Source organism: Thalassophryne amazonica, chromosome 11 (genome assembly GCF_902500255.1).
Source record: "Thalassophryne amazonica chromosome 11, fThaAma1.1, whole genome shotgun sequence".
NCBI lineage: Eukaryota > Metazoa > Chordata > Actinopteri > Batrachoidiformes > Batrachoididae > Thalassophryne > Thalassophryne amazonica.
This window is the reverse complement of record NC_047113.1, coordinates 36,419,055-36,563,233: the sequence shown is the minus strand read 5'-3', so window position 1 is coordinate 36,563,233 and position 144,179 is coordinate 36,419,055. Positions and strand designations below refer to the sequence as shown.

Here is a 144,179-nt window from a genome sequence, read left to right as displayed (position 1 = left end):
TTTTTTTTTTTTTTTAATGTGTGTTATATTGCCTGTCCCAGAACACCTGGAGATACGTCACCATTATTTTTCTTGACGTTTATATGTCGGGGCAATACAGTAATCTCTGCTCGTCCGAGCTGCATGGGCTCGTCAACAGGAGGAGCCAGAGGTCCCGTCGGAGGAGCTTCAGTGGGGCGAAGAAGAGGCGGCCCAGATCTGTGTCGGGGAAAGCCCCGAGACGAAAAAACCCGCTCTAATGGGCGTCCTCTCTCGCGTCCATGCGCCTTCATCCGATCATCTAGACGAATCACCAACGATATTAGTTCATCTAAATCGTTTGGCCCGTCACGGACTGCCGGCTCGTCTTTTAATGACTCATTTAACCCATCTACAAACATTCCTCGTAAAGCTGCGGCGCTCCAACCTGACTGAGCAGAAACCAGAGAACATTGCATCACCACACAAGGCTCTGGACGACAAACAATCGGTTCGGACGCCGAATCTCTGGGTGACGGAGTTATCTGCACTAGTATCGATGATGCCGCAGCAGGAAGCGGAACGGCTTGCGCTGCGAGCTCCGTAACACGGACGTCTGTTTGTTTAATTTGATTTGCGAGATGCTGTAATTGCTCCCATATTTTCTCCAGGTGTTCTTGAACTTTTTCGGCAAAAGGAACCGCTTCTGCCGCTGGGTCCATTATGGAATGGCCGGGAACTACTGTTATGCGTTGACGCGGGTTGAGGAGCGGACCTGCGTCAGACGGAACCCAGCGCTACAAATAACCAGAAAAGCGGTTCCAAAAACAATATATTTATTACACCCGCTGTGCATAAAAAGTGTAAAAACAAAAATAGCGTCCTTCTGGTGGAGTGACTGTTGGCACGCTCTCCAGCGCCCGCAAGGATCAAAGCCCGGCACTCCTGGACCCACTACCACCGCCAAACACCCCCCAGGTGGACACAACAAACTGACTCTCTGTGAAGCAAAGAAGAGGTGAGGTAAGTCAGCAGTTACAACAATATCTTTCAAAAGACACACGCTATCAGCAACACATTCAGGTCTGTATCTTTTTTAACTTTATGCAAATGAGCAGCTTCTCATAACAGGTGGAGGATCACTTATCCGCACGCCACAGCAGTGAGAAGCAAGCTGCACAATTCTCATCACAATTCAAGTATACTGTGTAACAAAACACCAAGTTACTATCAACAATTAGTCAAACACTTAATCACCTTTGCTGTGTGCTGACAGCATGTGTCCTCACCCTTCCTTGCTTCACGGGCTCGATGTGTCAAACCCAGGCGCGGTCCTCAGCGTCTCACAAACGAACATCACAAGGTCGAGTTCCTGGCAGTTCTGCTTGAATCACACATGCCTTAAATGCAGAACGCCATCCAATTATCTGCTTCAGCTGAAAGTCTTTAAGGTTGCATGTGAGCACCCGTCACAGGTGCTACACATGATGTTAATGAGGGTGAGGACTCTTCAGCCAGAACCTTCTCCACAGACAAATCAGTTTCCATGCCACCTGAAGAGCAAAGAAAAGAAAAGAACACCAAAATATCCAGCCACACCCCCCAACACACAACAAATCACAAGTGTTTCATTGATCAAATATGCATTTTAGATCATCCATCTAGGCTTCTTGGTTGTTCAAATATACAAAAAGGTGCTTTCCAGACCATGTTTTCCTTTACCTTGATCAAACTACTCCAAAATCTAATCATCTTTAGATATCTAAGTCATATGCCTGCCATGTTTGATCCATTTAGGCTTCTTGGTTGTTGTTATTAGACTATGGTGCATCTGAAAAGTATTCACACCACTTCACTTTATTCCACAATGGAGTAAATTAATTTTTTCCTAATCAAAATTCTACTCACAACACCCCATAATGACAACATGAAAAAAATAATTTTTTTGCGCATTTATTTTTAAAAAAACTACAAAATCACCAGTACATAAGTATTCACACCCTTTGCTCAATACTTTGTTGATGCACCTTTGGCAGCCTCAAGTCTTCCTGAATATGATGCCACAGGCTTGATACACCTATCTTTGGGCAGTTTTGCCCATTCCTCTTTGCAGCACCTCTCAAGCTCCATCAGCTTGGATGGGGAGTGTCGGTGCACAGCTATTTTCAGATCTCTCCAGAGATGTTCGATCTGATTCAGGTCTGGGCTCTGGCTGGGCCACTCAAGGACATTCACAGAGTTGTCTTGAAGCCACTCCTTTGGTATCTTGGCTGTGTGGTTACGGTCATTGTCCTGCTGAATGAGGCTGTAACAATGTGGAATAAGTGGAGCACTGTGAATACCTTCGGGATGCACTGTATGCTTTCACTGATGTTTGACCCTTAACCACGCTACTCCAAATTTGAACAATAATTAGAACATCTACTGTCTGGATCTGGAGATGAATCTGATGCCAGTTTACAGTAACACCCACCTAGTTAAATTAAAGGCCAGGTCAGGTAGGGATGACACACTGCTGTGTATCACTCCCATCCACCACATTACAAAACACCCTGGGTTTCTCTATGGCACAGACTATCCATCCCCACCTCCCACCAGTAGCCATCCACCTGCTGCAGCCTGGTGAGACATGAGTAACCCCTAGTAGTCTTTCTCCAGCTGCTGAGGCACCTGGACGTTGGATCATACAACATGGCTAAAATGTAGTAGCTGATGTTCCTATACATTGCAAGCAATACTCTTCATCTTAGTTTCAACCAACTAACTGCTCATTCAGCAGAAAGTCTCTCCAGTGGTACCTAATGGAACCTCTGAAGAAACCTAGTCCCAAAGACACCCAGTCATCACAACTATGTCACGAGTTAGAGTAACTGTGCAACATGGATTTGTTCAACTTTGGTAACGTTAACTTTAATGTACAGAATTGTGGGCAAGACAAGTCAGTGAAAAATGACTCCAAACAAAACATAACAAGGAAGTTCAAACAAGGAGTCAACACACAAAACTATTATAGCAACTACAGAAAGTAACAATCAGAGTTTATGGTACTTACAAAACAGGAGGGAGCAAAGCAAACAACGTGAGCAAGGTGACGAACATTAAAGGGGATAGAGAATCAAAATCATCTTTTTCATGTTTTTGGTGTTAGTTCAGAGTCTCCCCGCTGTGGGGAAAACACACGAAGTGCCAGCAAGTTTCAGAACCTCTATTTCAAGTAATTCTCCTTTTTGGAATTGCCGCCAGAAAACAGGCCAATCCGTTTTTGAGAGAAAAGTTAAGTCACTTTTTCACCAATAGCCCCCCCCCCCCACACACACCCACACCCACCCCCTTTCACACACGCCCCTTCGAAATTAATTATTCATAAGGTTGTGCCCACCCATTCCTACCACTGGAAGAGGAGCAATGGCGAGCTACAGGTGTGCCTTCCCAGGCTGTCATAGTGGACTACGACCTTTCCATATTCTTCCCACGGAAAGCAATGTATGCGATCAATGGCTTTTGTTCATTTTTAACCGTATCCCCAGGACATACAACCGCCGACTATTTCTTTGCTCTGCACATTTCACGGAGGCCTGTTTCACAAACCTTGCACAATTTCGAGCTGGATTCAGTCGGCATTTAATACTCAGTAGAGGGTCAGTTACGACTTTGCGACAAAATCAACCCCAGCAATCAGTACAGCCTGTAAGTATCACATTTTCTTTTGTTTTAAATTTGTTTTTAAATTTATTTCGGATCGTTTTTTTATTATCATTATTATTTTGTGACTGGACTTTATGTCACAGTCAGCCTCTGGCTGACTTCATGTTGGTGGGCGAGAAACAAGATTTATCACTCAACAGCAATGTTGAAACGTGATCTGTTAAATAAGTTAGTGAAGATTACTGTTGTCTCGTTTTCGCTACAACGCGCTCAACTTTTGTTCAGAATCAGCTTCTTATCACCGGTAACGACGCGGATTTCCTCTCACTCAAACCCGCAGCTTCACAGTGCTTTAAACCGTCGTCCACAGACTTCAATAGCGACACAAGTGCAGCAAAACAAGACGAGTCATTGGATAAATGCTGGGCTTTGTCCCGCCCATCGGAGTCTCGGCGTGTCTGGGGGTCTATGGGGCAGTGGGCTGGCCTCGGCTGGCCCGGACGCCCAGCTTCTGCATGATGATTGGATGATCTGTCTGAGGCTGAATCCGTTTTTGATTGACAGCGAAATGAGCGAATCAGCGATCATTTTCATTCTGTTCTGAGTTGAACCGGAGTCTTTCCTAATCCTCTTAGCGGCATTTTCAGTGAGAGCAAGGGCAGCCAATCAAACAACGGCAACCGATCAGCACCAACACCTACGTGCATTTCATAATGAGGTTGCCAAATAAGCTCCGAAACGACGCCATTAAAAGCAAACGAGGCATTCTAAACCCAGCACAGTAACATAGCTGTTTCAGAGAGCCTTTTAGGAAGGTTCTGAGCCATTACAGACCCAACCAATTTTTTTGGGCTACATATCACATCACAGAACAAGGATTAATGCCCCATTCAACCTCTCTCTATCACCTTTAAGGAACCAGCAAATGATTAAAGAAACAGGTGCTACTTAAACACCAACTCAAACTGATGAACAGATGGAGGACAGGTGTGTGACAGGGTCAAAGGTCAGGTGACAACTATCAACAAAATCATATTTCATTCACAAAAATCTTTTTTCTGGGACAGCCTGAAATTGCAGTGTATAGCAGACAGGAAGCAACAAGACACTACAGACTTGGACCAAAGAGAACCTTTAGCATACATTTTTGAGTTCCAGTCAAAATGTGAATCATCTGAAGACTTCTAAAGCTTTTCAGAGCTTTTATATGAATCAGTTTTAGACAACACAAAAGCGGAAATCAGAACCTCGGCATCGGCATCACATTGTGCCGCACAGCTAGACAGCATCTAAACCACTGCCAGCATGTTGTGATGGAACAGCTACGAGCTGTAAGTGTAATCACGAGCGGACCAGTGCTGCTGTGCATCTCACACAACAGTGATTTTATTTCAAAAATAGATTAAAGCCACTATTGTGTTTGTGTTTGGTGTAAATGGGAGAAACGTCCAAAATACTCAAAAATAATCCCACATTACGGACAATCAAATCACTCCACTTATTTCATTCTGATGGAAATAGGAAGAATATTTTTCCATATTTATATTGTTCCAGTTTGTATTTCCTGATGGGAGCCAATTTTGTCTGCACAAAAAGGCTGAACAATCCAGGGGGAAGCAGAGCCGAGGAGGACCGAAGGACGCGAGCCAAGAATTTGTGTGTGGGCAGCAGAGAGAGAGAGAGAAAGAGAGACAGAGACAAAGGCATGGAAGAAAGCTTTGCGTTCAATAATTTGATATTATATTGATATTCTAAATTTGAATGCGACCATTTCCTGTCAGACAGTATCTGATGAATGTAGACTTCTGCAGCCGCAGGTGCAATAAAAGGCCGCTTTCTAGTAAATCCTCGCTTTATGATCTCACTCCTAACCACATCAGCTAAAGGATAAGACTCTATTTCTGCCTGCATACTTGCTCAAAGAGGGATTGATATTGGACTTGGATTTATGTGTGACAGATGGTTACACAGCACAATAACATCCACATTTATCTCTCACCGGAGTGTTACCGACTACTCAAAGCCAGAAGTAAATTCATTCACAATCTTTTCTTAGTGTCAATCGGAGCTGAAGCCTGAATTAAAAACTCAGCAATTGGTTTTTTGTGTGTGTACCCGGAGGGCTGGAGGAGGAAGGTGTGCACAGTCACACATCGGCATTTTTGCATAGATCATCAGGCTTCTCGCTGAGGGAGATGCTTCATACCACATCATCTTCACTTCACCATTTCAGTATACACTATTATTCCCGAATGCTCACATTTATCACATCAGCAGACCAGAAACAGACATACCAAGAAAACAGTAACCGCCAGTCAGCTCTGGAGCTGAAATAATGTTGCTTAAAGGTATAAACAGGATTTTCTTTAGCATAACTATAATTTTGTTTCTTTGTATTCAAATAAAATAACAATGAAGTGGAAATAGTGGTACTTTAAAATGAATAGATTTCATTTCATTTTTAGTGTTTATTAATGTTTGATTAGGAGCCAGTGCCCACCAGAGGTCAGTAAGACACCCAGTGGAATGGTGCAGCACAGCACACGATGCCACCTGCTGAATGCTCCCGTCAAGGTTTCACTACAGCAGATCATTCTTCTTCATCTCACACTATCCTCTGCGTCTTCTACTGTCATGTCAGCCACCTGCACTTCCACCCTCATCACATCCATAAACCTCCTTCCTGGTGGCCCCATCATCAGCATCCTTCTCCAGATATACTCTCCTCTACATATGTCCACACCATCTTAATCTGACCTGTCTTTGTCTCCAACCCACGTGCTGTCCTCCAATTGGCTTGTTCCTAATGCTGTCCATCCTTGTCATATCCAAGAAAAATTGTTGCATTTTCAGCTTTGTTACATCTACCCCATCTGCTTTTTGTGAGTGCCACCACCTCTAAGCTGTACAGCACAGCTGGTCTTGCTATCATCTTTTAAATGTTCCTTTTCAATTTTGCAGATATCACAAATCACTTCTATCACCTTTTCTACCCACTCCACCCTGCCTGCACTCTCTTCTTCATCTCTCTACTACACACATTTTTGATAGTCAATCACAAATATTTAAACTATCAACTCTACTCCATGCAACCTCATATTCAGGGGCGTAGCACCAAATTCTGGGCCCTAGGTACTAGCCATATTGAAGACCCCCCCCCCCCCCCCCCCACACACACACACTGTTATGTTCTTTTTGATTAACGCAAACACCAAATTTCTAATGCGTAGTCAAACCAGGTCTACATCATGTATACCTTAGATCACACCTGGGAGTCAGAACCATTTTTAAAGTTGGAGGAGGAATATTGAGTTGGGGGGTCTGGGGCACCAAATTGCACCATTTTTCTAGAAAATGGTGCAATTTGGTGCATTCCCATCTGTTAAAATGCACAGGAATGCACCAAATTGCACCATTTTTCTAGAAAGTGTGGCAATTTGGTCCCCCAGACCCCCCAACTCAATATAGCTAGCTTTCAAGCTCACATCTCTTTTCAAAGAATTTGGTTAGCACCTGCTTTCCCTCATTTAGTTTTCTTTCCCTGTCCTTTTTTCTCTTCTTTTTTGAAATCCGGACTTTGATTTTTTAGGAAAGACATATTTTATTTCAGCCTAAACACTAGGGCTGCAACTAACGATTGTTTTACTAATCAGTTCATCCATCGGTCAATTATTTTTTTCGATTAATCGTTTTTTTTTTTACTTACATGCGAGTTTTGCCATTATTTCTTTAAGTGAGTTATTATTAAAATGCCTTTGTCACACAACATCAACATTTGACCTTGTAACAAAGTTATGTTATATTCTCGTCAAAAACATACCTGGAGTATTGTTTTGTTTTATTTTGCACATACATACATACATCACCAACACACCACAGAGTTTTCCATCAGGTTTAGATACCTACAGCAACTATTTCAACCACTGACAACATATTACAGCAAGAGTCCACAAAAGTATTTTGAAGGCCTGACGAAAGTGTAATATGTTATATTTAATAAGATATTTTCATGAAAAAAGACACAAATGTGCAGTTTACTACATTTTATTTTTTTTCTTGTGTAAAAACACAGCTTACATGTGGTTTGACCGAAACAAATTGTCATTAAACTTAATAAAACAGGGATGACGTGGAGATTTAAGAGTCACTAGGTGTTCACAGGAAACAGTTATTTCTATATTTATTTATGTTCATTGTTAGTTGGTTTAATCTTTTCTGTTTTGTTTTATCAGATTCTTTTTGTCCGTTTCTCTAAAACTGTATTGTGGCATTATTAGTTATTATTACTGTTATTGTTGTTGTTTCTGTTATTATTATTGATATATAAATAAAAATAAATGAATAAAATGTTACAATTTGTAATACATTTGACTCTTTTACGACAACAAACGCTGAGCCATGAATTATTATACAGAAAACAAATGTGCTGACAGCTGCAACAGCTTAATACTAACTTCAACATTGAAAACGCCACAGACATGCTAACGCGTTAGCATCAATCCCGTTTTTAAGTTATAAAATACATCTAGCAACTGTTTCAGAAGACCATAACAGGTTACTCACAGACATATGCTCTTTGGGGTTTTAGTGGGGAAAAATTAAGTGAAATAAAATACTGAATCAACAAAGCACCAGATCGAAGCAGTGGGGGGTGGGGAGAGGGTGTCCCCTGTAAGCCTGGACTAAACCATTGTACAACTGTGCAGGGTGGAAGGGCCCTCAGAGATCTTTCAATATTATTGTTAGAGCAGAATTATGTTTTGCAACATTTATACATTCATTCTAATTATATTCTTTTACAACATGAATTGTATGGACATTAATAACATGCAACACAAAAATGTATTTAATGCCAGTTTTTTGTGCCCCCCCATGCTCTGGGCCCTGGGTACATAGTACCCTTTACCCCCCCAGTCCGACGCCCCTGCTCATAGTCCACCAGGCTCCCTCTCATTCACCCACATGTACTTCATCTTGCTCCGACTAACTTTAATTCCCCTTCTTTCGAGGGCGTATCTCCGCCTCTCCATCCTGCTCTCTACTCTCATTACAGATTACAATATCATCTGCAACCATCCTTGTCCATGGAGACTCCTATCTGATCTTGTCTTTCAACCTGTCCATCACCACTGCGAACAAGAAAGGACTCAGAGCCAACCCTTGATATAATCCCACCTCCACCTTGAATGCGTCTGCCATTCTGAATGCACATTTCACTGCTGTCATACTGTCCTTGAGCATATTATAGCAGATCCTTGTGCAGGATCCTGCATAAGTATCTGCTATAACATTGGTGAATGATCCTGTAAGTATCATTTGTTCTGTATGTCAACAAATCTGAGGGATTTGTCGCTCAGAAAGGGTCAAAATGGCGAAATTCTGTGAGGTTTGTATTGACATTTTGCAATCTATGTGGACTGTCAATGGGAGTGATTAAGCAGCCTGCATGCAAATTTTGAGCTGCCTGGAGTGTGTTACAGCGAAGATAACTGTGGCTGCACAAACTTTAACAGGCTTATATACACAGATGAGCAATTTCATTGCACGCATATGCAGTAACGTGTAAATGTGTAATTTTTGGTCCTGTGTATCAGTGTAAGAAAAATAACATAATAGTTGGGGGTTAGGATTTTGACAAAGTGATTTGAGTTTGAGAAAAATCATTAAAAGTGAAGGTAACTGACCAAAGTCATACTTTGGGCTGCATGCTTATATATGGGATATTTCAAATGATTACACCCTAGGCTACAATTGACCACTAATATGAAGTCATATATCACCTTTCTTTTGGTCGTATGACCTATGATCTTGGGTGGCCATGAAATGTCTAACTCAAAGTCACAACAGTTTGGAGCCAATATTGGTTAAATACTGTGGAAGAGTTGTGTGCTATTCAACAATAAAGTGGTTTGATATTGGACAGAACTGATCAAAGTCAAGGTCACACAGAGCCCTGTATTATGGCATCACTGATTCAAAAATTTGCAAGAGGAGGTGCTCTCTGAGAGTATCAATCAGCCCAACAGAAAAATTTTCATCACCCACTTATGGTAGCCTGTGTATTTGTGAGACAAACAAACAAAAAACGGTGTCTTACATGTGGTGCTTCGAAATCTGCTGAGCTGGACAATGTGCACATCCACACATTCAAGAATCAGCCAGGAATAATCCCCTGCTTGGTATGCGCATTTATTTACATTACAGGATATTTCCTTGATGCATAAATGTATGAGGTAATGTTTGAATTCACTCAGAAATGTGACAGCTCATATGTGTAATCCACTGTGGTGACCTCTGAGCCCCACACTGGGAGTTCCCATCGTCTTGCTGTATACTCTTGCTGAGCCAATCAGCCAACCCAGGATGGCTTCCCGTGGCAACCACAGTGCTGAGCTCCCACAGTGGTCTGTGCAAACTGGATGTTGTGCAAACATGTGCAAATGAGTCCACATTGAACTGTGAGACTGAGAAAATGTCAGTCTGTTAGGCAGTCAGATGCGTCCTCACTCCTACAAAGGTGTTCCAGTGCTGACTGATCATGAATGTACATCCATCCATTTCCTGCAGCTTGTCTCATTAAGGGTCATATCTGGAGCTTGCAGCATATCCCAGGATACACTGGGTGACAGGACGGATACATCGTGGACAGATCACCATGATGCTCAGTGCTCACAGCTGCATAAAACTATGGTATTTTTCCTGAGCATAAGTCAGTCACATCTTTTAATTTAAGCAGGTTAATCCCATTGAGATCGAGACCTCTTTTGCAAGGGAGACCTGGACAATGATAAAGTTTCCTATTCACCTAACCTCACACACACACACACTCATCTTCAACTGCTTAGTCCAATTAAGGGTTACAGGGGGCTGGAGCCTATCCCAGCAGTCATAGAGCGTGAGGCGGGGTACACCCAGGACAGGACGCCAGTCTGTCACAGGGCCACAAACAGACAAACGAACACATTCACACCCACTCGCACACCTATGGACAATTCAAAGATTCCAATCCACCTAACCCGCATTTCTTTGAATGTGGGAGGAAAGCGGAGCACCCCTACGCAAACATGGGAAGAACATGCAAACTTCACACAGAAAGACCACAGGTGGGAATCAAACCCATGACCTTCTTGCTGTGAGGCAACAGTGCTAACCACTAAGCCCGTGCTACCACATCTATCCAAAAAAATGCCTCTTGAACAGGGAAAACCCTATCAAAGTCGCACTGGTGTATGTCACACTCAAAAAACACCTCTTGAAGAGGGGAAAAAACATAAGTCACACCAAAGTCATCTTACATTTTTTTGTATGTGGAACTCACTTTTCAACACAATTTATCTCTGGGGACGAGTTTCAAAATGTAAAGGAACTTAGCAGCACAGGTGCACACTACAGCATGTGCTGTTACTTAACATACAGACTTTTAAAGTAAAAAAAAAAATAAGCAAGATGGAGAGCTCAATGTTTGATGAAAAACATACTGAATGTTAGTTGATGCAGTTTAGATAACAGAAAAGAGCAGATGGACACGGATGCAGAAGTGAACAGTGAATTTTTGCAAGAAGCCCTCACCTTGTGGTGTGTGCCAAAGGGACATTTATATTCCAAAAATAAGAAAGATGGACAAATAAATGTGCAATGGACAACATATTGGATGTCACTGCATGCAGGTGAACATGGATTGCTGACCCTAAGTGTTTGAGCCTTGAGTCAATGCGATTTTTTGAATCATCTCTTTAATTTGGGATTTTTGTCCATTGTTACAGTACTTTTATTGTTGGAGTTTATTTTGTTAAGTGTGTTTATTCCAGGGAAACCATCTAAATAGTCAATAATAATAATAACAAAAGGGTGGGTTTCCGGTATACAAGACGTACCTGAGTGTAAGTCACAGGGCCTCAAATACTGTGACTTTTCCTCCAGAAAATATGGTATTCACTTTCCCATTCACACCAAAATTCAGTTTAGAATCATCAGTTGGCCAAAGTATCAGAGAAAATCAGTGTATTTATACGGACAATGTCCCCACACTCTGAGCAGAAAGGCCACTGCTGGAATCAAACCCAAGGTTGATCATCCCTACAGTTCTCCAAGAAATCTTTCAAGGGATCAGTACTTTTCAGATTTTCTTTATCAGTTATTTATGCATTATTCCTTCACATTTCTCTTCCACATCCATGTCCATTACTTTTTATTTTGTGTTTTTTTTTCTTCATTTGCCCTCCAGCTGCTCCCACTTTGCATTCTTTTGTGTTTGTCAAGTGTGTGACGTCAGTTTTATTCCTTTTGACAACTGGCGTTTGTTTATTTCCCAGTCTGAAAGCAGAGGGCTGATGTGCCCTCGTCTCCAGCGCAAATACCCTCTTTTCCTGGTATTTTCCTGTTTATCCATCCTTTCTTCCTCTATTATCTCATCTCTGCACTCTCTGTGTCTGTGCCTCTGTCTGGTCTACCTGCCATCACATATGCAGACACTTCAAACATGCTGCTTTTCAATATCCTTGGAAGAGAGCTGCAGATGAAATTTGAAAAAGTCACCAGATCAGCAGCTTCTCTGTCACCCGGCTGAGCTTCAGTCTTCGTTACCTTTTCTGTATCTGTTGCGCCTTTGTGACCACAGTTCTCCCACAGATGACTGTGAGTCTCTGTTCACTAAGGGTCTGTTTTATTTTTCATTTCTTGTACTTTATGTTGCATTGGCTCTTCTTTGTTGCTAATATTTACCTAATCTCAGTGCAAACCCAGGATTTGTGAATGAAGGGACTAGATTCAGTGTCCACATTATTCATAGGCGTGTTGTGGGTTTATCATAAAATGAACTAATCTGAGTAGCACCTCCCACTGCTTTTAGGGCACAAGTGTGCCATGTGCTTGCACAAGAGAGCACATAATCTGAGTGTAAGGTAATGCACAGGACACAAAAGGGTTGTATTTAATACTTAAGTAATCAGGGGTGTGTTTTGGGCATACCATGGAATACACCCATCAGATCACATCTGGTATCCACTTTAAACAGCCAGGGTGTGCTGGAGCCTGGTAAACTCCTACTTAGATAACGGACTCAAGTGAGAGGTTTCCCAGCAAGTTATTGGATTTGCATGAAAGTGTCAAAGTGTGTGAGTGAAGTGAAGCAGTGAAACTTTAAGATGAAGTTTTGTATTTTTTCTATTTATGTTTTATTTTCTGGTTTGCCTCATAAGAGCTCAAGAAAGCCAAGTTCTCAAGTACAAGGAATCTGATCTGGTGTTATTGGTGGATAAACAATAATTTATTAAAAGAAAGGGAAAATTACTTCTGTAAGAAGTAAAAGAGTCAAATAGTCAAGACTATATTCACTGTTAAATAAATATAACGTAATGGGATGGGACTGTGTAAAAGCATATGACTGGAGTACAGGTGTACAGTACCTTGTGCAAGGATGGGGTCTCTGGCATTATTTATAAGTCTAGCTGCAGATGGAAAGAAGCTGTTTTTGTGTCTTGAGGTTTTAGTCCTGATGGATCTATGTTGTCTGCCACAGGGGAGGGTGACAAAAAGTTTGTGTCCTGGGGAAGAGGGATCAGCCACTTTCTTCCTTGCTCACCTCAGGGTGCTGGAGGTGTATAGGTCCTGAGGGATGGCAGATTGCAGTTGATCACCTTCTCTGCTGCATGGATTATACGCTGCTCCTGTCCTTAGCAGTTTCAGCAGCATCGCAGACGGTGGCGGAGGAGGAGATGATGGACTCAGTGATGGCATTGTAGAAGTTCACCATCATTCTTTTTGGCAAGTTGAACTTCCTCAGCTGCCGCAGAAAGTACTTCCTCTGTTGTGCTCTCTTGATGAGAGAGCCGATGTTCAGTTCCCACTTGAGGACCTGGGTGATGGTGTTCCCCAGGTAATGGAAGGACTCTACAATGGTGACTGGGGAGTCACACAGGGTGGTGGGGTTGGCCGTGACTGGGTTCTTCCTGAAGTCAACAATCATCTCCACGGTCTTGAGGGCACCGAACTCCAGGTTGTTCTGTCTGCACCAGGGCACCAGGTGATCGATCTCCCATCTGTAGGCAGACTTGTCCCCATCAAAGATGAGTCCGATGATGGTTGTATTGTCCGCAAACTTGAGGAGATTTATATACTGGTGACTGGAGGTGCAGCTGATGGTGTACAGGGAGAAGAGTAGAGGGGAAAGAACGCAGCCTTGGGGGATCTGGTACTGATGGACCGTGTGTTGGAGACGTGCTCCCCCAGCTTCACGTGTTGCCTTCTTTTGGACAGGAAGTCAGTGATCCACCTGCAGGTGGAGTCGGGCACGCCAAGCTGAAAGATCTTGTCTTGCAGCAGGGATGGAATGATCGCGTTGAAAGCAGAGCTGAAGTCACTCACTCATCACTCATCTTCAACTGCTTTTCTGGGTTTGGGTCGCAGGGGCAACAGTTCCAGCAGGGGACCCCAAACTTCCCTTTCCCGGGCCACATTGACCACCTCTGACTGGTGGATCCCGAGGCATTCCCAGGCCAGTGTTTAGATATAATCTCTCCACCTAGTCCTGGGTCTTCTCCAGGTCTCCTCCCAAATGGACGTGCCTGGAACACCTCCCTTGGAAGGCACCCAGGAGGCATCCTTACCAGATGCCTGAACCACCTCAGCTGGCTCCTTTCAACGCGAAGGAGCAGCGACTCTACTCTGAGCTCCCACAGATGACCGAACTTCTCACCCTATCTCTAAGGGAGACATCAGCCACCCTCCTGATCAAGCCCATTTTGGCTGCTTGTACCTGTGATTTAGTTCTTTCAGTCATGACCCAACACTCATGACCATAGGTGAGAATAGGAACAAAGATTGACCAGCAGATCGAGAGCTTCGCCTTTTGGGTCAGCTCCCTTTTACAAATGCAATACCGCCCCTGCTGCACCAATTCTCCAGCCAATCTCACGCTCCATCGTCCCCTCATTCGTGAGCAAGACACCGAGGTACTTGAACTCCTTCACTTGGGGCAAAGCCGTATTCCCTACCCAGAGTAGGTAATCCATCAGTTTCCTGCTGAGAACCATGGCCTCAGATTTAGAGGTGCTGATCCTCATCCCAGCCACTTCACACTCAGCTGCGAACCGATGCAGTGACTGTTGGAGCTCACTGGCCAATGAAGCCAACAGGACCACATCATCTGCAAGAAGCAGTGATGAGACCCTGAGCCCACCAAACTGGAAACCCTCCTCCCCCCGACTACATGTCGATATCCTGTACATGAATGTCACAAGACAGACAGACAGACAGACAAATACTTTATTAATCCCAAGGGAAATTGTGCATTATCTGTGCTCCAAGGATAAATAGAATTAAAAGATACAATAAAATGGAAGGAAACTTTATTAATCCCAAGGGAAATTGTGCATTATCTGTGCTCCAAGGATAAATAGAATTAAAAGATACAATAAAATGGAAGGAACAAAGCCCACCACAGAAATAAATAAATAATAACTAAAAACTAGCTGCTAAAACACATTCTCCCTCCTGCCCCTCCCAGCAGAGGCCTCATTAAGCAGCCTAATGGCACGCGGAACAAATGAGTTCCTCAGTCTCTCTGTAGAACATCTCAATGACCGAAATCTCGAACTTACTGAACTTCTCTGGATGGAGAAGACAGAGTTCAGTGGGTGACTCTCATTAGACAGGATGGCATGGGTCTTTGTGAGTGTTCTCTGCTCCACCACTGTCTCCACAGAGTCCAAGCCCAGACCCACTACAGAACCGGCCCTCTTAACGAGCCGGTTCAGTCGATGAATGTCCTTCTTAAAAGCACTGCCCCCCCAACACACGGCGGCATAAAAAACAACACTGGACACAATAGCCAGATAAAACAGGTGCACTAACTTAGGGCAGACTCTGAACGAGGCCAGCCTTCTGAGAAAATACATTCTGCTCTGGCCCTTCTTATAAACAACGTCCATGTTGGCTGCCCAATTCAGCTTATTGTCCAGATGTAGTCCCAGGTACTTATACGTGGAGACCACCTCCACCTCTGCTCCACCTATATTAATGGGCTGCAGAGAGGGTGGCGCCCGGCGAAAGTCCAACACCATCTCCTTTGTTTTAGTGGTGTTCAGCTGGAGCTTATTCAGCCGGCACCACTGCACAAAGTCCTTCACCAGGCCTCTGTACTCCCTCTCATCCCCCTCCCGAATACATGCCACAATTGCAGTGTCATCTGAGAACTTCTGCATGTGACATGTATTGGAGTTGTAACGAAAGTCCATGGTGTAGAGGGTGAAGAGGAGAGGAGAGAGCACTGTGCCCTGAGGTGCTCCAGTACTGCAAGTCAGAGTTGAAGACTTGCAGTCCCCCACCCGGACAAACTGCGGTCTATTGGTAAGATAGTCTGAGATCCAGCTCACTAAATGGGGGTCCACAGCCATGATGTTGAGTTTATCCTGGAGAAGGCTGGGGTAGATGGTATTAAAAGCACTGGAGAAGTAAAAAAAAAAGCATTCTCACAGTGCACCCCCCCCATCCAGGTACTTAAGAACATGGTGTAGGAGATAGAGGACCGCATCCTCAACACCCACCCTCCCCGGTAGGCAAACTGGAGCGGATCCCTCACTGCTTGCACCTGGGGCTGCATGAACTGCAGAATCAGTCGCTCCAATGTTTTCATCACGTGTGACGTGAGGGCGACTGGCCTGTAGTCATTGAGCTCGCGAGGGCGACTGATCTTAGGAACAGGCACAATACAGGATGTTTTCCATAGTAAGGGAACCTTGCCCAGCCGCAGACTCAAGTTGAAGACCCGTTGCAGCGGTTCTCCTAGCTCCACAGCACAGGCCTTCAAGAGCCTTGGATAAACCGAGTCAGGTCCCGCAGCCTTCCTAGAGTGGAGACGTCGAAGTGCTGTAGTCACCTGGTTTGTGGTAATGGAGGGGTGAGTTGAGTTGAGTGAGTTGGGGGATAGTGAGGGAGAGAAGGAGGCACATAGGGGAGAGGCAGGGCGGGGGTGGTCTGGGGAGCTGACAATAGGCTGTGGGGGATTGGTCGAGGGTGAGCTGAACCGATTAAAAAAGGTGTTCAGAAACAGGATTGGTGACAAGGCGCACTGGAAATGAGTCCGACTTACTGCCGAGCACCCGAACACAGCTCTTGCTTTGTGAGTACAGAGACTGGATGGCCCTGAGAAGGGACCCCCTCACTCCATACTCCCGCAGCACCTCCCACAAACCCTCCTTTCCAGCAGTTGACACACACTCTCTGGTCCCCCTTTTTAAATATGGGGACCACCACCCCAGTTTGCCACTCCTTAGGCACTGTCGCAGACCTCAACACAATGTTGAAGCGACGTCTCATCCAACCGACCACCGGTGTCCACCATGGTGTTCGAGGGTTGCCACCTCTTGAGGCACCCAAGACCTTCAGGCCACTGCTCCTTGCTGCAGCTTCAGCAATGAAAGCTTTGAACATTGCCCATTCTGGTTCAATGCCCCCAACTTCCACAGGGATGCTAGAGAAGCTCTGCCGGAGGTGTGAGTTGAAGATCTGTCAGACAGTGGGCTCCTCCAGATGTTCCCAGTTCACCCGCACTATCCGTTTGGGCTTACCAGGTCTGTCCAAATTCCTCCCCCACCCTCTGATCCAACTCACCACCAGATGGTGATCAGTTGACAACTCTGCCCTTCTCTTCACCCGAGTGTGCAGAGCATGCGGTCTCAAATCAGATGATACCATCACAAAATCAATCACCAATTTTCGGCCTAGGGTGCTCTAGTATCATGTACACTTATGAACATCCTTATGTTTCACAAATCGGGAGTGGACAGGTTTGTGAACTGGTGTGATGTTCATCAATTGCAGATTAATACTAATAAAACAGTGGAGATGTTGGTGGACCCTCAGGCTGTTGGAGACCTTAGTGTGGTCACCATACATGGAAGTAACATTGAACAGGTGGATTCGTATAAATATCTGGGGGTGTACTTCGATAACTTAAGCTGGCACATGCAAGTGTCAAGCGTCTGTGCCCGAATCCACCAGCGCATGCACTTTCTTCGTCGACTCTGACTGTTTGGTGTATGTAGGAATATTATGTTGATTTTCTACAGAGTAATGATTGAGTCCGTGTTACGGTATGGTATTACTAGCTGGTTTTGTAATTTAACGGTTAAATCAAAAACTCAAATTAAAATTAAATCTGATTAAGTTAGCTGGAAAAATCATGGGTATGGTGGTACCTGTAACTCCCCAAGAGTTGTTTGAACAGGCAGTTCTCAGATGTGCTGACAATATTTTAACAGATGTGTCTCATGTACTGCACTCTGAATATACTTTACTTAACTCAGGAAGGAGGTACAGGGTTCCTCTTTGTAAATATAATCAATATAAACATTCATTTACTCCATTATCAGTGAAGCTCATAAATCAGCAGATAGTTCAGGGAAGATAGCATAAGGGTATGTAATGTGGAATTTGCACAAAGATGTTAATAATGTTGTGTATTTATATTTTATCCTTTGACTTACTGTGTTGTTGTTTTTGATGTATGGGTGCTATGTACTGGATGTGCTGTTGTGTAGCAGACCCTGTCCAAGGCAAATTTCTCCTTAGGGAGACAAATAAAGACACTTTTGACTTTGATGTTTGAGCATGGTGTTCGTTATGGACAGTCCATGACTTGCACAGAAGTCCAATAACAAATGACAATTCGGGTTTAGATCAGGGAGGCCGTTCCTCCCAATCACACCTCTCCAGGTGTCTCCGTGATTGCCCCCAGCAGCAGATAGAGTCCCCCACTGGAGCCCCATACAGGACTCCATTCAGGGACTCCACGAAGGCCGAGTACTCCAAAATGCTGTTCGGTGCATATGCACAAACACCAGTCAGAGTTTTCCCCCCCACCACCCAAAGATGCAGGGAGGCGACCCTCTCGTCTACTGGAGTAAACTCCAACATAGCGGCGCTCAGCCGGGGAGTCGTGAGTATCCTCACACCCACCCGGTGCCTCACCCCCTGGGCAACTCCAGAGAAGAATAAGGTCCAACCCCTATCAAGGAGAGTGGTTCCGGAGCCGAGGCTGTGCGTGGAGGCAAGACCCACCAGATCTAACTGGTATTGCGCCACCTCCCGCACAAGCTCCGGCTCCTTCCTCCACAGCGAGGTGACATTCCACACCCCCAGAGCTAGCCCCTGCTGCCCGGGTCTGGTCCGCTGAGGCCCTTGACTTTCACTGCCATCCAAGGGACAGCGCACGCGACACCAGCGGTTCCCCCTGCGGGTAGTGAGCCCACAGGGTGGAGATGGAAAGTCCAGGAAGCTTTTTCAGGCTGTGCCCGACTGGGCTCCGGGGCAAGCCCAGCCACCAGGCGCTCGCTGAGGCCTGACTCCAGATTAGGGCCCCGGGCTTCCTCCGGGCCGGGTCACGTTTCCTCTACCTTGTTCTATCATGGTGTCAGAATGATAGTGTTAAAAGCAGAGCTGAAGTCCACAAACAGAATCCTGGCATAGGTTTTCTTTCACCAAAACATCAGATCTAGGCTTGCATCTCAGATGTACTCAGATGTCTTCTTTTTAAGAAAATCCTCCACTATACCACTTAGTCATGATGCTGTATAACTGCGGATACAAAATGCAAAACATGCACTATGCACAATTTCTCCAATCACAGCCACAGAAGCCTAGAACTTCTTCAGGGTTGTCTGGGTGTCTTTCCTCACTCTTCTCCTTCTTGCAGACTTGCTCAGTTTTTGAGAAATGCCTGCTCCACATAGATATACCACAGAGTGCCACACTGTGTGCATTTCTCCGTAACTGATGTAAATAAAGTCCAAGCCATATTCAGTGACTTGGAAATGTTCATGTATCCATCCCCTGACTTGTCTCAAGAAAAGTGGCAATAAAACATTATTTCCAGGTATTTTACCAAAGAGGCCCATGACTTATGCAACACATCAACTTGGCTTTTATATTTTTAATTCATTTATATCAAATTGCAGAGATTTGCTTTGAATTTGAGGAAGATAATTTTAGAAATTTTTATACTGAGAAGCCTGATTTACGATATATATTCGAAATGGCATAAACAAATTAAAATGCATGAAATATCAAGGGGCTGAATACTTTTGCAAGCCACTGTAAATTTGATGTTTGAATTTTAACTCAGGGGTTTTTTTTGTGCCATATAAATGCTATAAATACAATACACTCAATTTTTAGATCAGGTTTTAATTGGGTGATGGCAAAAATGTTTTGTGCAACTTTGTGTTAGCAGGATTTTAACATGATGCCTGAGCATACCTCATGGTAAGACCAACACACCCATGTGCATTAAAGAAAGTGAATGTTGCATGTTGTGAAACTAAAATGTGGTACAGCGGTGCAGCACTGTGCTCTGCTATGTACAGGGTGGAAGATAGGGCCCCAGATCTTTTGTCTAAAGCAACAGGTCACCTTCCAATTGTCCAATTATTTTTGATCTGTGAAAAAGTGCTGTAATTCCTACATATAGTCTACGGATAAAACATGCAAGTTTAACAGTTTTGAACAGTTTAGTACCATAATCAGTAATGAAGTGTAGAAAGGTAATTTTGTTGAAGATGTTGCTTCAAAGAGCTCTCTCATTGCTCAAAGCAGTTGTTCCCATGGTAACTCCTCTGGGTCTACTAAGTGACTGTCAAAAAGGGTGATACTCCAATATGAGATGAAAATCCCACAAACAAATGTACCCCATCAGCCCTTTGACTTTGTAGATTATCACATCATGCAGCTGCTTCAAGTGGCACCAGTGATCGCTACTCAAACAAAAAACATCTCCCTCATAATGAAAATGTCAGACTGGGGTGGCTTCATGCAGCCGTGAACATGTCAGCAGTTAAAATACGCTGATGGTTTGAAGTAAGGTTGCATACACTGCAGAGATAATTAAAAGGCCCTAATCTAATTTAGCGTGGAGCCAACATAGAATAATAATGACGCACGACTCTGCATAAAGCTGTGAGAGAAAAAGAGAGAGAATCACAAACTGAGCAAAGGATTTCATTTTCAGGTTGCCAAGGCAAGTGTTTGTCATCTCAAAACTGACCATATTTTTAGTCTTGTCTCTGTCTTGGACATGGAAGACTCTGGATTTTATTTTAAAACTGGTCAAGACCACAACTGTGGGGATATCACCTCATTACCTGCACTCAGGACACTGAATAGTTGACCTCCCTGTATGAGGTATCTTACAGACTCGTAAAATCAGCGGTTAAAAAAAAGACTGGAACTAACTTCTAAGACCTGTTGTGTGGGCCGCTGAAGAGGAGGTACTGCTGGCCCACCACCACCAGAGGGCACCCTGCCTGGAGTGCGGGCTCCAGGCACCAGAGGGCGCTGCCATCTAACAGGAGCAGCCGGGGTGACAGCTGTCACCCACGACAGCTGTTACCAATCATCTGATCCGCAGCGGTATATCTGCAAGACGTCATCTCCACTTCTCTGCCGAGATATCGCTCTACCAAGGAGCAGTACCAGATCCGACAAGCGGAGGCAGTGGCCACCTGGGTGTTCGGGACTTGGCGGCTCCAGTATTCCCGGGGTTCGGTGGCGGAGGAAATCGTGTGGTTCCGGTTCTGCTTTGGACGGACGTCTCTTATCTTCGAGCCTGCCCACACGTCACCCTTGTAATTGACTGACTGTTAAATTTCACATTCGCCGTGTTTGGTTGTGCTTTTTCACAACAGTAAAGTGTTGTTATTTGACTTCCTTCATTGTCCGTTCATTTGCGCCCCTGTTGTGGGTCCGTGTTCCTACACTTTCACAACAAGACCAGTATATAAGAAAATGTACATACATCTGGGTATGTTTCTCCAGACATTAATATACCACTAATGTGCTACGATTAATTCATAATTCATTTTATTGTGTGAATAAATAGATGCATACAAAGTATAATAAAAGCACACATCAATACATTAAAGTGATACAAAATTTAACACTTGTAAGAACATTAGATTTAAAATCACATCAATGACATTATTATGATTAAGAGATTAAACAGAAGCACACATGGAGCCTCAAATAATCTTAGAATTAAAATAACATTCAAATAACATTTAAATTGAGGTGGTATAATATCTGTCATAATTGGTTTTGAAGGAATTTACATCAGGTGAGAGTACTATGTGCTCAGGGAGGCTGTTCCACAAACATACAACTCTATTACTAAAACTAAACTTCCTAATATTAAGATGTGATCTTTTCACCTCAGCAGTGAGTTCATGACCTCTAAGGCCATTGTACCCTCGTCTAGTAAATAAAGTATTGGGGTCGACTGCCTCAAAACCATGTAAAATTTTGTACATTTCTATTAGGTCACCCCGAACTGTTCTGTTTTCAAGAGTTGTTAAACCCAATTCACTTAATCTCTCCTCATAACTCAAATTTTGCAAACCAGGTACTAATTTGGTTGCACGTCTTTGCACCTTTTCTAGCAATAATTTATCTTTTCCAAAATATGGTGACCATACTTGTATGCAATACTCAAGATGTGGGTGTACATAGCTTTTATACAAAACCAGAAATGACTCTGTCAATAAATGTAAATACTCTCTTGATTATGCCTAGCACACTATTAGCCTTAGCAGCAGCCTTGGCTATGTATTTAGAAAAAGACAATTTGTTGGTAACTAATACACCTAGATCTTTCTCTTCACTTACAGGATTTAACATGTTGCCATTCATGAAATATTCATGACATGGATTTTGATGGCCTACATGTAATACTTTACATTTATCTTCATTGAACACTAACAGCCATTGTTTTGACCATAACATTAAATTATCAATATCTTTTTGTAAATTTGCTGAGTCTACTAGGGACAAGATTGGATGATACACCTTGGTGTCACCTGCAAAGAGCTTACATTTGGTTGATATTGCACCAGGCAAGTCATTAATAAATAGTAAAAATAGGACCGGCCCTAGGACCGATCCTTGTGGAATACCACTAGTTACACTCAACCGTTTAGACTTTGCACTGTTAACACATACTCATTGTTTCCTGTCTCTAAGGAAATCTTCAATCCAGTAACAAAATTTACCAACAATACCATAACTCTGTAGTTTATAAATTAATCTAGCATGAGGTACAGAATCAAAGGCTTTTTTGAAATTTAAATATAACACATCAAATGGTAAGCCCTCATCATAAAATGTGGTCCACTCTTCCAGTGTGGTAAGCAAATTAGTGAGACAGGATCTACCTTTCCTAAAACCATGCTGTTCATCACACAGCTTATTAATAGTGTGAGTAACAATGCCAGCTCTTACAGGTTTTTCACAAATCTTACATATTTGAGAAGTGAGACTTACTGGTTTACAGTTTCCAGTTATACACTTGTCCCCCTTCTTGAAAATGGGGAATTACAAAGAAGGTTGGTAATATTATTTTTGTGCTATAAGATGGATGTATTGCTATAAGTCAACTGATAAAAAAAGGATTTCTCTCAGATGAAGCAATTGCTAAAGTCTTGATAGATAATCATTTATATATTAGGGTGTCTCTCCCCCCCCACAAAAAAAGTGCCACAAAACAAAGCCATAGAAAATCTATTCACTTTTGGATACTAATATCTATCATGTCATCTTGAAGCATATCTCAGGGAATTTTATCTCTGGTGTTCATTTCTAACTTCACCTCAATTTGTAAGAGTTTTTGCATTCACAAGTTGTGCTCAACATGTGCACCACTCCTCTGGTTCGGCCAGATCTCCCTTTGTTAACATAGTGAACAGCTCTATCAGTTTAAAACTTCTTTACAATCCTCCATATTGTTTTTCTGTGTGGAGCTTTTCTAACTGCAAAGTGACATTGATATTTTCATTGGATTTGCACGATCGATTTGGTCTCAAAGTAGAATTCCACCAGTTTCCCTTTTTGCTTAATTACAAACAGAATCCTCATTGGATGAGTCTCAAACTACATCAGAAGAAATTCACATATAGCCTGATGTCTGGGGAAAAAAACAAAACAGATTTTGTGTGTGTATATTTATATATATATATATATATATATATATATATATATACACACACATATACACACTGGTGCCTCAAAAAATGCACCCAAATGTATTTTGACAGCACAGAAAAACCAATCTGCATGACCATGTGGCCAAAGCCTGGAATTTTTCTCCCCAATGCACATCTTTTAGTTCTTTTTGATGTTTTAACCCTTTATCTTTTACACCACATGATCAATGTAATCTCCTCGTCTGAAGTTTCCTAAGAAACAACTCATCTGTTTTCCGGAAAACCACCTAGCAAACTTTAGGGTTCCTGAAATAAGAAAACCACCATTATTTCCCAGGAAAACCATTTCCTGGTATTCATATCTCGGAGTAGTTTTGGGTACATTTTTTGAGACACTATACAGTAGTGTTCAGAATAATAGTAGTGCTATGTGACTAAAAAGATTAATCCAGGTTTTGAGTATATTTCTTATTGTTACATGGGAAACAAGGTACCAGTAGATTCAATAGATTCTCACAAATCCAACAAGACCAAGCATTCATGATATTCATTTTCTCTCAAAAATTCTTGAAAGGGTAGTTGTAAAACAGCTAACTGATCATCTGCAGAGGAATGGTCTATTTGAAGAGTTTCAGTCAGGTTTTAGAATTCATCATAGTACAGAAACAGCATTAGTGAAGGTTACAAATGATCTTATGGCCTCAGACAGTGGACTCATCTCTGTGCTTGTTCTGTTAGACCTCAGTGCTGCTTTTGATACTGTTGACCATAAAATTTTATTACAGAGATTAGAGCATGCCATAGGTATTAAAGGCACTGCGCTGCGGTGGTTTGAATCATATTTATCTAATAGATTACAATTTGTTCATGTAAATGGGGAATCTTCTTCACAGACTAAGTTTAATTATGGAGTTCCACAAGGTTCTGTGCTAGGACCAATTTTATTCACTTTATACATGCTTCCCTTAGGCAGTATTATTAGACGGCATTGCTTAAATTTTCATTGTTATGCAGATGATACCCAGCTTTATCTATCCATGAAGCCAGAGGACACACACCAATTAGCTAAACTGCAGGATTGTCTTACAGACATAAGGACATGGATGACCTCTAATTTCCTGCTTTTAAACTCAGATAAAACTGAAGTTATTGTACTTGGCCCCACACATCTTAGAAACATGGTGTCTAACCAGATCCTTACTCTGGATGGCATTACCTGACCTCTAGTAATACTGTGAGAAATCTTGGAGTCATTTTTGATCAGGATATGTCATTCAAAGCGCATATTAAACAAATATGTAGGACTGCTTTTTTGCATTTACGCAATATCTCTAAAATTAGAAAGGTCTTGTCTCAGAGTGATGCTGAAAAACTAATTCATGCATTTATTTCCTCTAGGCTGGACTATTGTAATTCATTATTATCAGGTTGTCCTAAAAGTTCCCTGAAAAGCCTTCAGTTAATTCAAAATGCTGCAGCTAGAGTACTGACAGGGACTAGAAGGAGAGAGCATATCTCACCCATATTGGCCTCTCTTCATTGGCTTCCTGTTAATTCTAGAATAGAATTTAAAATTCTTCTTCTTACTTATAAGGTTTTGAATAATCAGGTCCCATCTTATCTTAGGGACCTCGTAGTACCATATCACCCCAATAGGAGCGCTTCGCTCTCAGACTGCAGGCTTACTTGTAGTTCCTAGGGTTTGTAAGAGTAGAATGGGAGGCAGAGCCTTCAGCTTTCAGGCTCCTCTCCTGTGGAACCAGCTCCCAATTCAGATCAGGGAGACAGACACCCTCTCTACTTTTAAGATTAGGCTTAAAACTTTCCTTTTTGCTAAAGCTTATAGTTAGGGCTGGATCAGGTGACCCTGAACCATCCCTTAGTTATGCTGCTATAGACGTAGACTGCTGGGGGGTTCCCATGATGCACTGTTTCTTTCTCTTTTTGCTCTGTATGCACCACTCTGCATTTAATCATTAGTGATCGATCTCTGCTCCCCTCCACAGCATGTCTTTTTCCTGGTTCTCTCCCTCAGCCCCAACCAGTCCCAGCAGAAGACTGCCCCTCCCTGAGCCTGGTTCTGCTGGAGGTTTCTTCCTGTTAAAAGGGAGTTTTTCCTTCCCACTGTCGCCAAGTGCTTGCTCACAGGGGGTCATTTTGACCGTTGGGGTTTTTCCGTATTATTGTATGGCCTTGCCTTACAATATAAAGCACCTTGGGGCAACTGTTTGTTGTGATTTGGCGCTATATAAATAAAATTGATTTGATGATATGCACACTCTTAAGGCTATAAAATTGGGCTATTAGTAAAAAAAAGTCGAAAAGGGGGTGTTCACAATAATAGTAGCATCTGCTGTTGACGCTACAAACTCAAAACTGTTATGTTCAAACTACTTTTTTAGAAATCCTGTGAATCACTAAACTAGTATTTAGTTGTATAACCACAGTTTTTCATGATTTCTTCACATCTGCGAGGCATTAATTTTGTTGGTTTGGAACCATGATTTTGCTCGTTTACTAGTGTGCTTGGGGTCATTGTCTTGTTGAAACACCCATTTCAAGGGCATGTCCTCTTCAGCATAAGGCAACATGACCTCTTCAAGTATTTTGACATATCCAAACTGATCCATGATACCTGGTATGCGATATATAGGCCCAACACCATAGTAGGAGAAAGATACCCATATCATGATGCTTGCACCACCATGCTTCACTGTCTTCACTGTGAACTGTGGCTTGAATTCAGAGTTTGGGGGTCATCTCACAAACTGTCTGTGGCCCTTGGACCCAAAAAGAACAATTTTACTCTCATCAGTCCACAAAATATTCCTCCATTTCTCTTTAGGCCAGTTGATATGTTCTTTGGCAAATTGTAACCTCTTCTGCACGTCTTTTATTTAACAGAGGGACTTTGCGGGGGATTCTTGCAAATAAATTAGCTTCACACAGGTGTCTTCTAACTGTCACAGGTAACTCCAGACTGTGTTTGATTATCCTGGAGCTGATCAATGGGTGAGCCTTTGCCATTCTGATTATTCCTCTGTCCATTTTGATGGTTGTTTTCCATTTTCTTCCATGCGTTTCTGTTTTTTTTTTTTTTGGTCCATTTTAAACCATTGGAGATCATTGTAGATGAACAGCCTATAATTTTTTGCACCTGCGTGTGTGTGTGTGTGTGTGTGTATATATATATATATATATATATATATATATATATATATATAATATTTATTCTTATTTTATTATATAAAATATAGCAATAAATAAATAAAAATATAACATTTAATATAACTGGTGATGGAGCCAGAAAAAAAGTGAAAGTGAAGATCCTGAATCCAGCCACAGGTGACGTTGGAATGGAGGGAAATTAGGACATGGTAAGTGAACCAGAATTAACTGCATCTGAAATTCCAGGAGATGAAATGAACAAGAATTATGTCCATTATGCTGCCATCCAGAATCTTTTTTACTTTAATCAAATAGCATTTATAGGGGCATTAAAGTCTGGTTAAATGTAGCCTGACTGTGGTGTCCTGGGTGAGACCTCTTGAGGTTCAAACACAATTTCAAGGCATCTGATTCAAAAGAGAAACAGCAAAGGAACTGAATAATCTGCTCGAGCAGCACTGCGGCTCTAAAGCGCAGTGTTTGGATCAGGTAGTCTGAGAGGAGGCAGCTGTGATAATCTCATGAAAACACTGCTGTATGCAGGAACACACCAACGTCACATTAAATCCTGCATGATGTTTCCCCTCTTATCTCCCTTCTCTCCTCAGCAGCTGATGTACAGGAAGTGGAGAAAGATAGGGACTGAGGGAGGGCTTTGGACCTCTGCACTGTGGTGATCCAGCTGTGGTGAGTCACTTGGGTGCACGAGGGTCAGTTCAGGAAGGCAAATATCATTGTTCATTGACGCAGGAAGATCAGGCTGAAAGGCCCCAGGAACAAGAACAAATGGAAATATACTCAGTGCTCCCACATCTCAAAGACCCGATTGGATTTGCTTCACATGGTAAAAAAAATACATCCTCCTTCAGAAAACTGCACTCACACCATCCTCATATGCTCACATAAAAAGTGCTTAAAAAACAATAACAACACACATTTAAATCCCGTTTGCACATGTGGAGAATGCTGCCATTCCATTTGCCATTTGCTTTCAGTTTGAGTTTAACAAAGATAATTTTAGAAAAAAGTGCAGCAGATAAATGGTAAATGGACTGCATTTATATAGCGCTTTTCCATCTGCATCAGACACTCAAAGCACTTTACAAATAAAGCCTCACATTCACCCCGATGTCAGGGTGCTGCCATACAAGGTGCTCACTACACACTGGGAGCAAATCACTAAGGGTCCAAAGACCCTTAGTGTAAAAAGCATAGAACATAGAATATACTATGCCAGTATGCTAGCCATACGAAAGGGAAAATAAGTGCGTCTTAAGTCTGGACTTGAAAGTCTCCACAGAATCTGACTGTTTTATTGATGCAGGGATATCATTCCACAGAACAGGGGCACGATAAGAGAAAGCTCTGTGACCCGCAGACTTCTTATTCACCCTAGGGACACAAAGTAGTCCTACACCCTGAGAACACAAAGCCTGGGCCGGTACATAAGGTATAATTAAGTCAGCTAGGTAGGGAGGTACCAGTCCGTGAACAATTTTATAGACTAGTAACAGAACCTTAAAATCTGATCTCACTGGGGCAGGAAGCCAGCGAAGGGATGCCAAAATGGGTGTAATGTGGTCGAACTTTCTGCTTCATGTCAAAAGTCTGGCTGCAGCATTTTGAACCAATTGGAGAGCCCTCATGCTGGACTGCGGTAAACCAGAAAATAGAACATTGCAGTAGTCCAATCTAGAAGAGATAAATGCATGGATCAGGGTCTCAGCATCAGCCATAGACAGGATGGGACGAATCTTCACTATATTTCGCAGGTGGAAGAAAGCAGTCCTCATAATATTTCTAATGTGGAGGTCAGAGGACAATGTAGGATCAAAAATTACCCCAAGGTTCCTCACTTTGTCAGTGTGATGTATGACACAGGAGCTGAAGCTGAGCGTAAACTGGTCAAATTGATGCCGATGTCTCACTGGACCAAGAACCATCATTTCAATCTTATCAGAGTTTAAAAGTAGGAAGTTTCTAGACATCCAACTTCTCACTGCTGCAAGGCAATCTTCTAAGGATTTTATGTGAACGAGATTACCAGCAGTTATCGGCATGTATAACTGAGTATCATCAGCATAGCAGTGAAAGGTAATCCCAAAACGCCATAATATGTGCCCAAGGGGTGCTATATAAAGGGAGAAAAGCAGGGGGCCTAAGACGGACCCCTGTGGAACTGTAGAAGAATTTTTAGGTCCATATTTGAACTGTGATGAACTATCAAGTGTCCTGATCCGAACTGTATGTCCTCTGGTTGAACTAGCAGGTGTTCAACCCAAAAAAAGGGCTCTATTAGTCATTTAGTCTGTCAGGGGCTTTCCAAGGCCTTTTAGGTGCTTTCCCGCAGGCCGCGTGCAGGGGCCTCAGGCCAGCTGCACGTGTGGCTGAGGCCACGTGCGGAGGGGGCCTCAGGCCAGCTGCACCTGTGGCTGAAGGTCTTTTAAAAAAAATCAGTTGTAAATCCTTCATGTTTTAATGGGAGCGTTTGTCACATTGAAATAATGGCCTAACACCTGCTTAGGGTTCACTAGAGGACGCTTCCAATAGAAAACCATGTCTTAGGAATGAAATAAATAAAAAAGTCGAAGGAGGAGCGATGCCCGCGGGTCTCCAATAAATAGACGAGCGCGGTTGTCATATTCAGTCTCTCTAGAGGACTCAGTTTGTCTAAGCTTTGTGTCAAAGGCTTAAATAAACTTAAAAACTCTGTGCATTTTATCTTGCTTAAGGCTGAATTATTCTAAAGTGTTGTGTCATTTTCTAGCATATCACTTGCAATTAGTTTGTATTATCTAAAAGACGACATCCTGAGAAGACTAAAGACGAGCCGCGACAGAACTTGGCGAGCCAGCTTCAGGAGGGTCCAGGGGCATTCCGGCAGCCTGGGGCAGTCCAGCTCATCCCTCCAGACCGTAAATAACAGTGATCACGACTAAAAGGTAAGCAGAAACCTTTTATAATTTCTGCACGATCTGGAGGAGTGAGTCGGGATTTCCGCCCAAGTTGACAGGTGATATTTTTTAATTGCCTCTTACCCAAAAGAACCTGGACTAAGAAAATTGATAAGAGACTAAAAAAGATAAGATTGAAAATTATCAGGCCTTGTAGATAAAATGCTCAGAAGGTGTGTGTGTTCCCGGGAAAAAGAATGTCTATGTGAGTGAAAGGTCAGGAATGTTCATGAACTCTGGTGCGGAAAGAGTGCGTGGAGAACTAACCTGGATGCTTGGGGAATAATTGGTGTTGAAATTCGTTACTAACGTGCCGGCTGATAGCATGAGCTGTAGGGGTTAATTTAGGGGAGTATACTGACAAATAGATACAAGGTAATACAAGGTTATTTAAAGAGTTTAACAGAGACTGAAGTGAAATAAGTGAGAAAAAAGAGTTTAACAAGAGAATACGTGCAGAGAAAGCACAAGATAAGCGCCTGAGGGGGCGCAGTAGAAATACCGTACGTGATAAAGAGATTTAAAGAGAAAAGTGCAAAGAAGCACAGCTGACAGTAAGTAAAAGAGCTCAATAAAGGACGTCATTTTTTAAGAAAAGAGAAAAACTATAAAAAAAATAATAAAATAAATAGAGAGTTAGTGCAGAATACATGAGAATTAATGAAGCAGAAAATAGTGCAGTAAGGCACCAAATACACGCTTGTGGGGCGTGGGAGAAGAATAAGTAATTAAGTACACAGTAATATGAGTTTTTTTATAAGAAAAGAAAAAGAGAATATTTTCAGGGCAAAGGCACATTAAGCTCACGAGGAGCTCAGTAAGTGAAAAAAAAAAAAGGTAGAAGAAAGTGCAGAAAGGCACAGGATACGCACGCGAGGCGCGGTAAGGCGTAGAAATAAATGAAATATTGTATGCTCAGAAAGGAGCTTGTGAAAATAATATAGTAAGCACAGGATACGCACGCGAGGCGCGGTAAGGCGTAGAAATAAATGAAATATTGTATGCTCAGAAAGGAGCTTGTGAAAATAATATAATAAGCACAGGATACGCACGCGAGGCGCGGTAAGGCGTAGAAATAAATGAAATATTGTATGCTCAGAAAGGAGCTTGTGAAAATAATATAGTAAGCACAGGATACGCACGCGAGGCGCGGTAAGGCGTAGAAGTAAATGAAATATTGTACGCTCAAAGAGGGCTTGTAAAAAAAGTAATATATGAAGTTGCTGACAGCGCCGGAGAAGCTGTCTAACGTGAAGAAGAGATACATGCTTAAACAGAACACATTGGTGTTAAGTGAATAAAAAGGTTGTTTAAAGCCGTGGAGTGAAAAGTGGCAGAAGTCTAGATAGAGAGATATAGAAAGTTGTTTTTAATAATTTTTGTGTATAAAGCTGTTGAAAATTGTGTGTGGGAGAGTGGAGAGTAAGCGGGGATGTGCAAGCAAAAAGCTGTGAGGGCTTGCAAGCTGGCTGACATACAAGATTAATGTGAAAGAGTACGAGGGGGAGGTATTTAGACCCAACAGGAGGACTTGGGAGGTGCATGACAGGCAGAGAGGAAAGTGTGAAACAGAGACAGTGAAGAAAAAGACAGGAGAAGAGTGCTATGTAAATACAGAGAAGGTAGATATTATTTCAAAGAGAGAAAACTAATAAACAAACATAGCAGAAAAAGACGAGAAGCAGAAAGTTAAAAAAAAAAAATTAGAAGGGAAATAGAAAGTCGGGAGCAAAGACATTAGGAGGTGTTAGGGTTGTAAGAGGATTAAATAAATAAAATTGGTTATAAATCAAAAGAGATAAAGCTTAGATTATAGTGAAAAAGCTGACAGACTGATCAATGCTTGGGACAGTCATTGATGGGAGACTTAAGTGATGATGAAATAATACTCCCAGAACATTACTTGACTGACGGAGACATCGAAACCCAGGGAATCAGGACACATTTTTGGCTGGAAAGGACCTATTTTGACAGGGTAGGAGCAGAACATTGGCAGGACGAACAAGAGATCAATCAGAAATTATGGCAGATTACTAAAGTAATCAATCTGAAGCAAAAGAAAGAACAATTCCCTCTAATTAATTGGGAGCTGCTGATAAGACATCTGTGGCATCAGGGTTTAACCCCGTGGCTGGAGCTGCTTTGTGCTGACCCTAATAAAGAACTTAGCATACCATTAAATCATTTAGTAACACTACCAACCGATCCAGGTGAAGAACTGTTTCCTAGGTTGACTCTGACTGTGGTCCCAAGGAAGGTTCGGTGGGAAACAGGTAAATTTTTGTATTTAGTTAAAGAAAAAGAAGACGGGCATAACAGTTGGAAATTCAATCCTTTTAAGGGTTTAAAATACAAAACAGGTGTTACAGCCAGCAAGTTATTGGTCTGGATCAGGACAGCCCCTGAGGGACTACCAGAACACCATAGAAACACCTCACATAGCGTTTGTCAGGGTTACATGGGTAACTCTCAAGGTCAAGGTCGGGAAAGTACCCCGCTAGACTTAGTACTAAGAAAATATCCAGGAAAACGCACTAAGGCCAACCAATGTATGAGAAAGTGGCACAAAAGGTCACATGGGGGCAGGCAATGGCCTTTGGAGGGATCATTTGATCCGGTGATGTGTGAAGCAGTTGCGGTAGAAATACAGAAAAAAGAAATTAAAGATCAGCAGAAGAACGTAAATAACAACAAAAAACGCACTGAAGAAAAAGAAGTTTTGGCCTTGTTCAAGCAGGAAGCACAGAGGCTACAGCAGAAAAGAGAAAAAATGACAGAGGAAAGATCCAAAGAGACTAAAGCCAGTGCACCGAGCTGGGAATCAGAGCCACCCCCATATAAACGTCATGATATGGGAAAGACAGCTGGACAATTTGTATTAGGAACTCGTGAAGAGGACCAAGGCATGGATGTGGAGGGCAAATTCACACTGACACTAAAAGCTCGAGAGCCACAAGGAGACAGGTCCTCAGTCTGTCAAATGGATCATACAAGGTCTCCAAGTCCGAAAGTAAGTGGTCGCTCACCACGACCAGCAGGGGGGGCCACAAATAACAGTGACACGGAGGCAGACGAGGATAAAGAGAGAGACCTGAAGGCTCCGCCTGCACATCGAGGTCCACTGAAAACCGTCCCCTCCCACCATAAGTCAGCCGACTGGACCTTCACAGGCTATAGAGGCTCCGAAGAGTGGCACAAGAGCTTCTGTGACACACTGGATCTGGCCAGAAGAGATAATGAAGAACTAGCTGAGCAACTTCGGCTAGCGAAGGAAAGAATACAAAGACATAGGGACGCCGAGGAAAGAAGAATATTACAACAATCGACGCCCAATCAAGGGAATCACATTATAGAGCCACCCACCCGAAAAATTTCTGGTGAGATCATCATTGAGAGTGCAAAAGAGGCCCGACTCAGGCAAAGACAACAATGTGTAGCCAAAGACATAGCGGCTTTAGAACAGAATATAACCGACTGGATGGACTGCCTGGAACCAGTCAGTCGCACTCGATCTGGAAGACAGTATGGAGTCCGCACAGAAGAAGAGGAGGACGAAGACCTCATATGCCCATTGGTGGTTAGAAATGGTCATCATGTGTATACCCCATGGAGCTGGACAGACATGGTGGGGCTGGCCAACAGGCTGCCAGACATCACCCAAGGAGCTGGGAGATGGATAACTGCCTTAGAAGAAGGCACTGCAGGGGTAACCTTGTCTTTAGGTGACATAAAAGCCTTGCTAATGCATGTCATGGGAAAACATGACACTGAAGAATTAGCAGGAAAGGTTGGACTAACACAGATGATGGGCACTAATCAACATGATGAAGTCCCCTTTAATCGCTATAGAAACTCCATGTGGGAAGGACTGAGAAGAAAGTACCCTGAGGTCTTGGATCCCTCTTAATTGGATGATGAGGAGTGGACACCTGAAGAGTGCCCAAAGAAGTTCCTGCACCGATTCCAGAAAAGATGGGCGGAGGAAACAGGAAATGCATGGAACCATTCTCCAGCAACTGAAATCCTGTTTAAAATAACTGTAAAAAAGGCTCTACCAGATGAGGTTCAGAAAGCCCTAGATGGAGTCGTGGGACTATCGAAAATGAATTGGGTTTTATACTCTGAGCATATTTGTCACCATCTTGAAATCTACAAGAAAGAAAAACAAAAAGAAGAAGATGCAGCAAAATCCCTGACGAAAAAATTGGTGCAGATGCAGTTGGGAGAGCTAACCAAAGTCAAGAAAGAAAAAACAAAGACCCAGGCACCAATGATGACCCCTGTTCCTTCTGAGTCGGCAAGCCTAGCCCCTACGACAAACACTGCTGCCACCATACAGGCACCTGTGGTAACAGCCACACAGAGCCCCCAAGGAGCAGCAGGGAGCACTGCTGCAGGAGAAGTCTCGGCACCAGTGGAGCATCACTATCACTACCATAGCACTGGCACACCCGGAAATGGACCCACCTACAGTCATGGGTGGAGAGGAGAGTCACGGAACTTTCAAGGTCAAAGAGGAGGGTGGCGAAGAGGATCTCGCCAACCTTCATTTGGAAGCAGATTCCAAAACTCAGCTCCCAGGAACAGTCAAGCGGGACCGCCTATGGGACCAACACCCCCAATAGGGGATCAACCCTCTAATGAGTGTTGGAGCTGTGGACAACCTGGACATCGAATGAGAAATTGTCCGGCCCGACCTTGGGTTGGACCCTCTGCCTATTGGCAATAGGGAGGCCTAGAGAAGACAGAGGGGGAAACGGTGGCATTGGCTATTTCGATGATACCTAAGGAAGAGCCAACCGTCACTGTTAATATACAAAACAGAGATTTCCCTTTCATGGTGGATACAGGGGCAACATACTCTTGCATAGGGAAAATGGGCGCTCATCTCCCCCTCTCTGGGTCTGTAATTAAGACCATCGGCTTCTCTGGGAAGACTCAAATAATACCGTTTACACGCCCACTTCCTGTAACGATTGCAGGAAAAACAATTGAAGCACCCCTGTTATACTCACAAAATACACCTGTGAATTTGCTGGGAAGAGACATTTTATGTAAGCTACAAACCCAGATAGTGTGTACCCATCAAGGACTGCAAATACACTTTCCTGACGAAGCACTCGCCAACATTATGGTGCTTATGGACATGGAAAACAAGGTCCGACCTGTGCAACCCATGGTATACTGGCTGAAGTTACAACCAGAAAATTCAAATCTTCAACTGCAATGGGAAAAATGGAAGCCCTGGGCAGAACAACACTATGAAGCAGTATGTACACCTAGTTTACCTTTACATGTCACCCTGATGTTCGACGCCAAACAAGAACAAACTGACTATGCATGCTGCTGGGATGCATTGATGAATCAACGGCTGTTTCACATAACCACCACAGAAATTTATTTAGGCCCCCAAGGGGCCGCAGCTTCTGTCAAGCTAACTTCAGCTGAACAACAATGGTATCAAGTGCCGAATGCCACACCTCATGTGACCCTTTTAGTCTCAGAAAAGTACGAATCCCATGACCTAGGTCCAATGGTAAAGACAGCCTCAGAAGTTGAAGAATGGCAAAACATGGAAAGTCCACAAGTACATCTGTCAAAAGACCAGCAGTTTATACGAATTAATTTAAAAGTAAATGATGAGGCTATAGCTCAAAAAGTGGAGCTCAATCCTAGACCAGAGGGACAGATGGTGTTATCGGCCCAACAAGAGAAATTGTTAGAGCAAATACCACCAGTGGTGTGGTCCAAAAGCAAAACGGATGTAGGACTAGTAAAAACAGCCTTACCAGTAAAAAATAAAAGTAAAACCGGGAGCAAAACTGCCTCACCAAAGGCAGTATCCATTAAAACCTCAGGCTATTGAAGGCATAAAACCAGTAATTAAGGGACTAATGGCAGCTGGAGTTCTAATAAAAACTGCAAGCCCATGCAATACTCCTATCTATCCTATCCCTAAAAACAATACCAAAGAGTATCGGCTGGTACATGATTTGCGTCCTATCAATGCAATAATAGAAATGGATGCACCTATAGTACCTGATCCGCATACTATACTATCAAGCATCCCTGCTGGAGCAAAATGGTACACAGTAATCGATCTGTGTTCAGCCTATTTCAGTGTGCCTGTGCACCCAGACTCACAACATTTGTTTGCATTCACATTTCTGGGACAACAGCTAACGTATACACGGCTACCTCAGGGACTGAACCTGTCCCCAGCCATCTTTAACAAAGCCCTGGCTGAAGATTTACAACACCTTGATATACCCAGTACATTGGTGCAATATATGGATGATCTCCTTATTGCATCAGAGACTCAAGAACAGTGTGAAAAAGATTCATTAATTGTATTGCATGCATTGGCAGATGGAGGTCATAAAGTAAGTAAGGACAAATTGCAGTTCTACAAACAACAAGTAGAATACTTGGGAAGACAGTTGTGTGGGACCACGCGATGTATAGCCCCAAGCCAAGTGGAGGCTATAATCAAGGCTCCCAAACCCCAAACAGTGGGACAGATGCTTTCATTCCTTGGGATGGCAGGGTACAGTCGGCCGTGGATTTGTGATTATGCTATAAAAACTGCACCTTTGCGTGCCATAATTAGAGCAGTGGGGCAAACAAGCAATGCAGCTCTCCTCGTCTGGACAGATCAGGCAACGGGAGCTTTTGAGGCCCTAAAAACAGACATGCAATCTGCTCCCGCGTTAGGTAACCCAGATTATGGGAAACCTTTCCATTTGTATGTTACTGAAAAAACTGGATATGCTTGTGCTGTACTAATGCAGGAAACAAATGAAGGAAAACAACCATTGGCCTATTATAGTACAAAGCTTGACAACACTGAAACAGGATTGCCACCATGCTATCAGGGTCTAGCAGCAGCTGCCTTTGCATTTCAAAAAGCATCATCCATAATCATGGGACATGCAGTAACGTTGTACACGTCGCATCAGTTACATGCCCTGCTAACCAGTCAACGTTTTGTCTTAACACAAGCTAGACGCACTGGATATGAAGTTGTGTTGTCCGCTCCAGAAATAACAATACAACGTTGTCACACGGTGAATCCCGCCACCAAATTGACCACACCGTTAGATGGTACTCCACATAACTGTGTGGCAGAGACAGAGAAATTTTTGAGAGCCAGAGAACATTTGTATAATCACGCCATAGATGCAGATCTAACCCTGTTCGTGGATGGCTCATGCTTTCGGGATGCCGCGGGATTGCATGCGGGTATGGGGATTGTTAAACTAAACACGGATGGCGAGACCTTTGAATTACTGGAGTCCCAAGGAATTGATCAGCCTTGTTCAGCCCAACTGGCAGAAATCAAAGCCTTAACTATGGCTTGCCAGATAGCTAAAGATCAACGTGTTAATATCTACACAGACTCAGCCTACGCTTATGGCGTATGTCATGTACATGCAAACATTTGGAAACAAAGGGGATTCCTGAGAGCAGATGGCACCCCTGTCACTCATGGAGAAGCGATTTCCCAACTGTTACAAGCTCTCCAATTACCGTCTGAGGTAGCCATCATTAAATGTGCAGGTCATCAAAAGAATAATAACATCATAGCTCAAGGTAACAATCTAGCAGATGACGCAGCGCGCAAAGGAGCACAAGGAGAAAATATGTTTCCCCTGCTAACCATCCAAGATTGTGCCCCACTGGTTTCACTTGACGCACTGATAGTGGCTCAAAGTAGGGCCAGTGGAGAAGAAAAACGAATGTGGGTTAAACGAGGCGCTATTGAGACACGCAGTCAGGGGCCAGCAGACAAGCTGTGGCGCAGTAGTCATGGACATTTTGTGTTACCCACCAATTTATTACGACATGCAATCACTTGGGCCCACGGACCCGATCATTGTTCGCGAGTCCAAATTATGAACAAACTAAAAGCTGTCTGGTGGTCACCATATATGGCAGCAACAGTGGACCGTTTGTTGAATGAGTGTGAGGTATGTGCACAGTACAATGTCCGGAAATCATTCACAGCCCCTTTAGCCCACATTCCGGTCCCTGATGGGCCATTCAGACATCTTATGATGGATTTCATAGACATGGGAGCTGAAAATCGAGTTAAACGAATGAGATATGTTTTGGTAGTGATATGCAGATTCAGCCGATGGATTGAGGCAGTAGCCTCTGCAAATCAAGACCATAAAACGGTAGCCAAATTCTTGTGCCAAGATGTCTTTCCAAGATTTGGCATTCCAGATACTATCTCATCTGACAACGGTAGGGCTTTTGTAGCCAAGGTTACACAAGAAACATTCAAACAATTGGGTATCAAACAGAAGTTTGGGTGTGTTTATCACCCTCAATCAAATGGGGCAGTGGAACGGGCTAATGGCATTTTAAAGAACAAACTAGCAAAAATCATAGCAGACAGCAATGGCAAACTAACCTGGCTGGATGCGTTGCCGCTTGCTTTATTGTCAATGCGCTCACAAACTAACCGACTAACCCATTTGACACCATTTGAAGCTCTTACAGGTCGGCCGATGCCTATTCCATACCTGAGAGGACCCTACGAAGGACCATCGCTGGAGCAGCTACAAGACGAATGGCATAATTATCTGAGACAGTTAACCCAAATACACAAAACTATCTTTTTGCAGGTCAAAGGTGCTACAGAAGACAGAGAAGCAGAGATTCCACTCGAAAATCAGAGCATCCAGCCTGGTGATCTGGTTTACGTCAAGGTGTTCAAAAAGAAGTGGGACAGGCCCCGCCGAGAAGGTCCTTTTAAAGTTATTCTTGCCTCACGTACAGCAGTCAAAGTAGACGGTAAGGACACTTGGTTTCATTTAAACCACTGCTGTAGGGTTGGTGGCCCAGCGCCCCTGCGGCCTCGGCAAGCTCGTCTTGGCAGAGCCGCCGGGCCAAGGGGGGAAGCAGGAGAAGCCAGAGACCCTACAGCAGCACCGAGGGACGGCCACGCCTCCCTGCAGCCAGAAGAAGCACCGAGGGAAGGCCACGCCTCCCTGCAGCCAGGCGAACACTGGCCAAGGCGCTCACAGAGACTGATTGAACAAAGACGACGCACAGCTTCAGAGAGTAGTGGATCCCTGCCAGATAGAGCAGCGACAGACTCAGATGCAGACTCAGAGACAACTGGAGACGCAGGCCAACAGACAGACAGAAATACAGACCGACAGATAGACAGGCCACAGGAGACATCAGACTCGGACAGCAACTCAGTAGATTTACCGACAGAAGAACCGCAGGAAGTACAACCCAGACAAAGCACAGATACACCACACATCCCTAGTGACAGCTCATCTAGTGACGGCTCACTTAGTAGCACATCTAGTAGCACATCTCAACAGTCATCAGAGCAATGATTAAGGAATTATTCAAGGGATTGACAATACTACTGGTGGTCAGTATGGGAGAAAATAGACATCCAAAACATACAACGGACTGTGCCGTGGCCATGGCCGCAATAGCAGCTAAACAAGGCATTCTAAACACAGGAAAAACATATAATTTGGTATACATTAAATCAAAAGCCTACAAGAACATAGGAATACAGGGAAAGCTGGGGGATTACATATTAGGCGAAGCCATTAGCATCAAATGTGAAGAGGAGGGAACACTCAACATAGAGGTAATTTGTGATAAAAGAGGATGCAGGGAAACCAAGCAAGACGTAACTGTTACAGTACATGAAGCCACAAAATGGGTAAAAATCAAACCAAGGAAAAAGAGGACAATTAGAAGCCTAGAAACAAGCAGTCACTTAGGGAGATGGGATCCCAGTACAGACCTAGCCCGCACACAAGGGTTGAAGACCAATTTATTTTACCAATGGTTGAAATTTTCGGCTAGGCAGATCAGTGAAAAGCCTTGCATAGCCTGTCACCGGAAAGGTGTGATACCTCAGGCTAAACCCCTACCTGATATCAACAACTGTTATAGGAGTCCCCAACATAACTCAGACCAAGCAGAATGCTATACACAATGTGTTATGAAAATGGCAGTAGGTGATGAAAAATATGCTGCCGACAGTAAACTTTGTCCAGTGCCCCTAAGTACAGAAGGAACCGTTCCACCTATGATTAAAATAGAGAAAGGGATGATACACCCATTCTGTATAGCTAAAGGCTTAGTAGCACAATACATAAGCGATTGGCAGGTAGGGACGACCCAGCCAAAACACCACATACAGTGTATGCAAAAGCAGCAAGAATACAAACCGGCCAAAACAGCATGGAACATTACCGTCTGTCACACCCTGCCAGCAGCAGGCATACAGTGTGAACAAATAGTACCGGCCACAGGGGGGTCTGTAATTGGACTGAATCTCACCCATGCTTCATGGGTATCTACTCCAAATTTAGCTAAGGGAACGGTACCCTTAGCTGACATCTTTTGGATATGCGGACAAAAAAGGAAACTCCTGTCATCGCTGTCCCCGAATTGGAAAGGCCTTTGTGCTCCTGTGATGCTCACAGGAGCAATAACAGTAATTGAAATGCCAAATTCAATACAACCCATGCCACAGAAACTTCGTAAGAAAAGAGGAATAATGACATTTAAAACAGACTACAACATCACAGTAAGAAACGGGATACCAGAAGGGATACCCTGACAGTTAGAAGCCATAGACAGTAGCAGAGTTAAAGCAGATGAAGATGCGGATAAATGGGGATGGGCATTGGCTCTGTTTGGGGTTACTCCAAAAATCCGTTCTAGGTTCCAGGAGGTGCAGTGGATTAATTACTTGTGGTATAATCAGCAAAGATACCTGAACTGGACATTGGCAGCAGTAGGAGCCTTAACCGAACAACTGCACGCCACCTCGCTAATGACAATGCAAAATAGATTAGCTATCGAGATGATGATGGCTGATGAACAAGGAGTTTGTATTATGATCAAAGCCACCGAATGTTGCACAGCTATTCCCATGCGTACAGGGGAAGACGGAAATTTGACAGAGCTCTTAATCACACTTGAAGAGATGCAACAGGAACTGTTAAGTAACTCCATAGGAGGGAGAAATGAAACTGACGATTCTGGATACATTGTAGGGAATGGAATGAATATTGGCCCACTGTTTTCACTGTTTGGGACTCTAAGGAGAGGGTGGATATCATGGAAAGACTGGTTATACCAGATAGGTGTAATCTTGGCACTAACAGGGGTGGCGGTCTTGCTGGTAATATGTTGTGGTATTCCCTTGATAAAATTTCTGGTCAATAAATTGATTCCATCCACAGTAGGACAGCTCCCACTGCTAGCCATCCGAGCCCTAGAAGAAAGCACAAACGAAACAGACAGAGAACCAGAATATATGGAAATGGATGAAATACCAATTATCCTCCCCGACAGCCCCCAGCTCCCTAATATTGTGGCGTATACCCCAGATAGGGAGGACTGGGATGGACCGTGCTTGGTGATATTGTAGACGAGGAAGAAGACATGCACGCACATTTACATTCACACACATGCACCCACAAAAATGAGGGATAGGATAGACAATATCTGAAAGAATGACATGGAGCTGTAATAATGAACGTATATGTATATTACTAGGACACAGGAGTATGGCTGAGAGACCAGACTCCCCTGATCAGGGACCTATGCCTGATCTGCCTCTATCAAGTCTGATTGGACTCTCAGAACTGTTTGGAGAAGAGGATATACAGGAGGGATGGTCGAGACATGATTGGTCGCCACAGCCGCCATCCATCCAGCAGCTAAACCAGTTGGCAACAGAAGGATCTTCATCGTTCCAGCACCTGGCGATGACGGCTTCACAGAATCTGCCTGCAGCAAGAGTCGGCCCGAGGACTCCACCATCACCTGAAAGACCCTTTGGACTCAGGAACAGCCATGGAGACAGTCACATGTGCCAGTGGCAACGATACCCTCCAGGGGAGGCAGCCAAGGTCGGCCATATGCAGCAACCGCCCGAGTGCATCCTAGACCCAATTCACTGCTAGGACCTGTCCCCAGCTTTCCACCCCCAAGGCAGGAGAGATATTCTGATCAGCCCAGTACCTCTGGAGGAGGATCAGCAGGGGTAGACCTTAGCCGAACTCACCCACCAGGACAGAGGGGAGCTTTGTACAGGCTGCTAAATGCCCAGAGTGTCCCACCCACTTGCCTGTGCGACATCAACAATACTCCCCCCACACACGAAATGCCTTCCCCCTTGTACTTCCTGTCCCCTGGACTGCACAACCTTAATCTGGTCATGGTCACCCCACAGGACATGGCAATCTTGGTTCTTGAGTTTGAATTGCGGACTGGTTTCAGAAATCTGAGTGTAAATAAAACAAAGAAGGATATATGTTAGTAACGAAGGTTGGGTAAATGTCTGTCCTTACCATCATCTGCGTAACACAGATAAAGCTAAATGCATACACATAGATATCACATTGCAAAGTTATAAAAAGGGGACCCTTACACGGCGTGTTTGTAGATTTAGTAGTAAAGATGCACCATAGGGACCCCTTTTTTTTTCTTAAATTATAGCATGCCTCAAGAGACATGCATCGCCTAAATTTGGCGTCTGGCCAAAAAGGGCATTAGAAAACAAGCTGAAAAAGAAGAAAAACAAAGTGGAGAATGTTGAGAAATGGCCTATAATGAAAACCATTATATGATTGACTAAGGCAAATGACTTAAGGACGGACATGAAGGGAAACCATTTATTGTGTTTATCATTTAACTAGACATAGCTGCGCTAACCTTAGAATAGTTTCTTGATTGGTTGACTAAATAGTGGTAACGTAGGGGTTATTTGATGCATTTAAATAATAAATGTGTGACGCTTTAACAAAATAATATGTAGAACCAAGTATAATGGGTTGGAGCCTCTGGTTGAGTGAGTCAATAGATGCCAGAAGATGATTGGTTGCACTGATGTCAATGTGAAGCCTTTACTTTGCCATGATTAAGAGGTTGATGTAACTTGTTTTATGTGGCCATTTTAAGTGCCTTGAATTACACCAAAACTCAATGTTTGAATGTCACCTTGCGTTGATATAATCCAGCTAATTGCTCACCTTGTGCCTTAGTATGTAGGTTCACCTGCACTGCAATATATTTACCGTGTGAAGTATCACTGATATTCATATCCGCACCAGAGTTATCAGTACGTCGAGTGATGTGTTTTTCTTTTTTATTGCAATGCACAAATGAGGATGTCTTGTCAGTAAACAACCCAAGAGTATAGTTGATGTAATGGGACTCTTTCGAGTCCCAGAGGAGGGACTGTAGAAGAATTTTTAGGTCCATATTTGAACTGTGATGAACTATCAAGTGTCCTGATCCGAACTGTATGTCCTCTGGTTGAACTAGCAGGTGTTCAACCCAAAAAAAGGGCTCTATTAGTCATTTAGTCTGTCAGGGGCTTTCCAAGGCCTTTTAGGTGCTTTCCCGCAGGCCGCGTGCAGGGGCCTCAGGCCAGCTGCACGTGTGGCTGAGGCCACGTGCGGAGGGGGCCTCAGGCCAGCTGCACCTGTGGCTGAAGGTCTTTTAAAAAAAATCAGTTGTAAATCCTTCATGTTTTAATGGGAGCATTTGTCACATTGAAATAATGGCCTAACACCTGCTTAGGGTTCACTAGAGGATGCTTCCAATAGAAAACCATGTCTTGGGAATGAAATAAATAAAAAAGTCGAAGGAGGAGCGATACCCGTGGGTCTCCAATAAATAGACGAGCGCGGTTGTCATATTCAGTCTCTCTAGAGGACTCAGTTTGTCTAAGCTTTGTGTCAAAGGCTTAAATAAACTTAAAAACTCTGTGCATTTTATCTTGCTTAAGGCTGAATTATTCTAAAGTGTTGTGTCATTTTCTAGCATATCACTTGCAATTAGTTTGTGTTATCTAAAAGACGACATCCTGAGAAGACTAAAGACGAGCCGCGACAGAACCCCAAATTTCATGTCACTAAGGTTAGAGGTAGTGTTACTGTACAATACACAGTGAGAACGACTGGTCAAGTATGACATCAGCCATGCAAGGGCACTCCCAATAATCCCAAAATGATTTTCCAGCCTATCAAGTAGAATATGATGATCCACAGTATCAAATGCAGCACTGAGATCTAACAGCACCAGAACCGTGGTGGTGTCCGAATCCATTGTAAGCAGAAGATCATTCACCACTTTAGTGAGAGCCGTCTCTGTGGAATGATATTTACTAAAAGCAGACTGCAGTGGCTCAAAGAGGTTATTCTCAGTAAGATAGTCCACAAGCTGCCGTGACACCACTTTTTCCAGAATTGTAGAGCAAAATGATAGATTTGATATCGGCCGATAGTTTTTCAAGACACTAGGGTCAAGATTAGGTTTCTTAAGTAGTGGTTTAATCACTGCAGATTTTAAACATTAACAGATCCAGAAGTTAAAGAAAGATTAATAATTGCCAACACAGTTGACCCATGAGTGGGCCACAGGTCCTTAAACAGTTTTTTTGGTATAGGATCAAATAAGCAGGTTGTGCTTTTTGTTGATGTTACGAGTTTCATCAGCATGCCTAGTGAGATACTATCAAATTCTGTAAATCTAGGTAACACCTCAGAATGGCGCCCACCTCAATAGCAGGGTGCAGTGGCTGCGTTAAGGCATGCTGAGATATGTTTAACCTAATGTCTTCTATGTTCTTCTCAAAGTAATCCAGGAAATCTTGTGCTGTAAAAGGAGAGCGAACTACAGGTGGTTGTCCATGAATAAGTGTTGCCACCGTGTCGAACAAGAACTTTGAGTTATGCTTGTTTTTGTTGATCAAATCAGAGTAATAGGTCCGCTTTGTAGCCAATAATGCATGCTTATAGTCTAAGATAGCATTGTAATGTAATCAACTAAGTCCATGAATTTCAGAATAGTTAAGCAAATAAATAATGGGTTGACTGGCTCATGGTAAGATAATTTATTACTGATAATTCTTATGGCTTTCTTTTGCAATAGAAATATTGAATTAGTATTTGTTTTATATGCGTTTCACCACACCTCAATACAATACATCATATATGGAACTATTAATGCAGTACAGAGTGAGAGGGTCCCTTCTCAGGGCTATCGAATCTCTGTACTCACAAAGCGAGAGCTGCATTTGGATGCTCAGCAGTAAGTCAGGCTTGTTTCGGGTGGGGGTTGCCCTCCACCACCAATCACCAATCCTGTTTGTGATATTCATAGAGAGGGTATCGAGGCGTAGTCAGGGGGAGGGGGTTTCCAGTTTGGTGGGCTCAGGGTCTCATCACTGCTTTTTGCAGATGATGTGGTTCTGTTGGCTTCATTGGCCTGTGACCTCCAGCACTCACTGGATCGGTTCACAGCTGAGTGTGAAGTGGCTGGGATGAGGATCAGCACCTCTAAATCTGAGGCCATGGTTCTAAGTAGGGAAACTGCCATTCTGGGTAGGGAATGAGGTCTTGCCCCAAGTAAAGGAGTTCAAGTACCTTGTGGTCTTGTTCATGACTGAGGGGACAATGGAGCATGAGCTTGGTCGTTGAATCGGCGCAGCAGGGGCGGTATTGCATTCGCTCTACCATACTGTTGAGATGAAAAGGGAGCTGAGCCAAAAGGTGAAGCTCTCGATCTACTGGTCAATCTTCATTCCTACTCTCACCTATGGTCATGACGGTTGGGTCATGACCTAAAGAACTAGACTGCAGATCCAAATGGCTGAAATGGGCTTCCTCAGGATAGTGGTTGGTGTTTTCCACAGAGACAGACTGAGAAGCTCAGTCATCCATGGGGAGCTCGGAGTAGAGCCACTGCTCCTTCACATTACTGAGGTGGTTCGGGCATCTGGTAAGGATGTCCCCTGGATACCTCCCTAAGGAGATGTTCCAAGTACATCTGGGAGGAAGCCCTGGGATAGGTGGAGAGATTATATCTCCACGCTGGCCTGGGAATGCTTTGGGATCCCCTAGTCAGTGGCAGTCAATGTGGCCCAGGAGAGGGAAGTTTGGGGTCCCCTGCTGGAGATGGGCCCCGCGACCTGATCCTGGATAAGTGGTTGAAGATGAATGAGTGTGTGATAGTTAATATTGAAAGAGGAAATTTTGAGCTTTGTACAGAATTTCAATTAATTTTGGCATTTTGGATTTAACATAATTTATATACATTTTCCAACTTCATTTATCATCAATAAAAATAATAATCATCCTTCAAACAAATTTGCTTGGTAGTTACGTGTTTGTTTTGACAGCAATAAACCACATAATTATTTCGCATCATCACGACACAAGAGGGATCAATAAGTGGCCTAAACGTAACCTACTTTTTATGTCGTTCTCACTTACCAGTACCCCTGAGCTCTCTGTCCCTCATCAGGTTAAACGTCCACCTGGTTCTCAATGTTGGTTGGTGATTTAGTCCTTTGGATGACATCATCTTCTAACGCATTACTGCTGCTGTTGCTGGCAGCTGTGCTGCAGCCAAAAAGCTCTGTGAGCTTTTCACATTTTCATTTCATTACATTTTAAGTTACAATTTCTTTTCTTTTAATTTTTCCCACCCACTGAAATTGAAACTACTCACTCTTCTTTGTTGGCTTTTGGGCCAGAATTTATGCTTGACAATGGACAAATTATTGTATTAGTGCCACCTGCTGACAGCAGGCAGACAACTAAAAAGTTGATAGACACAAATTTTTGTTTACTGAACAGGGCTGATGGCTGTAGACTGGATGGCCGTTCTGGACTTTTCCAGAATGCACAGATTGCCGGTCTGTTCGTAGTAACACCTGCATGAATTAAGTTGTTTGAACTTAAGCTAGTAAATTAACTTACAAACTGAAGTTCAAACAGCTTCATTCATTTAGATGTTACCTATTGAAACAATTAATTTAAGTTGGTTCAACTATTCTCCTTTATCACTGAAGTAAAAGGTTTGACTGCGTGAATATATCAGTCACTGAACATATACTCAACAAAAATATAAACGCAACACTTTTGGTTTTGCTCCCATTTTGTATGAGATGAACTCAAAGATCTAAAACTTTTTCCACATACACAATATCACCATTACCCTCAAATATTGTTCACAAACCAGTCTAAATCTGTGATAGTGAGCACTTCTCCTTTGCTCAGATAATCCATCCCACCTCACAGGTGTGCCATATCAAGATGCTGATTAGACACCATGATTAGTGCACAGGTGTGCCTTAGACTGCCCACAATAAAAGGCCACTCTGAAAGTTGCAGTTTTATCACACAGCACAATGCCACAGATGTCGCAAGTTTTGAGGGAGCATGCAATTGGCATGCTGACAGCAGGAATGTCAACCAGAGCTGTTGCTCGTGTATTGAATGTTAATTTCTCTACCATAAGCCATCTCCAAAGGCGTTTCAGAGAATTTGGCAGTACATCCAACCAGCCTCACAACCGCAGACCACGTGTAACCACACCAGCCCAGGACCTCAACATCCAGCATGTTTACCTCCAAGATCGTCTGAGACCAGCCACTCGGACAGCTGCTGAAACAATCGGTTTGCATAACCAAAGAATTCCTCCACAGACTGTCAGAAACCGTCTCAGGGAAGCTCATCTGCATGCTCGTCGTCCTCATCGGCGTCTCGACCTGACTCCAGTTCGTCATCGTAACCGACTTGAGTGGGCAAATGCTCACATTCGCTGGCGTTTGGCACGTTGGAGAGGTGTTCTCTTCATGGATGAATCCCGGTTCACACTGTTCAGGGCAGATGGCAGACAGTGTGTGTGGCGTCGTGTGGATGAGCGGTTTTCTGATGTCAATGTTGTGGATCGAGTGGCCCATGGTGGCGGTGGGGTTATGGTATGGGCAGGCGTCTGTTATGGACGAAGAACACAGGTGCATTTTATTGATGGCATTTTGAATGCACAGAGATACCGTGACGAGATCCTGAGGCCCATTGTTGTGCCATCCAAGAACATCACCTCATGTTGCAGCAGGATAATGCATGGCCCCATGTTGCAAGGATCTGTACACAATTCTTGGAAGCTGAAAATGTCCCAGTTCTTGCATGGCCGGCATACTCACCAGACATCACAGCAACTTCGCACAGCCATTGAAGAGGAGTGGACCAACATTCCACAGGCCACAACTGACAACCTGATCAACTCTATGCGAAGGAGATGTGTTGCACTGCATGAGGCAAATGGTGGTCACACCAGATACTGACTGGTATCCTCCCCCAATAAATCAAAACTGCACCTTTCAGAGTGGCCTTTTATTGTGGACAGTCTAAGGCACACCTGTGCACTAATCATGGTGTCTAATCAGCATCTTGATATGGCACACCTGTGAGGTGGGATGGATTATCTCAGCAAAGGAGAAGTGCTCACTATCACAGATTTAGACTGGTTTGTGAACAATATTTGAGGGAAATGGTGATATTGTGTATGTGGAAAAAGTTTTAGATCTTTGAGTTCATCTCATACAAAATGGGAGCAAAACCAAAAGTGTTGCGTTTATATTTTTGTTGAGTGTATGTTGGACATCAATCATTAACAAATACAAACAGTACTCGTGTGTTGCCCGTGGGGATCCATGGGTTCTAGATTGGGTAGTGTTTATAAAATTGGCCATTTTTCAAAGGTGGTAATCAATTATGCAAAGTTTGTATAATGATTTTAACTGATTAAAATGAGAAAGTTTTGTGAATAATTGTATTTATTATTTAGCACATTTAGTTGATGTCATGTGTTTACAACTGCACTGAAAAAAGAATCAACTTAATAAGTTGTTTCAGTTGGTATACCAAATGAATTCAAACAACTTAACTCATTTAAATGTTATAACATCTATGAATTGTTTGAACTTAAGTTAATACGATCAATCATCTCTAACTTACAAACACAAGTTCAAACAAATTAATTCATTTAGATGTTACCAATTGAAAAAAATTCATTTAAACTGGTTCAGATATTCTCATTTTTAGGGTAGCAAAGTTTAAATATTTCCTTTGTTCAAAGCTTGTCTGGTTACCAGGGACTGATTAATGGTGATATATCAATGTCCTTTATTCACTGTTGTTACCTAATATCATCAATGTCTCCAAAAATATTAGTCCTATCAACTTTCCATTTTCACAGTGTTCATTCTTGACCACAAATACATGAGCATACCAAACAACAAATGTCAGCTCTCCCTAGTTTCTCTGTGATCAAAGAGACATACATGCACACAGAGATCACTTGGCTTTTAATATATAAATGGTACTGCATGGTAAATCCTTCTCAAGCAGTTCTCAAAAACTGTCATGGTGCAAGGAGAGTAGTGAGGGAAGCCACCAAGACACTCTGAAGGAGTCAAAAGCTACTCTGGCTGTGATTGGAGAAACTGTTGGTTGCACCACCAGCTGCAGCACCAGTTGTATAACTTTAAAGTGGAGTCAAAGTAAATAACTCCCTTCCCTTCTCTTGTTTTCACTCAGTGTCACCACAGCAGATCTGAGAAGTTTTACACCAGATGCCCTTCCTGATGCAACTCCATATTACATGGAGAATGGGCAGGGGTGGCTTTGAATCTGGAATCTCCCACACCGCAAACAATTACACTTAACTGCTCGGCCACCACCTGAAAGAAGAAGACAAGAATATGCAAAATTTTAAGTTCAATTTGGTAGAAATCATATTGATAATCTAAGCTAGATTTGATCTCTTTCATGTGGTAAAATCTGTCTCTGCTCCGCTTCATTATCAAGGTGTTATTGGTGATACAACAATCACTTTACCAGAAAGCACATGAGAAACTTTAGTGCTGGTTTCTAATGTCTTCTTTTTAACAAAGTCCTCTGTGTTCTATTCACCAGTGTGACTGGTGAATAAAAATATGCCACTGAACTTGTAAAACCTTCGATGTTCTCATTGGTGCCTTGTTGGCTTCCCCACTTTTCTCCTTTTCCTCAGGTTTTTTTTTCTGGACAGCCTTATCTGGACGGATTTACCTGACATTTTATTGTTATTCATGGTTGATTTAAATGAACATCAACACATCTTCACTGACTTACTTGAGCCCTGACTTGTTTCAATAAAACTGGCTGTAAAAGTGAGAATGTAGTACGTGATAGTAAAAGGTGTACATATTTAGCATTCCATTATTTTTGTTTTTTTGTCTTTAGTTACTTTACATCATACACCTCTACATCATGTAGAAATGTATTTTCAGCAAATGTATTAGCTTTAAAAATTAGATTAAAAGCCTGATATATTCTAATATAATTATTTTTTTTTAATGTAAAAACCAAAGGGATCAGAGTACTTTTGTTTGTTGTTCATAGTTGTGGGATTTATCTGAAGCAGGGACCTTGACTTCAAAACGTCTCATGATTTCAAACCTGACACCTCATTTGAAATAAAAGCCACATAACAGCACACAGCTCCACCTTGTGGATGGGTCTGCCAACACAGTCGGCAGTAGTGTGCACGTGTACACTAATGCAATTATTTGAAAATGGCCCGAAGGTCATTTGTGTCTTCGCACACTTGTTCGCCTCTCCAGCTGTGTCGCCTTTTCAGCAACCACAAGATGGGATTTATATTATCAGCTGGCCTCAATGTCAAAGGTCCAACTGAAGGTTTTATAGATCATTTCACCACAGTAGATGCAGCAGTTGGATGAAATCTGTCAAGAGGAACCAGAAACATGGTGGTGGTGGGCCCTGTGGCAGTATGGGTGCAAGAACTAGAGGTGGGTGGATCGATCCTAATATCGATACCAACGCTGGTATTTATACTGAACGATCCTCGTTTATAAAGATCGATACTCAAGCTTTTTTTCTCTCCCGCACGCACTGACTGCTGCGCACGCAGATTCATCAAAGTCTACTCTCCGTCTGTAAGAGCAGCACTCCACTGTCACACAACACTGAGCAGCGCACCCTTGTATTGTGGTTTGTCAGCCCTCTACCTCAGGAGATTTTGTTTTAAGTTGTGTTGAGTGATATTTTTTTAAACAAAAATGTTGACTGTGATAATAAAGTATTTTGTTGTCACGTACAATGTTAGGTGAAATTCTATCCTAGGTCTTTTGGATCCTTTGGATCCTTTATGAAGCTTAAATCTGAAAAAGTATCGGTATCGATATTGGCGATACTGGGCCTGTATTTACTTGGTATCGGATCAATACCAAAATTCCCGGTATCGCCCACCTCTAGCAAGAACTGAAATTGGTGCACACCTCACGTCGGTGGCTGATGAAGCTCTACTCTCTACACTGGTTCCAGTGTCTAAACTACAGGGGAAGATGTTGGGGGTGGTGGGTTGTTTGGAGGCGCTGCTGGCACATGCCCCACGAGATATTCCCAGGTGGGGCATTGGTCCACTCTCTCTGTGGGATTTTGGTCCCTGTCTGATGTTCAGGCTTCCTTGTGCCTACCTGTGGGGTTGTTGGGTGTGCTTTGTCATTGGCCACTTCTCACTTCTTGATAGTAAGGGATACTGATCCCACTGGCTTTGCATGTCTCCCCCCACTTGGGCGGAAGCGCTCTATGCCTTGTGGCGCCGATGTGGCTTCGCCCCACTGATGTGGCTGCCAGGCCGTGCCTGCAGTTTTGGGTCTATACAGCCCTGATACAACTGGTTACAATCATTCACGACTCACAATATCACACAACTCATTACATCTATGATACTGGGCACATGTGAGGGGCAATTCAGAAGTTTTGAGCCTGACCCAGAAAAAAACTCGTAGTTCTCCATCTTTTGCATCCTGAGAAACCAACATTTCTCCAGAATGTGTGAAGTTTTGACTCACTGGGTGCAATGTTGAGAAATGTTGGTTTCTCAGAATGCGAAAGATGGCGAACCATGCCTTATATTTTTGGGTCAGGCCCAGAACTTCTCACTAGGGCAGCGCAGTCTTGTTTGAACCTCTCTGTGATATTGCAGGATTTGACTACATCTGGGGACAGCCAGCATGAACATGGTAGAGGATCCCCGGGCATAGTGTGGGAGTTTCAGCACAAACCATTCAGCCCGGCTTAAAAGCATCCTCGCTGTCACCTAGCAGACCTGCCAGTTTAAGACGTGCTGGTTTAAAATAGTTTCCGCTTAAACCCCCATCCTCTGGATGGTTTGTGCTGACACTCCCACACACTGCTCGGGGATTAGACTCTTCCCACAAACAGCGTCAATTCTAATGGGAAAATGGTGTACTGTTTTGTTTTCGGCTGCAATCACAGAAGCAGTCACAAAAAGCGCAGGGTTTTTTTTTTTTTTTGGTTCCCAGTGGAGAAGACGAGGCAAATGTGAAACGTTGTGTTGGTAAGTGTTAGCCTACACAGCTAACCAGAGTAGCGACATTATTTCAACTCCAAAACTGCTTCGACCCGTTTGAGCTCCGGGTCATAAACAAACCGCAACCAGTGTTGCCACAGTTACTTTGAAAAAGTAATCCAATTACTGATTACTGATTACTCCTTGAAAAAGTAACTTAGTTACTTTACTGATTACTCAATTGGAAAAGTAACTAAGTTAGATTAATAGTTACTTTTTTAGTTACTTTTCCCAGCTGCCGAAAACAACCCTCTGCCACCTCAACATGACAATGATACCTGTTTTGCCAAAACTCACTTTATAGTCACCCTTTCTTGACTTCAATGAAAATAAATACTTGTTTTATAAAAAGTAAAATAAATATGACCTCATATTTAACTGTTGACAGCACTGTAACAGTAAAACTTGCAATTTCGAACCTACATTGTTTATAAATGTAACTATTAAATTCTAACATTTTTCTAACATTTAAATTCTCTCTAAACATTTTACTTGTCGAAATTATTATTATTTTAAGCAATATTAGTAGTTGTAGTAAAAAAACGGCTTCAAAACTGGACCTTTAATCTAGGGGTGTTGTGGGGGGGCACATCCCTCCCCCACGCCCCCATTCCATCTAGATTCGCCCCTGCTTTGGCGTTTGAGCACAAAGAATGGATAACATTTATTTATGCAGAAAACATGACCAGATTTACAGGTAAGAAAGTTTTATTGCGTTTTCACATCATGTGGTCCTCAGAAAGAGAGTTTAGGTGCATTTGAGTGGAAAATAGTGTTAGTTGTTGACGCGTCGCGGAGCATCAGCTGTTTTAACGTGCAGATACAGAGCGGCTCAGCTCAGAATTCTAAATAAAGGAGGAAAAACAGTATAAAAATGTCTTTGTAAGGCTCAGTGCAGGTGTGCTGATCACCGCGCTTTAAGAGGTGAGGACGAGTCGAGCAGCTGCAAAAAAACGCGGATGAAAAGCTCACAGCTCGCTGAAAGTGTGTAGTTCAGTCGAACCCCGACCTCCTGCCCACAGACCAAGTTTAATGCTGCTATCGACCCACAATGAAAAATAATAGTAACGCACAGTGACATGGAGAAGTAACTTTAATCTGATTACTGATTTGGAAAGATTAACGCGTTAGATTACTCGTTACTAAAAAAAGTGGTCAGATTAGAGTAACGCGTAACGCGTTACCGGCATCACTGACCGCAACACATGTCCACTTTCCACCGCATCATCACTTTTTCTTTGCATTTGCACCTTGTTTGTGTGTATTTTGCCCAAAAACTCAGAGAAAGTGCCACATTTTTGTAGAGAAATTACATCATATGTGTCATATTTTACCCCTTTAGTGCCTGCCCTCAAACAAGACTGCGCTGCCCAATTGCCCCTCATAGACCCCAAATGATGGGGGCAATCCCTTGGTGGTGAGGAAGATTGTCTCTTGATTGATTCCTGGATGGGATGGTGGACACAGAGATGACTGAACAGGCCCAGTATTGAGTACTGTTTCTGACTGACGTTGTACCTGGTTGCTGCAGGAAGCTTCTGTTGGTGAGGATCTTGCTCTCTTTTTCTTTTTCCTCTTCTCTGTGTTGTTTGTCCACATTTTTTCAAAGACTTTCACTCCCATGTGGATCACTGCATGTCAGCTTGCTCAGTCCCTCGCTTCTTCTCAGGTCTTCCAGTCACTGGAGCGGTTCTTGAGGTTATGCTTCAGGAGGTCCTTGTAGTGTTTCTTCTGCCTTCCCCTGACTGTTTTCCTTCAGTCAGCTGGCAGTCATCCATCCTAACAACATGACCCACCAACCGAAGCTGGTTTTTGATGATGACACAATCAATGCTCTGGAGCTTGGCATCAAGCCTTTTCACCCCTTTGAGTCTGGTCTGCTTGAGGTTTCTTCCTCAGAGGGAGTTTTTCCTTACCACTGTTGCTCTGGAGGTTAGTAAGGTTAGACCTTACTTGTGTGAAGCGCCTTGAGGCAACTCTGTTGTGATTTGGCGCTATATGAATGAAAATAAAAAAAAATTGAAAGCCACTACGCTGATGTTGGTGTGGTAGTCTTCCCACCTAATGCAGACGATACTTCTCATGCAGTGTTAGTGGAACTGCTTGAGGGTCTTCAGGTGGCGGCAGTAGGTAGTCCAGCTCTCAGATCCGTACAGCAGGGATGGCATGACAACAGGTTTGTAGACAAGGATTTTCATCTCGTGTCGAAGGTCTCTATTGTAGAAAACATAGATGCAAAGCCAGCCGAAGCCAGTTCCTGCACACTTCAGTTGGTGTTGGATCTCATCATCGTCGATGTTGGTGTTTGATGACAGATGGCTGACACATAGCAGTTGTATGGCACATACATAAACACACATACATTAATGTAATTTATGTTCCTTCAGTATACCCCCTAATTCTAAAAATTCTGCACTTTCTTCTGATTGGTACTGTCATCATGAGCACCGCCATATTAAACATGTTCTTCCTATTTACCTCCACCAACGAAGCTGGAGGAGGTTATGCTTTTTGTGTGCATTTCCTCACCGTCTCTGTTAACATCTTTGTTGTTGTTTTCGACGTTATGGTCGTCATTTGTTACGGCCGCTGTAATCGTTTGTACGTTATCCCTTTATTTTATGGGGGTGGGGGTGGGGGGGGGTGTTAGCAAATTTGCTGCATACATTCTTAATGGTATGAGTAAGAAGTCATTCATACAAGAGTGACATAAAATAATTTACATTAACATTTCCCCGGACTGTTGAACAACTGAAGTCGTACATCAAGCAAGAATGGGAAAGAATTCCAGCTACAAAGCTTCAACAATTAGTGTCCTCAGTTCCCAAACGCTTATTGAGTGTTGTTAGAAGGAAAGGTGATGTAACACAGTGGAAAACAGACCACTGTCCCACCTTTTTTGAAACGTGTTGGAGGCATCCATTTCAAAATGAGCAAATATTTGCACAAAACAATACATTTTATCAGTTTGAACATTAAATAGCTTGTCTTTGTGGTGTATTCAATTGAATATAGGTTGAAGAGGATTTGCAAATCACCGTATTCTGTTTTTTTTTTTTTTTTACATTTCACACAACGTCCCAACTTCATTGTAATTGGGGTGTTAATAGTACATCCTACAGAGTTTATATGAGCAGAAGCTATTGAAGTAGAGACAGCAGGCTTTGGGAACACGTTCATGCAGGTTGTACTTGTCACCTTTTTGCTGTTTAGATCACTTTAAGTCTTTATTTCGTGTCACTGCTTTTGAGGGTTTTTTTTGTTTTTTTTGTCAGATTTTCTAGCACATACATTTTGTGTAAACTACATGCACGGTGTTCATTGTGTGTGTTTCCCACTTTGTGCCCATGGCCACCGTCTATTTCTGTGGTTGCAGTTATGTGTGACTGTCTTTAGGAATGAGCCAGACTATATTACACCCTGGTCCCTCCCTCAGAAGCTGAAATAAAGTAACGGCTGATGTCAGACCTGCTTAAAGACGCACACACACGGTTTCTTTTGGCTACACCCACACTACAACCAGACTCCCATTAGGCAACATCGTCAGAGAACCAGCCAAGGGGAGGAGCGCTCCTATACCTTCCTCTTCCTCTTTTCTTGGCACAACCACCTGAGAGGCTCCATTCCAAACTTAGAAATCCAGTCTTTCAATTCTCAGATCCCCACGTTACAGCACACAGAGGGAAGGTGGGTATTTGAGGCTCTCAGCCTCCCCATGCCTGTCTGGACCATGGAGCTGCACTGTCTTCTTTCTGAAACTCCCACTACAACCAGCTCCAGCTCCACGGATCCTCTGTATGACAACTGCCCACCCTATCCGCACAGAGGGAGGGACCGGGGCTGGGAAACGCAACTGAAGAGCACAATTCTGTGCCCTGCTGTAACCAGAGTCCCAGCCCCTTGCACCCCTCTGCTGGGTCAGGCCCCAGCTGCAGCTGAAGTTCCCACACTAGGAGGTGGCGGAAGAAGTCCTGGCATCTGGCCAGATCACAGCTACTGCAGCTGGAGAGGAGGTCTGGGAATACAGGGCTGGGAAGCAGAACTTGGTCCAGGCATAAACAAACTCAGAGGAGGAGAGCCAGGACTAGAAGACGGATGCAGAGAGGGTGTAGAGGACAGTGAACACAAGATTCTCTCACGCCACAGCCCCAGCCAATCAGAGAGTGACGAGCAGGAGAGTGTTCTGTCTCTTTACGATAACATCCCTGAAGACGTCACCCCTGATAGCCTCCAAGGTGCCTTAAATATGGAGACGTGCTTCCAGGAGCACTTGCAGGAAGTGTGGGACCCAGAACAAATCCAGGATCTGATGGAGGGTGTGAGTGGAGATAATAATTCTTGGTCCTCTTGTGAGATCATCCTGTCTGGAAGCAACTCCAGTAAAAGATGCAACCAGGACCAGCATCCAGACCAAGAAAAGGAGTTTGAGATGGAGCCAGAGCTGGACTCAGGGTCCTTTGTGTTTAAACAGAGTGACCCTATTTTGCATCTCCAGCTCCTGATGTCACCTCCCCATTCACATCTTACAACAGATCTGCTTCCGCAATACCTAACTGAGCAGCAGGACTTGCGGCTACAAGATGAAACCCAACAGCTACGTCGGACACCCAAGATACCCCCTCCTGTACCCCTGGCTGATCCCTCAGCCAGTGCTCTTCGCAGCCTCCTCACCAGCCTCCAGCAGCAGATAATCCGACAAAGGGAGGAGTACGAGGCTAAAATACTCAGGTAATGATGGACTTGTTCCACTTCCATCTATTAATTCTGAATCTTCCTGTACTTTCAGTGAAGGACAGACGAAGGTCCCCAGGCACAGGCAGCACATTGTCTGATTTATGATACCTTGTTTCGCTCATCATATGCTGATGAGAATCCACAGACCTATTTACCAACTCTCCAGGCTCTCCTGACCTTGTGTTCAAACTGTTGGATGAATCAAGTCTTTTCTTACAAATATAACAAATTCATGATGAGTTATTACCCTGTTTATTACCTAGTTGGATGTATTATGCAGTTTGTTCCCATTGATCAGTGAGATAAAGAAATATTCTATGGTAAAATGTCTGTTTGGTAGATACAACCCCTGGCAAAAATTATGGAATCACTCAGTTTCCACTTCCATTCTCCACTCGGCACATTTGAAATGACTTTAGTTTTGTGTCATGTCTGTGATCTGCTTTTTTTTCTACAAAATTAAACAACTGAATGAACATCCTCCGAGGCCGGCGATTCCATAATTTTTGCCAGGGGTTGTAGTCAGGTCCATAAGCATTTGGACAGGGACAATTTTTGTCATTTTGCCTCTGTGCACCACCCCAGATGAGTTGAAGCAAATTATCTGCTCATGATACAGACTGATAACTTTATTTTAAAGAATTTAATAATAATAATCACATTAACTATTTAGGAATTATGGTCATTTATATACATTGTGCCTCTATTTTAGAGCCCATTAACTGAACAAAAGAAACAAAAAAAGTGGCTGTAAAATCATTTTTACATATTTGATTTGTATTCCTGTGTTAAAATCCTTCTCTGCTCTTTAATTTTTTTTAATCAACGTAGTTCATGTAGTTGATACTTTATTGTATTTTGCTTTGTAGAACTGTCAGTTCTATATAAGTTATTATGATTGTAAAGAGAAGAATACGCACTGGATCACTTGCGTGTATGTTGGACACTTCATGGACTGAAAATTCAACACTTTAGATTGTTACTGGGTCTATCTATACCTATTAAGGAGTGTCTTGTTTCTAGGTCATCAGCATGGCCTCTTAATTTATATTTCTGGTACTATGGGCTGTTCATAAACATCAAGGGCCTTTACATTCAGATCCATAAGTATGAGGACAGTAACAACTTTTTTCTTTCCCTTGCTTTGTATTTATAAAGCTTTGTTCATGCACCTATCTATCATGCAAAACTTATTTAGCCTTATGTACCTTCTCATGTCCTGCCATCTCAGGATGCGGGCTTTATACATTTAGGGTCAAGAAGAAATCAGCAGACTTTAGAGCGTTAGCATTTACTTTGTGCAAGTTTACCATTTCACATCAGAATGTCCAATTTAGTCAATTACAGTGAGGCTCTTTTACTTCATTTAATTTGTTGATATGTGTGAAATGTTTGAGTTTGGTGTTGGATTTTAATTTCTTACGAATGTTTGAATCAGATCATTTTATTGTTGCTTTGATGTTTTGTAATGGAGAACACTTCAAAATCATTTGCCACAAAGTGCTGAATAAATAAAGTTATTATTTCCCCTTTCCGTGTATTCAACCTCAGCTTGGAGCAGAGGAATGAAGAGCTGCAAGAAGAGGTCAGCCGGTTAAGAACAAACCTCGCACAGCACCAGCAGTGGTACCAGGCAGTCCAGACCAAGATCGTGGAGTCTGAAAGGGCCAGGGCCTTGGCAGAACTACGTAACGCAGCGCTGCAGAGGGAGATGGAGCAGTTCTTTGATACCTTTGGAGAACTCAACAATGAGGCCAAGAAGACTGAATATATCGTCAAGACCTTTTGAGAAAGATTATGTGTATGGTGGATGAAATTCTGAAGCTTGTAGGGTGTAGAACAAAAATATATAAAACATGAATTCATTGATGTCCATTTTATTAGTTGAATAAAGGCAAAATATCTTGGCCAAATGATAGTAGTGTGGCTTTTGCAATCACATAGGACATCTGAAAAAAAATAAAAACAAAATGTGACATTACAGCGTATACAATGGAGCTTTTTAAAACACGATTAATACACAGGTTCTGAGCGTGATAATACTCAGTCCTTATCCAATATGATTTGTGGAGTGAAACAGCCACTCCTCTCGACATTTAAGGCTTGATTTAACAAATAAGATCATAGATTTTTTTTAAAAGGAAAACAGTGTACAATATATAGTGCTTACGTTTCTGCATGTCCATCACACTGTGCAATAGTCTGCAAAGTCCACAGTCCATTTGTAAGATTCAGTCCAGAGCTACAAGATCAGAATTTCATTCAGGACTCCAAAGTCAGGTCCACATTCTCAAAACACTTTTTCTTTTTTTTTTTTGACCAACTGTCTTCAGACTTTACCCTCACAGAAACGCGGGGCTCGTGGGGTCTTTAAAGAAGACACTGAAGAATGCTGCATAACACAGAGGTTTATAAGGACACATCTCCCAAATAAGCTTTCAGAACCAATAAGGTACCATAAGTTAAAGAACCGACCTGAATAGAATTTATAATCAGAACTATAATGTCATAAAGGCATCGTTCATGCCGCCATGCAATAGTAACACCATTATTCATGTTTTACTGCTTTAAATGTTTTAATGGATGTGTTTTATGATTCATTTCATTGTTGTTCCTGTACAAATGGAATGGTTCACGAGAGCCGCCCATGCACTGGGTTGTCAATAAAACCTTTTTCTTCTTTTTTTCCAAAGTAACTTGGTATACACAGGCCTCGATCTGATTTTGTGCAACATTTTGCAAGGAAAAAAATAAAAAAAATAAATACTATTTATATCCCTTTGCCTCTCAGATGTTTACAGGATTATGATGTTCTGTCGATGTACACGATAGTCAGGACCTGTACCTGAAACATGTAGTTCCCCAGGTACAGAAAGTCTTACGGAAATGCACCATTTTTTATTTGTGCAAGATCATGGCATCTTTACAAACAGTACGTCACCAAGAAACAAAACTGTAATTCTTCCACCACAGCTCCCCCTTTCGGAGAAAAAAAACTGAAACGTCACATCACTCAGAATAACAAAACAACAGCAGGAAGCACCAGTGGGGAGAAAACTGCTATACTGCTAGCTAGAAACAATAGAGCAAATCTTGGCTGTACGATGAAAATCAAATAATAGCGTGACTTCATTTAGGTTTTTGTTCATGGTAGCGTAACATGCGTAAGAGCAGCAGGTAGCCGTGAGCTGTGTTCAGCACCATCTCTGCTTCAATTCAATTTGAAATTTGATGACACTAATTCATGTTTTCAGCTCAACAGCAACTACTACAAAAATCTGAAAATCTTAAAATACCAGCAGAAGGAATATTCAATGATACTCCATCAAGGCCTTGTAATTTTAAATAAACATGTATACACACATATCCTTAAAACAGAGGAAAACCCTCTGACCCAACAGCCGTTACAGCTTTGTTCTGTAGGCAGACGTCCACAGCAAAGAATGAAATTTGAAAATCAACAAGACACACAGGCTCACACAGGAAAACAAAACATAAAAATAGTATTCATTAAGGTGGGAGAGAGATGGTGCAAAACAGAAGAGAGGAAAATGAAGTTTGAAAACTGTATCTGTGGATTCTGAGGCAGACAGATGTGATCATGGATTGTGTTCACTGACACTCGTCCAGGGTCCCGGTCAGTGTGTCGATGCTACTGCTGTCCGTGTCTGAGGCCAAAGTGTGCTCCGTGGACATAGATGAAATGTCATTGGCCGAGGAGGACTGTGACGCTGAACCAGGCAACACATCTGACACATGAGACACAGAGAAGACAAAATGACCAAAAACTTGAGGTAGCTGCAAAAATGTACCAAGCTAAAGCTGCATTCATACATTGGCAGTGTGCGGCGAGGGGAAAGTACACAGCTGCTGGATTTCCAGAGCAGCACACCGCCACATGCAATCTTAAAACAAAACAAACAAACAAACAGCCATCAACAGAGTGTTCCCTTTTTAGCCTTTTTTTAAACATTGTGCAAAGAATATGATTCTGTTATTTGTTGCCCATCTAATCACTTCTCAGTTTCACAGATACACATACTTTACTGATTAAAATCTTGTCCAATGCTGCAGCTAATGATTATTTTCTTAACTGATTAACCAATGAATTTTTTTAGTAGTTGTTACAGTGCCTCCGGAAAAGTATTCACAGCACTTCACTGTTTCCACATTTTACAGTAGTGTTCAGAATAATAGTAGTGCTATGTGACTAAAAAGATTAATCCAGGTTTTGAGTATATTTCTTATTGTTACATGGGAAACAAGGTACCAGTAGATTCAATTATTCTGAACACAACTGTATGCCACAGCCTTATTCCAAAATAGAGGGAATTCATTTTTTGCCCTCAAAATTCTACTCACAACACCCCATAATGACAACATGAGAAAAGTTTATATATATATATATATATATATATATATATTTGCAAATTTATTAAAAATAAAAAAACAAAACAAAACTAAGAAACCATGTGTATGTAAGTATTTACACCCTTTGCTCAACACTTTGTTGATACACCTTTGGCAGCAATTACAACCTCAAGTCTTCTTGAATATGATGCCATAAGCTTGGTGCAGCTATCTTTCTTCAGTTTTGCACATTCCTCTTTGCAGAACTTCTCAAGCTCCATCAGGTTGGATGGGGAGTGTCGGTGCACGGCCATTTTCAGATCTCTCCAGAAATGTTCAATTGGATTCAGGTCCGGGCTCGGGCTGGGCCACTCAAGGACATTTACAGAGTTGTCCTGAAGCCACTCCGTTAATATCTTAGCTGTGTGCTTAGGGTCATTGTCTTGCTGAAAACCTTGGAGCATACCTGGGCATCGTACGGTCCCCGGGACACATCTGGCCCTTTAGCTGTCTCTGACTGGCCCATGTGAAATTATTTAGAAATTAGAAATTGAACATGAATATGTTTACAGCTCATGCATGAAATAAAATGGTGTTGTTTTATTTTGAAGGTGCCTTTTATTCTCAGTTTACTTATGTACGCACGCAAGTTCTCCATCACTACGATAGATTTCCATCAACTGAGCTGCCAAAAGGTGCCCAAAGATAAACACCCCGCCCTGATGCAAGATATCAAATGTACAGCATCCCCGGGACGCAACATCCGCAAGACACATGCACGCCACATTCAAAATCCTCAAATCGATTTTTAGACTAACGTCTCTGTTTTGTTTTTGTCCTGGTTGCCATCATCGTCTGTTCCTGTGTCTTTTCCACTGCAGGAGGAGTGGGGGGGTGTCAGCCTGCTGTGTGTTTGATGGTAGATCTGTAAAAGTTACATAGAGTGGACACCAGCCTATAGAAACTAGGAACCCTAAAGTCAACTGGTACTGAACCATGTTTGTGTTTAATGACTGCGCAATTAAGAAAAAAAAAAAACAGCAATTATTAAATTACACGTCGTGCGACTCATCAAAAAATAAATAACATGCTGCAGAGTAAATTTATCCGACAGGGATAACAATGAACCTTTTAATGAAAAGAAGAGTCTGCATTTACCCGCTGTCTCACAGTGTTAGAGTGTCTGATGCAGCTCTGCTGTTCAGATTAAAGCTACTGAATGTAGATTTGTGAAAACGGCAGCATATGAAGCTTGCAAAAAAAGTCTTACAAAAAGTCTTTTATTTAGCCTAATATATTTTAATTGGTATTTTAAAAAGCTCTAGAAAAGCTGTCCCCTTAAAATGTGTTTATCCTGAAGTATTTAAATAATGTGTAGGTTAAAGCCTTTCTATAATATGATGCTGCATTAGAAAAGAACAGCAATGGGTAGTTTTCTTAGTTGTCTACATTTTGATTGACCTTAAATTGTAGGATACAACTGCAAAAGTGTTTAAAAAGGGTGATGGTGAACCATTTATGATTTGGCTGTATAAAAGAAGAAGAAAAAAATAACAGAAAAATGGCAAATGAGGCGGTTAGAATAAAAGCAGAACAGTAATAGCATTTTGTTTGACGTTGACTGAATGCTGGTCTGTGAAAAAAATGGTTTGTTCACGATTGTTTTGGAGAATATTGATAAATTATATAATGTTAGTGTGTGTTTACGAAACCTACTTCACTTTTCTATTGCTTAATCAAAGTTGCAACTTGTCAAAACAATACAATTTACTGCTTTTTATCAAGATAAAATTAATATGGAACAGAACTGAGTTCAGTACATTGGTCTGGCCACCCACAGTATTTTCTGTTACTCATATGGCCCCTTGGGAAAACTAACTGCCCACCCCTGCCTTAAAGGGTGCAGGGAGGGTGTCTCGTGGTCTTGTTTTCACCGTGGTGAGATTGTCAAGATGTTTGAAAATTAAGTTTTTCTGTTGCAAATTGTAATTTCTTACATTTATGTGATGTCCGGGCCTTTGTCATAAATGCCACAACATCACCCGGAGATTCTCCAGAAGTGCCACGGTTGTACAAGAGTTTTCTGTGAGCAGGTTACAGCTGTCTTTGCATGTCACGTACAAGTGTGGTATGTTACGTTAAGCCCAAGTCTCACTAATGACAGACAGAGCAAAAGGATTAGTTATAGATTCAAATATTTTGTCCATGGGCAAATATGTCAGTCTCCTTGTGCACGGTTCTAGCTAGGACCATTTTAGTGCTGGGTAAATTATGTGATCACGGCTCATAGCTTCGGCGGCACCCCGAAGCTATAGGGTTTTATACCACTAAAACATTCTTGGCAAGCCTTATTTTAACTAATTCTGGGTAGTTTTGGACACATTGAACTCAAGAATAATAAACAAAAAATTATGTTTATGTTGTAATATTTGTAAGATCAAAGTTCTTTTTTTTGTTGCATGTTTCTGTCAAAGTCTAAGTTAATAAATTACATAACACTGAAAATGTTAAAAACACATTCATATTTAATGGACATAGCATTTACTATCTTCTTCAAAAATGACACAGTACCAGGTGGGGTCGCCCACCGTGGCTACAACCCTGCTCCTGTGTATGGAAATATGTTGTTTGTGTTGTTATTTATGAAGGTCTGAGGACAGGTTTTTCGAGGAAGGTGGACAAAATACCAAAAATGGTGAGACACTCTGATGACGGATAAACACAGAAATTGAAAAACTAATAGTACGTAGTTTCGTCTTTGTTTATTTTTGGGCTGTTCTCCTTGTGGTTTCATTTTTCGCAGTGATGAGGCCTCATGATAACTAAGATGATGAGTATCACTTGCATGTCTCTTGGGACTGATTCAGCACGTAGATGCCTCAGTGTTGAGGACTTCAGTGGCTGAAGAAGGCTAAAGGGATGCCCAAATTTCACCTGGCTGCAGCGGACACATGCTTATTTTCAGGAGATGGTCATGGACCATCTGCATGTCTGCCTGGGCAGCTGCCACCCAGGACAGACAGTTCAACAATGTGGTGGATGCTGCAACACGCAGGAGCAGTGCATGCTCCCAGACCTGATCAGACCTACTGTAGTTATGTATTTCTAGGCATGCAGACTGTCAGCAAATTCTTTGTCATGTGAAGCAGTCTGAACTCAGACCTGGCACTCTCGGGCAAACTGGGCTATCACACTGCTAGAAACAGTGTTTGTACCTGAACAATCTTCTTTCATCAACCCATTCTTATTCCTCTCCTCCCAGTCAATCACCTCTTCATAAATAAGTTCTGTGGAGAAGCAGAAAACAAACATGTAGTACTTTTCACAGTAAAACGATAAGGTGCATTGCTAACAGAGTTCTCTAGAGGGCAGTGCATCCCACCTTTCCACTGCTCAATGGTGTGCTCTCTCTCTTCCAGCTGCTTATCTGAAATCTGGGGTGGAGGCTTGAAAACAGAGAAACACGTCATCTCCCACACACACACACGCACGCACGCACACTGCCCTGAGAAAAGTCTCACAAATAAATGTTATCAGGTGGAAGCGTCTCCTCACCGCGTCAGCCTCAGCGGGATCGTACCACACATGAATGTAGGGGTGACTGAGGGCCTCCTCCACAGAGATACGGCATTCAGGATCAATGACCAGCATTTTGGACAGCAGGTCCCGTGCTTGACCCGCTGTTATAGCAACAGCAGAAGGGAAAGGCTATGTTACTATGGCAATAGGAATATGATGTCATCATTTAAGCAGCCTTTAAAATAGCCAGTTACTTCCCCTTGCAGTGTTGGGTAACATCACTGAAGATGTGTCGACGTGTTTTCTTATTTCAGTGATGTGAGTGCTCTAAATGCCAACGACCATTCACTGAGCTAGCTGTTTCAGCGGTCACATTTTAAAGACGTTGCAGCCATTGTTATTTGTTGGAGAAACATGTCATGACACCAACGTGCTACAGATAAATTCCTCTGTATTACTATAAAACTTAATTATCAGTGTTGTGAAAATGGATTCATGGGTTAAACGCTTGAACTGTCAAACATTTCAGCAAAAAAATATTAATCGTAGCTACACTTAAGTTTAATGTATGATGGTGTTTTAAGGCCACAGAGATTTTTTTTTTTTTACTTTGAGAATGAAGTCATAACAGTAAGAGAACAAAGTCAGAATTTAAGAGAAAAAACTTGTAATATTACCAGAATATAATATACTATATAGTATAATATATATAGTATAATAATACTGTGAGAAATCTTGGAGTCATTTTTGATCAGGATATGTCATTCAAAGCGCATATTACACAAATATGTAGGACTGCTTTTTTGCATTTACGCAATATCTCTAAAATTAGAAAGGTCTTGTCTCAGAGTGATGCCGAAAAACTAATTCATGCATTTATTTCCTCTAGGCTGGACTATTGTAATTCATTATTATCAGGTTGTCCTAAAAGTTCCCTGAAAAGCCTTCAGTTAATTCAAAATGCTGCAGCTAGAGTACTGACAGGGACTAGAAGGAGAGAGCATATCTCACCCATATTGGCCTCTCTTCATTGGCTTCCTGTTAATTCTAGAATAGAATTTAAAATTCTTCTTCTTACTTATAAGGTTTTGAATAATCAGGTCCCATCTTATCTTAGGGACCTCATAGTACCATATCACCCCAATAGAGCGCTTCGCTCTCAGACTACAGGCTTACTTGTAGTTCCTAGGGTTTGTAAGAGTAGAATGGGAGGCAGAGCCTTCAGCTTTCAGGCTCCTCTCCTGTGGAACCAGCTCCCAATTCAGATCAGGGAGACAGACACCCTCTCTACTTTTAAGATTAGGCTTAAAACTTTCCTTTTTGCTAAAGCTTATAGTTAGGGCTGGATCAGGTGACCCTGAACCATCCCTTAGTTATGCTGCTATGGAATTAGACTGCTGGGGGGTTCCCATGATGCACTGAGTGTTTCTTTCTCTTTTTGCTCTGTATGCACCACTCTGCATTTAATCATTAGTGATTGATCTCTGCTCCCCTCCACAGCATGTCTTTTTCCTGGTTCTCTCCCTCAGCCCCAACCAGTCCCAGCAGAAGACTGCCCCTCCCTGAGCCTGGTTCTGCTGGAGGTTTCTTCCTGTTAAAAGGGAGTTTTTCCTTCCCACTGTTGCCAAGTGCTTGCTCACAGGGGGTCGTTTTGACCGTTGGGGTTTTTTACGTAATTATTGTATGGCCTTGCCTTACAATATAAGGCGCCTTGGGGCAACTGTTTGTTGTGATTTGGCGCTATATAAATAAAACTGATTGAATTGATTGATTGAGAATAAAGTCATAATATGAGAAAAAAGGTGTCATTTTAAGAGAAACAAATTGTAATATTATGAGAATAAAGTCATAATATTAACAGAATAAAGATGTAATTTTATGAGAGAAAAACTCTGCATCTCAAAATGAGATCTGTGGCGCGCTTTGTTGAAGTTGTACTTCAGTATAGGTTTCACAAATAAGGAAATACTTCATCCTTTGGCCCATCTGCACCACACTGTCATTAGTATCAGAACTTTGAAAAGAATGTGCAAGAAAATGTGTCTAATTCTGGAGACACTTGAAGGAAATCGCCTCTTTGGTGAAGGAGGACATAGCTGGAACTGGCTGTCTAGAGGGTTATCGCTGGATGCATCAGCGGGCTATTCAAAGGGGTTTTGTGGTTTCTCAAGAAACAATCAGACTGGTAATCAAGATTTTGGATCCAGAAGGAGTGGAGCTACGGCAGGCACGGCGTCTCCAACGTCGGCAGTACACCTGCAGAGGCCCCAACGTCATATGGCATATGGACTCATACGATAAACTAAAGCCTTATTATGAGTTTTTGTGTCATAAAATTCCAACTTTATTTTGGTAATATTATGGCTTCATTCCCATAATATTATGGCTTTATTCTAGTAATGTTACAAGTTTTTTCTCATAAAATTACAACTTCATTCTCATAATACTGTCTTTATTCTCGAAGCCTTAAAAAAAAAAAAAACCTCAATGTGGCCCTAAAATGTCGTATTAATGTCTGTAAAAATGTGTTACATTTTTGTTTTGTTTTATGGCGTCAAATCAAAATTAAAGTGAAATCTAACCTGCAGAATATAATCTATTTTAAATAAAACAAAATAGCTTGCAAGTACTCACTTTTGAAGAATTTTGTTCCGCATTATTCAGGATGTACAGATCTGTCAATGTCAAAACTTAATGGATTGCAATTATTGTCATAAACATGAACTTTATGAAGGCACTGCAAAAGCTCCACTGGCTGCGATCTGATATTGTGCATACTTGCTCACGGGTTCATCTAAATGGCACTATCACGTCCAAGTGTCTGCAATGAGAAAGGCCTACTGCTTGAAAAAGTTTATATTTGATTATCTGAAATCTCACTTTTCAGATTGTCCTCTTCTGAGTCAGAAGGGAAGGCCCAGTCTGGGAAGAGCTCTGTGAAGCTCACACCGGGGTAGTGCGGCTTGTTCATCACATAGTTCCTCACAGTCTCCATTAGACGGTTCATAAACTCCAGTCTGGGTGTGCCCAGAACTTCAATCACCTTATTCCACTGGTCTATGTCTGAACAAAGTGGTTGTTAAGGAAAAAAACAAGCTCCATCAGAAGTACACACACTCAGGAAAAGGTTGAGTATAAAAATACATGAAGAAAAACTGTGGATGCCAAGCGCAATAGAAGAGACTCAGTCATAACTGCCTCAAACCACGTTTGTATCTTCAGGTGTAAAGGACACAAAGTTAACAATTATTTCCATGATCACATAAATTGTCAATGATTTTTTGATTACGCACATAAACACGACTTTGCAACATTATATCATCTCTCGAAAAGTTGTCATGAATGCCCAGGATAATGCCTTCAAGTTCACAAAAATGTAAAAATGTTGCCAAGCAGTTGTTTGCCAAGCAGCTGGTAAAACCGTCAGCACCACTCGTGTGTCGTGGGGGGGGGGGGGGGGGGGGGGGGTGGGGGAGGGGGGGGGGGGGGGGGGGGGTTACCATGCTATTCAGCACAGATCAGCAGCAGGTGGGGCAGGCTGGTTAGACTCATGCTGGCTGCAATCGTGTAGAAACTTCCCAGGAGCTTGGCTGTTTAAATGGAGTTGTGCCAGGAATGGCCTGGGCCATCCTTAGCTGAGTGAGGGTGGTGCCAGGGTGGCTGAGAGTCTCCCAAGGTTAAAACGGGGGTGGGGGGGTGGGGGGGGGTGCTTAATAAACTATTTGATTAATAGATCATCAAAATATTAATTATTGAACTAATCATGAGCTCTCCTTAAATGTTGAAAATAAACATTCCTGGAAATATATATATTAGTATTTAAAATAACTACAACTTGACACCCTTTGCAAATTAAAGGGCAGATTCTTGATTAAATCCTCAAGTCAGGCCTGGGACATTAGGGAACAGCCTTTGGTCCTAGATAGGAATCACCCAGGCAGACAACTGATCCATCCCAACCTCTCAAAAGTAACAATTTATCTGCTGCATCCAGGTGAAAAGTGAGCACACGCTTTGCATTCTCTATTTGCTGGGATCCTCAACATAGAGGCACGCACATGCTGGATCATGCAAACAAAGACGGCACATGGCCAAAATGTTTCAGCTGATGCTCCCTCACAATTACAAGCGATACTCCTCCACTGGTTAATAATCCCAGAGGAACAGAGAAAGCACACTGCATTGTTCATGAAGGGCCGTATAAAACAGACATTAAAGGATGTAAAGTTAAAACATTGAGACAAACCAGCGTACAAAGACAAAAGCCAGTCTCATATTGCAGATTTCTGACACCTGATTGTTTCTGCATCAAAAAAGTACACAATCTTATAGCCATTGTGGCCATGAAAATATGTATAATCTGTGGTAACAGTAGTGTTGTGGAATGTTCGGACTAATCAGGAAGGTTTTGAACATGTTCCAAAAAAATTGTGATGTCAGGATGAATCTTAATGCAGAAAAGTGAATAATCAGATGAAGTCTGTGCAGACAGGCGGCAATATGCGTTTTTCCACTGTAATTTTACAGATGGCTTTGGTTCTTCATTAGTGCATCTTGAAATAAACTATTGTTGCCTGAATGTGAATCTGACTGCTCAGTTATTTTGATGCCAAGTTACAATTAAAGGCAACACTTAAAATTTTTACAGAGTGATTTCACTGACTGGACCTGACAGGGAAGAACAGCAGTCAGTGTGTATGTGTGCAGGGTGGTGCCTTCAAAGACCCACTGTTCACTGACCTCTGTCTCCTCTGGAAATATAATACACATCCATAATCCCATGAAAGGCACATTGAATTCTTCAGCGAAGACAGTTTTCAGATGTTAATAAATACATTTTAGTTTTGTGGAAAAATCTTGTTATAATTACAATAATGCATAGACTGGATGCAGTACTATCATGAGCATGCCCAGAACCACCTATGTCATCGGGCTGTGTTCAATATTGCTTGTAATTGGCAGCAATCTGGTGTATAATAATGACATGCAACTTTGAACTGCTACTGTGATGATCCGGGCCCAATTTCCTTATTTTTAAAATTGGGAAGGCAATTGGAGCCACAAATCGGGAACGGAAGACCGGCTAAACACAAGAGAAGGAAAATACTATCATGAATGAAAGATTTAATACCAACGAGAGGTTTGATGGAGGGAGAATGAACAGAGAGGTGAAGGATACGGTCGGTGCCCTGGAAGATGACACTGCCTTTTACCATCTCTCCCATGATGCACCCCACAGACCAGATATCCACTGAGAACAGAGAAGACACAAACAAACATAAATCCACATAGATACAAAAACACACAACAGTATCCAATAAAACAACAAAATAAACATCACAACACAAGCCACTGAATGTGTGAAGTGACGTGGACACTACACATGTGAACACAATGTTAATGCTCCATGGGGTAAACTGGAAAGACAAAAACTGAAATGGGGAAGAATGGCTTGTCTTTTTTGTATAATTTTTGTCCTGGCATGATGCCTTCATCACGCATTCTTCTTCAGACAGCTTTTCTGTTTCTCGTGGTACTGAAACAGACACAACATTCCAAGCCTTTCTCCTCGGCTCTGTCACTCTCCTTATCAGTTTACACAGCTGCTGCTCTTTGTCACTTTCACTGTTTGTCTGCATGCACTAAGCAAAGTGTATGTAGCACAATTACATGAGAGAACATACATACAGCAAAAAGCCATAAACACCTCTTTCTTCCTGCTATTGACGCTAAAAGCTCTGTGTTTGACGATAACGACTCTGATCACTTCAGAAAACAAGGTCAACATACACAATGCTGTGTGTGTATATATAAACTTTTTCCTATTGTCATTATGGGGTAGTGTGTGTAGAATTTTAAGGGAAAAAAATGAATTTCCTCCATTTTGGAATAAGACTAACATAAAATGTGGAAAAAGTGAAGCGCTGTGAATACTTTCTGGATGTACAGTACACACACACACACACACATATATATGTATGTATATGTGTGTGTGCATGCATACATACTCAAGTGGAGGAGTTTAAGTATCTCGGGGTCTTGTTCACGAGCGAGGGACGGATGGAGCATGAGATCGACAGACGGATCGGTGCAGCATCTGCAGTGATGCGGTCGCTGTATCGGACTGTTGTGGTGAAGAGAGAGCTGAGCAGGGGGGCAATGCTCTCGATTTACCGATCGATCTACGTTCCGACCTTCACCTATGGTCATGATTTGGCTCATACCGAAAGAACGAGGTCGCGAGTACAAGCGGCCGAGATGAGTTTCCTCCGCAGGGTGGCTGGGCACTCCCTTAGAGATAGGATGAGGCACTCGGTCACCCGGAAGGAGCTCGGAGTCGAGCCGCTGCTCCTCCATGTTGAAAGGAGTCAGCTGAGGTGGCTCGGGCATCTTTTCCGGATGCCCCCTGGACACCTTGCTGGAGAGGTGTTCCAAGGCACGTGCCATTGGGAGGAGGTCCCGGGGAAGACCCAGGACACGCTGGAGGGACTACGTCTCTCGGCTGGCTTGGGAACGCCTCGGAGTTCCCCCGGAGGAGCTGGGGGAGGTGTATGTGGATCGAGAGATCTGGGCGGCTTTGCTTGAGCCGCTGCCCCCGCAACCCGACTCTGGATAAAGCGGAAGAAAATGGATGGATGGATGGATGGATATATATATAGATATATATATATATATATCTATATATATGTGCGCATGCATACATAAATATACACATTGCAGAATGAGATTAGGAGCATCGATGAATACATCAGAAAAAAGGCTACTGGGGTCTTCAATTAGTTCAAAATGCTGCTGCCAGACTTCTGACACGAAGCAGAAGATTTGACTATATTACACCCGTTTTGGCATTCCTTCATTGGCTTCCTGTCTCTTTGAGATCGGATTTTAAGGTTCTGTTACTGGCCTATAAAATTTTTCATGGACTGGCACCTCCCTACCTGGCTGACATGGTTAAGCCCTATGTACCGACTCGGGCCTTGCATTCGCAGGGTGCAGGACTGCTATGTGTTCCTAGGGTGAATAAAAAGTCTGTGGGTCACAGAGCTTTTTCCTATCATGCCCCGGCTCTGTGGAACGATCTCCCTGCATGGATACGGCAGTTGGGCTCTGTGGAGATTTTTAAGTCCAGACTGAAGACTAATTTTTTTTACCCTGTTTTATCGTTAGTATTTTATGTAATTGTATGTTTTTTTTTTATTCTTTTTGATTCATTTTGATTCATGTTGCTCTGTTTTTTTTATGTTGTGTGAAGCGCCTTGAGGCGACCGTGCCGTGAGTTGGCGCTATACAAATTAATAACATTTGAATTTACACTGGCCAACCAACCAGATATTGTGGTGTTTGACAAGGGAAAGAAGACTGCAGTTGTGATCAATGTGGCAATCCCAGCTGACAGCAACATCAGAAAGAGGAATGCAAGAAAACTGAGAAGTACCAAGGGTTGAAGGAGCAACTGGAGCAGATGTGGAAGTCCAAACTGGACTGGAAATAGGAGCACTAGAAGCTATAACCCCCAAATTGGAAGAGTGGCTCCAGCAGATTCCAGGCACAACATCAGAGGTCTCTGTCCAGAAGAGTGCAGACCTGGTTGACCTAAGATACTGTGCCAAACTCTTAAACTCCCAGGCCTCTGGTAGAGGACTCGAGCTTGAGGAACACCAATACCACCCTCCCCAGGGGGCAGGGTGAGAGGGAGATTTTTATGTATGTGTCTGCATACTATTATATATATATATATATATATATATATATATATATATATATATTTATATATATATACACACATACATACATAAATACACACAAACATTTTTTTCCTGTCAGTTCAACTGGTCAAGAAATAAAAACAACAAAAACTTCAGATCAAATCTTATATCTGATATATTGTGTTGTGTGGGCCGCCAGAAGAGGAGGTACTGCTGGCCCACCACCAGAGGGCGCCCTGCCTGAAGTGCGAGCTTCAGGCACGAGAGGGCGCTGCCGCCACGGACACAGCCGGGGGTGACAGCTGTCACTCATTATCTCTTGACAGCTGTCACCCATCTACACTTCATCATCCCACTCCATAAAGACCGGACATCATCTCCACCTCGTTGCCGAGATATCGTCTACCTTAGGAGGTAACCTTCTCAGCCTGCATATCCAGATAAGTGGTTACTCAGACACTGCACGAGTGTGTGTTAGAGGTGGAGGTGGAATTCCCACCGTTGTTGTTACTGGGTGTTCACACACCCACATCTGATTGTCTCTGCTCCTCGCCAGCAGTACCAGATCCGACACGCGGAGACAGTGGCCACCTGGGGTGTTCGGGATTTGGCGGCTCCAGTATTCTCCAGGTTCGGTGGCGGAGGAAATCGCGTGGTTCCGGTTCTTCTCAGGACAGACGTCCTCTATCCTCAAGCCTGCCCACACGTCACCTTTGCTAATTGACTATTGTACATATTCTGTAATCTGCTGTGTTTGGTTGTGCTTTTCACAACAGTAAAGTGTTCATATTTGACTCTTTCATTGTCCGTTCATTTATGCCCCCTGTTGTGGGTCCGTGTCACTACACTTTCACAACATATTGACCTGACTAGAGTTCCAGAATGACATCATTTATTTCTTGTATAAGTAGCATATTGTACAAATGCGTTAATATGAAATACAACCTGACAGCTCTAGACAAGTTTTGAAGAGTTTTCACTGTGTGTAAAAAGAAGTGTTATAATTACCGTAGTCGGTATGAGAGAAAAACTTCCACTGACAACAACGAAGGCTGGATAGTGAAAAACACATTGAGTTTTCTTCACCAACTAAAGTCAAAACAAATCCCTTCAGCTTCACCCTTGTTTCACTCGGGGTCACTACAGCAGATCCGAGACATGTCTGCATGCTGATTTAGCACAAGATTTATGTCTGATCCCCTTCCTGACTCAACTTCACATTACAGGAAGAATTGGCAGGGGTGGTCTTGAAGTGAGAACCTTCCGGACTAGAAACAAGTGCACCTAACCACTTGGTCACAACTCCTGCCCACCTCAGCAACTAAAGTATCAGCTGTTAAATCAGTGTAAACTTTACCTTATTTGTCAACTGTGTCTTATACAGTTCAGTTCAAAAGTATTTGGCCCCTTGGTATTTCAGACATTTTGTTTATGTCATTTCAAATACAAAAAACACAAAACTACAACAACAAAAAAATAAAAAATTATCATCCTTAAACTCAAAATCAAAGCAAATCTCTTGATATAAATTAACTTAACAACCTGATATATAAATATAAAAGCCAAGATGATGGGTTGCATAAGTTTGTTTATTGTTTATTTATTTGGATCCCCATTAGTTGCAGCAGAGCTCCAGCTGCTCTTCCTGGGGTCCACACAAGACAACAAACACAATATACAATAATCAAAATCAAAAATGCATTAAAAAATATGAAAAATAAAAAAGGAAAAAATAAAACAAAACCAATCAAATTCCAATCAAATTAATCATCACAACTGGTCAGTCCATATACGCAAAAAGACTCGTCTATAAATGACCAAAAATTAAACCAGATTGCTCGCTATGTCAACAGATGCTGCTTTAGAAGTTCCTTAAAAGAACATTAATTTGAAGTAAGTTTAATGCATTCCGGTAATAAATTCCATTCCTTCATACCCGTAAATATGACAGTGTTCTTTATGGCATTAGTCCTGGCTATAGGCAGCGTAAAGTTTCCCACCACAGCATGTCTGGTTATGTATCTATGATTTTCTGAACTGAAAGAGAAATTCCTAAACAAAATGCAAGGTAACTTGGTGACAATAATCTTTCTGGGAAAAATGATCAGTGAATATAAAAGTCTATCTTTAACTAACAGCTAGTTTAAAATTGTATGCATTGTAATGATGTTAGTCCTATAACTGCACTTAGGTGCTATACAAGCAGCCCTATTTTGAATAATCTGTAATTTATTTATCATTTAATCGGAGGCATTTGACCAAACTGCTGGGCAATAATCCAGATATACTAATAATAATGCTTTAATAGCATAATTCAATGTTGTACAACTGAAAAACCTTGCATGTCTTCTCATAATCAACATACTCATGCCCATTTAAAAAAAAAAAAAAAAAAAAACTATTTATATGTTTTTTCCATGATACTTTTGAGTCTACCATTACACCCAGCAGCTTAGTCTCCTGTACTTGATTTATTCTCATATTATTAATTTTAATGTTTAATATAGGGTTTATCATAATAACACGACTCGAGCCAATAATCATGCAGTTAGTCTTTACTGTATTTAACACTAGCTTATTGGACATTACCCAGTCAACTACCTTGTGCAGTTCCATATTTAAAGCAGCTTCTAAATCATTGTGTGAGCTTGCTGATGTATAAATGGTTGAATCATCTGCATACATCACTATACTAACTTTATCAAAAATACATGGTAAATCATTCATGAAAATTGTAAATAATAGTGGACCGAGGCAACTCCCTAGTCTCTCTCTCTCTCTCTCTCTCTCTGGTTTTTGCGTCAAATGACGATGGTCTCAGTTGTGAGTGGGTCTTGCGCTACACCTCCTCTCATGGCTTACATGACCAATGTTGGCCTTGCACGGTCGGGTACAGTAGCGGCACGGGTAGCTGTCGGCTGTAGCAGGGACAGGGTCACGCCGGCGTCTCTCTTTCCAGCCTGCTACCAAGTCTTATTCTTGCTTGGCAGTGCCTTTGTGAATGGCCGATTTCCATGCACTTCGGTCTGATGCGAGGGTCTCCCATGAAGGTGGGTCAATTGCATGGTCTTTCATGGTCGACTTGCAGACATCCTTGTATCGCAGCTTGGGGTGACCTACTGGGTGATGTGCATGTGCGAGCTCTCCAAAAAAAAGCTGCTTTGGGAACCAGGAGTCATCCATCCTCCGCACATGACCAAGCCATCTCATTCTGCGCTTGCTCAAAATGGAGATACGTCTTGCGGTGCCTGATCTCGCCAGCACACGTGAGTTGGGCACACGTTCCTACCATTTGATGCTGAGTGCCTCAACTCATGTGTGGCACTCCACATACTACACTCCTGGTGCCAGAGAAACTGCCATTAAAAAACACTGTCTGTGTCCTGTTAGATAAATAACTATAAAACCAAGTATGAGCTGATAGCTCAAAACCATAACCAGCAAGTTTTTCCAATAACAAATCATGATCAATGATATCAAAAGCAGCAGAGAAATTGAGAAACACAGTGTCGACTATATTCTTCTTTTCAACCTCTCTGAGCCAATCATCAGACATCTGAGTCAGCGCCGTGGCAGTGGAGTGACTCTTTCTATAGGCATGCTGGAAATCTCCCTCAGCCCCAACCAGTCCTAGCAGAAGACTGCCCCTCCCTGAGCCTGGTTCTGCTGGAGGTTTCTTCCTGTTAAAAGGGAGTTTTTCCTTCACACTGTCGCCAAGTGCTTGCTCACAGGGGGTCGTTTTGACCGTTGGGGTTTTTTTCTGTAATTATTGTATGGCCTTGCCTTACAATATAAAGCGCCTTTGGGCAACTGTTTGTTGTGATTTGGCGCTATATAAATGAAATTGATTTGATTTGACTTGAAATTCGTGATTAAATTATGTGACGAAAAATAGTTACTAATTTGCTCATATACAATAGACTCCATAATTTTTCCTAACACAGGTAGAATACTTATGGGTCGACTATTTAAAGTCGAGAAAGGAATTTTCTTATTTTTCGGGAGTGGAATAATTTTAGCCTGTTTCCACGCTTGCGGACATGTGTTGCAATTAAAACTGAGGTTTATTATATGAGCTAAAACATGAGCGATACAATCAGCTGCTAGTCTGAGAAGTCTACTGTCTAGACCAGTGGTCTCCAAACTATTCCAGAAAGGGCCGAGAGGGTGCAGGTTTTCTTTGCAGCCACTGACTCCAGCAGGTGATTTCACTGATGAACTCATCCCACCTGCTCCAAGTGATGTTAATCAGTGAAATCACCTGCTGAAGTCAGTGGCTGCAAAGAAAACCTGCACCCTCTCGGCCCTTTCTGGAATAGTTTGGAGACCACTGGTCTAGACCGTCAACACCCGGGGGCTTGTCTTTACAGGATTTCAAGAATTCCTTTACCTTATTTATACTTACTTCTTCAAATTTAAACCTGGTGTTTTTATTATTCATAATTTTATTTCTTATAGATAGGATTTAACATTACTCAGATTAGGCATATTTTCCTCTTAATTTGTCTAGTTTGTTTATAAAATAATCATTAATATAATTAGCAATATCTACTGGCTTTGTTATGAATTTATTATTTACCTCAAGAAAGGACAAATTGATTGTTTTTCTTACCAGTCAACTGATTTAAAACATTCCATATCTTTTTGCTGTCAGTTCCTGCTTTCTGAACTCGATCCTCAAAAAACATTTTCTTTTTCTTTCTATTAAGTTTAGTAACAGAGTTCCTCATTTTACGATAAAGGTCCCAGTCAGATTTATTTCCTGTTATAATTGCCATCTTTTTCATCTGATCTCTCATTTTAATAGAGTCTTTAATTTCATCATCCAACCAGGGTGTGATGATGTTCCTGACAGTAAATGTCCTCAAAGGAGCATGAATTTCCACTAAAGGAACGAATAAACTATTAAATCTTGCGAGTGTGATTTCAAGATTATGAACAGATAACACCTCAGACCAATGAATAGCTTTCACATCATTAACAAATTTCACATCATTAAACATTTTATATGACCTCTTGAATATTACTGTTGGTCCAGGTCTACCTACCATTGTGGCTAATACAATTATGATCAGGTTATGATCACTACAGCCAATAAGAACAGAAATTGATTGACTACACCGCTCCGGAAAATTAGTAAAAATGTGATCAATACAGGTTGATATTCTGTCACCACCATTCTTAACATGCATTCTTGTAGGTTTATTAGTGACCTGAGTAAAGCCATATGTAATAGTGACAGTAAACAACTTATTTCTTAAATGGCAGTTTTTAGCAAACCAGTCAATGCATAAGTAATGGGGCACTTTGGTATAATACCTGTAAATAATCAGTTTTATTGCGTTTTCTTCAGACAAATCAAGGTATCGAGGAGGTCTTTCTTTTACCAAACATCAAATCTAGGTTTGCATCTTAGATGTTTCAGGTCTTCTTTTTAAGAAAATCCTCCTCTATATCACTTCATCATGAAACTGTATAACTGGGGATACAAAATGCAAAGCATACACTGTGCCCAATTTCTCCTATCACAGCCACAGCAACTATATCTTCTGGGTTGTCTGGGTGCCTTGGTGGCTTCTTCACTGTTTTTCATCTTGCACAGTCACTTAGTTTTTGAGAACTGTCTCCTCCACACACACTTACCATAGAGTGCCATACTGTTTGTATTTCTACATAACCAATGTAAATAAAGTCCAAGACATATTCAGTGACTTGAAAATGTTCATGTATCCATTCCCTGACTTGTCTGAAGAAAACTGGCAATAAAACTGATTATTTACAGGTATTATACCAAAGTAACCCATTGCTTATGCACTCCATCATCTTGGCTTTTATATTTTTAATTAATTTATATCAAGTTGTAGAGATTTGCTTTGAGTTTGAGTTTAATTATGATGATTTTAGAATTTTTTATATTTTTGGGGGAATTTTTGTATTTTTTTAAGACTTGAAATGGCATAAACAAATTAAAATAAATTAAATACCAAGTGGCCAAATAATTTTTGCCTGAAGTGTATGTTGGCCTCCTTCATAATTCCAATAAACATAACCCTAGTTTCCAGCAACAAGGTTTGTTTGTTTTAATCTTTTAAAAGTTTTGGTTTTATTAGTTTCATGCTACACTGATGCAATCGCGGACTTACAGTAGTGTTCAGAATAATAGTAGTGCTATGTGACTAAAAGATTAATCCAGGTTTTGAGTATATTTCTTATTGTTACATGGGAAACAAGGTACCAGTAGATTCAGTAGAGTCTCACAAATCCAACAAGACCATGATATGACATGATATGCACACTCTTAAGGCTATGAAATTGGGATATTAGTAAAAAAAAAAAGTAGAAAAGGGGGTGTTCACAATAATAGTAGTGTGGCATTCAGTCAGTGAGGTCGTCAATTCTGTGGAACAAACAGGTGTGAATCAGGTGTCCCCTATTTAAGGATGAAGCCAGCACCTGTTGAACATGCTTTTCTCTTTGAAAGCCTGAGGAAAATGGGATGTTCAAGACATTGTTCAGAAGAACAGCGTAGTTTGATTAAAAAGTTCATTGGAGAGGGGAAACTTATACGCAGGTGCAAAAAATTATAGGCTGTTCATCTACAATGATCTCCAATGCTTTAAAATGGAGTGCTATGACAGTTAGAAGACGCCTGTGTGAAGCTAATTTATTTGCAAGAATCCCCCGCAAAGTCCCTCTGTTAAATAAAAGACATGTGCAGAAGAGGTTAGGTTTTATAGAGTCTGTTGCTCTATAAAAAAGCCCTCCGTAAAGCTAGGACATCTTTCTACTCATCACTAATTGAAGAAAATAATAACAACCCCAGGTTTCTTTTCAGCACTGTAGCCAGGCTGACAAAGAGTCAGAGCTCTATTGAGCTGAGTATTCCATTAACTTTAACTAGTAATGACTTCATGACTTTCTTTGCTAACAAAATTTTAACTATTAGAGAAAAAATTACTCATAACCATCCCAAAGACGTATCGTTATCTTTGGCTGCTTTCAGTGATGCCGGTATTTGGTTAGACTCTTTCTCTCCGATTGTCCTGTCTGAGTTATTTTCATTAGTTACTTCATCCAAACCATCAACATGTCTATTAGACCCCATTCCTACCAGGCTGCTCAAGGAAGCCCTACCATTATTTAATGCTTCGATCTTAAATATGATCAATCTATCTTTGTTAGTTGGCTATGTACCACAGGCTTTTAAGGTGGCAGTAATTAAACCATTACTTAAAAAGCCATCACTTGACCCAGCTATCTTAGCTAATTATAGGCCAATCTCCAACCTTCCTTTTCTCTCAAAAATTCTTGAAAGGGTAGTTGTAAAACAGCTAACTGATCATCTGCAGAGGAATGGTCTATTTGAAGAGTTTCAGTCAGGTTTCAGAATTCATCATAGTACAGAAACAGCATTAGTGAAGGTTACAAATGATCTTCTTATGGCCTCGGACAGTGGACTCATCTCTGTGCTTGTTCTGTTAGACCTCAGTGCTGCTTTTGATACTGTTGACCATAAAATTTTATTACAGAGATTAGAGCATGCCATAGGTATTAAAGGCACTGCGCTGCGGTGGTTTGAATCATATTTGTCTAATAGATTACAATTTGTTCAGGTAAATGGGGAATCTTCTTCACAGACTAAAGTTAATTATGGAGTTCCACAAGGTTCTGTGCTAGGACCAATTTTATTCACTTTATACATGCTTCCCTTAGGCAGTATTATTAGACGGTATTGCTTAAATTTTCATTGTTACGCAGATGATACCCAGCTTTATCTATCCATGAAGCCAGAGGACACACACCAATTAGCTAAACTGCAGGATTGTCTTACAGACATAAAGACATGGATGACCTCTAATTTCCTGCTTTTAAACTCAGATAAAACTGAAGTTATTGTACTTGGCCCCACAAATCTTAGAAACATGGTGTCTAACCAGATCCTTACTCTGGATGGCATTACCCTGACCTCTAGTAATACTGTGAGAAATCTTGGAGTCATTTTTGATCAGGATATGTCATTCAAAGCGCATATTAAACAAATATGTAGGACTGCTTTTTTGCATTTACGCAATATCTCTAAAATTAGAAAGGTCTTGTCTCAGAGTGATGCTGAAAAACTAATTCATGCATTTATTTCCTCCAGGCTGGACTATTGTAATTCATTATTATCAGGTTGTCCTAAAAGTTCCCTAAAAAGCCTTCAGTTAATTCAAAATGCTGCAGCTAGAATAGAGCGCTTCGCTCTCAGACTGCAGGCTTACTTGTAGTTCCTAGGGTTTGTAAGAGTAGAATGGGAGGCAGAGCCTTCAGCTTTCAGGCTCCTCTCCTGTGGAACCAGCTCCCAATTCAGATCAGGGAGACAGACACCCTCTCTACTTTTAAGATTAGGCTTAAAACTTTCCTTTTTGCTAAAGCTTATAGTTAGGGCTGGATCAGGTGACCCTGAACCATCCCTTAGTTATGCTGCTACAGACGTAGACTGCTGGGGGGTTCCCATGATGCACTGTTTCTTTCTCTTTTTGCTCTGTATGCACCACTCTGCATTTAATCATTAGTGATCGATCTCTGCTCCCCTCCACAGCATGTCTTTTTCCTGGTTCTCTCCCTCAGCCCCAACCAGTCCCAGCAGAAGACTGCTCCTCCCTGAGCCTGGTTCTGCTGGAGGTTTCTTCCTGTTAAAATGGAGTTTTTCCTTCCCACTGTAGCCAAGTGCTTGCTCACAGGGGGTCATTTTGACCGTTGGGGTTTTACATAATTATTGTATGGCCTTGCCTTACAAGATAAAGCGCCTTGGGGCAACTGTTTGTTGTGATTTGGTGCTATATAAAAAAAAAATTGATTGATTGATTGATTGAAGAGGTTACAATTTGCCAAAGAACACATCAACTGGCCTAAACAGAAATGGAGGAATATTTTGTGGACTGATGAGAGTAAAATTGTTCTTTTTGGGTCCAAGGGCCGCAGACAGTTTGTGAGACGACCCCCAAACTCTGAATTCAAGCCACAGTTCACAGTGAAGACAGTGAAGCATGGTGGTGCAAGCATCATGATATGGGCATGTTTCTCCTTCTATGGTGTTGGGCCTATATATCGCATACCAGGTATCATGGATCAGTTTGGATATGTCAAAATAATTGAAGAGGTCATGTTGCCTTATGCTGAAGAGGACATGCCCTTGAAATGGGTGTTTCAACAAGACAATGACCCCAAGCACACTAGTAAACGAGCAAAATCTTGGTTCCAAACCATTAAAATTAATGCCTCGCAGATGTGAAGAAATCATGAAAAACTGTGGTTCTACAACTAAATACTAGTTTAGTGATTCACAGGATTACTAAAACAGCAATTTGAACATAATAGTTTTGAGTTTGTAGCATCAACAGCAGATGCTACTATTATTGTGAACACCCCCTTTTCTACTTTTTTTTTTTTTTACTAATAGCCCAATTTCATAGCCTTAAGACTCTGCATATCATGAATGCTTGGTCTTGTTGGATTTGTGAGAATCTACTGAATCTACTGGTACCTTGTTTCCCATGTAACAATAAGAAATATACTCAAAACCTGGATTAATCTTTTTAGTCACATAGCACTACTATTATTCTGAACACTACTGTATAAAACTTACACGATGTCGTAAAAACAAAACAACGCTTTCCGACAGGCATTTCAAAATCTCAGTGACGATCACGATTACAAAGTAAACACTAACACCCCCCCCCCCCCCCCACACCCATAATGAACTCTGCGGAATTCCTTGGATCTGCGGAGTTTTCACAGCCCTGCAGCAGTCATAGAGCGCAAGGTGGGGTACACCATGGACAGGATGCCAGTTTGTCGCAGGACCACATATAGACAGACAAACACATTCACACCCACACGCACACCTACGGACAATTTTAAAGACTCCAATTGACCTAACCTGCGTGTCTTTGGATGTGGGAGGAAACCGGAGTACCCGGTGACAACCCACGCAAACACGGGGAGAACACGCAAACTCCACACAGAAAGGGTACAGGTGGGAAACGAACCAATGACCTTCTTGCTGTGAGGCAACAGTGCTAAGCACTAAGCCACCGTGCTGCCAGGGCAAAGCATAAAAAAATAAAAATCAGAAAATAAGTTGCTACCACACTATTTTACTGAGAGTGTAAATACGTCAAAGAACAAGCTAACAAATGTTTTCCTTCATATTTTGCCCTGTCTTATGTTAATAAAATAAAATAAAATAAAAAAAAAAAAAAAATATATATATATATATATATATATATATATATATATAAAGCAATCAAACAAAGAAGGATACAGTCCTTTCCAGGGAAGAGAATTTTGTGAGAGATCATTTCAGCCATTATGCAGCCGACTGACCACAGGTCCACTGCAGCAAAGTAGTGCCAGAATTAAGACAATCACTACCATCATTGGTAATCAATCACACAATACTGGATTTAAGACCCATGACCAAAAAGTCTTGAAAAGTATTACAGACCCATCTATGTTTCAAGTATAGAAGCAAAGGAACCAATGTTTTGTAATCACAACATCGTAAAAATGAGTTATTCAACAACAACAAAATGTGTTCAGAGAGTAAAAAAATAAAAATTAAATTAAAATACAGTACCCATGACAGTTTCTGGCACACTATGATGAACTGACAGCAAAGCAGCACTTTTGTTCCCAGTTTTCTTTAGGATGTGGCTACAGTTATGTGGCTACAGTTACAGTTACACTTTTCCGCACATGCCCAGTGAGTAGTAGATTATGTGGCACTCAGACACTCATGCGTATTAACAATGTACTGCAGTGCTTGCATAATTACCAGAATTACCAGAGCTGTAACCAAGTGAAGGAATAAATTTTGGTGGCCATGTTGGGATTTCCGCTACATATGCTCTGTACATTTCACCTCAGGTAAGTTATATACTAATACTATTGTTTGTTGCATTACCCTTCAGTTTCGTGAAGGTGTGGAACAGAGGACTTATGTCTCCCATGTGATTGCTGGAAAATTTCAACTAAATTTTTACATCTTCTTTATCCAGAAATACATAGTCCCATATAGCTCCAAGACTCCCCCAGTCTGATACAGGTAACTTCCCCAGACAAGGCCAGTACCCATTTACAGCTGGGTGAACTGAGGCAAGTTTTTGTCCAAGGACACAGACAGTTAAGCATGAATGGGAATCAAACCAAGGTCTACACATTGAAAGTCCAACTCCTTATCACATTGACCTACTTGCACTATGTACAAACTGACATTATACTATCAAAGCTCAGGGCTACTGAGTTGCTTTTCTTACCATTCTCTTTATACTTCATGCCTAGTATGACCTCTGGGGCACGGTAGTATCTGGTCACCACGTAGGGAGTCATCATGAAGTTGGTACAGGCCGTCCTAGCTAGGCCAAAGTCCAAGATCTTTAGAGTGCAATCTGATTTCACCACAATGTTACTGGGCTTCAGATCCTTTGGGAAAACAAGCAACAAAATATTAAAACAAACATTAGTCAAATATTTCTTTGTGTAGGCTGGGAATAAACCTACAGTTACTCCAAAGCATGATGTTGGACTTGTCGAAATGTGATATAAACTGAATTGATGAGATTAGATATGAATATTATCTCATCCCATAGTCTGGTCTATATATTTAACCCCTTAATGCCTGAATTTATATAGCTGTATATAAAAAAATGTTTTGTGTGTGTTTTTGCCTTTAAGTAGATGGTAAATAATGTTGAGATTATTAATTTCACTTTTGCACAAAAAATAAATAGTAATTTTGGTATTTTGGTAATGACTTTATGTTATAATAATAATAATGGTATGTTGCAAATTTGCGACAACAGGCATACTGGTCAATTTGGTATGTTGCATATTTGAGTCAAATATTGTAGCATATATGCGACAATAGGCGTTAAGGGGTTAAACATCTTCTTCAACATGAACTCTATTGTTAATGTTACTGTTACCCTGTGGATGATCCCAGCAGAGTGAAGATGCCTGATGCCACAGAGGATCTGGTAGAGTAGGTAGGACATCCTCTCATGGTCCAAATCCATGTGGATCACCTGGCATAAGCTGGCATCCATTAATTCCATGACCAGATAACTGAAAAAAAAAGAACCGAATGGAGAAATGAGAGATACAGCTAAAATGACAAAATGCATGAGTGATACAAAAACTAGGAAAAGCAAACCAAAGCAGAAGACATGGAAATGAGAAGCTTCTGCTAATATTGCACAGCGATGGAAAACAAACAAACAAACAAACAAAAAAAACTAACTGAAAGGTTTTGGCAAGGGCCAGAGGCCCGAACCCCTTGGCGGGGGATCTGGAGGTTCTCCCCCAGAAAAATTTGAAATTGCAGATGCTCTCAGATAAATACTGGTGCATTTTCAGGTCCATTTACCCACCAAAAAAAACTCCAAAAATTTAATTTTTGTTGGGTCAGGTCAATTTTTCCACCCCAGAGAAGGGTCTTTTCACACAACTTGTATCGTCACGATACAAGTTGTATGAAAAGACTATTTTCTCATATTGGCAAGATGACAAAACTAATACACAGTCTGTCACACAAATTACAAGAATAAGAAAGATTTTTACTAATCCCAAAGGGATTAGTAAAGTAAAGATGAAATGACTGAGACACTTGCACAAGATCTTGACATATTGCACATAGCTCTGAGCAGCTGAAAAACTCTGATCGTCATGTATTCATCCTGCAGTCTGACTGCCACAGGTAGGAAGGACCTCCAGTGGCGTTCTGTGATGCACCTCGGTGGCCTCAGTCTTTGGCTGAAGGTGCACTGAAAGGTCATCAGTGTGGGATGCAGGGGGTGAGAGGTATTGTCATGGATGGTGACCAGTTTTCTCAACATCCTCCTCTCTGACACCTCAATCACAGACTCCAGTTCCATCCCCAGGACAGAGCGAGCTCTCCTGATGAGCTTGTTGAGTCTGTTCATGTCAGCTGCCTTCAGTATGCTGTCCCAGCACACTAAAGTATAGAAGATGACACTGCAGACCACTGAGTGATAGAACATATTTCTGCAGACATTGAAAGATCCGAGCTTCCTGAGGATGTACAGTTGGCTCTGACCTTTCTTACACACAGCATCTGTGTTTACAGTCCTGTCCAGTTTGTTGTCCATGTGGACACCCAGGTACTTGTAATAGTCCACAATGTCGACCTCAGTTCCATTAATGTTAACTGGTTTGGACGGGACTTTCATCTTCTGAAGTCTACCACCACCTCCTTCGTCTTCGACACGTTGAGCTGCAGGTGGTTGAGTCCACACCACTACACAAACCTGTCCACCACACTCCTGTCCTCAGACTCCTGGTCCCTACCGATACAGCCCACAATGGCAGAGTCATCTGAAACTGCTGCAGTTGGCAGGACTGTGACCAGAACCTGAAGTCTGAGGTGTAGAGTGTGAACAGAAAGGGAGACAGGACCATCCCCTGTGGTGGCCCCCCGTGCTACTCCTGATGGTGTCGGATGTAACTTCTCAAAGCCTCGCATGCTGTGGGCAGCCCGTGAGGTAACTGGTAATCCAGGCCACCAGTGGAGCCTCCGCCTTCTTGTCACGTACAGCAGCTTATTGCTGAGCAAGTCAGTCTGGATGGTGATGAACGCACTGGAGAAGTCAAAGAACATGACTCTCACAGTGCTGCCTGCGTCCTCCAAGTGACAATATGGTGTTATTACTATTTCAAAAAACACATATTTGCACTGGACTGTTACTGTTCTCTCTCTACATTTATCTAAACATTTGACTTCAACAATTTGTGCAATTTTCTTTAAATAAACTAAAATAAAATTTGATACAAGTAAGGCTGCATCTGCTGTTCCTTAAGTCATCAATATAACTTTTAGTTCTCAGGAATGCTGATTTGGGTTTAAATTAGATTCTTATTCACGTCTATAAATGGGAAACACAATAACACGGATTTTTTCCATCCAGAGCTGATATCCGCATTTCTGGGATACTGACAACTTAAGTGTTGTGAAAAACGACACGTTACATTATCATTCAGTTTCAGATCAGGACGTGAAAATGTGAGACGTAATATCCACTGTGACGTCTCAGAGACGTTTCCAAACAATTTTATGAATACAAACATCGTGAAAGACAGACCACAGACTAAATCTGACGCGAGCCAGAAAAACAAAAATAACCCTTCTTCTTTTTCTTTTGAGTTTATTGGTAGTTTGCAAACCAACACGATGCACCACCACCAACCGTTTGGGTGTGGAACATTAATGGATTCTGACGTATGCTATCAAAAATAACCCGGAAATGTTCACCAACTAAGCAAAAAAAACACGGATTTCCGTGAATTTCTGGAAAACTTCCATCACTGCAGAAAATAAGGTAATATTGTCCCTAACCTGTGTGTCCACTCCCAATGTTGCACTTATATAACTGACAGTGCCAAGTTTCATCACAACTTATGAAGTCTTTCAGGCGTTATCGCTTACACTAGGTTTCACAGAATTGGCCCCATGGAGGCCACAATTCAAATCAAAACACCCCCAATCTCAAAATCATCCAAGGTCTTAGAGAGTTGACCTGATGTACCAAGTTTCACCTTCCTATGTGAAGCCATTGTGAAGATATCACATACATATCAACCACATGGACACACACACATACAGACACACCGACAGATGCAAACACTGAGTCAAGCAAAAACCAAACCTACTCTGCCTTTGATGAGGCTGGTAAAACACTGACAGAGTTAAAAACTCTAAAGCTACTCACAGGTCCTGGAATTCCTCCAGGGACTTCTGAGGAGTGAACACATTGATCAGACGGATGATCTGCAAGTAGATAGACAGGTCATTAGTTCACTCTGTTACTCCTAGGCTACTGGGGGAGGGTCTGACAAAATAAGTGATATTCAGCGTGACAGAATGTTTAGTCAGCAATGGTGGAGGCCCAGTCACACGGCACTTAACGAAGGGTGACAAAGCCCTGACGAAACAAGAAATCTGGACTTTCGTTGACTTTCGTTGGCATCGTTTAACCTTTGCACACCATCATTCCTGCAGCTGGAACTTCGTCAGGATTTTTAAACTGTTGAAAAATTTGAACGAAGGGCAACGAAAACCTCAATTTGTCTGTGTTTCGTTTTGCTGTCGTTCTTGACGTTTTTTAATCGTTTGTATAGTTTTTGTAACGTTATTGTTTAATTTGACTTCGTTCGACCGGCTGAATGTTTTCACACAGTGCAGAAGCCGGTTTGTGAGCGCTGAGGCTGCTGCTGCTTCATGTACCGTTGGAAATTACAGGGCTAACTCAGCCTGCTTGCTTGAATTTTTTTTATCTGTGTGGGGGGGCAGCTTCAATGGGCTCAGGCACCTTACATAGGCCAGAATTAATCTTTTGTGTGGATATAATTAATTATTTTGCCACAAGCAACTGTTGAATTTGAAACAACAAAAAAGTTGTGTAATTTCCGATGGTACTTGAATGCAGCATCAGTGGCAGCAGCAGCTCCTGTGTGCGCTTATTATTTTGTATTAAATATAACAATATGAGTGTAGGAATGACAATCCAGTCCTTCTGTACATGTGCCAACAGGCAGATGAATCAAAATGATGATATAAAGAGCTGTTCTGGAAGGAAGAATTCACGTTGTGGATCAGTGATCAGCTGGTGGAATAACCGCACATGTGAGTCAATGCGCGCGTTCACACGCACTGACTAATTTACTGCTCTGATATATTCAATCATCTTTACACTTATATTTATATTTATTCTCCCTTTTGACAGTTTTCTGTTATAAATCAATATATATGGCTTAGAATATAATACTGTGATACAGCAGTGAGCATGGCACACTTTTTTTTTAACTGGAGCAAGACGGAGCGCGCAGCATGTCAACAGACAGTGTGGATTCTGATGATGATGGAGATGATCCCTCTTTTGTTCTGGACGGTGAACCAGAGCAGGTGGTCCACTGACATGCACACAGATCTCCACAGCTTCTGTCTGCAGTTTCTCCAGGACTCAGGCGCTATGAGCTCCATCCCAGCGCTGAGTCCTGGAACTTAGAGATGCAGACACACACTGCTCCAGCTGTGGCTCCAGGAGCATTTCATTAAAGCGTCGAGATCATGAGCTTCGGTTTTGTTAAGTTCTTCTTTCATCCCATTTGCGGTCTTGCTTCGCAGACTGTTCGATGATAAAAGCTCTTTCATCCACCTTTTCTGAACAAATTGTGATGTTTTTTACTTTTTCCCTTCATTCAGGAATCGTCGTGTGCCGTGTGACTGAGCCATTACACTTCATTTGAAGCCAAATATACAAATGCTGGACATTCCTGAAAATGGGCATTTAACCTTCTGATGTGTCCAGTGTGGACTAAACATTGTGGAAGCATAATTTTGGTGCCCATAGTACAAGCTGCATTTTAATTCTCCTTGCAAGATGCTGTTGCCACTTCAAAAAAGCAATTTTTATATCAAACACATTGTTAAATATTTAACGCATTCTCCATAAGACTGTAAAGAGAGTTAACATTAAAACCGAGTCTTACATTCTTGTGGTTGACACATTTGAGTAGCACCAGCTCTCTGTAGGCACGCTTAGCATGGGTCTGGTTCTGGAAGGGTCGACACAGCTTTTTCACTGCCACTGGTATACCAAGGACTGTATCTAGAGCAGAGCTGAAAGCAAACCATGTGGGAGACAGAACACACATAAATGCATCTGCCACAGCAACAACACTTTCAGCTTGAACAGAAAAATTTTTTAAATAAATAAAAAATACTGCAGTACAGATTAGACCTACAATCTCAAGTCCACCAGCATATTAAATTAACTATTTTGTATAATGTTTCTGTGATTAAGTACGTAACAGTTGTACCCAGATTACATTATACTACAACATGGTTGAAAGAAGGGACACAATATATATTGAGTGAAAAAAATATAGTCCGAAAACTTAACATTTATCAGCAAATATTCATACAGTACTGTTCACACTCTTGACATTTGAATTTTTCTCACTTCAATATGAATGCACAAACGCTTTATCACATTTACGGGAAACTTTTTTTTCACCTATGTGCATATATAGTAATATTATATGCCAGTTGGCAGAACCTATATATATATATATATATATATATATATATATATATATATATATATATATATATATATATATATATATATGCAATTTGATCTCGCAAGACAGATAACATATAGTGTGTGGGTGAACGTGGTGTGCGTGTGTGACCTTCACCTGCCCTTCTTGATTGGCCTATAATGTTTTATTTAAAGCAAACATACAGTTTCTATGAAGGAGGGCTGAACACCAAAACAACAGAGAGACAGACAAGAACAAAAGATGAGTGGTGACAGTAAGAACAGTGAGGTGATGAAAGAGTAACACATAAACAAGCAGTGACAGTAACAGACTGTTGTCTAATTACTGAAGATCCACACACCTATTCCAGGACACCAGCATCTGAATCCCTTTGGGAACACCCAGAACTGAATTGTGGTGATGGTCACCAACACTGGACCCTCCACGTACAGAGACCCAGATCACAGCTGAATATCTGGTCACTTCTGTGGATGGTGTATTGGGCCAAGTCCCGAGTACTGAACGTTACCATATGACATGGACCACTCTGGCATGACAGGAGCCACATGGGCAAGTGCATGTACCGTGACAGAAAGGGATCCTGGATCCAGAGCCCCAGGGGAAACAAGGAGAACCAGGACAGCAGAAGGGCCCAGGGAGGGCACCCACCAGAACCATCGGAGCAGCTCGGCGAACCACCCAAGGAGCACCCCAGGCGCACCTCTCCGTGTCTGTGTGGGTTTCCTCCGAGCACTCCAGTTTCCTCCCACAATCAAAAGCATGTTTATTTAGGGTCTGCTCCTTTCTCTGCCCCTGACCCACTGCTCCTAGTGCTTGGACTGTGTCTAACTGTAATTGGGATGGGTTAAATGCAGAGGACAAATGTATGTATGTATATATGTGCAATGACAATAAAGGCTCTATTCTCTTCTATTCTATTCTAAATGAACTGATGGTCTCACCAGACAATTCCCTGGGCCCCGGAGCCAATGGCGCGGAGCTGCTGGTAGCGCTTCAGTACGGTGAAGGTGGAGTCCCCCACCTGAAAGCTGTAGAACTGGCCATCCGCCTCACTCATCCTGCTGAATTACAGCCACCAGCAGTGTCTGCAGAAACACACATGAAAATATAAACTTCCAAACAGCATGTCTACCTTCATGCCAGGTTGGAGCCCATCATCACCTCCAACACCATCATCTTGGGCTTTTACATGGATTTATGCTCTTATATCATGCCCAAGATGCAAGAAAAAAAACAAAAAACAAACAAACAACCAATGCAGTGGAGCCAACAACAAAATGTACAACATGCAGCAATGGCACATCATCTCAGACCTGAGGTTGCCCTCAAACACCAAGTAACAGTGCATGGGAGCTACTGAGAGAGAGACACCACCAAGACACCAAAGGTTTACAAGCTGAAATTTATTTGGGTAGTAATTGGTTAATTTTCACAGTTAATGCTGAATAATTTAATTTTGACAAATAAAACAACCATATAAAATATAGTTTCGGACCACTTACATTATCTTTGACTTTCAGCGCATTTTATGTGAAAATCAGAAATTTAATGTGAGCATTAGGAACAATTAGAAGAAATTAGGAAGGAAGAAAAAAAAAAAATCTTTTTTTGCTTTTTTCTTTTCAATGCACCAAACTGGTCAAATGATGTGCACAGTAAATGTCACGGCCTAATATGGCTCCATCTGTTTGTGCCTGGCATTACTCCTTTCAATTTCAGCCACGTCTGAAGCCAACAGCCTCTCACAGATTTGAAGCCCAGTTTATTACTCTCACAAAGGAAACAGTGGGTTGGAGCTGAAGTCGAGGCTGGCAATGGTTTCCTGTGTGTGTGTGTGTGTGTGTGTGTGTGTGTGTGTGTGTGTGTGTGTGTGTACACATGCTTGTGCACAGTGGAGCTCCCAAGGTCCTTTTTTGTTGCCTCTAAACTAACGCTCAATAAACAGCTACATTACAGCCACAAGCATGAAAACAGATTTCCGCTTCAGTATACTGGTCCGTATCAAGCTTCACTACACGTGTGTGTATGGCCATCCATACAGAACAAGCACACAATTTTGACATTTGAGACGCACAACTCCACTGTGCACAATGTTTGTGCGTCTCAAAATTCTGGCAGTGTTCATGCCAATTCTTAAGGCATAAAGTGGAGGAGGACTATTATTCTTGGACATGAGACAGTGTGTGTGTGGGTGGGTGAGAACACAGTCATAGCTATGCAACAGTGAACCATCACGGCTGTTTGTGATGTCTTCAGAAAACCGCCACAGGTTAAATATAATGTAACATCTTGGATTTCTCTGTCTCAGAGGTTACAGGGCAGTCAGCCATTCCTGGGGCAAGAAAATGCAAAAAACAAACCTACAAAGTAACGGTACATTGTTGCATTGTGGTATGAATAAAATTTCCGAAAACAACAAGCAGCTCTCACCAAACTGGTACTGTAGAGTAGATGGACAGTTATTTGAGCACTCAGTGACATTTCAATTCTCCTGGATTTGACTTGGGGGAAAAAAGTAAGTCAAGACCTGCACCCTCTGACTTCATCTGACAGAGTTGTGAAATGAACTTTTAACCCAAATATCTTGGGTCTGATTTGATGTTGACTAATTGCATGAAGAAAGCCTATCATTTTACACGTTGACCCACTTCTAACTCAGGAAGTGTTCGTGAGATGAAGTTAAAACTCAAACATCTTGGGTCTGCAGTGATTTCTCTCACTACCATCTTACACAAACGACGACACACAAGAACCCACTCATCCTTTGGCTCATTTTCATTATGACAGCTGTGATTTCTACGGTAGTTGTTCATGCACTTTTCCACTGTTGCTGTGCTGCTATTTCATTGTCTTCACTAATCCCACAGTCATTGCTTACCATCTTGATTTTATGTTGTTTTGCCTGCTAACCCCACTTTGTTTTTCCATGTACATGCCAACATTCTTCTGTCATTCTCTTTTTAAACAAAGTTATGTTGAATTCCATCCAATCTGCAAAGGCCTTTATGTTCGTTATGCAGCCCTCATTCTTTTCATTTTTCTTGGTTTTTGTTGTTCTTTTTATGCTATTGATGTTCTCACATTCTTCACCCTTTTCTGGTTTTCTCACATCTTTAAGTATGTGTGTACTCTGTCATCTGCCCCAGTGGACCGGACAGGACATTTATAACCATTTACAATTACTGTTATGATTACACATCAATATAGCACTACTCATTTAACTCCTCAATTTTTCTGAAATAAAAGTGCAGTCAGAGAAAAACAACATTCTAATTAACCAGGAGTTTCATTTTAATGGAAGATGCTGGAATAAGAAGATACAGTGCTCTTCAAAAGTATTGGAACACTTAATTTGTTTATGCAATTTCAAATACACAAAAAAAATACAAAAAATAAAAAAATTCTGAAATTATCTTCTGTAAACTCAAACTGAAAGCAATAAAACTGATTATTTACAGGTATTATACCAAAGCGTTCCATTACTTATGTAACCCATCATCTTGCCTGAGAGTTGGACAGGAGTCTCAGTCCAACTGCTAAAAATACCTCTTTAAGAGAGAATATACACTCAACAAAAATATAAATGCAACACTTTTGGTTTTACTCCCATTTTGTATGAGATGAACTCAAACATCTAAAACTTTTTCCACATACACAATATCACCATTTCCCTCAAATGTTGTTCACAAACCAGTCTAAATCTGTGATAGTGAGCACTTTTCCTTTGCTGAGATAATCCATCCCACCTCACAGGTGTGCTATACCAAGATGCTGATTAGACACCATGATTAGTGCACAGGTGTGCCTTAGACTGTCCACAATAAAAGGCCACTCTGAAAGGTGCAGTTTTGTTTTATTGGGGGGGGGATACCAGTCAGTATCTGGTGTGACCACCATTTGCCTCATGCAGTGCAACACATCTCCTTCGCATAGAGTTGATCAGGTTGTCAATTGTGGCCTGTGGAATGTTGGTCCACTCCACTTCAATGGCTGTGTGAAGTTGCTGGATATTGGCAGGAACTGGTACACGCTGTCGTATACGCCGGTCCAGAGCACCCCAAACATGCTCAATGGGTGACATGTCCGGTGAGTATGCCGGCCATGCAAGAACTGGGACATTTTCAGCTTCCAAGAATTGTGTACAGATCCTTGCAACATGGGGCCGTGCATTATCCTGCTGCAACATGAGGTGGTGTTCTTGGATGTATGGCACAACAATGGGCCTCAGGATCTCGTCACGGTATCTCTGCGCATTCAAAATGCCATCAATAAAATGCACCTGTGTTCTTCATCCATAACAGACGCCTGCCCATACCATAACCCCACCGCCACCATGGGCCACTCGATCCACAACATTGACATCAGAAAACCGCTCACCCACACGACGCCACACACGCTGTCTGCCATCTGCCCTGGACAGTGTGAACCGGGATTCATCCGTGAAGAGAACACCTCTCCAACGTGCCAAACGCCAGCGAATGTGAGCATTTGCCCACACAAGTCGGTTCCGACGACGAACTGGAGTCAGGTCGAGACCCCGATGAAGACGACGAGCATGCAGATGAGCTTCCCTGAGACGGTTTCTGACAGTTTGTGCAGAAATTCTTTGGTTATAGCCATTGCCATAGGTATTAAAGGCACTGCACTGCGGTGGTTTGAATCATATTTGTCTAATAGATTACAATTTGTTCATGTAAATGGGGAATCTTCTTCACAGACTAAAGTTAATTATGGAGTTCCACAAGGTTCTGTGCTAGGACCAATTTTATTCACTTTATACATGCTTCCCTTAGGCAGTATTATTAGACGGTATTGCTTAAATTTTCATTGTTACGCAGATGATACCCAGCTTTATCTATCCATGAAGCCAGAGGACACACACCAATTAGCTAAACTGCAGGATTGTCTTACAGACATAAAGACATGGATGACCTCTAATTTCCTGCTTTTAAACTCAGATAAAACTGAAGTTATTGTACTTGGCCCCACAAATCTTAGAAACATGGTGTCTAACCAGATCCTTACTCTGGATGGCATTACCCTGACCTCTAGTAATACTGTGAGAAATCTTGGAGTCATTTTTGATCAGGATATGTCATTCAAAGCACATATTAAACAAATATGTAGGACTGCTTTTTTGCATTTACGCAATATCTCTAAAATCAGAAAGGTCTTGTCTCAGAGTGATGCTGAAAAACTAATTCATGCATTTATTTCCTCTAGGCTGGACTATTGTAATTCATTATTATCAGGTTGTCCTAAAAGTTCCCTAAAAAGCCTTCAGTTAATTCAAAATGCTGCAGCTAGAGTACTGACGGGGACTAGAAGGAGAGAGCATATCTCACCCATATTGGCCTCTCTTCATTGGCTTCCTGTTAATTCTAGAATAGAATTTAAAATTCTTCTTCTTACTTATAAGGTTTTGAATAATCAGGTCCCATCTTATCTTAGGGACCTCATAGTACCATATCACCCCAATAGAGCGCTTCGCTCTCAGACTGCAGGCTTACTTGTAGTTCCTAGGGTTTGTAAGAGTAGAATGGGAGGCAGAGCCTTAAGCTTTCAGGCTCCTCTCCTGTGGAACCAGCTCCCAATTCAGATCAGGGAGACAGACACCCTCTCTACTTTTAAGATTAGGCTTAAAACTTTCCTTTTTGTTAAAGCTTATAGTTAGGGCTGGATCAGGTGACCCTGAACCATCCCTTAGTTATGCTGCTATAGACGTAGACTGCTGGGGGGTTCCCATGATGCACTGTTTCTTTCTCTTTTTGCTCTGTATGCACCACTCTGCATTTAATCATTAGTGATCGATCTCTGCTCCCCTCCACAGCATGTCTTTTTCCTGATTCTCTCCCTCAGCCCCAACCAGTCCCAGCAGAAGACTGCCCCTCCCTGAGCCTGGTTCTGCTGGAGGTTTCTTCCTGTTAAAAGGGAGTTTTTCCTTCCCACTGTAGCCAAGTGCTTGCTCACAGGGGGTCGTTTTGACCGTTGGGGTTTTACATAATTATTGTATGGCCTTGCCTTACAATATAAAGCGCCTTGGGGCAACTGTTTGTTGTGATTTGGCGCTATATAAAAAAATTGATTGATTGATTGGTTATGCAAACCGATTGTTTCAGCAGCTGTCCGAGTGGCTGGTCTCAGACGATCTTGGAGGTGAACATGCTGGATGTGGAGGTCCTGGGCTGGTGTGGTTACATGTGGTCTGCGGTTGTGAAGCTGGTTGGATGTACTGCCAAATTCTCTGAAACGCCTTTGGAGACGGCTTATGATAGAGAAATGAACATTCAATACACAAGCAACAGCTCTGGTTGACATTCCTGCTGTCAGCATGCCAATTGCACGCTCCCTCAAATCTTGCGACATCTGTGGCATTGTGCTGTGTGATAAGACTGCACCTTTCAGAGTGGCTCTATGCGAAGGAGATGTGTTGCACTGCATGAGGTAAATGGTGGTCACACCAGATACTGACTGGTACCCCCCCAATAAAACAAAACTGCACCTTTCAGAGTGGCCTTTTATTGTGGACAGTCTAAGGCACACCTGTGCACTAATCATGGTGTCTAATCAGCATCTTGATATGGCACACCTGTGAGGTGGGATGGATTATCTCAGCAAAGGAGAAGTGCTCACTACCACAGATTTAGACTGGTTTGTGAACAGTATTTGAGGGAAATGGTGATATTGTCTATGTGGAAAAAGTTTTAGAACTTTGAGTTCATCTCATACAAAATGGGAGCAAAACCAAAAGTGTTGCGTTTATATTTTTGTTGAGTATATATATAAGCCACACCACAGTACAAGTTGCACCTTTTTTTCTGTATTATCAGCCCTTCAATTTGGGATTTCTGTGCATTGTTGTTATATATGTTTTATTATTGGTATTTATTCTTTTATTATTGGAGTTTATTTTGTTTAGTGCTTTGATTTCTGGGAAATACCTATATAAATAGTCATTATAATTATTATTAATAACAAATGTGTGACTTTTCGGTATGTAAGCCATACCAGAATATAAATCACAGGACCTCCCAATCTAGTAAAACAAAAAAACAAAACACAATTTATACCCCGGAATATATGGTAAATGCCCTCACCCCCAAGTCAAATGGTTTTAAACATGTTTCTGAAGAGTTTGAATGTGAAACATTTAATCATGACATAAATTAAAACATAGGAGAATCACTAACAGCTTTAATCCACTCAGCAAGGACACAAATAAATCTGAAATCAGTGCACTTTATCCCATCAGTATTGACTGAGTGGATCTAAAACCGGGCAGCACATGGCTTAGTGATTAGTACTTTTGCCTTACAGTAAGAAGGTCCCAACTCCCATGTTCACTTCTGGCCTGGTCCTTTCTTTGTGGATTTTGCATGTTCTCTCTGTGATTTTGTGGGTTACCCCCGAGTGCTCTGGATTCCACTTCCAAAGACATGCAGGTTAGGTGAATAGTTGACTCTCAATTGACCACAGGTGTGTGTGTGAGAGTGTGAATGTCTGTCTCTACGTCAGTCCTGTGATAGAGTGGTGATCTGTCCAAGGTGTATCCTCCAGCCCCTTGTGACCCTTAACTGGAACATGCAGTGTGAGAAAATGGATGGATGGATCAGAAACCTATTCAGTGGCTTGCATTTTAAAACTTTATTGAATTGTGGAAAATGGGCAGCGTGGTTGCCAAGTGGTTAATGCAGTTACTTCCCTAATAGTAAGTTCAGAGTTCAAGACCACCAGAGCCCATTCTCCATGTAATATGGAGATGTGTCAGGATGGGCAACTGGCGTAAACCTTACACCAAATCAACATGCAGATCCATATCAGATCTGCTGTGGTGACCCAGAGCAAAAACAGAGAAACCAAAAATTACTTAATGACATTTAATGACTCAACCTGAGAATAAAATGCTCCGTTCATATGAACCTGCAGTTCCTCCTTTTTGCCACATACTTAAACTGCATTGAGATTTATGCACTTATTGCTTTAAAAACAGTTCACCCTGACAATAAATCCCCTGGTATTGCTTAGGCTGTGCTCAGTTACTATAAGGTCATGTTTCTTTCAATTGTGGGCTATGCACCATCCCTGAAACCCATCACAGGCATTGCTCTTTTAGTTAGGAAGCTGTATTTGTTAACAGGGGCCACTTGATAATTTCTCTTTTTTTTTACTTTAAGAGACATAACACTAAACGATGCCAAGGAGCAATCATTAACCATAACTAAAACCAGCTACAGCTGCAGCAACATGAACCCCTTTGCCACCCTACACTGAGAATAAATGTACAGTTGACTTAGCATAAGAATCAGACAGGATGACAACTGATGCACTGCAGATGAATGTGTGTAACTGGTGATCCACAAATGCTGAAACTCAAATCACAAATACAATTTCCAGTTTTACAAATGTAATTTTTTTTTTTTTTTACAAATTAAGTTTTATATTTGCAAATACAACATTATTTGCAAAGACCAATTTACAAGTTACAAATATGAAATTTGCATTTGTGGATATCTGAACACATTTGCAAATCAATGATTATTTGTAGATCACCCTGCGTGCATTTACAAATATTAATGAAACAATTTTAACCCCATAGAAGTCCTACTAAGTGTTCTTTCTCTGAGGTCCTTCGTGTTTGGTTGCACTGCCATGGAGAGTTCATGTGGAATACAGTCAACCAGGCAATTAAAAGACGAGCAGCTCAGCTGGAGTGAACCAAGCTCAGGAGGAGAGAGAGGACACAGGTTGCTTGTTTATGAATGTGGGCACCCTTCGGGTATTGTTTAACTTAAACATGTTTAACTTGTTTAACTAGTCATTTGATGTCTACGGTGTGTTTTTACATTATACAGCACAGTGAATTAGTGGTTAGCACTGTCACCTCATAACAAGAAAGTCATGGGTTCGATTCCCACCTGTGGCTTTTCTGTGTGGAGTTTGCATGTTCTCCCTGTGTTTGCATGGGTTTTCTCGACCTGCGCCGGTTTCCTCCCACATTTAAAGACATGGAGGTTAGTTGAATTGGAAAGTTTACAATTGTCCAGGTGTCCCTTGCAAAAGAGGTCTTGATCTCAATGGGACTAACCTGGTTAAATAAAGATTAAATTAAATTATATATTAAGTGTAGCTTCATTGTACTTTATGAGAGCAAGAGAACCACCAAAGGAGTGTTTGTTTTGGTAAATTGTTATAGAATGGCAATTTCAAGGCTCTGAAATATGGACATACAAGGGTAGGCTGAAAAGTTATAAGGCTCACTATGACGCAGTTAATGCATTAACTGTATCATAGTAGTACCAGTAGATTCAGTAGATTCTCACAAATCCAACAAGACCAAGCATTCATGATATGCAAACTCTTAAGGCTATGAAATTGGGTTATTAGTAAAAAAGTAGAAAAGGGGGTGTTCACACATCTGCTGTTGACGCTACAAACTCAAAACTATTATGTTCAAACTGCTTTTTTAGCAATCCTGTGAATCACTAAACTAGTATTTAGTTGTAGAACCACATTTTTTCATGATTTCTTCACATCTGCGAGGCATTAATTTTGTTGGTTTGGAACCAAGATTTTGCTTGTTTACTAGTGTGCTTGGGGTCATTGTCTTGTTGAAACACCCATTTCAAGGGCATGTCCTCTTCAGCATAAGGCAACATGACCTCTTCAAGTATTTTGACATATCCAAACTCATCCATGACACCTGGTATGCGATATATAGGCCCAACACCATAGTAGGAGAAACATGCCCATATCATGATGCTTGCCCCACCATGCTTCACTGTCTTCACTGTGAACCGTGGCTTGAATTCAGAGTTTGGGGGTCATCTCACAAACTGTCTGCAGCCCTTGGACCCAAAAAGAACAATTTTACTCTCATCAGTCCACAAAATATTCCTCCATTTTTCTTTAGGCCAGTTGATGTGTTATTTGGCAAATTGTAACCTCTTCTGCACGTCTTTTATTTAACAGAGGGAGTTTGCGGGGGATTCTTGCAAATAAATTAGCTTCACACAGGCGTCTTCTAACTGTCACAGCACTTACAGGTAACTCCAGACTGTCTTTGATCATCCAGGAGCTGATCAATGGTTGAGCGTTTGCCATTCTGGTTATTCTTCTATCCATTTTGATGGTTGTTTTCCATTTTCTTACACGCATCTGTTTTTTTTTTGTCCATTTTAAAGCATTGGAGACTACTTAGAAATGTATCCAGTATAAATAGTATAAGTATAAATAGGCAAAATTTCATAGTATTTCAGTGTTTCAGCCAATGCCCTTTGCTAATGATGTTGTCCATCATGTGCAATGTGATCTAATCTGATATTGCTGTCTCAGTTTTGAACATTGTTTAGTAATGTTTCCACATATCAAATTTATCATTAAGAAAAGCAAAAGCAGCAGGACATGATCGATGTTTGGATAACAGTACATAAAATGTATCTTCTCTCAGCCACAAACATGCATGTTGTCATTATGTGGATGTTGAAAATTTGTCTTTAATTCTTATTTTGGTCTAATTTGTCTTTTGGCCTAATGTTCATTTATACGTTGGTCATGATTTAAAAACCTAACCTGGCCATCAGAATACGTGCACCGTTTGTTCATAGTTTGTTCCTCATAAGTGGTATTCCACAACGAATACTAAATCAATAAATTACAGACATCAGTTATAACTTCTTAATGAAATACAACCCCAATTCCAATGAAGTTGGGACGTTGTGTAAAATGTAAATAAAAACAAAATACAGTGATTTTCAAATACTCTTCAACTTATATTCAGTTGAATACACCACAAAGACAAGATATTTAATGTTCAAACTGATAAACTTTATTGTTTTTGTGCAAATATTTGCTCATTTTGAAATGGAAGCGTGCAACACGTTTCCAAAAAGCTGGGACAGTGGTATGTTCACCACTGTGTTACATCACCTTTCCTTCTAACAACACTCAATTAGCGTTTGGGAACTGAGGACACTAATTGTTGAAGCTTTGTAGGTGGAATTCTTTCCCATTCTTGCTTGATGTACGACTTCAGTTGTTCAACAGTCCGGGGTCTCCGTTGTCATATTTTGCGCTACATAATGCGCCACACATTTTTAATGGGCGACAGGTCTGGACTGCAGGAAGGTCAGTCTAGTACCCGCACTCTTTTACTACGAAGCCACATTGTTGTAACACGTGGAGAATGTGGATTGGCATTGTCTTGCTGAAATAAGCAGGGTTGTTGCTTGGATGGCAGCATGTGTTGCTCCAAATCCTGGATGTACCTTTCAGCATTGATGGTGCCATCACAGATGTGTAAGCTGCCCATGCCATGGGCACTAACACACCCCCATACCATCACAGATGCTGGCTTTTGAACTTAGCACTGGTAACAATCTGGATGGTCTTTTCTCTCTTTTGTCCAGAGAACACAACATCCATGATTTCCAAAAACAATTTGAAACATGGACTCATCAGACTACAGCACACTTTTCCACTTTGCGTCTGTCCATTTCAAATGAGCTCAGGCCCAGAGAAGGCGACAGCGTTTCTGAATGTTGTTGATGTATGGCTTTTGCTTTGCATGGTAAAGTTTTAACTTTGACTTGTAGATGTAGCGGCAAACTGTGTTAACTGACAATGGTTTTCTGAAGTGTTCCTGAGCCAACACGGTAAGATCCTTTACCTAACAATGTTGGTTTTTAACGCAGTGCCACCTGAGGGATCGAAGGTCACAGGCTTTCAATGTTGGTTTTCGGCCTTGTCGCTTACGTGTCGAAAGTTCTCCAGATTCCCTGATTTTTCTGATTATATTATGGACTGTAGATGATGGATTCCCTAAATTCCTTGCAACTAAACATTGAGAAACATTGTTCTTAAACTGTTGGACTATTTTTTTCATGTAATTGTTCACAAAATGGTGATCCTTGCCCCATCTTTGCTTGTGAAGGGCTGAAACTTTTGGGGATGCTCCTTTTATACCCAATCATGAGTGCCCTCAGTTCCCAAATGCTTACTGAGTGTTGATAGAAGGAAAGGTGATGTAACACAGTGGTAAACATACCACTGTCCCAGCTTTTTTGAAACGTGTTGCAGGCATCCATTTCAAAATGAGCAAATATTTGCACAAAAACAATAAAGTTTATCAGTTTGAACATTAAATATCTTGTCTTTGTGGTGTATGCATCAGGTGTTTATTGCAGCGGATATGCAATGATATTCTGTTGTTGATAACATATGCTGAACAACAGTTTCCCATGTGGCTGTAAACCCACAGACACACAGTTCACTGGCACAGCAGTTCACAAATGTTAATCGGTACACTTTCATAACTAACATTTCAGAAGAAAAAGGCTGCAGTGACTGCAGCTGTATCAGAGCCAATGTAGAGCATTTTAAAATTAAACTGTTTTATCTGCAAATCGCCTTTCACAATGACAGATACTGATAAGCACAAAAATGCTGAATATCGACGTCGATAATTGGACACACAGATAAGTCAACCCCAATTTGAAATGGTGAATTCTGTGATATTTTTAGCGGTGTATTTACTTGTTGAAAGTCAGAAGCAATAGACCAGCTGTAACAATGTTAGAAAAACCCAAAGCAGCATCTTAGATTGAAAGCTGGGTATCACGTATAGGGGCCGAAATACATTTTTTAACCTACTTGCATTGGTGCTAGACACAAAAAAATTACTTGCACCAAAAAAAGTTACTTGCACAACCAAAAGTCCGTCTTATATCAACCTTAAAACTCCTCTGATGTGTCAGACTCTTCCTCTCTGGGGAGAGTTTGAGGGGAGAGCAGCAGCAGCGGCAGACAGATTTTTTATTTATTTATTTATTTATTTATTAACTACAGATGTATAATAAAACAAATGGTCACTGGTTGATAACACGATTATGACAGAGTTTGAGGGGAGAGAGAGTGAGGAACCTCAGCTGCAGCCATTTTTATTTCCACGTGCGCTAGCGAACTAATCGTCCGTGAAGATAATTTTATTAACTACACAGATGCATAATAAAACAAATGGTGACTGGTTTATAACTGGTTTATAAGTTTGAGGAGAGAGAGAGAGAGAGAGAGCGCGAGGAACCACAATGGCAACCAGTTTTTTTTTTCTTTTCTTTGTTTATATGTGCGCGCACGAACGGGACAGGAGGTCCTCAAACTGGAGCTCCCCGAATTGGGAACGTGTCATGAGGATGTCGTGAACCCAGGGACGGCGCTGCTGGCGACGTTTGTCAGCTTTCCACGTCTGTCTCAATTTGCCGAAAAAGTGCTGATGTCCACGTCTTTTCACAATTCCTGTGCTAGTCCAGACGACGTCCCGGATAAAACACAGCGTCCAGTTTGGAAATGAATGGCACATTCCACTGTTACGAGGAGATTTTGTCATGGAAACGAGCGGACGCTTCGCGCGTCACGACGGCAAGTGAGACAAAGAACATCTCCGTTTCAGAGTGCCAGAAGGACAAGCTGGGACATGCCTTTCAGTGCTTACCAGTCGAGTGAGTATCAGAGAAATTGTGGAAAGGTGGACGCGCAAAGCAACGCTGTGATGAAGCGTCACAGAACATGTTCTGGCATGTCCAGGCACATCCACAATTTCTTGGATAATCACTCGACTGAAAACCACCGACAGCTGTCTGAACGCCATCTCAAAGCCGTCCTGTGAGACCAAAACGGAGGTGGTTTTGTGTCGGTCCAGCAGTGAATCCATCATGACGCGCAAAGCGTCTGCTCGGCTTTCCACGACAAAATCTCTTGTTAAAAGTGAAATCTGCAGGAAAATGGGTGATGTCCAGCTCTTGTGATAACCAGAGAAAGTGCACACGATGGTCACGGATCCACAGAGCCATCCGTTTAGAAATGAAATGGTCGTTCAGCCTGTCGATGGCTCTGCTGAATAAAAGTAGTACTCTATGTTCACCTCGTTTCAACCATTTAATTGATTATATTGATTTTTGGAATTTTTACATCAATTTTATACTGTAAAATTAAACACTGCAGTATTGTTAAGGATTGATTTTTTTTTTTCCATCCCTAACATTTTGTCCACAAAGTTGATATATTGGCGGTAGGAAAAACAGGGACACATAAAGATTTGAGTGACTTTCATATGGGCTAAATTGTGAGGGCTGGACCATTAGTCCAGAGCATCTCAAAAAAACTGCAGCTCTTGTGTGATATTTTGGCTCTGTAGTAGTCAGTACCAACCAAACATGGTGCATGGAAGGAAAACCGGTGAACTTAAAATTATTTAATTAACCGGCAACAGGGTCATGGCTCATTGATGCACGTGGACAGCAAAGACTGGCCTGTGTGATCTGATGCATCAGTAGGATCTGCAGCTCATGTTTTGGTGTCAGATACCACAGCACACCTTCAGAGGTCAAATAGAGTCCATGCCTTAATGGGTCAGGGGTATTGTGTGGGTACTGGGTAGAGTGGAGCAATATTCATAAATACCGTGTGTGTGTAAAACAAGATCCAGACCACAAGTGGATAATCCTTGTTTTTATTTAAAAAACACCCCTGGAAGTACTATTTAGTTGTAATTTATTAGTGAATATGACCGTTGATGCACAATCAAAGCAATGTATGAAATAATGTGTGATTCATTTCAGTATTAATTTAGTGCATGATTCAACTCAACAATTATGTGTATAAATACACACCTTGTCATGTATTTGACAATAATTATGTGACTGTATGTAGACATATGCTGCATTTGTTTTACTCATTCGTTATTTTGGACACCTGTGTTAAAAAAATACAATTCCAAGCTTGAATCTGTGTGTCGCATGGGTGAAGCGAGCATAAAATAAAATATTGATGTTATTTTTAAGTAAACAAACATGTGTAAAGACAACCGGCAATGTCAAGCTCAACAAAACATTGAGGTCATTATAGCTGTGCCCCTCCCCCCCCCCCAATTTTTTTTTAAAAATTAAATTAAAAAGAACTGTATCAATTTTCCCACTCTTTGCCTTGTTACATTAAATAGATTCACGGTGTCTCAAAATTTTGCTCAGATCACTCTGATCCCTGCAAACTTACACACACTCATCTTCAACCGCTTAATCCAACGAAGGGTTGCGTGGGGCTGGATCCTATCCCAGCAGTCAAGGAGCGCAAGGCGTGGCACACCCTGGACAGGACACCAGTCTGTCGCAGGGCCACAACAAGCACATTTACACCCTCACGCACACCAACGAACAGTTTAAAGTTTCTAGCTTCCACCTGGGAAGAAGCCGGAGTACCCGGAGAGAACCCACACAAACACGGGGAGAACATGCAAACGCCACACAAAAAGGCCACAAGTGGGAATCGAACCCACGACCTTCTCACTGTGAGGCAACAGTGTTAACCACTAAGCCACCGTGCTGCCCCCTGCAAACTCTTCTCCTGCAAATGCTGTAAAAGGGCTGCAGGGATGGATGCCCCCGCCACACCCAAGTACTCTGGGTCTATCACATCCAGCATTACGTCCAAGGTGAGCATGGTGGAAAATGTAAGAGCAGCATCTTCATCTTCCAAAGTCAATGCAAGGAATAAAGATTTAGATATATCAAATGCTGGTTGCAGACTTTGGTATTGCAGAAAACGTTCTGGTGCTGTGTCGCATTATGTAACCTTGAAATGCCGACACGCAACAGTATGCCAAGAATTTATGAAGTATATAGTTTATCTTCCTATGTTGTGGCATTTTTCACGTCAGTGCATTCAGTGACACTGTGCAATGCAAATAGGGGAAGCTGGGGCACAGTGGATCAGAAATGTTGTTGTGTGGCAGCATAAACACATTATGCATAGGTTTAGGTCATTCTATTGTGGATTTAATACAGCAAGATATTGTTTATAAGGCTGTGTTATTTATTTCTCCCCAAGTGTAATTTATAGGTGTTTAAAATCGATTTAAAAAATTTTTGAGTCACTGTGCCCCAGACACTAATTCACTGGGCCCAGTGAATTAGTGTCTGGGGCACAGTGAGTCAGCTTAGAATATAATGAAAAAACACATGGTTATAAAGATTTCTTCAAGATGATTAAATATATGCTGATACACATACAAACTATAATCCAGCAAACCAGCTATGTAATGTGTGAGTGTCTTATATAGTGATATAAGTCCTTTAGAAGCTATTATAAATACAACTGTCATCATTTCTGTTCAAACATGAAAAAAGTTATCTTCTTCTTTTTCTTTCGGCTGTTCCTGTTAGGGGTCGCCACAGCAGATCAATCGTTTCCATCTCACCCTGTCCTCTGTATCTTCCTCTGTCACACCAACCACCTGCATGTCCTCCCTAAGCACATCCATAAACCTCCTCTTTGGCCTCCCTCTTCTCCTCCTGCCTGGTGGCTCCATCCTCAGCATCCTTCTCCATATATACCCTGGGTCTCTCCTCTGCACATGTCCAAACCATCTCAATCTCACCTCTCTGACTTTGTCTCCAAACCGTCCTACCTGAGCTGTCCCTCTGATATGTTCATTCCTAATCTTGTCCATTCTTGTCACTCCCAAAGAGAATCTCAACATCTTCAGCTCTGCCACCTCCAGCTCTGCCTCCTGTCTTTTTGTTAGTGCCACCGTCTCTAAGACGTACAACATAGCTGGTCTCACTACTGTCTTGTAAACTTTCCCCTTCACTCTTGCTGATATTCTTCGGTCACAAATCACTCCTGCCACCTTTCTCCACCCACTCCACCCTGCCTGCACTCTCTTCTTCACCTTTCGACCACACTCTCCATTACTTTGAACCATTGACCACAAATATTTAAACTCATCTACTTTTGCCACTTCTACTCCTTGTAACTGCACTATTCCACTGGGCTCCCTCCCATTCACACACATGTACTCAGTCTTGCTTCTACTGACTTTCATTCCCCTTCTCTCCAAACCATATCTTCACCTCTCCAGACTAGACTCAACTTGCTCTCTACTCTCACTACAGATCACAATGTCATCTGCAAACATCATAGTCCATGGGGACTCCTGTCTGATCTCATCCGTCAACCTGTCCATCACCACTGCAAACAAGAAAGGGCTCAGAGCTGATCCTTGGTGTAATCCCACCTCCACCTTGAATGAGTCTGTCATTCGGACTGCGCATCTCACCGCTGTCACACTATTCTTGTTCATGTCCTGCACTACCCTAACATACTGCTCTGCCACTCCAGACTTCCTCATACAATACCACAGCTCTTCTCTTGGCACCCTATCATAAGCTTTTCTAAGTCCACAAACACACAATGTAACTCTTTCTGGCCTTCTCTGTACTTCTCCAACAGTATTCTCAGAACAAACATTGCATCTGTAGTGCTCTTTCTCAGTATGAAACCATATTGCTGCTCACAGATCTTCACTTGTTTTCTAAGCCTAGCTTCTACTACTCTTTCCCATAACTTAATGCTCTGGCTGATCAACTTTATGCCTCTGTAGTTACTGCAGCTCTGCACATCACCCTTGTTCTTGAAAATAGGAACCAGCACACTTTGTCTCCACTCCTCAGGCATCCTCTCACTTTCCAAGATTTTATTAAACAATCTGGTTAGAAACTCTACTGCCATCTCTCCTAGACATTTCCATGCCTCCACTGGAATGTCATCTGGACCAACTGCCTTTCCACTCTTTATCCTCTTCATAGCAGCCCTCACTTCTTCCTTACTAATCTCTTGTACTTCCTGGTTTACTCTCACCACATCATCCAGCCTTTTCTCTCGCTCATTTTCTGTATTCATCAGCTCTTCAAAATATTCCCTCCACCTTCTCAGCGCACACTCCTCACTAGGGATGGGTATCGAGAACCGGTTCCTTTCGGGTATCGTTAAGAAATTATTCGATCCACCGACATCAATAAGCTTTGTGCTTAACGATTCTGTTATCGGTCCTTCAGAGTGGCCGTTATTTTGGCGGGTGTTTGTCAGGAAAATGATCATTTTTCTACATTGATTACAGACCCTGCAGCGGGTCCTTAATCAACTTTTCTGCAGCGCGGCTTTGCTTTGAACCTTGAACCAATCGAAGCGTGGTTCGCAGATTGAAGCAATGCTTCGGTCGATTGCTTCGTTTATTTCTTTCTTTCGCTTAATTTTCCCCTGCTAAATCCCTAAAGAGCATACGTCTGTGAGTATTATTTACCTTTTCTATGTTAAACCGACCTGTTATAGTCTTCTGAAACAGTTGATAGATGTATTTTATAACTTAAAAACGGGAGCGATGCTAACATGTTAGCATGTCTATGGCATTTTCAATGTTAAAAGTTAGCATTTAGTAATTGCAGCCGTCATCATGTTTGGGTGCATTTATTTTCAAATTGTAATATTCCTTAAATTTACTTTTGCTTATATATTAATAATCTAATGATTATTATATACAATTTTAGAGAAAGAGACAAAAAGAACCTGAATAGAAACACAACAGAAAATATATAATATCAACTAACATAAATAAATCAATACATACAGAAATAAATGTTTCCTGTGAACACCTAGTGACTCTTACGCCTCCATTTCATCCCTGTCTTATTTAAGTTTAATGACAGTTTGTTTCGGTCAAACCATATTTTCAGTTTGTTAATTTCTTCAGTGATTTCCTCCAGAACTATCTGCCAAACTAGAAAACTGCTGCATCCTAGTAAGAGCAGAATACTACTGGAATGAATTTGAATAAGGAAAGTTGTATTTTTTTTCTCACCTAAATGGATTCAGCACTCACTCCAGTTTATTGTCTGGAATAGTCCCAGATTGCATTCTAGAATTCAAACATTTTCGTGCAGGTGGTGTTGGGGGGTAATTTTGGGTTTCAGCTTTTTTTGTTTTTCACCACTTTCATCCCTGAATATGAGTTGTTATTCACTTTTGTGCGGATTAAAGTTACTAACTGGGACTCCTGTCTTGTTGCGAGAAAGAAACGAGAATCATCCTCCGTTCTGTTCACACAGCTCCAAATGTTGCACGGTTCTCTGACAAGTCAAGATAGAACGATAGAATTCAGTCTGAATTAATAACTTCAAAGCGAAACACAGTTTTGTTTATTTTTATTTATGTCCAGAGATCAAGGATACAGTGACTAATTTCATATTTATTTACTTTAAGACTCAAGGAAATACATAGAAAACCTGTAAAGCCTACTTTTAGTACAAAATTCATGAGGTATCGATAAGGGAATCGATAAGGAGTTGGATCGATAATGGCATCGATATCGATAAAACCTTATCAATATCCATCCCTACTCCTCACTTGTCAGCACATTAAAATGTACATTTTTTACCACTCTAACCTGCTGCACATCCTTTCCGGCTCTGTCCCTTTGTCTTGCCAATCGGTACAAGTCCTTTTCTCCTTCCTTACTATTCAACTTCTTGTACAGCTCGCAATATGCCTTTTCCTTCGCTTTTGCCACTTCTCTTTTCACCTTACGCCGCATCTCCTTGTACTCCTGTCTACTTTCTTCATCTCTCCGGCTATCCCAAAACTTTTTCGCTAACCTCTTTCTCCTTATGCTTTCCTGGACCTCTTCAGTCCACCACCAAGTCTCTTTGTCTTCCTTCCACTGTCCAGATGTCATACCCAGTACTGTCCTAGCTGTCTCCCTCACCACATCTGCAGTACTTTTTCAGTTGTCCAAAATTGCTTCCCCTCCAACCAGTGCTTCTCTCACCTGCTCGCTAAATTTCACACAACAGTCTTCCTCCTTCAGCTTCCACCATCTGATCCTTTCTTGAGCACTCACTCTCTTCTTCTTCTTTACCTCTAAAGTCATCCTACAAACAATCATCCTATGCTGTCTAACGACACTCTCTCCTGCCACCACCATACAGTCTCTGATTTCTTTTAGCTTGCATCTCCTATAAAGAATGTAGTCCACCTGTGTGCACCTTCCTCCACTCTTATAGGTTACCCTGTGCTCCTCCCTTTTCTTAAAGTAGGTATTCACCACAGCCATTTCCACAAATTATAGAAATAATTTATGGAAAAATAAATGTATAAGCTTCAACAAGTAATGTTTGTCATCGACTTGATACTGGGCTTAGTAAATCACTTTCTTGACTGATTCACTGTGCCCAAGGTGCATGTGACACACGAGTCATGTTATCAAACAGGTGATAGTCTGGAGAAGACATAACACATACTCTCAGCTGGACGGGGTAGTCTTCTAACTAATACAATTTTTTTGGGCCGTCTTTCCTCTGTTGTGAGAAATAAATACAAAGACACTGACATCCACAAAATTTACTTTTGATACGAAAAAACTGACTTCACTTGCCACTTAGTTTTACCCTTAATATATCCAAAAACAAAATACTAATTTATAAGGGGTATGTCTTTATGCATAAAAATATGGCATAACTGCTGCAAATATATATGTAGTCTTGCAGATACAGCTACTGATTCACTGTGCCCCGTGACTCACCGTGCCCTGGTTTCCCCTACTGTCTGCAGAATTATCAGCATAATCTGATATAAATATTAGACAACCCTGGTAGCACACAAGTTGTACTCTCATCTCTACTGATATATTTGTAGTAACTTATCCAGAGCATCGCCATGTATTACAATATGAATCATTTCAGAATGCACAGTTGTATGCAAAAGTTTGGGCACCCCTGATGATTTCCATGATTTTCCTTTATAAATCATTGGTTGTTTGGATCAGCAATTTCAGTTAAATATATCATATAGCAGACAAACAGTGATATTTGAGAGGTGAAATGAAGTTTCTCAGATTTACAGAAAGTGTGCAATAATTAAACAAAATTAGGCAGGTGCATAAATTTGCACATCCCAACAGAAAAAAATACATCAATATTTAGTAGATCCTCCTTTGGCAGAAATAGTATCTAAACGCTTCCTATAGCTTCCAATGTGAGTCTGGATTCTGGTTGATGGTATTTTGGACCAATCTTCTTTACAAAACACCTCCAGTCCAGTCAGGTTTGTTGGTTTCCGAACATGGACAGCCTGCTTAAAAAAAAAAAAAAATCACACCACAGACCTTCAATAATATTCAGGCCTGGGGAGTGAGATGTCCAAATCGATGCCTGACCTAGATAACATTATACAGATACAAATAAGGGGAACTTACAACACAACAGATTTGCACTGATCTCAAAAATGACCCAGCCAACTGGCAAAAAAAGTGGAAATCCACCAAAAAGTGGAGATTTTTCATCTCTGACTTACACTGATGTCTGCATGCTACCATGCGTTACTCATCTCCACACCAGGAACGACTTGGGGATGAAGGACCTTGCTTCTTAGTTGTCTGTCTGGTGCAGAATTGGGCACCGTAGTCTCATTTGAGGGTAGGCGATAAAGGGGTTAAATGAAAGAGCATATGACGCAAAAATTGTACTTCTGAGGACAGCCTCATTATCATTATTCACATTAAATCTCGCAAAAACTTAACAAAACCGCTCCCCAAAATACATTAATAACTACATAATGCAATTTTTAAGGTTCAAGAAAATAAAGGTTACTTCATTTAGAGCTCTATTGCAGGTGCACCATTGATACCCACTGACTTCCTAGTCAGCAAATTGTAGAGGGAAAAAGGCTTGTCCCATTAAAAAAAAATAAAAAAGAGCATAGCGCTCAGACAGTCCTTTGGTAACAATATAACAGTAAGGATGTTAAAATCGTAAATTTGTCATTTGATGGTGTGTCTGGATGGACAGCTGTTTCTGACTTCCTGGGGTTTGGAGAACAAGAGGAGCCAACCAGATGGTTCGTTTTGGGCACCAAAATGACCAGAATACAATTGTACAACGAATAGTTGGTACGTTAAGTGGAAAAAGAAAAAAACAAATCGGTCTAAAAACTAACTAATTTCCACAGCCAGCGTGCGTGCTTTAAAATCCACAGAGGGGTATGAAGTCAGCACGGCCGCACCACCACCATATCAATGAGCCGCCTCAGCCAAGTCCCAGCAACACCGACCCGGCGGAATTACACTGTTTGTCCGGCTGCAGGCTCAACGGGCCTTGCTCGCCTCTTTTTCACTTCTGACGGGGGCTCTGCGGTAGTGCAGCCGGAGCTGAGGACAGCTCGGACCGAGCGGAGGCGGCGGCGCAGCGGCGGGACTTACCTTCTCCCGTCGCCGCTCCCAGAGCACTCCCGCGCATCGAAAACACAGAAGACACGCTCCCTCCGTCTATAAGACAAAAACCCAGGCTTCAAAAAGTTTATGACACCGTCTGAGCCAGCTGTCAATCCCGGATGGATGTCCCCAAAATTCGACAGCGCACAGTGACGGTGCGGAGGAATACACGACGCCGCCACAACAAGCGGAGGGCACGCGAGTGACGTCATCACGCAACGTGCTACGTGGGGGAAAAGTTTCGTGGCTGAAGTTGAATCAAACTTTTCTTTGTTACATTTTCATATATTGAATTGGGAAAAAAAATAATTACCTTATTTTCCTTTTTTCATTGCTGTTTTGTTATTATTATTATTATTATTATTATTCATAGTAGTAGTTGTAGTAGCAGTGGTAAAAGTATTTAATCATTCATTACTTTTCTGCTGCTTAAAAGGTGTCTGAGTCACACTTGCAGTTATCTTTAATAAATTTCAGTCAGTCAGTCATTTGTATCCGTTTACTCCAATTAAGGGCTATTATTATTATTATTATTATCAGTATTACTAGTCATAATAATAATAATAACTAATAACATTAGTGGTAGTATGAGCAGTAATAGCAAAAGTAAGAAGAGGAAGAAAGGTCACATTGCATTTTTTTTTCAAACATGGGAGTTTTCACACAATCGTGCGTAAACAATAGTTTAAATAATCTTTAACCACAATTATAATTTTTTAAAAATGATGTTAATTCTAATAATATTACGATTGCTGTTGAAATGCTCAACTAAATTTATTACAAAAATAGTTTCCTTTTTCATAATGCCTCTCTCTTCTCATTCATTCATTCAAGATAGATAGATTCCAAAAAGAAGTGGTATCAGAGATCCCACCCATCACATGGCCCATCAACTGACCAATCATCAACTAACTTCTATTAGTATATTACCTATTACATGATGGATACATAGCTAGTGTAGCTAGGAGGCAACAACTTGTAAAACTGTAAATTTACTTTTATCAGACGTTTTTCTGTTCTTGTTTTGCATGTTTGAAAATTCTTTGTTGCCCTTTGTTTATTTGATCTTTGATCTTTTTAGAACGGCCTAAGCAGTGGGCCACACCCATGAGTCTGGTCTCCTTGAGGTTTCTACCCCTAAAAAAAGCCTGAGGGAGTTTTTCCTTGTCACTGTTGCCTATGTGCTTGCTCAGGGAGTTGGTAAGGTTAGACCTTATCCTTGTGAAGTACCTTGGGGCGAATTATGGTATGATTTTGTGCTATATTGTGAATAAACTGAATTGAGACAGCTGTAAGTGGTCTCATAGTGTACAGGGACACAGCCAGTTATTTATTTATTTTTAGGGAATGGTGGAATGGGGCTCACCTGGTTGAGCTTTTTGTCATGCAAACAAACATTTTGTATGGTTTGTAGCTGATGGCTCTGACAAAAAGACAAGAGGCATAGCTGGAGGTGGCAAAGCTGGTGATGCTGTGATTTTCTTTGGGAATGACGAGAATGGACAGGATTAGGAAAAAGTAAAGACTGAGGTGGTTTGGAAATGTGCCAAGGAGCAACATGGGGTACATCAGGAGAGGGATGCTGAGGATGGAGTGGGCAGGCAAGAGGAGGCCAAAGAGGAGGCTTATGGATGTGTTGAGGGAGGACATGCAGGTGGTTGGTGTGGCAGAAGATGGTGCAGAGGACAGGGTGAGATTGAGAAGGATGATGCGCTGTGATGACCCTAAATGGGAGAAAAGACAAAGAAGATGAGTTATGCTAAAATAACAAAAATCTACTTATCAAGTTTTCTTGTGTCTGTGTTTAAATTGCACGACAGATTGTGTGTCAAATCAACATTATGTAAAGGACATAAATAAAAATAAAGTGTTTGATGGTGCACCACATTCTAGAGGCTAACTTGTGCCAAAATCTCTCACTCAGTCACTCACCTTCAACAGGTTTCTCCAGTTAAGGGTCACGGGCTGGAGCCTATCCCAGCAGTCATTGTGCATGAGGCGGTGTACACCCTGTCACAAGGCCACATATAAACAAACAAACACACCCGCACAATTTAAAGTTTCCAATCCAACTAACCTACATGTCTCTGGATGTGGGAGCTGGAGCACCAGGAAGGAACCCACACAAACCCAGGGAGAACATGCAAACTCCACACAGAAAGGCCACAGGTGGGAATCGAGCCCATGACCTTTTTGCTGTGAGGCAACAGTGCTAACCACTAATCCATGCTGCCCTGTGCAAAATCTCTGACTCATAATAATAAAAATCACATACCTGGGGCCTGTACTACGAAGCGGGTTAACTTACTCAGATGTAACCCAGGGTTAACTTCTTAAACCGGGGTTGACAAAACCTGGTGTTCTCAAGTGGTGTTAATCGGTACTACGACACTGATTAAGATGTTGATTTGTTGAACCTGTGTTAACCTAATTGGAGTTTGTGTGTGTTCACATAAAAGGGGCAGGTTGCAGCACACGTCACCATTTTTTCAATGATGGCGCGGTCACCTTACTTTACCGGAGAAGAATGCACGATTATTATGCGGAGCTACGAAGAATTTAAATTAACGTTAAGGGGGAAATCGAACACATCGTCTGCCAATAAAGCAAGACAGGCTTGTTGGCAACGTATTGCTGATCGGGTAAATGCTTAAGTGCAATTCAATTGTTCTCCAAATCTGTTACAGATGATTAACCTGTGGAATGTCTGATATGTGTAAAATAATGACCTTCTTTCATTAATTACGCCCAGATGCAACACGATTCAGAAGTGGGCATAGGCCTACTAATAAATGTTAGGTTAATTTAATGTTTCCTAAATAGGCTACCTATCTAAGGATTTAAAGCCATTAATGGTCGTTCTGTTAACATAGTTACATATATATCACTTTGGAATGAAGGTTATCCAACAGGACAGCCCCATGTGGGGAGAAAAACAATGTGAAATATGTAATTATAGTAATTGTATATTAGAATATTTAGAAAAATCACCCAAACCAAAGCAACCCTTATGTGGCTGAAATAAGTGAAAAGAAGGTGAGCTTAGAGTGGACTACACGATAATGGGTATATGAAATAGCCCGAATAGAACGGCTATACCTGCACATTGATACTGTGAAAAGATTTGCGATTGACATAATCGCCCTCGTGCTCTCCCAGGGGTGCACTGATTGGGATTTGCGTGCAGTCAATGGCTCCTATTACTCTTGGGAAACCTAGGAGAAATTATTGATAAGCCCCACTTTGCCTGGACATGTATTACACCTATTTTGATATTAGTAATTATGTTGGGGAAAGTGTAATGCACGGACCCACAACAGGGGGCGCAAATGAACGGTCAATAGATAATCCAATAAATACAATTTATTGTGGCAAATGTGCACAACAGGTCAAATACTGCTTTTAGACAGTCGATCACAAAATACAATAGGTGACGTGTGGGCAGGCCCGAGGGTAGGAGACGCCTATCCAGAGAAGAGCCGGGGCCCACAAGGTTCCGCCGCCAACGAAGACCTGCAGTATACTGAAGCCGCCAAGTCACGAGTCCCCAGGTGGCCTCTGCTTCCAGCTGTCAGATCCGGTACTGCTGGCAGGAACAAAAACAGGTTAATGGTGGGTGTGTGGACACCCAGTAAGCAGTCAGCAAACTCAGTTCTTTCTGGAGTGACAAGTCCTTCACTCTCAGGTAGCAGGAAAACCAGTTCATGCAGTGCCTACTGAACACGAAGAGATTTAGGAGCGGAATCGCCGACTCCTCCAAATATCCAACACACCAGCTCCAAGCTGTTAGTTACGGTAGGTGACGACTGCAAACAGGTTAGCATTCAATATGTGCAAACGGCACAGAGAGGCTGAAAAGGTTACCTTTGTGGTAAACAGATATCTCGGCAGAGATGTGGCGTCTCCTCCAGGCTTTTATGGTGCAGTGATGATGATTACTGACAGCTGTCAGTCCTGGCTCCTGGGTAGTAACTGCGCCCTCTGGTGCCTGAAACCCGACTACAGGCAGGGCGCCCTCTGGCGTAGGCCAGCAGTACCTCCTCTCCGGGCGGCCCACACAACAAATTACCCGCGATTTGCATAGAACCCTTCTTTGATTTGCATTGCGGATAAATGGCCAGGGAAAACAACAAATGCATCCAACAGTTTAGATAGAGCAAGTACTACCTTGCGAATCATATGACATACAGTATTCTTGCTCAGATGTTCAGCATCACCGATGGAATACATAAATTGTCCACTGGCAAAATATCTAAGTGCAAGGCACATTATCTGCTCGATCATCAGGGCATTGCTACGATGGGTGATGTTACAGACGTCTGGCCCGATCAGCTGACAAAGATAACAAATTCCCTTGGCTGATAATCTATATCTTTCATGGAGAATATCGTCCGGGTATGTCAGCAGATTCTGGCAGTCTTTAAAAGCCTTCGCCCTGCAAAGAGAGACCCTCACAATTCAATATCAAGCCCAATATCAAACGGCTCATCCAGGTAGGCCAGCATTGTCTTTCGGAGTGATTGAAGGTGGATGGGCGGTACTTATAAAGGGAGTGGTTAAGCGAAAACCTCAAGCTAACCGAGAACATAACCTGCTCAGAGCAGGTTTGGCACACAGCGTAAATTGCCGTGGCAGCATACCTCGGTCAAAACCTATCCACCTTTCATAGTATGGGTTAACCGGGAAGTTACTCCACACGTCATCAACTTACTCCCAAAGTTACCCTGATAAGCCAGTAACCCCACTTCGTAGTACAGTCCCCTGGTGTTTGTAATTGTAAATATCATGTTTTCACACGAGAATCAAACTCCCAAGGGATTTAAGATATAATTGGTAATCTGTCATGATGTAATAATTTCCTTTATGAGGATGGAGAAAAGAGATAGTGCAGACTTAGTAAAATGCTTGTTTTGATTTATTATGTCAGATTTAAAAAATATATTTGAGTTAGTGTGTTGTCATTATGTCAATTTGTAAGAAAGGAGAAATAAACAGAAAAGCAACTGATCATTTTCATTAGAATGTTCTGTTTATTGATTGATAGTGCCTATTTGCTATAAAAATATACAGTATAAAATACAATCACAGATTGAAAAAAATCAAATCCATCTCTTATACCCCTTTAAAATAAAAATCAGATAAATACAGATTATAATAATTAATATTATAAAACCATACAAATAGTTGAAAATTACTAATAAGACTCACGGTATATTTTTCGGGATGTGGGTGTAGTTTAAATAAATGTCTTGAATGTCTTTTAAAATGCAAATTCTGTGATATAAATAAGAAGAAATCAGACATGTCTGGGGAAAGGGTTCATGCCATAGCGCAAACTGACAATGGATGCCACAATTCTGTGACAGAGTAAAAATGTTTTAAATGTTAATGGAATTAGAAGAAGATATAATAGCAAAACATCAAAAGTATCAAGTAATAATGCAAATGTTTGATAGACTGGAATTTCCTTCTTGTACCTTTTGAGAAAAAAAAAAAAATCATAGGGTTACTGGTCCCATCCTGTAACCCCATCAGGCACAATAATCACATGTGTGCAACAAAAAAGTTAAGAAAATATTTTCCATAAGTCAAGAGAAAATACATGTTTAATTCCCACATATCTCAATATGAAAAAGAGTCCAGAAGCCATCAGTTAAAACAAAAAAAAAAAATCCACTTTCACCAGGATTGTGTACATTCATAATATATATTTGGTCCCAATATTGCACGGCTGTAAACATGTCAATATAACATATTGATTCATGTCAGTTAACTTGGTACATTTTTGGCTCAACTGAAAATTTGAAAGAGGCACAGTATGTTGCTTTGGATGTGTTTTTTATTTCCTTATGGAACACTTATCACAGCCTTAAGGCCACTGGCACTTCATCAGCAGTGTTGTACAGTCAGGTCCATAAGTATTTGGACATTTCCTTTTTTTGTAATTTTGCCCCTGTACACCATGGAGTTTTTAAATAGTTCATTTGATTTTTTTATTTTATTTATTTATTTTTGTTAAACCCTTTGAACTCAAGCTGAAAGTCGACACTACAAACACATCTTGATTGTTCAATTCAAACTCCATTGCAGTGGTGTAACAGTGGCAGCGCCAGAAAATGTCTGTTGGGGGGGCTGAGGTAAAAGTTGGAGGAGCTCCACAAAGTGTCAAAATGAACAATATATAGTAAATTGCTTTATAAATACCAAGGTATATGTTTTAGTCACCCGTGCTCCTCTAAAATGTGGTATCAATGCATACACACACACACATCACTTAGAATGATTGCAAGTTCAGTAAACTTGCACATATACTCAACAAAAATATAAACGCAACACTTTTGGTTTTGCTCCCATTTTGTATGAGATGAACTCAAAGATCTAAAACTTTTTCCACAAACACAATATCACCATTTCCCTCAAATATTGTTCACAAACCAGTTGAAATCTGTGATAGTGAGCACTTCTCCTTTGCTGAGATAATCCATCCCACCTCACAGGTGTGCCATATAAAGATGCTGATTAGACACCATGATTAGTGCACAGGTGTGCCTTAGACTGCCCACAATAAAAGGCCACTCTGAAAGGTGCAGTTTTGTTTTATTGGGGGGGGATACCAGTCAGTATCTGGTGTGACCACCATTTGCCTCATGCAGTGCAACACATCTCCTTTGCATCATCTGTGAAGAGAACACCTCTCCAACGTGCCAAACACCAGCAAATGTGAGCATTTGCCCACTCAAGTCGGTTACGACGACGAACTGGAATCAGGTCGAGACCCCGATGAGAACGACAAGCATGCAGATGAGCTTCCCTGAGACGGTTTCTGACAGTTTGTGCAGAAATTCTTTGGTTATGCAAACCGATTGTTTCAGCAGCTGTCCGAGTGGCTGGTCTCAGACGATCTTGGAGGTGAACATGCTGGATGTGGAGGTCCTGGGCTGGTGTGGTTACACGTGGTCTGCGGTTGTGAGGCTGGTTGGATGTACTGCCAAATTCTCTGAAACGACTTTGGAGACGGCTTATGGTAGAGACATGAACATTCAATACACGAGCAACAGCTCTGGTTGACATTCCTGCTGTCAGCATGCCAACTGCACGCTCCCTCAAATCTTGCGACATCTGTGGCATTGTGCTGTGTGATAAAACTGCACCTTTCAGAGTGGCTTTTTATTGTGGGCAGTCTAAGGCACACCTGTGCACTAATCATGGTGTCTAATCAGCATCTTGGTATGGCACACCTGTGAGGTGGGATGGATTATCTCAGCAAAGGAGAAGTGCTCACTATCACAGATTTCGACTGGTTTGTGAACAATATTTGAGAGAAATGGTGATATTGTGTATGAGGAAAAAGTTTTAGATCTTTGAGTTCATCTCATACAAAATGGGAGCAAAACCAAAAGTGTTGCGTTTATATTTTTGTTGAGTGTAGGTATACAAATTGAATTCACTGAAATGGTGCTCAAGACAATGCATGGAATCAACCTTACATAAATCATCTATATCAAAGATTTAGTACCAATTCACATTGGCAGAATTATTGGGGGGGCTGAGGGGGGCTTGGCTCATTATTGGGGGGGCTTAAGCCCCCCCTTGGCACCGCCACTGTGGTATAAAATGACAAAAATGGTCACTGTCCAAAATAATTATGAGGCTGACTGTAGATGGTTTTCACATTTCTGTTACAAAAAGACATTGTACCCAATACTTTACCCTTTTTGTCTGTTTTCTTTACCCCTCACTGACACTCAAACCTATACCAGTTTACACACACACACACACACACACACACACACACACACACACACACACACACACACACACACACACACACACACACACACACAATTGCACTTGAGATCAACAAGCCTTCTCTCCCCTGTGCTGTGCTTTGTGAACTGTCATTATTCCACAGTCACAGACTTGGCCAAGTTTCTGGGACAGTCAACCTGGAAAAAGAGAATGTGGCTTGTTAGTCTGAATGTCCTCTGACTAATAACATGGCACACTGAAAACACACTGACTACCACAGAGTGGTGATGTAGCCGCCATTAAAGGTACATCTGCACAGACATTCACTCTCATATAGACTGAAATTTTCAAACACATAAAGGCTTTACTGGCAGGCATTAAAGTAGTTTTTGTGTTTCACCTTCATTTTTACTGGTGGTGGACAAGTGGTTAGTGTGCTTGGTTTTAGTGCAGAAGGTTGGTTCAAACCCAATAAACAGACCCCTGCCACATTTCTCCATGTAATGTGAAGTTGCATCAGGAAGGGTGTAAAACCTGTGCCAAATCAATAAGCGGATGCACCTAGGATCTGCTGTGGCAACCCCAAGTGAGAACAAGGGAGCAGCTGAAGGGACTTACTCATTTAGGTTGTACAGGTTGAATGCATTTCAATACAATTTGGTGTGGTGATCAATCTTGGACCAAGGAAAGGTTGATTACATTTTGAGCCAAATGCAGATTCAGGATATTTTTAAATTCGCCCTATTGAGATATCCCATAATCCCTTGCGCGCCAGACAGTCGCTGCAGTCTAAACAACATAGAGAAATCCAATGACAACAATTGCAAATGAACATTATACAACCAAAATGTAATTTTTTATGCTTTTCATCACGTTAATAAGAGACTGCTGCATGAAATCCTAAAAACTTGCTAAAACAAATATTCCAAATATTCTGTGTCTGCTATGTTTAACCTGCATGTAATTTAATCAACACAAACTGAATTCCAACATTTTTTCTGGACCTGTGAGGAATATCCGAGTGGACACTATTCGAGAAATTAAGCTGGTTTTCAGTGAAAAGTTTAACGGCTGATGAGAGATTATGGGGTGTTTCTGTCGGTGTAAGGACTTCCCACGGAGCGGGACGTCGTGCCGTCGTCGGCCTGAAAACATCCTAATTTAAGGCTTAATTCACCCAGGACGTCGTGAGAGAACAGAGAAGATTCAGAAGAGGCCGGCATGAGTACTTTATGCGGACATTCCACTCTTTAAGGACATTTTGTAATGAAAGACGTGCGCGCAAATTCGCCGAGTCATTTCCGTGACGACTCGGCGAATCTGTGTGCGCCGCGACAGGAAAAACACCTCCGTGTTGAAAACCATTTGTAAAATTCAAGTGGCTTTTGATGGCTTTAAACAAGTGAGTAACTGACAAATTGTTTAACAGCTTGGGCATGTTCCAACTTGCCCGTTAAGGTTTCCAATGGAGGTGTTTTTCCTGTCGCGACCCCCCGCAGTCGGGTCCGGCCCAACATGCGACTCTGCCCGCACGTTCTTTCTTTACAAAATGTCAGTTAACAATGGAATGTCCGAATAAACTCCTCATGCCGACTTCTTCTGAAAGTTCTCTGACGACTTCCTGGGTCAACAGAGCCTGAAATGTGAAAGTTTTCAACTTGAAATGGTGAGATGCTGCCGCCTCGAAGCGCAGATCGCCGTCAGGCACCGTGGGCCGTCCTTACGGCGACACTACCAGACCAAAATCTCTCATCAGCCGTTAAAAGTTTTACCGAAAACCAGCTGAATTTATCGAATGGTGTCCACTCAGTTGTGCCTTACAGTTTTGAAAAATTTTGATCAAACAAAGCAGCAGTCTCTGAGCCATTCCTAAACAATGAAAAAAACGACGAGAGGGTGGGCGACTCCTCACTCAAAGACTGCCCACAGGCGAATGACGTAACCGACAGGCGTGAAAAAACTCTCGCATGCCCACGAGGGTTCAAGCATGTCTGATGTAATCACACGTGATTCAAATCCATATGGTTTTTGAAAAAAATAATAAGGTCGGATACTTTTCTAATAGACCTCGTATATTATTCTGAAACAAACAGCACAAACAGTGCTGTAAAGGACAATAATGGCGTTAAAGAGCAAAGTTCACGATCGTAGCTCACAGCGATTCGCATTGAAAATAACGGACAAACAACCTGAGCTTCTCGCATGTTTACATAAAACAAACACAATAGCAACATCTAAAAACCCAGACAATATATTCACCAGAGTTTTAGGTACAATATACAAAGAGGTTTATGTTGCAGTGTTAATGCTGTTGTCCGTGTGCTGCGGCTAAACTGCAGCCTGATCAGAGCGTCTCAATGCAGTTCTTAATGTTAATGAGATCTCGCAGAGCAGCAAACTCTATGGGCTTTTGCGAGATTTGAAACCTCAATAAGGTGAATGATTATCTATGTAATATTTCCCTTTAATTTCCATGTTATTTGTACTTTGGTAAAAGTAAAAAAAAATGTGATTTATACTCCAGAAAATACAGCAAACCATTTGCAACTAAAATACCTCACACAAAGTTTTGGAATGAGGCTGTTTATATACCTCCCTGCTGAAAATATAACTGAACACACACACACAAATCTGTGTTTTCCTCATTTACACTACAGTAATAACCTGCATAGATGTTTGTGGGGGGAAACAGAAGCCATGTTAACTACGTACGTCTTTTCCTCTCAGCACAGCCAAGTGGAAGGACAGGAGCTGCAGGGGGATGACACTGAGGATCCCCTGCAGACAGTCCACTGTATGTGGCAGCTCAATGGTCTGGTAGGCCTTCTTTGTCACCTCTTTATCGTCCTGGCAACACAGGATGATTGGTCGACCCTGAAGCGGAGATGGGCACAACCGGACATTCAGTCTCATAAATTGAGTTCATCATTTGACATAATGCATTGATTGTGATTTGAGTATGAGGACGATATTCTGCGCTGCCTTGCACGTGCACGCTATTGCATCTCACTGACTTTATCCGAGAGGCTCTGGAATAAAGTTGAAGCTGTATGACATTAACCTAGAAAATTAAATTTATTTTACTATCTTGTGGTGTAGTTTTTCAGGGCATACCGATCTGGCAGTGACTTGCTCCAGAGCATTCTGGCACTTAACGTAGCAGGAGTCTTTCATGATGATCATGATGACTGGCATGTCTCTGTCCACTAGGGCCAGAGGACCGTGTTTCAGCTCTCCAGCTAGGATCCCCTCTGAGTGCATGTATGTGATCTCCTTGATTTTCTGTGATAGAAATTATTAGCTTAGTAATGAAGACAGAGCAGCAGAAATATTACACATATTTCCTTGATGGTTTACTGCAGTTTTTGACAGAATCCACAATAGCGTTTTTGACTTACCAGCGCCCCCTCGAGGCAGGTAGCATAGTTGAAACCTCGACCCATGACCAAAAGAGACCTTTGTTGGTATAACTCATTAGCAATGGCTTTGATCTTGGAATTCAGAGCCAGAACCTGTTGTATGAGCTCTAGGACAGCAGGAGGAGAAAGCATCATGATGAGATGGAAGTATCCATTATAGTGGCAGGAGCATAAAATATGCAGGGTTTTTAACAAACTGAAGAGTATTCTATGGTTAATTTGCACAAAGGTCCTTAATCCCCTAGTTGCTCCCGGTGTGTCGTGAGCACCTTGTGTGGCAGCACCCTGACAATCGGGGTGAATGTGAGGCATTATTGTAAAGTGCTTTGAGCATCTGATGCAGATGGAAAAGCGCTATATAAATGCAGTCCATTTACCAACATCAATTCTACACAAACATACAACTACTACTAAATTTTGCAACATCTGTCTGTCTGTTCGTCCCTGTATCCCTCCCTGATCCTTTGCCACATTTCCAAAAAATTTGGTATGTGGATGAAGGTCAAGCCCAGAATTGCTCTTAAAGGTTTTGTTTTGGGAAAATGTCAAGGGCACTGGGATCGCAAATCCAAATATAAGTTTCCAACTTTTGTTTCCACCAACTAGGCGTACATATCGAGGTGTGTTCTGGAATTGTCCAGCAATGTTAAATTTGCCAAAGGTCATAAAGGCCAATCTTTGGGGTCAAGGTTACTGGGTCAAAGATCAAAATGTAAGTGGTATTGATTTGCACCAAAAGTTCCACAGTTGCCCAGCAAGGTTAAATTTGCCAAAGGCCAGTTACTGGGGCCATGGTCACGTCTGCCTATCAGTTTGTTGGCCTTCTTCTCTCAGGTCTGTTTTCTGATTTTCACCAAAGGTGAATATCAGTAAAGGTTGACTAAAACAATTGCCCATGAATAATATATTTTGGTCAAGGTCAAGGAATTTGATTTTCAAACCCTTTTGGACTAAATGTGGCACAGCTTGGCGAATTGGGGCCTTTCAAGGTCAGCCAGAGATCAGTCCTCTGGGTGAAAGTCAAGGCCACTGGGGTCAATGACTGATTGTTGTAGCTCTTACTTCCTTCATGCCCACAGGTGCTACAACTCCTAATAATAATTATAACAACTTTATTTTTATAGGACTTTTGGTCAAGGTGATCAAAGATCATCAAAACATAAAAACAGAAAATGAAGTGCAAATAGAAAAAATGCATAATTTAAATACCCAATAAATTTATTTAAAATAACTTAAGATCGTATACTGATTATAACATTAAAAAACAAAACAGTGTGTTTGAAGTCATGTTCCATAACATGCGACGCGCACAATCATTCAGAAATTTACAATCCAACAACAAAAGCTAAAAATCTCATCTTCACAGGAAGCCAAAGAAGGGAGGCCAGAACCAGTGTGATGCCATCAAATCTCCTAGTTCTAATTAAAATTCAAGCAGCTGTACTCGGAATAATTGACAGGAATCTCATACACTTATGTGGTAAAACAGAAAACAATACAATTTTTGTATTCAGTTCAGGAGGGCAAAACAGTTTAAATTCACCACAGACAGGATCGGCCTAGTCTCTGCAAGGTGTGTAAATGGAAACGGGCAGCCTTGGCCACTTCTCTAATATGCAGGTTAAAAAGACAATGATGGCTCAAAAATCATCCCAAAGTGTTAATGTCAAATAATCATTATATCTGTGTCTAGCAGGGCCCCAGCCTAAAGATGAAGAGAATGAAGATGGTGGTTGCGAACACACTGACCTGGTAGCAGCCGGAGGCCGTTAATGATCTCCAATCTTCTCTGCTGCAGGGACAACCTGTCCTCACTCATCATCAGGCCAAACATGATGAGGGCCACAAACTGGCTAGTATAGGCCTAAATTACAGAGAAAAGCCTCGTGTTTAGATCTAAACATAAACAACAACATGAAGCTATCTACATCCAGACCCTGCATTGGCTGTAGCTTTGAAATATGAAATTCATAATTTGATATAGACGCACATTCCCGCATCGTGCAGTAGGTGGAAGTGTTTGCAGGTGTCAGCACAGCATGCAATGTCTTGTTATGTATGCAGACTCCAGAACAATTTTCGAAATGGGTGTTGCAAAGATTTGGAAATGTTCCAGAACAGTTTTGTGTTAGCTGCCACTAATCTGCATTATCCATTCTGACTGATTTTACTTCCCTGTTCTGTTGTATATTTTGTCCCATATTTGCCTAAATAATGGGTATAATGTTTTTCCTTGGGAGTTGCAAGCAGGGGCACTGCCAGGGATTTAGGGCCCCAATAAAAACAAATCTTACTGGGCCACCCCCATATTATTTTGTCAGTATTATAATTGTATTTGGGGCGTCCAGGGGCGCCGCCATGGATTTTGGGCCCCATGAAACAAAATCTTACTGGGCCACCCCATATTATTTTGTCAGTATTATAATTGTATTTGGGGCCTCCAGGGGCGCTGCCATGGATTTTGGGCCCCATGAAAAGAAATCTTACTGGGCCACCCCCCATATTATTTTGTCAGTATTATAATTGTATTTGGGGCCTCCAGGGGTGCTGCCATGGATTTTGGCCCCATGAAACGAAATCTTACTGGGCCACCCCCATATTATTTTGTCAGTATTATAATTGTATTTGGGACGTCCAGGGGCGCCGCCATGGATTTTGGGCCCTATGAAAAGAAATCTTACTGGGCCACCCCCCATATTATTTTGTCAGTATTATAATTGTATTTGGGGCGTCCAGGGGTGCCGCCATGGATTTTGGGCCCCATGAAACGAAATCTTACAGGGCCACCCCCATATTGTCAGTATTATAATTGTATTAGGGGCCTCCAGGGGTGCCGCCATGGATTTTGGGCTCCATGAAAAGAAATCTTACTGGGCCACCCCCATATTATTTTGTCAGTATTATAATTGTATTTGGGGCCTCCAGGGGTGTCGCCATGGATTTTGGGCCCCATGAAAAGAAATCTTACTGGGCCACCCCCATATTATTTTTTCAGTATTATAATTGTATTAGGGGCTTCTCTGGGCCCCTGTCAATCATGGGCCCTTTAGAATCCTTCTCCTTATTCTCCCCTTTTTGGCACCCCTGATTGCAAGTTTAACGTGTTAACTGATGCTGAGATGAAGGGCAGAGGGCACCGACAAGCACACATGCTCAGTGTTTCAGCATTTGGCAGACAAACAACATGCAAGTAACACACACACACACACACCCTCAACTGCTTACTCCAATTAATGGTCGGGGGAAGCTGGAGCCTATCCCAGCAGTCATAGGGCACGAGGTGGGTTACACTTTGGACAGGATGCCAGTCTGTCACAGGGCTGCAAGTAACACAGCTGTTCATAATTTTTCATAATCCAACCGGCATCCACCAACCATCCAAAAGGTGGCAAACACTTCTATGGGATGTTATATAGGCAAAACTGATTTTTTTTATTTTTTTTATTTATTTTTTTTATTAACCTGGTGCATCAATGTTCACTACATTTTTTTTTCGACAAGATAATGCAAATCTTCTTTCTGCACACACATTAGAGATGCATGACTGCAGAAGAACAGGGCATAGATACATGACTGGCCTCTCTGCTGTCCTGACCTGTCCCTTATAGAGATTTTTTGGAGAATGAGGAAAAAAACAAAAAACACAAACAATGAAATATCTTGGTTTCCTACCATCTGCAATGAAACAATTCGAAATAAATGCAAGGATCAATCTGTTTGTTTTTCATTTTATTTTCCATATCATCCCCACTTTTTTGATTTTGGGTTTGTAACACCCCTGTCACACCTTGATGATTTAGCCAGTGTATGCCAACTGTATTAAAAACGCTGGCATACGTGGGTGTGCGTCTCATATGTTTTGTATAAGTTAAGAGCACAGTGAAGCACGCTTACGCTTAATACGCTGAGTACCTTGAAAACTTTTTTGGCATGCACAATAATTTTGACGTATAGCAGCATATGCCTCGTACACTCACATATGCAGGACATAAGTTGGAAGTAAGTTATGCAATTGTTGACACACTTTATTCTAAGTTACTCATAACTCGAAATACGTCCAGTGACGCTATCCATTGATTGGCTCAAAGCTGCATTGCTCATGCAACCAGACGGTTTCAAATATTAAAACCATTCACACACGAAGTAAATACGAGGTCTGTCCGTAAAGTATCATACCTTTTTATTTTTTTCAAAAACTATATGGATTTCATTCATATGTTTTTACGTCAGACATGCTTGAACCCTCGTGCGCATGCGTGAGTTTTTCCACGCCTGTCGGTGACGTCATTCGCCTGTGAGCACTCCTTGTGGAAGGAGTGGTCCCGCCCCCTCGTCAGATTTTCATTGTCTGGAAATGGCGGAATGAAAAGGACTTTTTTTCCATCAGAATTTTTTCAGAAGCTGTTAGAGACTGGCACCTGGAAACCATTCGAAAAATTTATCTGGCTTTCAGTGAAAATTGTACGGGCTTCACAGAGAATAAGGACTTTAACTACAGGTTTAAGGACCCCTTTAAAGGACGGTCGGTGCGCCGCGCTGCGAGCTGCGACGATGCGGCACAAACCACTGGATCATTTCTAAGCTGATGGCTCTGTGGATACGAGACCGTCGTGTGCTCTCTCTGGTTATCACAAGACCTGGACATCAGCCATTTTCCGGCAGATTTCACTTTTAACAAGAGATTTTGTCATGGAAAGCCGCGCGGACGCTTCGCGCGTCACGACCGATTCGCTGATGAAGCGAGACAAAGGAACACCTCCGTTTCAGAGTGTTAGAGAACAAGTTGGGACATGTCCAGCTCTCCACAAGTTCTTTTATACTCACTCGACTGGTAAGCACTGAAAGCCGAGATAGACATGTCCCAACTTGTCCTCTAACACTCCGAAACGGAGGTGTTCCTTTGTCTCGCTTCATCAGCGAATCGGTCGTGACGCGCGAACCCTCCGCGCGGCTTTCCATGACAAAATCTCTTGTTAAAGTGAAATCTGCCGGAAAATGGCTGATGTCCAGGTCTTGTGATAACCAGAGAAAGAGCACACGACGGTCTCGTATCCACAGAGCATCAGCTTAGAAATGATCCAGTGGTTTGTGCCGCATCGTCGCAGCTCGCAGCGCGGCGCACCGACCGTCCTTAAAGGGGTCCTTAAACCTGTAGTTAAAGTCCTTATTCTCTGTGAAGCCCGTAAAATTTTCACTGAAAGCCAGATAAATTTTCGAATGGTTTCCAGGTGCCAGTCTCTAACAGCTTCTGAAAAAATTCTGATGGAAAAAAAGTCCTTTTCATTCCGCCATTTCCAGACAATGAAAATCCGACGAGGGAGCGGGACCACTCCTTCCACAAGGCGTGCTCACAGGCGAATGACGTCACCGACAGGCGTGGAAAAACTCACCGCATGCGCATGAGGGTTCAAGCATGTCTGACGTAAAACATATGAATGAAATCCATATAGTTTTTGAAAAAAATAAAAAGGTACGATACTTTATGGACAGACCTCGTATAAGGTCTTAATCTACCTGTTCCTTTCAGTTGGATTCATTATCACAGCCTGATGAAAACCTATCCCCATAAAGCGTCCTGATTTTGGAAAACGTCTGAAAATCTTTAATTCGTGTCGTGGCTGAAGAAACGTAATCTTTTAAAGCAAGTCCCTCGGTGGTGTTTTCTCCTCCAGTTACGTTCTCAGCCTGAACTAGAGAATGCCGGTGCTTTGTGCCACAACAAAACAATTAACTTATTTTAAAAGTTGAAACAGTCAAACACCTCATTCATTCATGAGGCCTCTACTGGTGGTTGGCTCTCACTGCGGTATTGTATCACTTCCTGTTCCGGAGCACAGCGGTGTTTTGCTGTATCTGTTAGCTGTTTAATCTGCGTAGTTAGATTGATCTAGATAACTAGATAACGATTTGTTTTACAGTGTAATCTTCACGTGCCTTAACTAAAACACTCCCCTGCTGAATCACCTCTAAATTATTTACACATTATTCACTTTGTTTTTAGGAATCCGCTAGCTTAGCGCAGCTACTTAGCTCTTAGCCGGTTTTAGCATGGCAGCTTCTCCTGCTCTCCCGCACTTTTTCTGCTCTGGGTGTGAATATTTAGTAGTTATTCCTCGCCTCCTTAGCAGTAAAGTACTTGTAATAGTGTAGCTTATTCGTAGCTTTGGAGGCCAGGCTGGGTGAATTGGAGATTCGGCTCCGCACCTTGGAAAATCCTACAGCTAGCCAGGCCCCTGTAGTTGGTGCGGACCAAGGTAGCTTAGCCGCCGTTAGCTTCCCCGCAGATCCCGAGCAGCCGGGAAAGCAGGCCGGCTGGGTGACTGTGAGGAGGAAGCGTAGTCCTAAACAGAAGCCCCTGTACACACCAACCCGTTCACATCTAACCATTTTTCCTCTCGGCGACACACCCACCGAGGATCAAACTCTGGTTATTGGCGACTCTGTTTTGAGAAATGTGAAGTTAGCGACACCAGCAACCATAGTCAGTTGTCTTCTGGGTAATGACACCCGATTACGCCAATCGGAGGTCACTAAAATTAACATTGAATCGGTGTGTAACTTTGCAAAAACAATGTCGGACTCTGTAGTTTTCTCTGGGCCCCTCCCCAATTGGACCGGGAGTGACATGTTTAGCCGCATGTTCTCCTTGAATTGCTGGCTGTCTGAGTGGTGTCCAAAAAATGAGGTGGGCTTCATAGATAATTGGCAAAGCTTCTGAGGAAAACCTGGTCTTTAGGAGAGACGGCATCCATCCCACTTTGGATGGAGCAGCTCTCATTTCCAGAAATCTGGCCAATTTTATAAACCCTCCAAACCGTGATTATCCAGGGTTGGGACCAGGAAGCAGAGTTGTAGTCTTACACACCGCTCTGCAGCTTCTCTCCCCCTGCCATCCCCCCAATATCCATCTCATAGAGATGGTGCCTGCTCCCAGACTACCAACAACCAGTAAAAATCTATTTAAGTATAAAAATTCAAAAAGAAAAAATATAGCACCTTCAACTGCACCACAGACTAAAACAGTTAAATGTGGTCTATTAAACATTAGGTCTCTCTCTTCTAAGTCCCTGTTGGTAAATGATATAATAATTGATCAACATATTGATTTATTCTGCCTTACAGAAACCTGGTTACAGCAGGATGAATGTTAGTTTAATGAGTCAACACCCCCGAGTCACATTAACTGTCAGGACTGCTCGTAGCACGGGCTGAGGGGGAGGATTAGCAGCAATCTTCCACTCCAGCTTATAATTCATCAAAAAACCCCAGACAGAGCTTTAATTCATTTGAAAGCTTGACTCTTAGTCTTGTCCATCCAAATTGGAAGTCCCAAAAACCAGTTTTATTTGTTGTTATCTATTGTCCACCTGGTCGTTACTGTGAGTTTCTCTGTGAATTTTCAGACCTTTTGTCTGACTTAGTGCTTAGCTCAGATAAAGATAATTATAGTGGGCGATTTTAACATCCACACAGATACTGAGAATGACAGCCTCAACACTGCATTTAATCTATTATTAGACTCAATTGGCTTCGCTCAAAATGTAAATGAGTCCACCCACCACTTTAACCATACTTTAGATCTTGTTCTGACTATGGTATGGAAATTGAAGACTTAACAGTATTCCCTGAAAACCCCCTTCTGTCTGATCATTTCTTATAACATTTACATTTACTTTAATGGAACTACCCAGCAGTGGGGAATAAGTTTTCATTACAGTAGAAGTCTTTCGGAAAGCGCTATAAGTAGGTTTAAGGATATGATTCCTTCTTTATGTTCTCCAATGCCATATACCAACACAGTGCAGAGTAGCTACCTAACGTCTGTGAGTGAGATAGATTATCTTGTCAATAGTTGTACATCCTCATTGAGCACAACTTTGGATGCTGTAGCTCCTCTGAAAAAGAGAGCCTTAAATCAGAAGTCCAATCCAAATGATGTTAATTCTAATAATATTACGATTGCTGTTGAAATGCTCAACTAAATTTATTACAAAATAGTTTCCTTTTTCATAATGCCTCTCTCTTCTCATTCAAGATAGATAGATTCCAAAAAGAAGTGGTATCAGAGATCCCACCCATCACATGGCCCATCAATCCAATCCAATCCACTTTATTTATATAGCACATTTAAACAGAACAGTTTCCAAAGTGCTGCACATAAAAATAATTATACAACTATACAAAACAATAAACCCACTCAGATACTAATAAATAACAAACAAAAACAATAAAACAATAAATAAATAAATACTAGGCCAAAGACAACAGAGGACCATACAACTCATGCAGAGCTAAAAGCCAGAGAATAAAAGTGGATCTTCAGACGAGACTTAAAACACTCCATTGTGGGGGCTGTTCGAACGTGGAGAGGCAGAGCATTCCAGAGTCTGGGCCCAGCCACAGAGAAGGCCCTGTCCCCTGGTCTTAAGTCTCGTCCTAGGCACCACAAGCTGGAGCTGGCCCTCAGACCTCAGAGCACGCGCTGGGGAGTAAATTTGGAGGAGGTCTACAATATATTGTGGGGCCAGTCCATTTAAAACTTTAAAAACAAATAAAAAATTTTAAAATCAATTCTAAAATTAACAGGGAGCCAGTGCAAAGACGCAAGAATAGGTGTAATATGTTCATGTTTTTGCTCCCAGTTAAGAGGCGTGCAGCAGCGTTCTGGACTAACTGCAATCTGTGAAGTGTATTTTGATTAATTCCAAAAAAAGTGAATTGCAGTAGTCCAGGCGTGAAGAAATAAAAGCATGCATGACGCGTTCCAAGTCAGAAAAGGATAAAATTGATTTAATTTTGGTTAAAAGACGAAGCTGATAAAAGCTGGATTTAACAACCGCCTTGACCTGCCTGTCCAGTTTAAGATCAGAGTCCATAATGACGCCAAGGTTGGTGGCTGTGGGCTTCATGTGTTGACTGAGAGGGCCCAGGTCTAATCGAACTGTGGAACCAACACTGGGCCCAAAACACCATCACCTCGGTTTTGTTCTCATTTAAGCTAAGAAAATTTTGAGCCAACCAAGCCCTGACTTCCAGGCACACAAGCAAGGGTGTCAGGGGGCTGCTAGAGTTCTTCTTAATAGGCAATAAATTGAGATCATCTGCATAAAGATAAGATATGCCATGTTTTCTAAACACCTGACCTAACGGGAGAAGGTATAGGGTGAAGAGAATAGGCCCAAGAATAGAACCCTGGGGGACTCCACAGTTCAGAGGAACAGAAGACGAGGTGGACTCCCCCAGCCTGACAGCAAATGAACGGCCTGTAAGGTAAGAATGGAACCAGTCCAAGGCTGTCCCCCTGACACCCACACAGTTCTCAAGAAGAGATAAAGAGTTACATGGTCAACTGTGTCGAAGGCAGCAGTCAAGTCTAAAAGCACCAGAATGGCGGAATCACCAGAATCAGTAATTAAAAACAGGTCATTAAAAACCTTTAAAAGTGCAGACTCCGTGCCGTGAAATAATTTATAACCTGACTGAAAACTGTCTAAAATGTTCGTTTCTAAAAACTCTTGTAGTTGTACAAGAACAGCTTTTTCCAAAATCTTTGAAATAAAAGGAAGCTTAGATATGGGCCTATAATTAGAGATAACAGCGTTATCAAGACTCGCTTTCTTTAAAAGAGGCTCAACTACAGCCTGCTTACAAAATGCAGGAACCTTTCCTGACATAAGGCTGCTGTTGACCAAAACAACATCAGGGCCGATAGTTCCCCAGACCTCTTTAAAGAGTCGTCGGGGGATACAGTCTGATACAACCCCAGGTTTCTTTTCAGCACTGTAGCCAGGCTGACAGAGTCAGAGCTCTATTGAGCCGAGTATTCCTTTAACTTTAACTAGTAATGACTTCATGACTTTCTTTGCTAATAAAATTTTAACTATTAGAGAAAAAATTACTCATAACCATCCCAAAGACATATCTTTATGTTCGGCTGCCTTCAGTAATGCTGGTATTTGGTTAGACTCTTTCTCTCCGATTGTTTTGTCTGAGTTATTTTCATTAGTTACTTCCTCCAAACCATCAACATGTCTATTAGACCCCATTCCTACCAGGCTGCTCAAGGAAGCCCTACCAATAATTAATGCTTCGATCTTAAATATGATCAATCTATCTTTATTAGTTGGCTATATACCACAGGCTTTTAAGGTGGCAGTAATTAAACCATTACTTAAAAAGCCATCACTTGACCCAGCTATCTTAGCTAATTATAGGCCAATCTCCAACCTTCCTTTTCTCTCAAAAATTCTTGAAAGGGTAGTTGTAAAACAGCTAACTGATCATCTGCAGAGGAATGGTCTATTTGAAGAGTTTCAGTCAGGGTTTAGAATTCATCATAGTACAGAAACAGCATTAGTGAAGGTTACAAATGATCATCTTATGGCCTCAGACAGTGGACTCATCTCTGTGCTTGTTCTGTTAGACCTCAGTGCTGCTTTTGATACTGTTGACCATAAAATTTATTACAGAGATTACAGCATGCCATAGGTATTAAAGGCACTGCGCTGTGGTGGTTTGAATCATATTTATCTAATAGATTGCAATTTGTTCATGTAAATGGGGAGTCTTCTTCACAGACTAAGGTTAATTATGGAGTTCCACAAGGTTCTGTGCTAGGACCAATTTTATTCACTTTATACATGCTTCCCTTAGGCAGTATTATTAGAAAGCATTGCTTAAATTTTCATTGTTACGCAGATGATACCCAGCTTTATCTATCCATGAAGCCAGAAGACACACCAATTAGTTAAACTGCAGGAATATCTTACAGACAAAGACATGGATGACCTCTATTTTCCTGCTTTTAAATTCAGATAAAACTGAAGTTATTGTACTTGGCCCCACAAATCTTAGAAACAAGGTGTCTAACCAGATCCTTACTCTGGATGGCATTACCCTGACCTCCAGTAATACTGTGAGAAATCTTGGAGTCATTTTTGATCAGGATATGTCCTTCAATGCGCATATTAAGCAAATATGTAGGACTGCTTTTTTGCATTTGCGCAATATCTCTAAAATTAGAAAAGTCTTGTCTCAGAGTGATGCTGAAAAACTAATTCATGCATTTTCTCTAGGCTGGACTATTGTAATTCATTATGATCAGGTTGTCCTTGTCCTGAAAGTTCCCTGAAAAGCCTTCAGTTAATTCAAAATGCTGCAGCTAGAGTACTGACGGGGACAAGAAGGCCCATATTGGCCTCTTCATTGGCTTCCTGTTAATTCTAGAATAGAATTTAAAATTATTCTTCTTACTTATAAGGTTTTGAATAATCAGGTCCCATCTTATCTTAGGGACCTCTTAGTACCATATCACCCCAATAGAGCGCTTCGCTCTCAGACTGCAGGCTTACTTGTAGTTCCTAGGGTTTGTAAGAGTAGAATGGGAGGCAGAGCCTTCAGCTTTCAGGCTCCTCTCCTGTGGAACCAGCTCCCAATTCGGATCAGGGAGACAGACACCCTCTCTACTTTTAAGATTAGGCTTAACTTTCCTTTTTGCTAAAGCTTATAGTTAGGGCTGGATCAGGTGACCCTGAACCATCCCTTAGTTATGCTGCTATAGACTTAGACTGCTGGGGAGTTCCCATGATGCACTGAGTGTTTCTTTCTCTTTTTGCTCTGTATGCACCACTCTGTATTTAATCATTAGTGATTGATCTCTGCTCCCCTCCACAGCATGTTTTTCCTGATTCTCTCCCTCAGCCCCAACCAGTCCCAGCAGAAGACTGCCCCTCCCTGAGCCTGGTTCTGCTTGAGGTTTCTTCCTGTTACAAGGGAGTTTTTCCTTCCCACTGTCGCCAAGTGCTTGCTCACAGGGGGTCGTTTTGACCGTTGGGGTTTTTCTGTAATTATTGTATGGCTTTTGTCTTACAATATAAAGCACCTTGGGGCAACTGTTTGTAGTGATTTGGCGCTATATAAATAAAATTGATTTGATTCATGTCAGCGTTTACCACAGGCATCAGTCGACTCTTCAGCAAGACAAAAGTAAGAAGAGATGCCGCGCAACAGTGTACATGCACTCGATAATTATGTGCTTGTCAATATTTAGCTGTTCAACCTGATAAACAGCGTTTCCACTGCAAACGCAAACCAAGCCAGACTTAACCATTCCGACACATATCATACTGTGCAGTACCGACCTGAACCACTCGTTGGGAACGGGGCTGTCAGCCTGGATAAAACATCAAGGTGTGACAGCTGCATAATTTATTAGACATACACCAGCATATGTCAGCATTTTTACTACAGTCGGCATACACTGGCTAAATCGTCAAGGTGTGACAGGGCCCTCAGTAAGAAAAGATTTGAATGTTTTGAATGGTACTATATTACAAAGAAAATACCAAATATCTTTTGAGGAAGTTTTGATCTGCATGTATTATGTTTAGCAGAATGGATCTCAAAGGGTTTTTTTATTTTTATAAACACTCAGGCCTTACAGTACATTTAACTTTACCTTGGTGCTGGCTACTCCTATTTCAGGTCCAGCATTGATGTGGACTCCACAGTCTGTTTCTCTACAAATGGAGCTGCCCACAGTGTTGGTTATACCAACGGTCAGAGCTCCACGTTCCTTACAGTAGCGTAAAGCCATCAAGGTGTCGGCAGTCTCTCCTGAGGCAATGAAAACATATTATATGCTTGTGACCAGATCTGCCAAACTCTCATTGGAGACATTTGAGTGTCAAAGGTTGATCTTACCTGACTGACTGATGAAAAAGCAAACATCATCTCTGAAAACAGGAGTGCTGCGGTCCAGGAAGTCGCTGGCTAACTCCACCATGACCGGAAGCTCCGTCAGCTCCTCCAGGATCTGTCGAGTCTGAAAAATTGCAAAACAAAGACAGGGGAGGAAAAAGCAGCTTCATCACTGTAATGCTCTTTCAATGAAGCAGTGTCATCTTTGACAAAAAAAAAAAAAAGTCATCATCACACTTCAAATTCCTGATTGGTCCACTTACAGCCACTGCAGCGTGGAAGCTGGTTCCACAGCCAATCATGATTAGGCGTCTGCATCGCTTGATTTCCTTCAGGTGGTCCTTCAGCCCACCCAGAATAACTGAGAAACCAGAAAATGAGGCAGGAGATTCAATGTCATGACCACTTCAAGCAGCTAACAGCTTCTCAGACCCAAAACACAAGTTGTGAAAGCAGTGATTACACTACATACTTCCTGCCACCAACTGTTTGTCTGTCTGTCTGCAAGATGTGTCCAAAATTCAAGGACAGATTCTGACAAAATTCTGATGGGAGCTGGAATTTGGATAGGGGCAGGAACTGATCTTCCAGATGTGCATTGAAATGTTCACTTTTTCATTGTGAAATAGATTCCCAATGGATCTCTTCTATCTAACATTGCTGCTTTATGACATTGTGAAATATTTCCTTCATCCCTCCTCAATGTGAAGTAGGTTTCCTGTGATCATTTGGCTAATTGTTACTTTACAACATAAAATATTTTCATTTATCCCTCTTCTTGATTGGAATATAGATTTGCCTTTGATCATCTCTAACACTGTTTCCTTATGACATCATCAAATTTATTTCATGTCTATTTTTCAATATGGAATGGGTTTCCTTTCTTCTCAGACATTCTTGTCTTATATATAATAATTTTTTGTATCTGTCTTTGTCCTGTCCAGGGTGTACTCTTCTCACGCCCTATGACTGCTGGAATAGGCTCTAGCTCCCTTAATTGGAGTGAATGGAAAATGAATTGGATGGATGGTGTTCCAAGTTTGTATCGTGTATGTGATGTCCACAAAGGCATAATAAACAAGTAAAGAATAGGAAGAAGCTCCATATAGGTCCCAGGGCCCATATTAGGCCTATATTAAGAGCATATAGAAAGGACATGTGGGGCATTTAGAAATCACTTTAAAGAGCACCTTAATTACAGCTTTTTTTAAAATTCAGACTTTCAGAATGATAAGAAAGACATGCATCACATTTTATCTCAAATCAAATCCAGATTCAGTGTACAAGTCTGAATTGTAAGTGATTTGGTTCAAGAGGTCACAGGTCACCTTTGTTAGAGTCAAAACAAATCCGGCCTCTCATGGTGTTGACCACTGATTCCGGCTGCTCAAAGATCTCCTTCTGCATGAACGCATCATAGTTACCTGCAAAAACAGTAACAATCACAGAATCACAAGTTGATCTTTAGGAATTTAAGCGTGATGCCACTTAGCCACCACTTGATGGGAAACAGGAGGACAGTCTCAGAGCTCAGTGCTGGGCAGACCACCGAAAGATATATAAAATGACATATTGACCTTTTTAAATATGTTTCTATGTGTCTTGGAGCTCATCACTGTGTGCAGGTGACATGACCTGCGCTCTCCTGCTGATGACAGACTCTCTGATATTACCATGATGATTTTTATTCAATCTGACATGGTCATCAAGTGGGCAGGTCCCAGGATTTATACGTAAGATTTATACGTCAATACATTGTAAATTCAGTTCAGTTTAACTTAGTTTTTAAAAATACCTTCTATACATTTTTTTTTGCACTCAAAGTGAATGAGGTTGGTATTTCCATTGTGTTGGTAAAAATACAAGATGTGTATTTTTTTTTTATGTTTTTTTGTTTGTTTTTTGGAAGGTGTTTGCATGAATGCTTAAAAAACAGACAAACAAAAAATAAAGAAAACACACATGAAACATCCGTGCTTTTAGGAAGAGAAGGGACATGTACATGGCAAAGACCTCCATGAGATCTGTGTGGTTCCCAGACACTGAATCAGAAATTGCGGTTTGATTTTTTGAATGTGTTCAGCCAGCAGAGGGCAAACAAGCATAAATATTCTTTTGCAAGCTGACTTGTTCTTTTCTGTAAATTAAAAATAAAGTCCAATAAATGCCCACATTGTATTATTTCACTATGATGTCACCTTTCATGATCTGCTGCAGCTCCATTTGTAGAGTCTGGATCGCTCTGACTGGGTCGTCACCGGCTTTTCTCTTCATCCTGTGGATGGACAGTTTCCCCCAGTCACCACGGCGAGTCATCATCTTCCATGTACAACACCTTGTTGGTGTGTTCTATGATGGCACTGCAGGACAAAAAGGAGAGAATAATCCGAATGAAGTAAGCAGGTCTGGGAGCTACATTTATTGAAATTCTTCTTGCTCATGAAAGACTGAAGAGAAGATGCAAACTTTAATAAAACCAAATAGAGATATATGCATGAAACAGCTTCTCACCTGGCATCAGATGCAAAGTAATACTCCACCGCCCGGCCATCACCCACAGCGTTAATGGCATCGGAACAGTCAGAAAGATTATGGCTGTTTAACTCCTGGACACCTTCCTTGACACGGCCTACGGGATCAAAAAAAAACAAAAAAAATCAACCAGTTCAAGGGTCAGAGGTCAAGACTAATTTCCATTTCCAACAAATGTTGCTGAAAGAGAAAAGGAGATTTTGGTGGATTTTAACCTGAATGTACTCAAATAAACGAGCTTCAGGAAAGACTTTTATACTTGATACTGTCTGAAGAGCTGTTTTTTTGAGATGATAATTATGACTTCCTGTAAAATGCAGCCGTGACAGTATAACACCAACTGTATACAATTTTTTTAAAATAGAGATTTGAAATAGTAGTAGAGATTTAAAATAGAGTAAAATAGAGAAGGGTGGGTGAAAGAATATTCAGAGAACTTTTTCACCCATTAAAAGAACACACCCTGCTGGTTTCTCCATGACTACATAGCATGACCTTTGGACTCTGCTCACATGTGCAATTAAAAATCAGAAATCCTAAGCCAACAGATAAGACAACACAAGCACAGGAGGAACCAGGAAAGAAGTCTGCAAAATATGAGCGGCATGTAACACTGTTCTGTGAGAGGTTACAAAAACGAAAATCTGACTATCACTTGCGCTCTATATGTATATAATATCTATCTCCATGGTTGTACATGAGAATGTTTAAACAAAAGATTGCTATGACCTCGACGTCGAAATTATCCAGGAAAATGGCTTTCTGTGCAGGTTTTTTAATAAATAAGAGCGCACCAGTGATACAAGCCAAGAGACTCAGTGTGAATTTGTTGGCCTACATGGGAAGAAAAGCAGCAGTTAGAGCAACATTGTGCTGCAGTGAAAATGTAATCCACTGGGAAAGTGAACAGGACTTTCAAACGCTCTGTTAACACGATACACATTTACGACTCTGAGGAGAGGGTGACGTCATTCGACTATTAGCATGTGCAGAAAGATGAGCCTGCAAAACTGCTGATGAACACCCTGCCCAGTTATTTGTTTCAGTTACTGCAAAAACACAGTTTACTGTGATGTCAATAGATCTGGAAATATATCGTTTACTAGTATTTTTGTTAAATAGGGTGTTTTCTAGAATCCACTTTTTCAAATATTTTGCCTGGCTTGAAATGGTGACTGTCATATTTTAGATGGGGAGAAGTTAAAGCTACAGTGTGTAGGATTTAGTGCCATCTTGTGGTGAGATTTCAGAATGCACTGTGATGTCACTCATCACTATTTTGTTTCCCTTCAAGTTTTAGCTTCTTTGGCAATAGGAATTCATGGTCCGTTTTCTTCTCTTGCGAGCAAAATCTATTATCCTCCATTTCAGAAACATAGGGGTTCTCAAAATTGTTAACCTGCACTAATAAGCAGTACACAGTGTACAGGGGAGCAACCACATAACTCTCCTTTTTTCTTCAGTATTCTGACCACAGGATAAAATGTGACAGATGGAATACAAGGGGTGATTGAGAAGTTTTGTGCCTGACCAAGAAAAAAATAGGGTGTGGTTCTTCATCTTTTGGATTCTGAGATACCAACGTTTCTCAACATTGCACCCAGTAAGACAAAACTTCACATATTCTCGAGAAATTTTGGTTTTGGTAGTATCTCACTGAGGCACGACTGGTGGAGGAGGCAGAGACGCAACATTATAATTCACCTAACCTGCATATCCAAAGACATGCAGGTTAGGTGAATTGGGAACTTTATAATTGTCCAGGTGTCCCTTGTAAAAGAGATCTTGAACTCAATGGGACTAACTTGGTTAAATGAAGTCCTTACAGACGATGAAAATAAAACAATAAATCTGGATCACCTCATCCACATTCCCCAATCAGGTGAAGTTCGCGGCCCCTGTCGCCGGCTGGCAATAGTACACTACAGTCCTCAGAAAAATAAATAAATAAAAAGAGAAAATCCGGTTTGCGCACTCCTCAGTGCCCGGACAGGATGCGTCCAGTGCGCTTGCACAGCTGGACTGTGTGCTCACAGCCGGTCCACTGTGGCAGGACAGGATGCACAGGCATGGTGATCTTTTGGAAGTGTTCTGATAAAAATAAAAAGAATAAAGCCAGAGGCGAACATCGCCTGTCCAGCGCGGCGTGCACGCATGCACAGCGGGTGGCCAGGAACATTAAACTTAAATCCACTTCTGTCCTCAGAATAATAAATAAATAAACAATAAATCTAGTTTGTGCAGGTCATCTATGGCTGGATAGAACAGGTCTAACAGCATGTGCACGTGAGGTGTGCACTGACGAAGCATTAAACGTAATTCCACGTCTGTCCTCAGAAAAATAAATAGAGGTAACCACAATGAATCCAGTCTGCGCAGCTTGTCCATGGCCGGACATGACGCTCATGCATGTGCACGTCACGTAGGTGCCAGCCGGCTACAGAGCTGAGTGGCTAGAGGCTGCTGGAGTGTGGAGTCGCTTCCAGAAGCGCTGCTCCTCTCCGATATAAAAGAGAAAGTGTGTGTCAACCCCTCACAAGTTGTCTCACACGTTGTGCACATTCTGAGTCGCAGAGACGATGTGTTGAGGGGTACGAGGTGCCCACCTGACGATTTGGTGAGGGAGTTCACTTTGGAACCATCTTGGGCCCTGGATCACAACCACCCAGGCAGATAACCACAGTAATCTACAGCAACCTCTCCAAAAGAGCCATCTATCTGCTGCAGACCTGTGCTCTTCTCCAGCTGCTGGGGTCCTCAACAATGAGGCACCTGCATGCTGGATCACACTCAGAGAAACACACATGTTCAAACTGTCCTAGCTCACACTCCTTCACAAAACAAGTGATAGTCCTCATCTGAATCTCCCTAAGTAAGCGCTAATTTCAAATCATTTTGGCGTAGCTGTGTGTCCCAAAGGGATCAGACAGAACAGAATAATTTACCGGCATCACAGATCATCAAGATCAAAGTGCCATCACATGTAGATAACATGACATATTACATCATGACATAAATCACATCCAGATATGTGAGGCGATTATCTGCAGAAAAATATCATTCTCAGTACTTTACAAGTGAGAAAATTAATATGTTCAATTCAATCAATTTTTTATATAGCGCCAAATCACAACAAACAGTTGCCCCAAGGCGCTTTATATTGTAAGGCAAGGCCATACAATAATTATGTAAAACCCCAACGGTCAAACGACCCCCTGTGAGCAAGCACCTGGCTACAGTGGGAAGGAAAAACTCCCTTTTAACAGGAAGAAACCTCCAGCAGAACCAGGCCCAGGGAGGGGCAGTCCTCTGCTGGGACTGGTTGGGGCTGAGGGAGAGAACCAGGAAAAAGACATGCTGCTACTCTTACAAACCCTAGGAACTACAAGTAAGCCTGCAGTCTGAGAGCGAAGCGCTCTATTGGGGTGATATGGTACTACGAGGTCCCTAAGATAAGATGGGACCTGATTATTCAAAACCTTATAAGTAAGAAGAAGAATTTTAAATTCTATTCTAGAATTAACAGGAAGCCAATGAAGAGAGGCCAATATGGGTGAGATATGCTCTCTCCTTCTAGTCCCCGTCAGTACTCTAGCTGCAGCATTTTGAATTAACTGAAGGCTTTTTAGGGAACTTTTAGGACAACCTGATAATAATGAATTACAATAGTCCAGCCTAGAGGAAAAAATGCATGAATTTTCAGCATCACTCTGAGACAAGACCTTTCTGATTTTAGAGATATTGCGTAAATGCAAAAAAGCAGTCCTACATATTTGTTTAATATGCGCTTTGAATGACATATCCTGATCAAAAATGACTCCAAGATTTCTCACAGTATTACTAGAGGTCAGGGTAATGCCATCCAGAGTAAGGATCTGGTTAGACACCATGTTTCTAAGATTTGTGGGGCCAAGTACAATAACTTCAGTTTTATCTGAGTTTAAAAGCAGGAAATTAGAGGTCATCCATGTCTTTATGTCTGTAAGACAATCCTGCAGTTTAGCTAATTGGTGTGTGTCCTCTGGCTTCATGGATAGATAAAGCTGGGTATCATCTGCGTAACAATGAAAATTTAAGCAATACCGTCTAATAATACTGCCTAAGGGAAGCATGTATAAAGTGAATAAAATTGGTCCTAGCACAGAACCTTGTGGAACTCCATAATTAACTTTAGTCTGTGAAGAAGATTCCCCATTTACATGAACAAATTGTAATCTATTAGAAATATGATTCAAACCACCGCAGCGCAGTGCCTTTAATACCTATGGCATGCTCTAATCTCTGTAATAAAATTTTATGGTCAACAGTATCAAAAGCAGCACTGAGGTCTAACAGAACAAGCACAGAGATGAGTCCACTGTCCGAGGCCATAAGATGATCATTTGTAACCTTCACTAATGCTGTTTCTGTACTATGATGAATTCTAAAACCTGACTGAAACTCTTCAAATAGACCATTCCTCTGCAGATGATCAGTTAGCTGTTTTACAACTACCCTTTCAAGAATGTTTGAGAGAAAAGGAAGGTTGGAGATTGGCCTATAATTAGCTAAGATAGCTGGGTCAAGTGATGGCTTTTTAAGTAATGGTTTAATTACTGCCACCTTAAATGCCTTAAATGTTATTAAGAAATGATCAGACAGAAGGGAGTTTTCAGGGAATACTGTTAAGTCTTCTATTTCCATACCATAAGTCAGAACAAGATCTAAGATATGATTAAAGTGGTGGGTGGACTCATTTACTTTTTGAGCAAAGCCAATAGAGTCTAATAATAGATTAAATGCAGTGTTGAGGCTGTCATTCTCAGCATCTGTGTGGATGTTAAAATCGCCCACTATAATTATCTTATCTGAGCTAAGCACTAAGTCAGACAAAAGGTCTGAAAATTCACAGAGAAACTCACAGTAACGACCAGGTGGACGATAGATAATAACAAATAAAACTGGTTTTTGGGACTTCCAATTTGGATGGACAAGACTAAGAGACAAGCTTTCAAATGAATTAAAGCTCTGTCTGGGTTTTTGATTAATTAATAAGCTGGAATGGAAGATTGCTGCTAATCCACCGCCCCGGCCCGTGCTACGAGCATTCTGACAGTTAGTGTGACTCGGGGGTGTTGACTCATTTAAACTAACATATTCATCCTGCTGTAACCAGGTTTCTGTTAGGCAGAATAAATCAATATGTTGATCAATTATTATATCATTTACCAACAGGGACTTAGAAGAGAGAGACCTAATGTTTAATAGACCACATTTAACTGTTTTAGTCTGTGGTGCAGTTGAAGGTGCTATATTATTTTTCTTTTTAATTTTTATGCTTAAATAGATTTTGCTGGTTATTGGTGGCCTGGGAGCAGGCACCGTCTCTACGGGGATGGGGTAATGAGGGGATGGCAGGGGGAGAGAAGCTGCAGAGAGGTGTGTAAGACTACAACTCTGCTTGTTAATGCACTGCTGAGCGCAGGTGTACAAACAATGTTTATCTCATCCTTCCAAAATGTGCATTGTGCACTTGTGCCTGAGTATGTGCGTGCATTCGGAGAATCAGGGTGCAGTGTAAGCGGATAATGGCAGGTGGAGCGGAACAGAGCTTACCACTGTACTGGACGGGGATGCTGTCGGTTGATAGCTCATACTTGCTTCGCACACCAATGAGCAGTGGACTTCCCCTCCTGCCAGGACAAGAATGAAGCAGGCACAAAGAATGAGACCCGCACACACACACGCACACGTTTTACTGTGGAAAATCTCTTATCCTCCTGGATTATCCTTAAAAATAACTCCTGGAACTCATGAGCACATTTGACCTCTTTTCCTTTACTTTTTTCTGCTTTATACAACTTCAAACTTCATCTTTATTATGAATAGGGCAATGCCTGTGGATAAATCTACTCCAATCTATCCGAAATTCTCCAAAATAAAATACTTAAAATATGTATTTTTGTAAATTTATTTAATAAATGAATGAACTTAGAATTTCAGCAATTTCAGCAGGCTTTAGTCATCCTATTTACAAAATATGAGTTCATTAATAAATTATACTTATGATTGTAGTCAGTAAATGTGGCTGTAATCTGCTGAATTATTAGACTTTTTACAGCAATTACTGGAAAAATAGTGTGAAACATGTTCTGAAGTCATTCACAATTACACACACACACACTGTCAGATGTCATACCCAGTACTGTCCTAGCTGTCTCCCTCACCACATCTGCAGTACTTTTTCAGTTGTCCAAAATTGCTTCCCCTCCAACCAGTGCTTCTCTCACCTGCTCGCTAAATTTCACACAACAGTCTTCCTCCTTCAGCTTCCACCATCTGATCCTTTC

The 144,179-nt window shown here is 41.7% G+C and overlaps 3 protein-coding genes across 5 annotated transcripts; 1 reads left to right on the top strand and 2 right to left on the bottom strand.

Moving 5' to 3' along the window:
- Nucleotides 1–55,642: 55,642 nt before the first annotated feature.
- Nucleotides 55,643–58,860, top strand: LOC117519916. Its single transcript, XM_034181190.1, has 2 exons — nucleotides 55,643–56,656; nucleotides 58,214–58,860. The coding sequence occupies exons 1-2, from the start codon at nucleotides 55,644–55,646 to the stop codon at nucleotides 58,449–58,451; spliced, it is 1,251 nt and encodes a 416-aa protein (XP_034037081.1). The 5' UTR covers nucleotide 55,643; the 3' UTR covers nucleotides 58,452–58,860.
- On the bottom strand, nucleotides 58,524–111,640 carry mapk9 (mitogen-activated protein kinase 9). 3 transcript variants are annotated; one of them, XM_034181189.1, is made up of 12 exons: nucleotides 111,440–111,640; nucleotides 90,303–90,446; nucleotides 88,786–88,915; nucleotides 87,006–87,064; nucleotides 84,207–84,345; nucleotides 83,538–83,703; nucleotides 82,544–82,615; nucleotides 67,412–67,594; nucleotides 64,568–64,692; nucleotides 64,395–64,458; nucleotides 64,228–64,299; nucleotides 58,524–60,411 (listed from the first exon to the last, which is right to left on the bottom strand). In XM_034181189.1, the coding sequence occupies exons 2-12, from the start codon at nucleotides 90,416–90,418 to the stop codon at nucleotides 60,275–60,277; spliced, it is 1,263 nt and encodes a 420-aa protein (XP_034037080.1). In that variant the 5' UTR covers nucleotides 90,419–90,446; nucleotides 111,440–111,640; the 3' UTR covers nucleotides 58,524–60,274. The 3 variants fall into 3 exon arrangements, with proteins under 3 accessions (XP_034037080.1, XP_034037079.1, XP_034037078.1); XM_034181187.1 differs by lacking the exon at nucleotides 82,544–82,615 and adding an exon at nucleotides 69,711–69,782 and having other exon boundaries at nucleotides 60,275–60,411; nucleotides 111,440–111,639; XM_034181188.1 differs by lacking the exons at nucleotides 82,544–82,615; nucleotides 111,440–111,640 and adding an exon at nucleotides 69,711–69,782 and having other exon boundaries at nucleotides 90,303–90,418.
- A 7,325-nt stretch (nucleotides 111,641–118,965) lies between these two features.
- LOC117519659 (glutamine--fructose-6-phosphate aminotransferase [isomerizing] 2-like) lies at nucleotides 118,966–143,584 on the bottom strand (the record flags this gene model as incomplete). Its single annotated transcript, XM_034180931.1, is given in 13 exon segments — nucleotides 118,966–119,397; nucleotides 121,913–122,074; nucleotides 122,315–122,482; nucleotides 122,599–122,726; nucleotides 124,369–124,483; nucleotides 135,077–135,234; nucleotides 135,322–135,442; nucleotides 135,582–135,679; nucleotides 136,647–136,742; nucleotides 137,517–137,623; nucleotides 137,625–137,678; nucleotides 137,830–137,947; nucleotides 143,446–143,584. Coding segments are annotated over 13 exon segments (1,509 nt in total), but the record flags the coding sequence as incomplete, so codon positions are not given.
- Between the last annotated feature and the right edge of the window lie 595 nt (nucleotides 143,585–144,179).

Coding starts and splice junctions, on each gene's coding strand:
- LOC117519916 (XM_034181190.1), top strand. CDS start 55,644: ATGCCTGTCTGGACCATGGAGCTGCACTGTCTTCTTTCTGAAACTCCC. Junction 56,657..58,213: donor TACGAGGCTAAAATACTCAG/GTAATGATGGAC, acceptor ATTCAACCTCAG/CTTGGAGCAGAGGAATGAAG.
- mapk9 (XM_034181189.1), bottom strand. CDS start 90,418: ATGAGTGAGGCGGATGGCCAGTTCTACAGCTTTCAGGTGGGGGACTCC. Junction 83,704..84,206: donor CTGCTGGGATCATCCACAGG/GTAACAGTAACA, acceptor GTTTTCCCAAAG/GATCTGAAGCCCAGTAACAT. Junction 82,616..83,537: donor CATGAAGTATAAAGAGAATG/GTAAGAAAAGCA, acceptor ACTTTGCTGCAG/TGGACCTGTGGTCAGTCGGC.